This window comes from Delphinapterus leucas, chromosome 7 (genome assembly GCF_059928025.1).
Source record: "Delphinapterus leucas isolate spDelLeu-1000000601 "Yukka" chromosome 7, BTC_Dleu_Yukka2, whole genome shotgun sequence".
Classification (NCBI taxonomy): Eukaryota; Metazoa; Chordata; class Mammalia; order Artiodactyla; family Monodontidae; genus Delphinapterus; species Delphinapterus leucas.
Genome location: NC_143135.1, coordinates 69,890,685 through 70,034,863, shown reverse-complemented (window position 1 = coordinate 70,034,863; position 144,179 = coordinate 69,890,685). Strand labels below are relative to the sequence as shown.

The 144,179-nt window shown below is 39.9% G+C and overlaps 4 protein-coding genes, 1 non-coding gene and 1 pseudogene across 8 annotated transcripts; 1 reads left to right on the top strand and 5 right to left on the bottom strand.

Moving 5' to 3' along the window:
- Positions 1 to 14,930: 14,930 nt before the first annotated feature.
- On the bottom strand, positions 14,931 to 23,476 carry FUT4 (fucosyltransferase 4). The gene has a single exon (XM_089915407.1). The coding sequence runs from the start codon at positions 23,131 to 23,133 to the stop codon at positions 21,757 to 21,759; it is 1,377 nt and encodes a 458-aa protein (XP_089771533.1). The 5' UTR covers positions 23,134 to 23,476; the 3' UTR covers positions 14,931 to 21,756.
- Positions 23,477 to 27,520: 4,044 nt separating this feature from the next.
- Positions 27,521 to 27,627, bottom strand: LOC115802217 (U6 spliceosomal RNA). Its single transcript, XR_004022635.1, has one exon. It is a non-coding gene; the product is annotated as a U6 spliceosomal RNA (small nuclear RNA).
- Positions 27,628 to 37,012: 9,385 nt separating this feature from the next.
- Positions 37,013 to 52,415, bottom strand: C7H11orf97 (chromosome 7 C11orf97 homolog). The gene is given in 5 exon segments (XM_089915876.1): positions 37,013 to 39,936; positions 39,939 to 39,968; positions 49,825 to 50,015; positions 50,970 to 51,339; positions 52,409 to 52,415. Coding segments are annotated over 5 exon segments (873 nt in total). The 3' UTR covers positions 37,013 to 39,661.
- Positions 52,416 to 54,044: 1,629 nt separating this feature from the next.
- ANKRD49 (ankyrin repeat domain 49) lies at positions 54,045 to 62,733 on the bottom strand. Its single transcript, XM_022561374.2, has 3 exons — positions 62,593 to 62,733; positions 59,759 to 60,113; positions 54,045 to 58,382 (listed from the first exon to the last, which is right to left on the bottom strand). Exons 2-3 carry the CDS (start codon positions 60,014 to 60,016, stop codon positions 57,921 to 57,923), a joined length of 720 nt encoding a protein of 239 aa, XP_022417082.1. The 5' UTR covers positions 60,017 to 60,113; positions 62,593 to 62,733; the 3' UTR covers positions 54,045 to 57,920.
- A 33-nt stretch (positions 62,734 to 62,766) lies between these two features.
- On the top strand, positions 62,767 to 133,703 carry MRE11 (MRE11 double strand break repair nuclease). Of its 4 annotated transcripts, XM_022561353.2 has the most exons (20): positions 62,784 to 62,877; positions 63,603 to 63,720; positions 66,270 to 66,402; positions 71,341 to 71,501; positions 78,293 to 78,380; positions 79,701 to 79,842; positions 82,457 to 82,571; positions 86,598 to 86,783; positions 87,271 to 87,442; positions 89,000 to 89,080; positions 92,221 to 92,347; positions 94,916 to 95,016; positions 96,252 to 96,425; positions 102,175 to 102,231; positions 109,266 to 109,485; positions 110,399 to 110,482; positions 118,531 to 118,589; positions 120,446 to 120,513; positions 124,801 to 124,879; positions 127,011 to 133,703. In XM_022561353.2, exons 2-20 carry the CDS (start codon positions 63,701 to 63,703, stop codon positions 127,065 to 127,067), a joined length of 2,124 nt encoding a protein of 707 aa, XP_022417061.1. In that variant the 5' UTR covers positions 62,784 to 62,877; positions 63,603 to 63,700; the 3' UTR covers positions 127,068 to 133,703. The 4 variants fall into 4 exon arrangements, with proteins under 4 accessions (XP_089771530.1, XP_089771531.1, XP_022417061.1 ...); XM_089915404.1 differs by lacking the exon at positions 63,603 to 63,720 and having other exon boundaries at positions 62,767 to 62,877; XM_089915405.1 differs by lacking the exons at positions 63,603 to 63,720; positions 120,446 to 120,513 and having other exon boundaries at positions 62,767 to 62,877.
- A 3,751-nt stretch (positions 133,704 to 137,454) lies between these two features.
- Positions 137,455 to 138,201, bottom strand: LOC115802216 (nucleoside diphosphate kinase 6, mitochondrial pseudogene; annotated as a pseudogene).
- Between the last annotated feature and the right edge of the window lie 5,978 nt (positions 138,202 to 144,179).

The following is a 144,179-nucleotide window of genomic DNA, read 5'->3' as shown; positions in this document are numbered from 1 at the left end:
TGTTGCTTTGATATTGGGTGCATATATAATATTTACGATTGTTATATCTTCTTGAAGTTTGACCCCTTATCATATTATAATGATCCTCTTTGTCTCTTGTTGTCATTTTAGGCTTAAAGTCTACTTTGTCTGACATAAATGTGGCTACCCCTGCTTTCTTTTGGTTTCCACTTACATGGAATATCTTCCATCCCTTCACTTTGGGCCTATATGTGATTTTAGAGCTGAAATGAGTCTCCTGTAAGTAGCATATAGTTGGGTCTTGGTTTTTTTCTTTTGGGGGTGGGTTGTTTTGTTTTGTTTTTAATCCATCCAGCCACTCTGTGCCTTTTGATTGGTGAATTCAACCCATTTACCTTTAGAGTGATTATTGATATATAAGGCCTTACTATTGCCATCTTATCATTTGCCTTCTGGTTATTTTGTATCTCTATTGTTCCTTTCTTCCCTCTGTTTCTGTCTACCTGTGTAAATTGGTGCTTTTCTATGGTTATGTGCTCAGACTCCCCTCTTTTTGTGTTTTGTGACTTTATTCTAGATTTTAGCTTTATGGTCACCATGAGGATTACAAAAAACACCTCATAGATAAAGTAGTCCATTTTATGCTGACAGTAACTTATCTTCATTCTCCTATAAAATTCCACCCCTTTATTCCTCTCCCTTTATATTTTTGATGCCACAATTTACCTCTTTTTATACTGTGATTTAATTAACAAATTATGGTAACTATAGTTATTTTTAATGCTCTTCTCCTTTAACCTTTTACTATAATAAAGCGATGAAAACACCATTCTAATATAGTTACAATTTTCTAATTTTGACTTTTTATTTTTCACCTTTACCAGAGTATTTTTTACTTTCCTATGTTTTTATGTCACTAATCATCATCTTTTCATTTCAGCCTGAAGGACACCTTTCAGCATTTCTTGTGAGGCAGGTCTAGTGGTGGTGAGCTCCCTCAGCTTTTGTTTGTCTGGGAAAACCTTTCTTTCTTCTTCGTATATGAAGGACAACTTTGCCAGATAAAGTATTCTTAGCTGGCAACTCTTCTGTTTCAACACTATGAACATGTCATTCCACTCTTTCCTGGCCTCAGGAGAGTTTCTTCTGAGAAATCCACTGATAGTCTAATAGGGGATCCTTTGTAGGTTGCTTTCTTTTCTTCCAAGGCTGCCTTTAAGATTCATTCTTTATCATTAATTTTTGACAGTTTCATTATAACGTGTCTTGGAAAAGGTCTTTTTACATTGCGACAATAGGGTGTTCTATGAACTTCATGGACTTGTATTTCCATTTCCTTCCCGAGGTTTGGAAAATTCTCATCTCTAAATAAACTTTCTGCACCCTTCTTCCTCTCTTCTCCTTCTGGTATGCTAATTATTCTTATATTTGTCTTTCCAATTAAATTTTATAACTTGTAGAGCTTCTTCACTTTTTAAAAGTCTTAGCCTCTTCTGACTGAATTATTTCTAAATTCCTATCCTCCAAGTCACTTATTCTTTCTTCCATCTGATCTGCCCTGTTGCCTATGCTCTCTAATGCATCTTTTATCTCATGCATTGAATTCTTCAGCCCCAAGATCTCTGTTTGGTTCTTTTTTATAATTTCAATCTCTTAGGTAAAGAATTCCTGTTCAATGATTTTATTCCTGGGTTCATTGAATTGCCTGAGTTTTCTTGTAGCTGGTTGAATTTCTTCATAAATTATGAATTTATTCATCATTTAGAAAGCAATGTTCTGTGCCTTTGAATTTGGTTGCTGGAGAATTATCATTTTCTTTTTGTGAAATCATATTTCCTTTATTTTTCATAGTGTTTGATAATATGCACTTCTGCTTTCACACTTGAAGTAGAGGACTCTGTCCTTAGTTAAGTATTTATTTACTTTGGTTTTTACAGTTCAATAGGCTGACAATTAGAAACCTTTCTTTTGTATTCCAGAAGGTGGCGAAGCTGCTGAAGTTTTTGATTTCTCCTACTGGAGCTGTTTCTCAGGACTGCAATCAAGGGCACACACAAGGAGCTGGCAGCAGACTGGGGAGAGGTGTGGGCTTAGCATCTGGGGCTTTGGGGGTGTCCATAGCCCTCACAGGGGGAATCCTTGAGTGGAGGACTCCCAGAGGTCCATAGTTGACAACCAGCTGAAGGTCCCAAGCATACAACAGGAAATGTGTTCCTTCAATGCCCTTTGATATTCTTGTCTGCCTCCTTCCTCTTTCCTCTCCCTCCCCCAAGTCACAGAGGTCCCTCCTCAGAAATCTGGGTGCTGCTGGAGAGAAATGGGTCCCTCCAGCTGCAACCAGGTTAGCAGAGCAGTCTGTCACTCACCACTTTTGCTTTCCATCTCCTCTGCTGGAGAGGTAGCCGCTGCAACTGCTCAGTTGTCCAGTGTGTTGCAGTGTCACCCTCAGGAAGGGGGCTGCCTTGGCCATGTCCTCCCTCTCCTCTGCCTCCAAACTCATCCCTTTCCCACTCTGATAGCATGCTAGTTTCTCCCATCAGGCAGGCTGGACCTCCACAAATTCTCTGTCTCCTGTGGTGTCTGCCCAGCTTTGCACTCTCCAGGCTCCCATTTTCCTAATCGTGGTAAGTGGGATGGGGCAGGCTTACCGACTCTCTTGGATTCGCAGCCCCCTCTGAGGTCCTATCTACCCACTTTTGGATGTGCAGGTGGTGTCCTGCTTTACCGTGCAGACACACTTTTGTTCAGTTATAGATGCCCCATTAGTTGTAAATCAAAGGGCAGAGAAGAAGGGAACAAGTCAAACCATGTGATGCTGATGTCACTCCTCTCCCTATGCTTTAATAGGGTTTTAACAACCAAACAGGTATCTCTGTTAAAGACAAGTATGAACTAGACAAGGTTATATCATTTGCAGTATTGAAAAATAAGTCCCAGGCACAAATTGAGATCCTAGATTGGCCTAGCCGCCCTGGAAGGGGTGGTAAAAACCATGACTAATTGGAACCAGCTGTTTGTCTTCCATACTCTGACCGTGACAGACCCATCTTTCCTTTAGAAGCATTGGCCACTGGAGAAATACTCCTTACCTTGTGGCTAGAAATGAGAATTTAAAAGAGGCACATGACTACTGTAGAGGTGGTATCCCTTCTTCCCTTGAGTTAGCTCTCTCAGGCCAGCTAATAACAGGTACATGAGGAAAGGAGCTAAGATCTATGACACAATCATATTCAGATCTGCCCACAAACAACAGCCCAGGGGAGTAGGCCCTGCTCACCTGAGTCACTACGCCCATATAATACAGCCACATAGCATCTGGTTTTGACATGGGTTCTTCAAAGACTTTTGTAATTAGTTTCCCTGGCATGGACTCTTTTTTCCAACCATACCCTAGACTTTGTCAGGGTAGTTAGGGCTACTTTATCTGTTGCCCTTTTCTCTGGTTTCCTGGTATCTAGGGCTGCTGTATGGCAGTGGGTTCCAGAGTCAAGAAAGCACAAGCCCAGTGGTGGCCCAGAGGCAGTAAGTGTCTTACTGGGCCAGTTCTGCATTATTCCAGGAGTCATGCCAGAAGGATATAGAACATACTGTTTCAGCATGTCCAACATTCCTGAATTAAATCCCTTTCTAATTAAAAATAATAAATTAAGAAATACACACACACACACACACACACACACACACGCAAAAGGTAAATCCCTTCCTAATTAAAATACATATAGTGGTACCTTATTTTTTCAAACCCAACTCAAATATCTCTTACTTCTTGAAAGCTTCCTGCATATCCAAGAAAACATTTTTCATTCTTTGACTTCTTTAGCATTTTGTACCTTTCTTTCAGCACTGACCACAATAGTTATTGGTAAGCTTATCTTTTCAAAGTTATTATTTATTTATATATTTTTGGCTGTGTTGGGTCTTCATTGCTGCGTGCGGGCTTTCTCTAGTTGCCTCAAGCAGGGGCTACTCTTTGTTGCGGTGCACGGGCTTCTCATTGCGGTGGCTTCTCTTGTTGCGGAGCACGGGCTCTAGGCTCGCAGGCTTCAGTAGTTGTGGCACACGGGCTCAGCAGTGGCTTGCAGGCTCTAGGGAGCAGGCTCAGTAGTTGTGGCGCATGGGCTTAGTTGCTCTGCGGCATGTGGGATCTTCCCAGATCAGGGCTCGAACCCATGTCCCTGCATTGGCAGGTGGACTCAACCACTGTGCCACCAGGGAAGTTCCTCAAAGTTATTAAATCATGAGTTCCTTCAGCACAGGAACCAGCCTGGCCTCTAATCCCACCCTGAACTTAACACAATTCCTTGAACCCAGTAAATGATCAATAAATATTTGTTGAAATACTTGAATTGGAGTGTGGCTTTTAAAATTTTGAAGGTTTGTTACAGAAGAAAACAGAAATATAAAATAAAGAAAACACAGTCTGCAAAAATGTTAATAGGTGACAAAGGGCATAACAAGCAGAAACGGAAAAACAACTTGCCCTCAAGGAACACAAATAACTATCCTTCTGTTCTCAACAAAAACAACAAAGAGATATTATCAAGACTATAGGTTCTGGTTCAAAATGACCACGTAGGTGGATCCTGAGCTCACCTCCTCGTATGGACACTCCAAACCTACAGCTATATATGGAACAATTAACTCTGAAAAAACAACCACCAAAACCCAAACTAGCTGCTGAGTGACTTCTACGCATCGGGCAAACTAGGAAATTCCCACACTAAAGGAGTCAGGAGAGGCTGAGACACACCCTTGACGTTACCCTACCCCTGGCACGGCTACCTACAATTGGGAGGGAACTCTCACAAACTCAAGTCTCTCCCTGAGGAGTAAAGGCTTTGAACCCCACATCTGGTACCCCAATTTTTAAGAGCTAGACCTGAAAGACAAACCCCTAAAATAGCTAGCTTTGAATACCATGAGACCTACAAGGCAATGGTGAACTGAGAAACAGTCTACAGGACTTGCCTATGCAGATTCACCCACCCCAGGGCCCAGCACAGAGGCAGCTGACTGAAAAGTGCCCAGACTTTCTGTGAAAGGCACTTATTTGCTTAACTTACACCGTTAGCCTGAGGGACAGTCATCTAATTTAACATACGTCTAGGGGCCTACTGAAACAGTCTCCAAAGACAGAGATTGGTGGGTGCCATATTTGCGCTCTCCCTCTGCCCTGCTCCAGCTCACAGTACCTCCCAGAAAGGAGCCTGTACCCTTGTCTGTTGCCTGGGTTTCTGTGGCTGTGGCTCTTTGATGGCCTGGCTCTGGTGGCCAGTGGGGCTTCCGTTTGTGGGTCCCATGAGACTGGTACAACAGAGGGACAGTTCTTAGCCAGCTACCACCAGCAGGGCATAGCACAGACAGCTTACTGAAACACAGCCTCAGTCTTTCTGTGAAAGAGGCCTATTTGCTCATCCTGGAGCTTTGGCCTGAGGGGCAGGATTCTGGTTTGGCACACACCTGGAGGATACCGAAGGGTTCTTCAGGGACAGAGGCTGCTGGGTGCCATATTTGTGCTCTCCCTCTGTCTCACTCCAGCCTGCTGGTATCTCCCAGAGAGGAGCTTGTTGTCTGGAGTCCCACTTTTGTGGCTGCTGCCCAGGGGACACTTCTAGATTGCCTGGTCCTGCTGGCCAGTGGGGCTTATGCTCATGGACCCCATAGGACTATAATAAATGCAGACAGTTCTTAGCCAGCTACCACTCCCAGGACTCAGCAGAGAGGCAACGGACTCAGGAGCCCATGGAAGAGCCCTGTTAGCTCATCTTCACAGCTGTGGCCTGAGGACCAGTCTTCTAATTAAACACACATCTAAGGGCTGACTGTAATTCTATCCAGAGACCTCGGAGGGCAGGCCCGATCCTCCGCTGTGCTCCAGAGTGCCAGAATCTCTCAGAGGGAAGCTTGTACATGTGTCTGGTGCTCAGTTTGGGGGGAGGGGCTGCTGCCCAAGGGATGCCCCTTGATTGCCTTCATCTGGTGACCAGTGGAGCTTGCGTTCATGAATTCAATGGGATGGTAGCAAAGAAAGAAACAGTTCCTAACCGGCCATCACCCCACGGCTCAGTACAGAAGGAGAAGACAGAAATGCTCAACTCCTGTTGCAAATAAATTCATTAAGAAGGAGCCCTGTTGGGACTTTCCTGGCAGTCAAGGTGTTAAGACTCCACGCTTCCACTGCAGGGGGCATGGGTTCGATCCCTGGTCGGGGAACTAAGATCCCAGCTGCCGCAGTGCAGTCAGAAGGTGAAAAAAAAAAAAAAGAAGAAGAAGAAGGAGCCCGGTTGAGGAGTGGCCAAGATGCAAGATGGTGGAGGAAGAAGACCTTCAGCTCACCTCCTCCCGCAGGCACGCCAAAATGACAACTATTTACAGAGAAACTGTTGATGAGAAAAAACCAGAAGACTAGCCAAAAAGATCTTCTACAACTAAAAATACAAAGAAGGAACCCCAACAAGACAGGTAGGCAAGGTAGAGTCATGATATAGTCAAGAACCATACCCACGGGTGGGTGACCCACAAATTGAAGGATAATTACAACTGCAGAGTTTCTCCCGAAGCAGCGACGGGTCCAGGCCCCACATCAGGCTCCCCGGTCTGGGGGTCCTGAACTAGTAAGAGGAGCCCCAATAATGTTTGGCTTTAAGGCCAGCAGCGCTTATTTTAGGAGATCCGTAGGGCTGTGGGAAATAGAGAATCTACTCTTACAGAGCACACACCAAATCTCACAGCTCCTGGACCCAGTGCAGAAGCAGTAATTTGAAACGAACCTGGATCAGACCCACCTGCTGATCTTGGAAGGCCTCTCAGAGAGGCAAGAGGCAACTGGAGCTCACCCTGGGGACATAGACACTGGCAGCAGCCATTTTGGGGAGCGTGTTCTACCACGTGGACACTGGTGCCGGCAGGTGCCATTTTGGAATCCTCTCCCTACCTTATTAGCACTGGGATCTACCCCGCAACCCTCACCAACCTGTTGGCACCAGTACTAGGATCCCTCCAGCCAAGTAGCTAGCTAGGCAGGGACACAGCCCCACCCATCAGCAGGCTTGCTGCCTTGAGACCCCCTGGGCCCACAGCTGCCCCAGACCCAGCCCTTTAAGACAAACTGGCTCGCTTAGTGGAACAAAAGGGACTTCAGGGTCAGGTAGAGCTGTTTTAGAGTTCATAAAGAACAATCTGAACTTAAGTTACTTAAACTTTAGAGCTTCAATTTCCAAAACTGAATGATGGAAAATTACAATCTACCTTGTGAGGATTAGAGATAATATACACAAAACTCCAAGCAGACTATTTAACATACAATAGAAACACAAAATGTTTATCATTCACTTCAAAGCAAAAATGGCAAAATGATTTTTAATGATTGATTGTGGCTTCCTGGTACACTGTCATGAGAACAGTATGAGTTTGTGATTTGACTCAAGATCCATGGCCCAGGGTCAGTGAGAAATCTCTGTCTCGGGCTCAGTTAGAGAAGCTGAGTCACATTTAATTGTCATCTTCAAATTAAAACTCCTATTTGAGGGAAGGAGTGGTAAATGGAGAGAGTAAAGTATAGTTCCATTAACTCTCCTGAATCTGTGAATCAATCACTGAGTTAAGTCCAAACAATTGACAACCGTTCAGCCAAAAAAAAAGGTATTTTACAAAAATCTGGAACAGTGTTCACCATAGGCAAAGACAGAAGGCAGCTAGCTATGGAGAGGAGATGACAATCTTAAAAGAAATAGGAGGTTACTGCAAAAAAAAAAAAAATCAGTGTCAAAAGACTAAAGATGAATATTTACTGATGGTTTTGTGACTGGTTCCCACTGTACTACCTGGGACATGCTTAAAGTAGTCGGAAAAATATTTGCAGAAATACTACATTTTGGATCAACAGGGCAGCAAGTATCAAAGTGGACAGCTGACGCCAGATGCCTAATTAGCATACCTTTGCTTTTCCTTCAGAATAAATACGTTTATGGCAAATGTTCTCTACTCTTTTTGCCTGGCATTCATAAGGCAGAAGCATAAACAGCAGTTCAACTACGTCATTACAATTACACCGTCAGTTAATATTACAAAAGGCAGTTAAGTCACATTTCCGTGTTAAATGCAATTATTTTAAAAATACACCTTTATTTTATTTCTTGGCTGTGCCATGTGGCATATGGGATCTCAGTTCCCCAACCAGAGATCGAACCCATGCCCCCTGCAATGGAAGCGTGGAGTCTTAACCACTGGACCACCAGGGAAGTCCCTGCAATTATGTTTTATTACAAATATTACAATAAAGGATAGATCTCTCAAAAAATCATGTAATAGGTCATTAATACCATTCTAAATAAATTAACAAAAATTTTAAAAACTGTTTTATTCCTAGTATGGTAAATATTGCTTGATAAAACCTACATAAACAAACTTATGCTTAGGGTACTACCATATGATCCAGCAATCCCACTACTGGACATATATCCAGAGAAAACCATAATTAGAAAATGTACCTGCACCCCAATGTTCACTTCAGCACTATCTACAATAGCCGAGACATGGAAGCAACCTAAATGTCCATCAGCAGAGGAATGGATAAAAAAAAAGAGATGTGGTACTGGGAATTCCCTGGCAGTCCAGTGGTTAGGGTTCTGCACTTCCACTGCAGGGGGCACGGGTCAATCCCTGGTCAGGGAACTAAATCCCACAAGTTGCACACTGCAACAACAACAACAAAAAAGATGTGGTACATATATACAATGAAATATTACTCAGCCATAAAAAAGAATGAAATAATGCCATTAGCAGCAACATGGATGGACCTAGAGATTATCATACTGAGTGAAGTAAGTCAGAGAAAGACAAATATCATATGATATCATGCATGTGTGGAATCTAATTTTTAAGAATGATACAAATGAACTTACTTACAAAACAGAAACATACTTACAGATACTGAAAACAAACTTATGTGATGATCTATATGAGAAAAGAATCTGAAAAAGAATTAATATATGTATATGTATAACTGGATCACTTTGCTGTACAACTGAAACTAACACATTTTATTTTTATTTATTTTTTAAACATCTTTATTGGAGTATAATTGCTTTACAATGGTGTTAGTTTCTGCTTTATAACAAAGTGAATCAGCTATACATATACATATGTCCCCATATCTCTTCCCTCTTGCATCTCCCTCCCTCCCACCCTCCCTATCCCACCCCTCTAGGTGGTCACAAAGCACCGAGCTGATCTCCCTGTGCTATTCGGCTGCTTCCCACTAGCTATCTATTTTACGTTTGGTAGTGTATATATGTCCATGCCAGTCTCTCACTTTGTCCCAGCTTACCCTACTGCCTCTCTGTATCCTCAAGTTCATTCTCTAGTAGGTCTGTAACACATTTTAAATCAACTATAATCCAATAAAAAATTTTTAAAAATTATCCTTAGGGTCCTCACTAATTCTAAGACTATGTACATATAATATTGATTCAAAATGTTTTAAGAATGGATGAGTCATCTCCTGGGGCAGGACTAAGGGAGACAGTGTGACAAAGAATGCTCAAGGCAGGATAGGGGTCGGGGCAAACACCAGGTCCTGGGTGTGGCTCTCAGGGTCTCAGGACCCGAGAGCAGTGTTTCAGATACAGAAAGTTCAGTGTTGGGGCATCCCCATCTGCCAGGAGGTTCACTTTTTCCCCTCACAATCTGTGTCAGACCGTCCTGCTAGAGTACGCGATCTTGCCCCAGTTCGCACTCCCATGGTGGGTCCGATTTCTGGGGAAGTCAATCAGGGTCACCGAGATTCTCGGTTAAGAGTCCGCACGGGCCGGGACTGATTCTTCCCAGACCCCCTGGATCCGGATCACGGCGCCCTAACCCTTCCTCTTGCTGCTCTCGGGGACGGGGAGGGGGTGGACGGACCCGGGAGTGCGGGATCAAGAGAGAAACGGCATTTGTGGAGGGAGAGCTAAGGGACCGCCTGGCCGGAGCTGAGGACCCCGGGGAAAGCCTCTTCTGCCCCGACCCTTCCGCCACCTGGACCCGGGCCCGGCCTCCCCCGTGTCCCGCCCCCTCCTCTCGCCCACCCCTAAAGTCGCGGCCTCTCTCTGTCCCGCTGTCCCTTTCCCCTCTTCTCTACCCCCCTCACCCTCTCCTCCCCTCCCGGCCGCGTAGACCTCGGCCCCGGCACCAGTGCGGGAGTGGGGAGACGGGGGCTCTCAGCGCGTCCCCACCGCCACGCTCCCACTCTCTGCAGTGTTTCAACACCGCGTCCCAGCCGGTGGCCGGGAGCCCTGGTATTCCACCAGGAGCCTGAACACCTGCGCGGCTACTACAACCAGAGCGAAGCCTGTGAGCGACCCGTGCCTGGTTCCAGGTCATGACCCCCATCCCAACAGATGGACCGCGGTCGCCCCGAGCTTCGCTGGGAGGCTGCGGCACCCGCCCGCCCAGACCCTTCCACCCGGAAGGAGCCCTCGGCTTCTTTCACCCGGTTTCATTTTCAGTTTAGGCCAGCAGTCCCCAACTTTTTTGCACCAGGAACCGGTTTTGTGTAAGACAAATTTTCATTGGGGAGCAGGGGAGCGCGGATGGTTCCGGTGGTAATGCGAGCGATGGGGAGCAGCAGATGAAGCTTCGCTAGCCCGCTGCTCACCTCCTGCTGAGCGGCCCTGTTGCTAACAAGCCGGGGTCCGGGACCGGTCAGCGGCCCAGGGGTTGCGGACCCCTGGTTTAGGCTATAATCACTGCCCAGAGGTCCGGGAGAGGCTGGCTTTGGGGCGGGGCTAAGTGGGCAGGGCTTAACGTGGGCGGGGTTGTGTGGGCGTGGCTGGTCGGGGGCGGGGCCAGGGTCTCAGACACAGGAGTGGTTTGGTGGATGCGATCCGTCACGTGTTGCGCGCCTCCTCCGCGGGGTACAGTGAATAGGACGCTTCTGAGGGCGCCGGTTACCTCGCCCTGAACGACGGCGCGGTCTGAGCTCCCGGAGGGCAGGGCGGCTCACATCACCCGCGCGAGCGGGAGGCAGCCGGTGAGGCGGAGCGGCACAGGAACTACTTGGAGCGGGAGTGCGCGGAGTGGTACCCCAGACACCTGGAGAATCTGACGGGACGGGGACGCTGAAGCGGGTCTCCCCGACCTCCCCTTGGGCTGGGGCTAGTTTCCCACAAGAGGGAAAAGTGGAATCAGCGTCAGAATACCGCCCCTCCTGCTGCTCTGTAGAAGGAGAAGTCCACCTAGATTTTCATCTTCTGTACTACAGAGCGACTGGCCCAGAGGGCTCGCCTTTCTTTCTTTATTCCTTTTTTTTCTATTTTTGTTTTTATTTTTAATTATCATACATTAAAATTGACTCTTTTTGATGTACAATTTCATAAATTTTAACACATGCATAGATTCGTACAACCATCACCATAATCCAATATATAAATAGAACAGTTTAGTCACCCCCAAAACACTCTCTCAGGCGTCCCTTTTGTGTTCGCATCCTCCGCCCCACCTCCAACTCCCGGCAACCACTAATCTGTTCTCCACCACTACGGTTCTTTTTGAGACTGCTACATAAACCAAATAATACAATATAATTTTTAACGTTGGTTTCCTTAAAGGACTGTTAAGGAACACAGTCCCTCGCAATGGAGGGGGAGACGATCCCTGAAACGACTGATCAGCTGTTCCCTTTGACCCCGGCAGCTGTCTTGTGAACCACGACCTTCTCTCTGAGTCAAGCCCTTGTTCTTTGCCTGAGGACGTCCTTGGAGGCCTGATTCCGGTACTTCTAAGTCATTCACCCTCTACCCCGGTCAGAAACAGCAGTCTGTGTTCTCCTTCTTAGAGACTTGGAGCCTCCTACCACAGGCTCTCACCCTGATTTTAGAACTTTCCAAGGAGTAGAAGATTATCCCAGATTCGCCAGTCCAGGCTGATGTCTGGGGTTTCTGCTTCCTCCTTCTAAACCAATTGTCCTGTCCATTCTCAGGATGGGCAAGAGTGCTGCTTCAGTGGCCTGTGAAGGTGACCCAAAGTGTGAATTTTCTGAGCCTTCCTCCTCAGAATCCCCAAAGATGCACATAGCCCACCACCTCATCTCTGCCCCTGAGGTCACCCTGAGGTGCTGGGCCCTGGGCTTCTACCCTGCAGATATCGCTCTGATCTGGCAGTGTGACAGGAAGGTCCAGATCCAGGACATGGAACTTGCGGAGACAAGGGCTTTCCAGAAGTGGGTGGCCATGGGCATGCCTTTAGGAGAGGAGCTGAGATACGTCTGCTTGGTGCAACAAGCCCATCACCCTGAGATGGTATAAGGAGGGGGCTAAGAGGTGGAGCTTCTCAGAGAAAGCAGAAGCCCTTCTGGACACCTTCAGCAAGGTCAGGGCTCAAGTCTGAGGTCTGGGCCCCTCATCTCACCATCCCCACCATGGGCATCTTTGTTGGCCTGGTTCTGTTTGTGGTCCCTGCTGTGGTGACTAGAACTGTGATGTGAAGGAAGAAGCAGGTCAGGTAGGGAAGGGAGGGAGGGGATCTGAGGTTTCTTATCCCATTGGAGGGTTTTAAGCCTTAGGTAGAAGTTGGCCCTGCCTCATTAATGGGCAATATGATCCACACACAGGTACTTGCCCAGTCTGGAGCTAATTGCTAACCCTTACTTTTTTGTAAAGCACTTGTGAGAATGAAAGACAAAATTTTCGCCTTGATAATTCTGGTGTGCGGACCTGATCCCTGACACTCAAAGATCGGAGGGGAAGGTCCCTGCTGAGGACAGACGTCCAGGAGGGCATTTGGTCCAATTCTTCTACATCCCCTTTCTTCATGTTTCCCCATCCTGCCGTGAGTCTTCAGTTACAGTTCTAGGAACTTCTCTGTAGTCCAGGACTAGGGGGTTTGTCTAGGATCTCATGGTCCAGTCTTCTCCCTGGCCTCTCACGTGATGTTTTCTTCCCACAGCCAAAAAAAAGGAGGGAGCTCTGCTCAGGCTGCACTAAGTTTGGGTGGGGACGGGGGTTGATCCCTGAGAACCGTGGGAGAGTGTAGGCAGGAGCCCACGGCCGGGACCTCACCCAGCCCATAATTTCTCACTTAGTCACATCTCTGGGCTTTGACCACATCCTGTTTTTGCTCTACCCCAGTCAGTGAAAATGATCAGTGCTCTGATGTGTCTTTCACAGATCCTAAAGGTGAAACCCTGGGGGCCTGGAGTGAGGGAGGGGTTGGAGCAGAGGGGACATAACAGGGTTATGGAGATTCTTTGAGTGGGACATTCTGAGCATGCGTGGACTGTTGAGAATGTCAACAGTTAGTGACTGGCCTGAGTTTGTTCGCGGTTGTTTTCTTCTGCGGTGTGAGACAGCTGCCTCTGTGTGAGATTAGTGATGCAAAATTTGTTCACTCTCTTGCCGTGTGACATCAAGGTCCCCTGACCTCTTTTCTCGCAGCTGGTATCTGAATGTGTCTGTGTTCCTATTAGCATCACGTGAGGAGGTTGGGAGACTGGCCCACCCCTGCCCACCAGGACCCCCTCTCCACATGACCTGTGTTCTCTTCCCTAGTCAGCTTTCCTGTTCCATCAGAGGCAGCGCTGGGCCATCTCCATCCCTGACTTGACCCCACGTTGTACTAATAATGTTTTACTTCCTTATGGAAAATAAAAAACCGGATATGAATTTCTCGTTTCTAATTTGTGTCTTGTGGGGTTGATGGGTTAATAAAGGAGAAGAGGGGCTTCCCTGGTGGCGCAGTGGTTGAGAGTCCGCCTGCCGATGCAGGGGACACGGGTTGGTGCCCCGGTCCGGGAAGATCCCACATGCAGCGGAGCGGCTGGGCCCGTGAGCCATGGCCGCTGAGCCTGCGCGTCCGGAGCCTGTGCTCCGCAATGGGAGAGGCCACAGCAGGGAGAGGCCCGCGTACCGCAAAAAAAAAAAAAGGGAGGCTTGATAAGTCTTTAGATGAGACTCATTTTTATCAGAAGGTGTTTCTGTTTGATCAGTAAGATGGTTGTGCTTCATTGTATTTCAGAATAAGTTTCAGGAAGTGAAACAGAGATTTCTAAAATGTTTATATGACATTATAAGAAGGAGAAAATCATAGGGTCAGGGTAGGTGTGCCTAGTTGCTAGAAGAGCAAAATCCCTTTAGAGATTAGTCATTTTGAAGGTGATGCTTGATAATGGCATTTAGTTTTAACTGTAGTGTTAGTGAAAATAATCAGGTAGATAAATGTTGAGACTAGAGGCTGTCGCACTTGTATTCTTCATAAAGAACATTACGAAGACTTAGCCTGTGATGGAGGAAGTTCGTTCCTGACATGTGATCCTCCGACCCCTCTGAGGCTACTACTGAGAGTTTGCTTTCTGTCCCCTTAAATTCTGTGATTCTGCACATGATCTAATACGTCTTTCTGTGACGTCTTTCTTATGACAGCACTTATGTGTTAGAATTGTTTGTCCAAATGTGTTTCTCCCAGTAGAACATACACTTTTTGAGTGCAGAGTCCTTGCCTTAGTTTTATTTACATCCCCAAGTCCTAGCATAGTGCCTGCAGAGAAGACACCCGAGAAATGTATGTAAAATGTTGCTGAATAATCCATTTCCCCCTCTTTGCAAAATAATTCAGATTAAGATTTTAGCACTCGACCTGATAGGGCATCATTCTTTAGTATATTTAGGGAAGCTTCAGTAATTTTCAGAAACATTCATTTGACAATCTCAAAAAATCCAATTCTCTACAACTTACTTGAAATAGCTTTATAGTAGGGTTCCCCATGACACTAATAAGGTATCAAATGTTCTGAATCCCCTCCATATTTCCCAACGACCCTTCTTCAAAGGAGTCAATTGATTACGGCTATCTTAAACAATAATAAATTTCTCTAAAAGTAGATATTGAGGACAGTTCAAGTATGCTGACTGGAAATTTAAAGAAAAAAAAAAAACCAAAAAACTGCAATGAAAGTGATTTTTCCAAGACGAAAAAGAAGCAATCAGAAGAATCTGTTGTAACCAACCACGGGCCAGTTTTATATTTCTGCTGAAATGTCACTTTATTCCTTGTTAAGTTCCTGACTCCTTGTCATTTCACTCCCCACTTGCCAACAGATGCTGCATTTCAAGTTGGAACAAAGGTTTCTTTTGAGGAAAGTGGCATCGAATGGTAGATTTTACTCTCTTCTCTCATTCTCCGGGCACACGTTCCTCCTTTATCGTACTTCTTTGTCATTTCACCCTCATCTTCCCTCTCCTCTTTTTCCATCGAATCTTCTCACTGTCTCTTCAAGCACTTCTTACTCATTTATCCCAATGTCTTTCCTTTTTCCTCTTCACTCCCCACATATATTCACCACCCATTCTGCTTTATAACGCATTTTTTTTTCACTCTTTCATTATTGAGTCCTCTTTTCTTGTCACACCTGCTTCTACCCTCAGCTGGCTATCATCATTTTTCAAACTCTATACTTAAATGAGCACATCAGTGTGCCTCTATTGGAGAAGGGAAAGTAGAGAAAATAGTGTTTTTCCAGGTTCATATTTTCCCCTTTTAATAATTTGAGCATAAGCTCTTAAGAAGAAAGATGCCTCTGCCCACCATCACATTCCTAGTCTTTATTCTACCTCTTTGTTTTAATTTTTTTTATTATTTGGCCGTGCCGTGCAGCTTGTGAGATCTTAGTTCCCCGACCAGGGATCGAACCTGGGCTCTCAGCAGTGAGAGCAAGGAGTCCTTACCACTGGACCGCCAGGGAATTCCCATTATTCTACCTCTTTTAAAAATGGCATTATTTAGGGCTTCGCTGGTGGCGCAGTGGTTGAGAGTCCACTTGCCGATGCAGGGGACACAGGCTCGTGCCCTGGTAAGGGAGGATCCCACGTGCCGCGGAGCGGCTGGGCCCATGAGCCATGGCCGCTGAGCCTGTGCGTCCGGAGCCTGTGCTCCACAGCAGGAGAGGCCACAACAGTGAGAGGCCCGCGTACCGCGAAAAAAAAAAAAAGGCATTATTTAATTTAGCACACAGGAGCTAGAGACAGTACAGAGGGCATCAGAGCACTCAGTGAAGTCAACTGGAATAAGAGAAAAGGGTACACTACTTACACCCTTGAAGATGAGTCACTAGGTTAAAGGGAAGAAGCCAGGCAAGAAAGAGCAGAGGACGAGTTGAGCGAGACCTTGTGTAATTCAGAAAAGGCAAAGCCATCACACTTCAGTCACCCTTCTAGAAACAAAGAACTTACAGAAACCCCTTGACCAAGAAACATCCCATGTATCATTGTTGAGTACATTAGTGACTGGGAAATATACATTATAAACAAGGAGTTATTTTCCATCTTTAATCATTTTGTCAAAATAATCTGAACATGGGTACATAAATACTTGATTTGTTGTAAGAATGTGCAGCATAAAAGTCCCTGAGACATATCCAAGAATGACTTGAACCGTATTCGTTGCAATTATTCACCATACTAATTACCAAGGACTGGGCTCCCTTCCCTGATATTTAAGGCGTGTTATTAAAAAAAGATATATATCATATATACACACATATATAAAATATAATAATTACATATTATAAATAAATAGATATATATTTTACTAATGCTACATCAGAGTCTCCCTCTCTGGTGCCTGGATTTTCCACCAGTTTACTGATGCTGTGTAGTAAGTCATTTCCAGACTGTAAGGAAGGCACTTAGGGAGGTAAATTAGTTCTTTAAGCCCTAGGGTGCCAGTTAGTAGAATGAGGGCAATGGAACTAGAAGGTCCCAAGAGAAGACGTTGTCCAACCCCCTCCTTTTGCAGTTCAAGTGACAGAGGCTCAAAGGAGTTGTGACTTGCACAAGCACGGCTGGTTCTGCCGCTATCACTGTAACCTTAGCTAAGTCCTTAACCAGGTCCCTCTTCTGTAAAATGGACTGGTGATCATCACAGCTAACATCTTCCAGGTGCTTCCTGTGTGCCCGACGTTGTCCTGAGTACTTTAAGTGTCTTTTCTAATTCTCCCAACACCTCCATAAATTATATATGATTACCTTCAATTAGAGATGAGAATATCAATACGCAGAAAGCTTAAATAATTTACCCGAGATGAGACAATTAGGAAACGTTGCAAAGCTGGTCTAGTAACTGCCTCCAAAATTCTCTAATTCCAATTCGTAAATCCCTTCTAAGAAAACCCCAGCAGGTAGGTTCTCAAATTCCTATCTCTAAAAGTCTAGAGCAGAGTTAACAAACTATAGCCCACAGGCCAAATCCCGGCACCGCCTCTGTTTACAGATTGTCAGTGGCTGCTTTTTGTACTACCAACAGCAGAGGTGAGTAGTGGTAGCAGAGACTGTATGGCCAGCAAAGCCTGAAATATCTCCTCTCTGGCCCTTTACAGAAAAAGTGTGCTGATCCCTGCTCTAGAGCTTTGAAAATTTGGAGCATCCTGTAACTGTATAGCACTTTACAATGTACAAAGCACCCTGGCAAACACATTTAATCCTTGTTTTGCAGGGGCATTCATGCATTATAAAGGAGGACGCTAATTTAAGTAACGCGCCTAATCAGGGCCACAGGGGCAGAAAGTGGCAAAACCACACACCCTGGTTTTGACTCCAAATTGCGAGCTCTTTCCATGAAGCTACCCTGTCTCCTCTAAATTACTGCTGAGGAAGGGTTTGGAAACTGGAAAGGACCTGTGAATACTGAAAGCAAGTCAGACTGTCTTCTTGATGCAAATATTTCAGGCGTACTCGTGTAATTAAAGTCATCGAGCACTAAAAATATTAAATTAAATTTGCAATACATTTGAAAGAAGTTTATGAAAGCCATTTTGAAATACATGTGATGCGTCTCTATGTATTTTTATATTAGCGTATGTGAAATTTTAACCTGCTCAAATTAGAATGACTTGAAAAATGAAATCACATAAAATGAGCAATTGCCGCATTTCTCTGGCTGTTTGATGAAATTAGCCTAAAAATATAGTTTGTTCCTTACCCTAAATTTGCACATAAAACTGCAATTATACCTTCCTCATGCTAAGTATTCAATAAATAACATGGTTAGCTTTAAATAGAGTTAATACCAAGGAAAGCGTTAGTAAAATAATACTTATTTAACAATATAAATTAACCAGAACAAAAACAATTTTTTATTTCACAGAAAGCATAGTGTTTCTTCCTAGTCTGCAAATTCTAGCTCAATCTAAATGGCAGTAATGACTCTTGAAATAGTATGGCTGAGCTTTAGGGATTCATTTGAAATACATGATATGAGGCCACTTCCTTTTTATTTCAGATATATTCTGTAACATACCCTGAGATTTAATTCTACAATCCATATAAATGGATATGGAGGCACCCTGAAATCACTGCAAGAAGGGAAATAAACCTATCTCTCTGTCACCAATTGAGTCACCACTATGTGTTAGGCACCTTATTACTTTATTTCCTGAACAGCTCATAAGGAGCTGTGAAGTCATTTCTTGCCCCATTTTACAGTTAAGAAAGCTGAGGCTCAGGGTTATTACTAATTTGCCCAAGGTCACATGGCTGGAATTCAGAGTTAAGGCAGATTACCTTCAAACTATCCCCCACTGTCCCATGTAGATTCCCAATAACACCAAGACCACTGACCAATAATTCATAAATACTTATTTTAAGAATAGAATCTTTCCTTCTTTATTGGGGGTTCTATTTTGATATAATTTGATAATTATAAAATTATTGATAATTTGATAATTCTGCCCATACTATAATATTTTAATGAGGACATTTTATCCAGGGATTTCAATTTCTCCTTTTAAGGAAAAGGGAGAATTGAAGCACCTAGACGTTAGTGAGCTTTTTGAACAAATGCATAGAGATAAAAGTTACTTTATGATTCAGCTAATTGTACTAATCGAATGCAATTACTGTTTACAGCAGAATTCTGTATAAACCTAATTAATCTTGGACCCTACCCACAACAGTCACTGAGGGTGCTTATTATAATAAACTGAGGAGAAAACAAACCCATTATTTCAGGCTTTAAATCAACTGGCTTTCTAATAATTGATTTATGGTATTATTAAGAATGTCACTTTACTCCTAATTTATCCCTCCCCCCCAAATTAGGAGTTTGGGATTAACAGATACACAATACTATATATAAAACAGATAAACAACAAGGATCCACTGTATAGCACAGGGAACTATATTCAATAACTTGTAATAACCTATAGTGGAAAAGAATCCGAAAAAGAAGATATATTATCTATAATATATATGCTATATAGAATATATATTATATATATATACTACATATATAATATATATATTAACTGAATCACTTTGCTGTACACCTGAAACTAACACAACACTGTAAGTCAACTATATGTCAATCAAAAAAAAAAAAGGAAAAAAAAACCAAAAAAACCCACTGGATTAATGCCCAGTCAACATATTTGGGCTTCCCTGGTGGCGCAGTGGTTGAGAGTCCGCCTGTCGATGCAGGGGACACGGGTTCGCGCCCCGGTCGAGGAAGATCCCACATGCCGCGGAGCGGCTAGGCCCGTGAGCCATGGCCGCTGAGCCTGCGCGTCCGGAGCCTGTGCTCCGCAACGGGAGAGGCCACAGCCGTGAAAGGCCCGCGTACCACCAAAAAAAAAAAAAAATGGGGGCTTCCCTGGTAGCACAGTGGTTAAGAATCCGCCTGCCAATTCAGGGGACACGCGCGGAGCAACTAAGCCCGTGCACCATAACTACTGAGCCTGCAATCTAGAGCCCGTGAGCCACAACTACTGAACCCGTGTGCCACAACTACTGAAGCCCACGCGCCTAGAGCCCGTGCTCCGCAACAAGAGAAGCCACCACATTGAGAAGCCCACGCACCTCAACAAAGAGTAGCCTTGGGCTTCCCTGGTGGCGCAGTAGTTGAGAATCCGCCTACCAATGCAGGGGACATGGGTTCAAGCCCTGGTCCGGGAAGATCCCACATGCCGCAGCGCAACTAAGCCTGTGCACCACAGCTACTGAGCCTGTGCTCTAGAGCCCACATGCCACAACTACTGAGCCCGTGTGCTGCAACTACTGAAGCCTGGGCGCCTAAAGCCCGTGCTCCACAATGAGAAGCCACCGCAATGAGAAGCCCGCGCACTGCAACGAAGACCCAACACAGCCAAAAATAAAATAAAATAAATTCAAACAAACAAACAAAAAAAGAGTAGCCCCCGCTTGCCGCAACTAGAGAAAGACTGCGCACAGCAACAAGGACCCAATGCAGCCAAAAATAAATTAAATTTTTTAAAAAAGAACGTTACTTTAAACAAATAAGTTCTGCCAAGTGATTTATCAAAGTCCACTATTTACTTTTTGACGGTGGTAGATTATAAGAGCCTTAAAGAGAGGAACCTAGCCTTACACATTTTTGTTTTTCCCAAGCTCAGTGTTTCACGTGGTGCAGGTACATGGTGACACCTAATATGCTGTTCATTCAACAACTTTTAAAGTCAATGCATATATTTTCAAAGTTGGTCCCACAGCACAGTCTCAAGGGCACTAGAAATGTGAGGATGTATCCGCTGCACTACTGGGCAGACCAGGAGGGGAACCTGGTGGCCCCAGGGAGAATTACAGATTTCTGTAACAAAAGATAAAGTTTTGACTGCAGGCACTGATTAAGTTCTATTCCCTAGCAACTAAACATTTAACTTAAAACGGAATCAAAAACTGCCATTAACAGACACCAGGAAACTTTTTTCCTTTTGCATGATTCCATAACACAGTGCAATCCCTTTCATTGTTCTGCAGACAGGTAATGCCAGGACCCCATGGAGGACTGACTTTCCAGTTTTAAATTTCAGCTCCAGTAAAGACACAAAATAAATAATTTTGTGGAAAGTGACACTGTGGCTTCCTTCTCTTCTGTTTGTAAACACAGGCTGGTTTTCTGGGAGGGAGGGAGAAGAAGGTTGCTTCTGCTTTATTTTCACATCTGTAATTTTAATATGCTTTTTAAAAGATCCGGGTTATAGAAAAACATAGACACAGAAAAAATCAGTTAGCAGATGACTATTCACATTATAAAGGGATTCTCCATAGGGTTCCATTAAATATTGCGCTCTTCTAAAACAGTGAATTTGATTTAAAAGCGGCTTTTCAAGAATACATTTGTGTAAAGTGAGGTACACCAAATATTCATCCTAACTCTTCTCCAAGCACAATCCAGCATCTTGTTTCCATTCATAAAGCAAGGGAACAAACAACAGCACTTGTTAAGGAAGTCAGTGGATTCTTGGACCACCCTCCTCACCTTTCTTAGGAGATGACGCTTTGAGAAATCCAGGCACAAAGAGAAAGACCCACCTGTGGCCACAGTCCTTTCTCTATCCTGCAACAAGGCTCTTTCTGAAACCAGGGGTTTGCCGCATTTGGCCCAGTCACGTGAGTGGAGGAGCATTGTGTGAGATTTGGACTCAGCAGAGGCCACAAATATGGCCTGTGGCAGATGAGGAAATTCAGAGCCACTGACAATTGTTTCTTGTAGGTAAGCTGTTTCTTCACCTCTGCACTGGTTACAAGGGGAGGAAGGGCCCCATCTTCACCCCAGAGCTCAGATGCCCTTGGACAGCAGAGGAAGCCCAACTGCTAGTTGTCCAAAAACCATGAGCACCCAGGACCCTTCCCACCCAGTCTTTGTGCTGAATAATATTACTTGGTAAATCAACTTTAATCTATGGGAATAGATTAAAAATGGGTGTTTGGAAAATACAGTCCCATGATTCGGCAGTTAAGGAGATGCACAGCGGAGGATCCAAAAGCCGACGACTTGGCCTCCCTGGGTTACAGCCAGGGGAGGGTGGCTTCACCGCTGAAACCAGCCAGCCAAGTTAGGGACGCTCTTGGGCTGGTCCCCAGCCATCTGCACAGCCTGGCAGGCCCGGCACCAAGGCTCGTCCCAGAAGGAGGTGACGTGCACGGCATAGCTCCGACGCCAGCTAAAGTATCCGCGGTAGGCAGCTGGGTTTCGATCGAGGAATTGCAGGTGGGCCGCCAGGGAGGAGGCATCAGGGAAGTCGTCCACGTGGATGAAGGCACGGCGGGGCATGAAGCGCTCGTAATTGGCACGGTCTGGGCCCAGCACCACCGGCACCGCCCCAGCCAGGAAGGCGTTGCGCCACAGCTTCTCCGTGATATAATCCAGGTGCTGCGAGTTCTCGAAGGCCAGGTAGAACTTGTAGCGGGCCACCGTGTGCAGGAGCCCGACGTCAGGCAGCGGCTGCCCGGGCCCGCCCTTGCCGAAGACGTCTACGGTCACGTACTGGCTCAGCTGGCGGTAGTAGCGGACCCGCGCCTGGCGCTCGTCCCAGTTGCTCACCACCCAGGCCACCAGCCCTTGTTTCCGGGCCAGCGGCGGGACCAGACCCGGCGGCTGCTCGTTGGGATGGGTCCTGGGGTAGAGGTAGCCGTAAGGCACGAAGATGTCCGAGTCGGCCCGGTAGGAGAGCGTCCAGTTGAAGAGGTTACCTGCCAGGCTCTGCAGTCCCGGGGAGTGGGTGGGCGACTCGAAGTTCATCCACACCCAGCGCTGGCCGGGGGGCCTGGGGCCCGAGGCAGCCAGGGCCAAGGCCTCCGCGGCTTCCTCCTCGTCGTCCATCAGCACCTGCTGCTCCTCCGCCGGGCGCACGTGGACGCCCCAGGGCGGGGGCCAGTCCGGGGGTCCCCTCACCAGGTCTCTGTGGTGGAAAAGCACCGCCTGGGCCTCCCCGTAGGCCGCGCGATCAGTGAGCAGGAGGCAGCCGCTGATGTTGAAGCGCAACCGGCAATCGGGGTGCGGCCTTTTGGCTCTGTGCCGGCCCCCGAAGGGCTCCCACCACAGCAGCACGCTCACCCGCTGCGGCGGGACGGAGGAGGCCCAGGGCAGGGGCGGCAGCTGCTTCCAGCAAACATAGACGACCACGGCGCTGCACACCAGGCTGGCGGCCATCAGCGCCAGATGGGCCTCGGACAGCCTCAGGCCTCCACGCGGAGTGCGCCGCCCGCCCCACCGCGCGCCCATGGCGAGCGCCGGCAGAGCCGCCACCGACTGCCGCGCGGCCGCAAGCCCGGAGCGGCGGCGCCCGCTCTCATGCTGCCACTGAGCGTCCAGCCTTCGTTGCTGCTCGCCGCCCGACCTGGAGCGGGAAAGGGCGGTCCCAGGATCTAAAGGTCCGCAGGTCTTCCTCTCTTCCCCAACACTCATCGCCCAGCGACGGTCCAGGGCGAGGGAAGCAGATCCGGCGGCCCAGCCCGGCGCAGCCCCGCCCCTCCCCTCAACTGCACGCCCGACCAGACCAGCCCGGCCAAGCCCCGGACGCCTCCTGCGGCACCTCCGCCCACTCCCCGGCCGCTCCAGGGTTCCCGGACTCCCCGGCAGCGCCCCGTCCGCGACTCCGGATGCCGTCGCCGTGATCCCGGACCTCTCCGCGTACCCCACGCCTTGGCCTGGCGCTGGCGCTCTCGCCCGCCGGGGATTCCCTCCCAGCTGCGCCCGAGCCGTCAATCGCGGCCGCCCATATCCTTGCCTTCCAGAGTGAGGGCCCGGTTCATCCCTGGGCGCCGGCAGGTGGCGCGAGGCCCTCCAGGAGCCGCGGCGGCGCGAGCGCAGGCGGGCACGGGAGGAAGGCGGCCCAGGGGTGCCGAGCCTCCGGGCGGGATCGAAGATCCGCTTCCTTCCTCTCGCCCCATCAATGGCCAGCGACGCCTGCCGGAGGGAGGGAGCCTGCGAGGCCAAGGAAACGTGCTGAAAGAGGCGCAGCCTACGCGAAGCCGACCTTGACCTCGTGACCTGCCGCCGACGCAGGCAGGTAGTGCAGTCGGCTCCCGCGGCGCGGCCCACAAAGGTGGTGCATTTTGTGAAACCAAGTTTTCAAGGAAACCCTACTGTCAGGAGAACATTCGCTTTGCCTACAGCCCCAAAAGAGGAAAGAGAAGAATCGAAAATTTTCTGAGCAATGAAAACACGTTCTTTTTCTTCGCTCCCCCACTGAATGAACGCTTCTGCCTGCTGGCTCATAGCTTTCTTTGTACCAGAGCTATGAATTTCCTGCCTATTCAGTGGGATGAATGAATGAACAACACCATTAATTTTACTAAGCACTTAAGAAACAGCTTAATATCTGCACTCATGAACATCCAGCAAAACACTCTGAACTATAAAACGATGACTAAGATAAATATTATAGCATCCAAGTTTAGGGTATAAAGGGTAAGTATCACAGTGGCCTCTTCAGGTTTATCAATGAAGCAACTGAGGCATCTGCTTCTACCTTGACTTAAGGAGTTTTTTTTCCCCTGATGGCTTGAATTTGAATTTCTGGATTTTGGTCCTCATTTATGTAATTTAACTTTTATTCAGCAAAGTTCTAAATAGGGCATGGGTGGGCTGCTGACCTAAGGAGAGGAGGCAGTTTTGAGAGAATTTTTAGATCACAGCAGTGCATTGGTGGTGCCCCAGCCCAGTGCCATGTAAGTTACAAGATGTTAGGGAATAAGTAGACTTGCTGGGAATGGGGCCATCCTGTCAGGTGTTTTTGATGTTATGCCATTTGGATTTATTGTGCAGAACTTTTTCATTGAAAACCAAGTACAGATTGTAAAAGCTTCTATAAAAATGGTTTCATTTAGGTAGTTTCAAGTGGCATTACCTGCCCACCCACAGTGACAATTTGGGAGCTGAATGGACAGCGTTAGGTGCTCTGGCTGTACCCATCAACCTAGTGATACTTTCTCCTACACACCAAAAACTTTTATAATGTTTTTATAGAATCATTTTTCAAGCTAGTTAAGCAAATTGTCTTTGAAATTAGAAATTTCAGTGATTCTCCACTCTTATTTTTAATTAGAAAGAAAAAGCTATAAATGCATGAATAACTTTTTTCAACCAAAGGAAGGAAAGGACATATTGGCTTTTCTTTTTATGCAATTCAAAAATCTATACCTTTATGCCCATTCCTCCCCAACTTCAGTTAAATAAGACATCATAGATAGAGCCTAACATTGTGTTTGGCATTTGGTAAATGTTAGCCTACTTGCTTGTATCCTCCCCCCACTCCCAATTTTCCCTTAGATCCTTCAGATATTCCAATTAAAGCAACTTTTTACTGGCAGAATGGCTCAGATCTCATGAATATCAATTTCCATTGTGTCCACTTATCTTGGTAGGGTGCAGGACCACAAACCGTCCCTACTTCAGTCATATCTTGGTGTATGCGAGGGGATACCAAGCAGAAGGTTGTGGCTGGATCAGTGAAAAAGTCATGACTTACCTACAAACTATATGCATTTATTCACCGGGCAATGGTTTGTTCTTACTTAAAAGGGATGGAGGGGAGGAAGCAAGAGGAGGAAAGGCTTTAAGGGAAAGTAATAAAGCCAGGTGTTCTCATTTATTCATTTAGCCAACTGGGAAACTGGGATGAAAAACACTATTTCTACCTTTCAGAATCTATGGAGAGGAAGGGATCTTGGAAGGTTTTGGGAAGGTGGTTCCTGGAATAATTAGGAATGATTAAAATGGGGGAGGAAGAGGGCTGAGACATTAGTCTAAACAGAAGAAGCAGCATATGCAAAGGCCAGGCAGTGAGAACCAGGATAGGAGGTTAGGAATTACAAGAGTTTAGTTTGGCTAAGGAGATGGGGTTTTATCCTGAAGCCTGTGGAGAGTCCTTGAAAGGCTGTAACAAAGCAAGGGAGCAATATAATGAGATTAGTATTCTTTTTTAAATTTATTTTATTTATTTTAGTTTTGGCTGCGTTGGGTCTTTGTTGCTGTGCGTGGGCTTTCTCTAGTTGTGGTGAGCGGGGGCTACCCTTCGTTGCAGTGCGCGGGTTTCTCATTGCGGTGGCTTCTTGCGGAGCACGGGCTCTAGTTGCACAGGCTTCAGTAGTTGTGGCTTGCAGCTTCTAGAGCGCAGGCTCAGTAGTTGTGGCACATGGGCTTAATTGCTCTGCGGCATGTGGGATCTTCCCAGCCCAGGGCTCAAACCTGTGTCCCCTGCATTGGCAGGCGGATTCTTAACCACTGTGCCACCAGGGAAGCCCTGAGATTAGTATTTTTAAAAACTCATTTGTGGGAGGAGGTGAGTATACAGAAGAGGACGTGAGATGGGCTTCTGGTGTGGTGGCCATGTTTATTGATGTGGGCACTGGTTAATGGGTGTGCTTGGTTGAGGAAATTCATCAAGCTGTATGCTTACATATGTAATTTTATGTATGTATATAATATGTCAGTAAAATGTTGCTAAGAAACAAATCATTCTGTCATCACTAAAGAATGAGTTGGATATTAGGGACCAGGATAAGAGTAGAAGTATCCAGTCCAGTTAGAAAGCTCTTGCTATAATTCAGATGTGAAACAAAAAAAGCCTGAACTAAGACAGTAGCTGTGAGGATGAGATTAAATTAAAATTAAAGGAGAATAGATGCAGAGGTACTTAGGAAGCCAGTCTCTTTCTCCAGGAAGCCTTCCTGGTCACCCATATGAACACATCCAGGGTAGGTTACATGCCCCTCCTGTGTGTGCCCATATACATATCTTTCAGAACATCATTGGGCAGCAATCATGGCTGTTTCAGTCAAACTCCATCTCTTGCACAGAACCGGGCATCTAGTAGTATTCATCATCTCAATGAATACTTGAATGAATGAATGAATGCTCTTAATGTATTATTGAAATGATCTTTTGGTATCACTGTTTCCCAACTAGAAAGTGGGCCAGTATCAGGAGAAGCTGACAATGTAAATGACTTGCTGTGACCTTAAGAAGCTCCTTAAGCTTTCCGTGTAAAATGCTACACATGTATTAATCAGGACCCCGGGGACAAGCTTCGGAAACTCCATCAGATTAGGCTGGGTCTCGGGGCTTCCCTGGTGGTGCAGTGGTTGAGAGTCTGCCTGCCGATGCAAGGGACACGGGTTCGTGCCCTGGTCCAGGAGGATCCCACATGCCGCAGAGCGGCTGGGCCCGTGAGCCATGGCCGCTGAGCCTGCGCGTCCGGAGCCTGTGCTCCGCAACGGGAGAGGCCACAACAGTGAGAGGCCCGGGTACCGAAAAAAAAAAAAAAAATTAGGGTGGGTCTCACTGGCCCAACCTGGACAGGGTGCTCATTCTCGAAGCAATCACTGTGGTCAGGGGATGTGGACCCTCTTTACACCCTCTTCTGGATCTAGGGGGTAGAATGAGTCCCATATAAACCTCGTGGACTAATAGTGGGGCGAAGGTAGTTGCCCAAAGGAAAAAGTGAAGTGCTGTTCCCTGAAGAAGAGGGAAGGGATGGTGGACAGAGGCCAAAACAACGTGTCTACCAGCCTTGTGCAAGGAATTATTATTATTCTAAATGAATTCTAAATCAATTTAGAACTTTAAACATTCTATGATTCTTTTTAATTTGGTAATAATAAACAAATGTTTCTTTTGTGTATTTAAAGGCCTCCCAGTTTCCACAAAATATTACACAGGAAAAACTGGATTTCAGTCGCAAGCATGATGACAAAGTCAGGTATCAAGAAGGGCTTTTGGCCCCTGAATTTGCTAAAGATGTGTAGAGGGGAGCTCCAAAATTCAAGGCTCATTTTTTTTTCTTTTTTTAAAAAATACGGAACACTTCATGAATTTGCATGTCTTCCTTTTTCAGGGACCATGCTAATCTTCTCTGTATCGTTCCAATTTTAGTATATGTGCTGCCAAAGCGAGCATTCAAGGCTCATTTAATCAAGATAGATGAGGGCTCCATGCACAATGGGGCCAAGAATGGCCTATTCAGTTCCAAATTCTCTGGGGGCAAGAACCAGGCCAACTGTGGTTCCTCAAAATCTAACTCGTGCTTTGTTCTTCCCCAGGGAAAGAATTCATTTTAAGCCTGTCCTACTGCTCCTCGCCAGAGACAGTTGCTGTTTTCCAGGGATGCCTCAGAACATGTTCTGACCGCCTTGAGTCTGCCCACGAGCACCAAGCTCGGTCGGCTGCAGGTGCATGAGAAACAGGCTACCCTCAAATGGGTGGCTGTTTTTCGCTGAGATTTCTGTGGCTGAACATTGACCTGCCAAGTATACTTCAAACTTTTTTCTTGAAGAGATAAAAGGGCAAAGTTCCTCCCAGTGTTACGTACTTACCGGGAAATGGGGAGCGGCCAGTGAGCAGGTGCAGCTGGAAAAGCTAACCCGTATGCAAAAGAAGATGGAGCTGATTTCTTTTGTCAGATACAAGTTTTTAACTGTGTATAACTGGGTAGATGATTATGGAATGATCGTTAGTTTAAAAGTATTAGGAATTGTATAAATCCCCAACAATCCACAAGTTATTGGTCATTGCCCTATTAATTCCTTGATAGAAAAAGAAAACTAACACCAGCTTTTAAGGTCATTTCTTTTTATCTAAGTGCAAAAATTTACTGCCCCTAAAAGATATTGTTATGAATAATCAATATGAGAATTTTTATTTTAGGGTTTTACTCGTATGCACTCAAGTTCTTCCTGTATTCTTACTTGACTGAACAGGTAGTGCAAGAATTTTGGATGTTCAGAAAAAGGTACATTGTGAAATTCTGGTTAAAGTCAGAAATATTCGCACCATATTTAAAATATTTATAGGGCTTACTTCTGCATTCTTCTTGTTAAACTACTCTTTCCTAAAATAGAGTTTATTTGCAGTCACATGTAGAAGTTATGGAATACAAGACTTACACAAAAGAAAATTATTTTGACATTGCAGTAAACATGTTAATATCACACAGTGCAATGCCTGGCACATACGAGGTGTTTAATAAATGTTTGTTAAATAAATGAATAGATGAGCGAATCAATGAACACCACTGTTAATTTTACTTTTCATGAGGCACTTATGAAACAGTTCACTTTCTTCATTCATGGAGAGTATGCAAAAGACTTTGGACTAAAAATAATGACTAAGATAAATAATATAGCACAAATGTAGGGTGAAAATGGTAAGTATCATACTGGCCTCCCCAAATCCTCTTCAGGTTCACCAGCATTATCTCTGTACCTCACCTGAAGTCTACTTGGGTCCTCAGTCAAATGAGTTAGCTCAAATTCCGTACAGTCTCAGGACGGCACTGCAGGAACTACTTCTATCCTGGAAGCACCACTGGACTTTTTTTTGCAAAAACAAGGGAACTTCTTTGAGTGAGCTCACTGTTCAAAGACTTAATTTCCAGGATCATCTAAGACAGGAGGGGAATAACAGCCCCTCTTGAGGTCAGAGAAGAGAAATTAGATGTGAATAAAAGCCGTAGATGCTGCCTGACCACCATTCACACATTCTCACCGTTCGTCACTGGAAATCTGCTGTGCCTCTTTCGTTCCCTTGAAACCTTCAAGGGCCCATTTCCCTGTCCACAGTTTGAGAAAGAACTTTGGGGATTGTTGTTAGAAGATTTTGATATGATGACCCCAGGATTGGCTGTGTTCCTTTAAAAGATAAAATACTGCAGTTTTTCTTTATTTGGATTTATTATGATGACTCCTTTGTCATTATCAGCTTGCAGAGCTATTTCTCAAGTGTGTTCCAGGAAATACAGGACTGAGAATTGTTCTATATTGACATTTGGAGGGCTCCATTAGGGTCAGACCTTGTTTGGGCTTAAAAACTTGCAAAGGCTGTAACTTCATGTAGTAACACTTATTGGATGTCAATTATGTGCCAGACACATGAGGTATATTTGAACAAACAGACAAAAATTTCTTCCCTTGTGGGACATGTAGCTATCACACTCAACCCACCCACGTAAATTATAGCTTTAGAGAACTTCCAGATCTGAAGAATCCAAAGGTAGACTTCAGAAGCTATGATGTGTTAGGCCTTTAGTAACCCTGCCTATTTGCTTCTTGAGGCAACATTTCCTTGATTGCCTTGTCACTTTGTCCTTTGTCACTTCTGAACTGATCAAGTGTCGTTATCAGAGGGGAAAGGTCTTTCAGACACCTACCTTTGCAACTTTCTCATATCCATTTACAAATAGTTAAGCAAGGTTTGTTCGTATTATCAAAGACGTTTTTCAAGTCAAAGCGAAGCAATGTTTTTTGAGGGGTGGGGTGTACACTCTAACCCCTTTAGTTATGGAGACCTGGAATTATGAACGGGAAGGAAGCTATTTAGCCCACACACGTGCTCCAAGCAGGTATTATAATTAAGCCAGATAAAGCTAAAGGCAGTTGTACTACTAAGGATTCTTTTTGTTGCCTTTACAGTGACTTACTAGAGACAGCTTTATGATGATTGTTTCTTTTTTTTTTTTGGCCACACCGTGCGGCGTGCAGCATCTTAGTTCCCTGACCAGGGATCAAACCCGTGCCCCCTGCAGTGGAAGTGCAGAGTCTTAACCACCGGACTGCCAGGGAAGTCCCAGCTTTAGACCAAAAAAAAAAAAAGGGCAGGGCGGGGGACAAAATTTACTGTCATGTAAGAAGTGGGTCTCATAGAGACCCACCTTTTTTTTTTTTTTTTAATAGTTGAAGAGTTTTATTAAAAATAGTAAGAAAAATAAGCTAATGTAATTAAGTTAAAGAGTCATTAGGCAGAAATTTCCTTAAATGATGAGAGACTTAACCCTTCCATGAGTCCAAAGGCCCCTCCACCGAGGGACAGTCTCCAGTGATGTCCTACATGTCCACTGGTTCCCAGGCTCTCATCTGACCAACTCACTGGTGGGTAAGGCCTTGATGTCCTGCACCCAAGGCTAGTCTGTGACAGAGAGCTCCCTTGAACAAAATTTACTATCTTGTGAGAAGGGGTTCTTACAAAGCCCAAGAGGAGGACTACAGGGCAGAGAATGCTGGCAGAATGCTACATCTGCTTCTTTCCCTCCACCCCGCCACCCCTATCAGCTTTCTCTGTTTCTCCAGTTCACTGGGCAGAATATAGTTCTCCCTAACTCCATAGTTCTCCAACAGCAGAGTATGACAAGCAGATTTTGAATCTCAGTTTTAAGTCTTTGGCAGCAAAAATCTGACTGGACTACCTTGGGCCTGGTGTCCCTCTAGTGAAATTAGCTATGGTCTGGCACTGGGTCCAGGGCAGTGGTGGTCAGTAGGTGGTTTGGGGCAGGGAGTGGGCGTACTAGTTCTCAGAGAAATGAACACCTTTGTGAGCTGAACAGTTCTGGAGAGGTGTCTGCCTCTTGGGTTTGTTCTGATTTTGAACAGATGACCAAGGAAGGAACTTTCTCAGTCTTTCTATTATTTCCATAAACAAATGCTCCCTTATGTCTAAGATAAATACCTGCAAACAACTTATTATGAAAAACTATAAACACAAAAGTAGAAAGAAAAGGGTGATGAACCCCCAATTCCCTTCATCAAGATTCAGCGATTAAGATTGCCCAATTATGTGCCACCTAACCATTTTTCTTTTATCTCTATGTTTTCAAGTAAATCCCATATATCATCTTTCATTCCTTCATGATTAAGTATGTCACCTGCAAAGTCTACTTACCAAAAGAGCTGAACCTGAATCCAATCAAGCCACAGGTAACTTCACACCAGGCGGCACTTGGTGTCCAATTGTTGCACTTGTGTGATGTTAAGATTAATCACAGGTTCTTGTGGTGCCCAGCCTTCTCTCCCAATGAGGACTCTCCCATCAACGTTTGTCTAGGGCTTCCCTGGTGGCGCAGTGGTTAAGAATCCACCTGCTAATGAAGGGGACACGGGTTTGAGTCCTGGTCCGGGAAGATCCCATATGCCGTGAAGCAACTAAGCCCATGCGCCACAGCTACTGAGCCTGTGCTCTAGAGCTCTGCGAGCCAACTCAATGAGAAGCTAGTACACCGCAACTACAGAAAAGCCCGCGCGCAGCAACAAAGACCCAGCACAGCCAAAAATAAAAATAAATAAATTAAAAAAGACGAAAAAACCACATTCGTCCAATGGTTTCACCCATTGGTGAGCAGAGTCAGTTAATGTTTTGGGGATTATAAAATGGTAGCTGCACTAATCTATCATTCTTTCCACATTTATTAACTGAAATTCTGTAAAGAGGACTCCCCTTAATCTCCTAGGGCTATTTGGTACCTAAATTACCAAATTGTTCAGAAAAGGTAAGATAATAGATAATTCTTCCTTTTCAGTTGCTGCCTTTGTAAGTAAGAATTAATGCCTTTGCAATCTCGATTGGTGTTTAGTGAAGCTGAGCTTGTTTTTGTTGTTGCTGTTTACCTTATTCTCTCTCATTTAAAAAATATCCTTATGAACTCATGGCTTTTTATATATTCAGTGAGTGGCAATTTTTTAATGCTAAAATTTCTCCATCTTTGGCCAGAGGATTACTTCATGGTGGCTCCTAAGTCCTTTGGATATGACCTATTAATTGTGGAAACTTCCCTGTTTTCTGTACAAGATGTTCCAAATTCATCCTGGAGATTTCCTGCCTCAGATCTGGAATCAGACATTCCTCCAAGGAGCCATGACTTCTTTTTTAATCTAAGTGTTCTTTTTTTTTTTTGGGTACGTGGGCCTCTCACCGTTGCGTCCCCTCCCCTTGCGGAGCACAGGCTCCGGACGTGCAGGCTCAGCGGCCATGGCTCACGGGCCCAGCCACTCCGCGGCATGTGGGATCCTCCCGGACCAGGGCACGAACCCGTGTCACCTGCAACGCCAAGCGGACTCTCAACCACTGCGCCACCAGGGAAGCCCAATCTAAGTGTTCTTAAAAATCAACTTTATTGAGGTACTAGGGGTTAGTATTTCCATATAAGAATTTTGGGGAGACATAATTCAACCTATGTTCAACATGGGGAATTTTTTTAAATGTTATGAACAATATGAATTGTTTAACTTACCAGGTTTTCCTTTCGATATTGGCTCGCAGGATCAAACTTGATAAACTTTAAATTAGAATTTAAATGAAAGAATATAGTGAAGTAAAGATCAGGATCAGGGGAAAAAGACACAGCTTAATGATCTAGGCACACTTACAATAGAAGGACCACAAATCTCATTGTTAAAGAATCTGAAGCCGTAAATCTTTTTACGCGCAGGCTCAGCGGCCATGGCTCACAGGCCCAGCCACTCTGCGACATGTGGGATCTTCCCGGACCGGGGCACAAACCCGTGTCCCCTGCATCGGCAGGCGGACTCTCAACCACTGCGCCACCAGGGAAGCCTCGTAAATCTTTTTTGAAACTCCCCAGAGTATAAAGAAATAAAGGGTTGCTGGGGAAGGAAGAAAGTAAGGCAGACAGGCAGTCAGAAAGAAAAGAACGGAGGAAGGAAGGAAAGATGAGAAGGAAGAGAGGAAAATGAGAGGGAGTAAGAGAGGGGTGGAGAAGAGAGAGAGAAACAGAGACAGAGAGAGAGAAAGAGAGAGATTAGGAGCTAATCCAAATCTACATTGTTGGGACACAACTAAATCTTAGGCCCAATGACGCTGCACCCTACCCCCATGTCCCTGGATAATTAGTTTGGGTATATTTTTCTTTTTCATTTTCTCTTTACATATTGTAATATTATTTCTTAGGAAATAGGTAATACTATTAAATAAGAATATAGAAGCCCAGTTAGAGTTTCAACATAATCCCAGCTGCAGGGGAAATCCTAATCTCTTTGCCTTTTAGCATTCCGAGAAACAGTCCTTTCTTTCCCGAGATAATTTTCCTATGTTCTGTTTTGTTTTGAAGATATACATAAAGAACACAAAACTTGGGCTTCCCTGGTGGCGCAGTGGTTGAGAGTCCGCCTGCCGATTCAGGAGACACGGGTTCGTGTCCCGGTCTGGGAAGATCCCACATGCCGCCGAGCGGCTGGGCGCGTGAGTCATGGCTGCTGAGCCTGCGCAGACGGAGCCTGTGCTCCGCAACGGGAGAGGCCACAACAGTGAGAGGCCCGCGTACCGCAAAAAAAAAAAAAAAAGAAAGAAAAAAGAACACAAAACTTAAGCACACAGCTCAGTGCTTTTTACATGCAACACACACATACTCTTACTTGTGTAACAACTACCCAGATAAAGATATAAAACACAACAGGATCCTTCATGCTTGTTTCTAGTCAATAGTTCCCAAAGGAAACCACTATTTTTCATAGTTAACTTTATCATTTCTATTGTTTCTGACTTTCATATCATACTTAGAAAATCATACTTCTCCACCCCAATATTTTCTTTAAAATCTGCCCATATTGTCTTCTGTTACTTTTATTGTTTTATTTTATTTTATTTATTTTTAAATTGAAGTATAGTTGATTTACAATGTTTCAGTTGTACAGCAAAGTGATTCAGTTATAAAGATATGTGTATATATATGTGTATATATATATATATATACATATATGTATTCTTTTTCAGGTTCTTCGGAAGCTACTATTTTGACTTCTGTCTCTCTAGGTTAGTTTTACCTGTTTTTCAAAATCTGTACATGGATTCCTCCAGTATGTTCTCTTTTGTGCCTGGTTTCTTTTTGTCATCGTAATGACTGTGAGAGTCATTGGTCTCATATGGTTTATTCTTTTTTGTTTTCTTGTATCTTTCCACTGTATAAATATATTACAATTTATCTAGTCTCCTGTTGATAGACATTTGGGTTGTTTCCATTTTTAGGCTATTTTGAATAAAGCCGTCATAAACATTTTTTTACTGTCCTTTTAAGTAGCATCATCTATTGTACAGGCACCATAAAAAAATATGGGTTTGTATTTAAGAGATATCATTACCATTTACCATCAACAGGGTATCTAAAAAGTAAGAAAACAAAGCTAAAAGTAACTGAGACATGGCAAGAAATAAAATATATAAAATTACCTTGGTGCGGTCAGGGAAGATTATTTCATAGCATTTATTGTGTTTGTCTCATATATACAGCACATATTTACTATATAAAAAATTTTTTAATATAGAAAATATAAAAATGAAGATAAAGAAAATATTGCTCCTCCCCCAACTCCATCCCCAGATAACCACTGTTTGTATTTGGGTATTTAACAAATATACAGTATAATATAGTTTATATATATATAGTTTATATATATTGTGTATTGGGCAGAAGTAGAGTGGAAATGAGGAAGGAAATCCTTGAGCACGTGTTTGTAAAGTAACCCTGAAAGCCCAAGTGCAAACAGGGCATCGTTTCTAACGGGTGAATAAAAGTCAATACTCCCCAGCCACTGCTCCTTTTGTGTGGCATCCTAATATACATGCAGAAAGGTTGATGGTAAGAATCTGGGGGAGGTTAAGCGTTTAGATTCGTAAGCATTGTAAATGTTTTACCCCATTTTCAGGTAGTTTGGGGTGTTACATTTCTTGACTAATTGAAGAAGTAATCTCTCCAATTTTAGCCACTGGCTCACAACACTGTTTTCTAAGTAGCCAATGATGAGAGAGTTCCATTAACATGGTGATGGCTGGAACTGGCTTACATGTAGGATCTCTTAATGTGTATTAACTAAATGGAAGTTTTTGTATTAAATCTGGAAAAGTTTGGATTTTGACTCAAGAGATTATTGACTGTTTCACAGTGTAAATATTTTTAAGTAGGGAAGAGACATACCCAGTGAACAAATCTTTGTTGAGCTGACTTGATTTATTTCATTAAATCTGAGAAATAAACTTGAGAACCACGAACTGGAGGAAGTTTTCAGATGAGCTTAAGAGAGGAAGGAGAATGAAACGTGTATAACCAGAATACTAGGAAAAAGAACTTTATAAGTGGGTGAGGGGGTGTAAGTAAATCACAACAGTTATGTATAAAATGAAAAATCTGAAAAATCCAAAGGTCCAAAACATAGAGTAATAAATGCAAAAAAAAAAATAGTACAAACATATAAAGATTTTTAATATAATTATTCAGTTATATTTTAATGAGTGGGAAACTATATGTTGTGTTATATATATCATACAATGTGATTCAAATATTTCCTATGCATGTAAAGTAAAACATGCATAGGAAAAAAGAATAAAAATATATCAGCATGTTATCAGTGGTTATTTCTAGGAATTGAATTACAGATGGGTTTTTTTCTTTATTTTCCAATTTTTCTATACAGTACATATGTTACTTCTGACAATTGGGGGGAAAGGAAGGTTAGGGTTTTTTTCTCCTTTTTAACCTCTTTTTACCCCAGTAGTATTATAGTACTTGTAAAATGGCCCCCTCCCTTTAAAATCTCTTCATAAATTTCCTGGCTCCTTACTATTTAGTGGACAAATTCTAGAGAAAGGATGAGCTCTACCAAGGCTAGCATTAAAATGGTTGCCTCTGAGTCAGAGACTTTTCACTTCTGCCATTCATTTACTAACCTTTACTATACCTGTAATTTTTTTTAATGGATGACCATAACTATATTACAGTGAAAGGTTAACATCTCTAATGTTTTCCTTGAAGTAGACTCAATAAACATGCCTTTGTTTTATCATATTTGACATACTTAATAAAATAAGCTGAAATAGAAGCCCAGTGTATCCTACCTGTGACAACTAAAAATAAGTATATTTTCCTCCATTGTTTTCAGGTGCTTAGCAAACTTTACCAATAGTCTTTCATTGCTTTAGATTAATTTATAGATAGGAACTAATACCAATAATAGGAATTACAGGCTAATATAAATATTTTTAAACACATCTAAACCGTGAAACAAGCGTGGGTTTCTTCTGTTTTTTCAGACCTCAGGAGAAAGTGGTTTCTTCTCAATGGAAAAATTGTTCATCTTATCCTAAAGAAATAAGTGAACAAACAAGTAAGTTTTTACTTCGGGGAAATGCTCTTTAATTCCAACCCCGTTTTCATCTAAAATTGATTTAATTTTCTTAACAGTGCTTCATTTCGTAGAGCAGAATATAAAAGCCATACCCATGTGATTCAAGTAACTGGAGAAACCTCGTTCTTCTAGACCCTCATTACTCAGAGTATAGTGTCTGAACGTGCAGCGTCAGCATCACCAGGGAGCTGGTTAGAAATGCAAAATCTCAAATCCCAGCCCAGATCGACGGTATCAGAAACTGCTTTTTGATAAGATACTTATGTGATTTGTAGTCACATTAAAGCCTGAGAAGTGCTGGGCTGGACAGCTTTATTATTATTATTTTGTTGTTGTTACATGCCACAGAATAAGAAGAAAATGATCAAAGTAAATGACTCAATCTTGTTAGCATAATGAAAGCAGGAGATGCTTCATGGTCTCTAACCAAAAACTGTTTTAGAATTTAGAACTACAATTAGATGATCATGATTCTAAATTTAAATTTTAAGTGACGTGTATTAAATGTTGGAGGAGTTACAACTACAATGATCGTGTTGTTCATGAGAAAAAGGAAAAAAAGCACAAGTGAATAGGAAAAAGATGACAGTGAGGATTGCCCAAATTATCTACCTAAAGTACACTTTATAGGAGAGGTTTCTGGAAATATTGTATTCCAAGGAAAACCTCTCTTTGAAAGCATCAGTGTGTATATAAGATATGCACAACTTTTCATGACTCACACACTAAAGTCAATGGGTTCCCTTGCTTTTCCTTCTATCGTTTACATTGTTTCATTTAGCATTTCAAAGAGGGAAAACCATATACTTTTGTGGAGGGGGAGACGTGTGGGGTAGCAGCAAGAAGGTTCCGAACATACAGGAGGCATTCAACATGTATGTATTTCCTGTTTCACCGTTCGCGCGGTCATTCTTGTGACTGATAGCGATTGAGCAGCTACCGTGCCAGGTACCGTGCTGAGGGCCAGACAAACAGTGGTGAGTGAAAGAGACATGGGTCCTGCCTTCACTGGGTTTCTGACAGTGTTTGAATTAATACTGACCAACTTTTGAGAGTTATCTGTGGGTTTTGTTCATCTGTGATATTGCTGTCTTGCATCTAACTTTCCTAATTGATGGGAAACATCGAATTCTCAGTTATCAGCTAATTCTTACGGATTCATCAGTCGCGATCTGTATAGCAGACAGTAGCAGTTTATACGGCAAAATGCAGCTGGTAACTTACAGAGATGAAGCTAAAACATACAACGTCAGTTACATGCTGTAACATGACCGCTGTAAGGGCTTGATGCAGGCTGGAGATAGAGGGCTGAGGGCCGCTAGGAAGGTAGTGTGGATGAGTATCAATGAGCAGGAGCTGTGAGTAAGTTTCTCCTAAACCGTATGGGTGAAAGTAATGTAATTATGGTCAAAATCAAACATGTATTTTTTATTATATGCCCCCAATTGATAAATCGGGTAATCTGTTGCACTTCTGTGTCTTCAAATGAAGGTAATTTGTTCTTCAAACCAGTCTTATATTACGGCATTTAGACAATCATCTCTAAAATAAATTGCTTTGTGAGTTTTCTTGGAATGATGGATTTGCCCACTAGAGTTGGGACCTGACAAATTGGGTGGAAAGCTGAAATAAACAGCCCCCACTGGGCAAGTGTCCCAGACTTGGGTGGAACAACCATTACTTCAGGTCACATCGCTGTGGATTTTGCATGTAGTTGACTCCCAGGTTCCTAACCCTGAATTCCCATGGCCCTGGCATTTGTGCCTGTTTAACCACTACTATTCCACCCTTGTTTTCTGATGAGCGAATTCTCTGCCATGATGGCCCAAAGGTTGAAGCATAGTCTTGGAGTCAGATGGAAACAGGTCTGTAGTTCTGGCCTCACTACCCCCTAGACATAGTATCTTGCGTAATGTAATGTCTCCAAGCCTCAGTTTTCTCACGTGAAAAATGAAGATTGAAACTCTCATCTCATGTGACCCTGTGGATTACATAACTACAAAAGACTGCCATGCCTGGCACATGATAAATGGTGGCTACTACTTTATTATTATTAAACCCAGGTCTCTATTACTGGTTCCTTTTTGCTACACGAATCCCCTTAAGTGACAAGTTTTTTGTTTGTTTATTTTTTCACCTTGTGTCCCAGTCTTTAGTGGCTGTATTTTCCTCCTACTGAATCCATATTCTGGAGGCTTCCTCCCTGGGGGCCCCCCTCTTTTGAGGCACTTGGGCTGAGCCCTCACGCCATTCCAGATTCACCAGACAGCCCAGTTCCTGTGTACCGTTGGCTCACAGAGTTGGTGGTGCCTCGTGACTTCTACTCACTAGCTGAGTGACTTGGGTAAATTATTCAAACCTTTCTGTGCCTCAGTTCCCTCATCTGTGAAATGAACTGTACTTGTTTCATGTGATTGTTGTAAAGATTTAATATATAAATATATATGAAGAATCTAGAATATGAAGTGCTATATAGCATTTGCCAGTATGACTCATATCTTGGTTAAGAGGACCCAAGCTTGGCACTTACCCACTTCTTTCCTCTCAGCCCAGGGTTCCCTCCCAATTGTAGAGCTGTTTTCAGGACTTATAGACCCAGTTGTATGTCCGTACACTATCTGGACACTGCTTGTGCTTCCGTGTCAGAACCCCTGCCTTCTCCACATCCTACCACAAATATCGCTGGCAGACATCGGCTGGGACAGTGAGGAATGAGTAATAGCTTTCCCCAAACATAATGTCTGTGAGGAACAGTCTACTGGGGCCAGCCTGGTGGCCTCCTACCTAAAATAGGGTAAAATTAATGGAACCTAGCAAAGCAGTTGCCTTATTCTTCCTGAATTCCTTCATCTCCCTTTCCTCATTTCCACTAGTAAATGCAGATCATCTGTCTAGAAGAAAGGACAGTGCAAGATTCCTCCCCACTGAGCCTGTGTGCTGGAAGGTCTTCTGGGATAAAAAGGAAAGGAAAGAGTCAGGAGTATAACTCAAGAGTGTGAACTTCTATTGTATCCGTGGGGTAAATTGGTTACTTAAACTATTACTATTTCAGTTCCACAATGAGGCAATGTAGCTAAACTACAAGTAACCTGAGAGAAGCAAGTCAAAAGAAGGTTGGCTTTGACTGAGAGCTGTAAATAAAGCATATACCACTGGTTTATAAACCACTCAGTATCCTCCATGCTTGGGGTGGAAGTCAAGGGTATCCAGGTCTTACTTCGCAGCCCTCCGTGCCTCGAATAGTACTTGGCTTGTCGCAGTAAACTGTTTCTGCTCGGCAATCCTGGCTTCAAGCCTCACACGGGAGATTTTTAATGCTCCAAATCCCTTCCAGGGCCACTGCCAATATTTTCAAAAGCAAGATAATGATTATTAGCTTCTTCTCTTCTCAGCACAAAATGTTCGTAAAGTATTTACTTGGTGACTATTTTCTTTAGCCATTTGGGTGGAGGTTTATTTGGTTTGATTGATTAAACCACCCAAGGTCTTTAGCCTTTGTTTAATCTGTAATTCTAGCTCATTCATTGAATTATTCCCTATGCAATTTAACCTCTACAGTGTTATTAATTTAACCTGCCCTTAAAGAAATAGATGAAAAGTCAATTAAGAAATACAAATAGCAAGATGCAGAGAAATCAGGAATAAATAATCATTAATATATGGACTTCATCAGGCAATCTTATCTGATTCTGCTTTAACTCCTAGAAGCACAAATATTTCCAAAGATAACATAACCCAAAGTTACCAGAGTAATTCATCCAATAGATCCAACAATCTTCTAAACTAGATGTTGTTTAATCTCCCCCTTGCAAGAAACAGTAAACTCACTGGAAAACAGCATAACAAATATTTGTAACGTGATGTCTATGCACTGTGCAAGGCAAATTATAGTCCTAAGTCCTGATACCATCAATAAGTATTGGTTTAGTAATGATTTGCACTGGGCTTTTCTCCATATCCTAAAATCACATGTTTAGATTCTGGGAATCAGTTAACAAGCATTTAGTGAAAATCTACTGTGTAGAAAACTGTAACCCAAGTCAAACAAAGAAGTGAATTCAGGTAAATGCCATAAGTTGTTTTGCCCATTTCTGAAGCTGCAAATGTCAATGCCCAATATTCTCCACAGATCCAAGTCTGCCCACTGGCATACACACTGACATGATCCCTCCCTAAAGGAGTCTGTACCATGCAATGGGTAGGGGCACAGCCTTTGAGTTCAGAGGAGATCTGGGTTTCAGTCTCTGCTCTACCACCTACCAATTCTATGACTTTGGGCAAGTTATTTAATCCACGATGTCTCAGTTCCCTCATGGGGATGACAATAATATCTACCTTGAAGGATTATTATAGGATTTGGATGAAATGAAATGCTTTGTACTCAATAAATAGTAGCTTTTTTTTTTTAACAGGGATGATGATTTTCCTGTTCAAGCATGGACTCAGATTCTGTTTCCAGAGGCACAGTCACCGAGCTGACTCACCCGGCTGAATGTCAGTCCTTTCCCCTCCTTCCCGGCTCCTGAACGGAGTGGCTGGAGCTATCTGTCAAGATTTGTTTCCTCTCTCTTCTTCAAAGACCTTCAAGGAAGACTCCAAAACTCCTTCTGCCAAGACCTTACAAAGTTCAAGCTTTTCCTTATATCTAACCCAAATCTTCCCTTACTGATCAAGCCAGTTTCCTTTCCTGCCCCGTCTAGAGATAGAAGAGGGTAACAAACTCTCAGATGTAGGAGTCCACGAACACTTATTCAATACCCCCCGTGACACCCTGTGAGAAACCAAGTAAATAGATTTAGCTTTGTTCCGCATTGTGGGAAGGTCTGGTAAATGGAAAATGGTTAAAAATCCAGAGGTAGAAAACCCACATCAAATTAAATAGAAGAATTGTACTAGTCTAATCCAGTTGGCTCTTTCAGATGCAATCACATTTATGGCTTAATAGAGAAAATACCTGAAATGTAAATGCATATGCCTAGAAATGCATGGGAAAAAAACCCTCAAAGCAAAATGTTGTTATACGTAAGTGTTTACTGTACTTGGGGATAGAGGGTGCTGGGAAAAGTAGCATGACTTTGACTTGACAGGATATTTGGATGAAGACATTACGGAAAGTGATATATTCAACTGGAGGAAAAGAGGACCAAAAAGAAGCGTGAATATCCTTTGAAGCAGAGGCTTCTTTAAAGGGAAATTCAACTCTCTCAGCTCTGGGCAAATGCTTTCCAGGAGGAGGAAAGAAGACAAAGGAGGAAGGGTGTGCAGAATGGGGCCAGAGAGACCTCAATGTTGGCAGCTTAACCTGAAAAGGAAAAGGGCAGCAGGCATAAGAGAGACGCTAAGAGAAAGGAATCAAATCCTTTCTTGAAGCTCGGAATCTTAGAGATTCTTCTTCTCTCTCCTCTTCTCATGCCCCCAAACCTCTTCTACTCAAACACCTTTTTAGGTGTGTCTTTATCCTGAATTTTAAAGTTACAAAACCAAGTCTTTACGCTGAAAATTTTAGCCAATGGGATCTGACCTGGTCTATCAGAAGGTAGCCCTTTGAAAATATTTTTGTTTCCCCAGCTGTCTCAGGACTATGAATAAGGAACATGGGAGCTTGAAAAGCCAGTTTAGAAACATATTGTCTATGCTTCCTTTGTATAAACATGGTCAGAGGAAGAAAATTTTAAGTAATTAAAATTTATGTTTGGTGACTTCTAAGCTCCGTAATTATCTTTTTTGGGGGAATTATCTTGACATGTCTTTGGTGTCTAGTAAGTTCCTTGTATATTGTAGGTACAAAAACATTTTTGTTGAATGAATTAATGAATAGCAAAAATATCGACACTTGCTGGGAAATATTTCACATTTCTTAAATTTGTACTAAACATAATAAACAAACCAGACTCAACGTTAAGTGTGCATGCATTCAGGCACATATAGACACAAATGAATGCATCTGAGAGTACACTCTTGAAATTCACTGGGAAAGGAAATGTATAAGAGAGCACTAGTGAGCTTCATTAATCAAATTTTTCATGACTACTATAAACTCTGCAGGTTTTAGCCTGAAAAATACAAACGCCTTTGCAATTTGAAAACATTAAAGTAGTACATTAATGTATTTCCACATGGTCCTCTATAGAAAATTTTCAAAATGTAGAAATAGCTTTAAACTAAATGGCAAAATGAATGCAATAGTCCCATAATGCATGTCTCATAAACCTACCTCTTCTTTTTAAAAAAGTTGTAAGGAGGGGGAACTCTTCAGGGAACCACTAAGAATATATGAATTGTGATGTTAGCTAAATTCTTACTTATCCAGAAGGCTCCATAGATGGCCCCAATTCCATTTACACCTGGCAGCAGATCTGATCAGAAAATTGCATTTTTTCCTTTCATCATTTCAGGATGATGAGACCCTGTAGATCCAGGCCCCTGTGCTTGGGGCAGGAATGTGTAAAGCCTCTGAAACCTCTTCTACCTCAAGTTTGAACTTAAACCTGGAGAAGATCGTGACAACTTTGTTGTTACTGAAGAGAATACTATTTGCTACCAGTACAGTTTCAAATCTTTTTTCCTCTAAGAAAACATAATCTTATATTTTAAAGTATATCCCAATGGCTAAGAGCAAAGACATCAGCTTCTGATGAACCTACGTTCAAGTAACAGTTATTCCACTGGGTGACCTCCCCCAAGCCTCAGCTTTCAGGGCTGCAAAATGGGAATAATAATGACAGGGACAGAGTAGGTGATTAAATAGTTAATCCCACGAAGGGATCATAAGTAAAAAATATGTATGGGAGACCCCTCTAAGTTAATGATCACGCAAGAAAGCAGGCTTGCTTAACAACAAAACCAAGTGGGCTTGCTTAGCACCAAAACCATGCAACAGAAGCATTAGACGTGTCCCAAAACAATAAAACAGTGGTGGAATGAGACCCACGTCCTGTCCAGTGAGGTCAGTAAGTTAATGATTCCTAGGACATGCTTCTCTGTGCACACTAAAGACAAAAATACAAGGAAAAGGTGACATTAAACTGAAACCTGAGATGATTTACCATATTTTAGTCTATGTAACTGCCTTTTCGCTTATTTCCGTTGCTGCACGATACTCCCTGTTTGACCATGTGGGGACAAGAAAACTCCTGCCCAGTGTGGAGGAGGAACTGACGATGGAAGCTTGATGTCTGCCCTCCCCACTTTTCCTTTGATTATAAAACTGCAGCCCACTAAGTTCTTGGCATGCCACCCCTCTTGCCCACCCACTTGTAAATCTCACAAGTGTCCTATACTAACAAACTCTTTCCTTACCCGTCACTCTGTCTCTCACTGAATTCTTTCTGCACGGAGACAGAAGCTCTACCAAGCTCTATGCTCTACTAAGTCCCAAAACGCATTCTGCAGTTTCAATAAGAGCACGGCGTTGTTGCAAAGATTGAAAGAGGTAATTTGTAAAAACTTTCATGTCCAGGAGACACACTGTGAATGATGGCCAATATAATAAATAAATAAATAAAATTATTAATGATTACCTCCATCATCATCAGAGAGACTCCCTTCACCCACCTACCCCTCCCCTTCTCACTGAACCCATACAGCTCTACGTCAGGAGCCTGGAAGGACTCAAAAACCCAGAGAAGGGAAGGCTTAGAGGCCTGGCAGTCCATTTTTCTTGTTGTCACTGATGCCATTCCCCAGACCCAAGTATGGGGTGCACAGTAACAATCACCTGGGACATGTTGGCCATTGCAAGGTCTTCACAGCTCTTATTAACTGTTGTCATACACGAAGAACAGGTGGGATAGCTCAATCACCTGAGGGTCCCTCACTGAACGGCTTTTTCCTGAGTCCCTTCTTGCTACCCAAATAACAATATTCTAAAATAAATGGAATGTTCACTGTTAAACATCCTTAAAACCTAACTTCTGGATCTTTTGACATTTGGTCGATATTGTTCAACCCAAAGAGGAGAAACTTTTGACCTTTTACCAATTTCATTCAACCAAAGGAGAAGAAAAAGGACAGAAATAACTTAAGACCACTGCTCTGGGGTACTTCCATTATTGTCATCATTAGCTCCATCGGAAGTAAAACATGCTATCTTTTAAGTTGCTTAACTTCAGAACAAATGCCCCTCAATAGACGGTACGATTGAAACCAGGAGACTGCATTTGACCTTCAAGAAAAAGGTCATTTGCAATCCGGAAAAGAACAATTTCCCTGCACTCATGGAAGCAAAAGCCTATTTGGGATGGGTGAAGGAGCAAACGATAAGTAAAGAAGTGAAGACAATGAATGGGTCAAGCATACTTCCTCCTAACATCTGGGAATAGCTACTATATAAGTCATACAAGCCCCTCAGAGTTTTATGCAGAATTATGGGTGTATGTGACAAGGTGTGTTTTCCAGCAAGAGAGGCCATAGCTTTCTTCTGATATTTAAAAGAGTGTGTCACTGAAAACCTCCTTCTAGAAGGTCCAGTGGCTGACCCGAGCTGCCAGCCCTCTGGGCTAGGCTGGAAGAATGTGGCACCCTCCTTGGGTGCTAGTTTCCTATTTTGGCCAAGGACGTGGGGATTCCAGCCATTAAAAGAAGGAGAAGAAGAAAATGAAAAGAAAAAATATAGTAGGTTTTTGTTGTTCATCAATAGAGCCCTTTAAGACTTAACCTTACAGAATCAATCCTCAGCTTTGAAAGATTTTTCTAGGCTAAAATAGCACCTCCGTGCGACCTCTGGTGGATGTTATTAAAAATGCAGCCCCCCATGCCCCCCAAGCATTCTCCATTTTATATGAAGAATATTTGAAAACACTGCTTAGAAAAATGAATTTTTATAAGCCGAATGATTTTTCCTAATCATTTAGACAGTCTCATAATCAAATGTATCCATTAAGAATAATACAACATCCAACTAGCGTATAAATCAGCTTTTATGTAATCTCTGAAAACAATGAAGGTGACCCCAAATATAATAGTATTAACTTAAATGTTTTTTTTAATCACCAGGGAAGTAGTATATGTAGATTGTGGTTCAGAGAAGTAATTTAGTAGGTCATTTCGCATCCATAAAGTTCAAACTCTAAGACTTTAAGCTTTCCTTCAAGACACTATATGATCATATGTATATGTATAACTGATTCACTTTGTTATAAAGCAGAAACTAACACGCCATTGTAAAGCAATTATACTCTAATAAATATGTAAAAAATAAAGGCACTATATGAACAGAATGAGCCGTTTTGTTGGTCTCTCTTTCCGTGAGAATGGGTGACACAAGAAGCCCTAAAAGGTGTTTCTATGCTGGTTTTAAAACATAAAGTGGGAAAACATTTTTTAAAAAAGAAAGAAAAAGACTTATTATAAAGCTATAGTAACAAAGACAATGTGGCACCGGTATTGAGATCAGTGAATAGATCAAGAGGACCAAATGAAGAGTGAAGAAATACGAAAAAAAAAAAAAAGTGGGAAAATACACCATGGAGTCTGAAAAGATGTACCTCTGGGCCTGCAGCATCTTCTCTTAGGAATCCTTAGTGAATTGGGGTCCCACCAGACTGTTGTTCAACAGTCCTCCTCAGAAAATGTCAACTTCTCTGAGTATAGGAGTTGGGCCTTACAGTTCTTTTATATCTTCAAGCAACTGCTGGTACCCAAGAGGGTTGCAGTAAAAACCTGATGGTTTGAAAAGCATGAAATAATGCACCTAGCAATCAGAGAAGGAACTATGAAAATGAGGGGCTCCAGCAGTTTCAAAATAACATCTATGAGGGATTCTTGAGAGCACATCTTTTTTCAAATGAACCATCAGTGCAAGCTATCAATGCCCAGGCCATGTAACTCATATACCATGTGTATGTGGGATAAAATCCTTGGCTGCTTTGACCAATTTAAATGACTTAGATTCTTCTGGGTCAGTGATTTGCAAAGTGGGGTCCCTGGACCAGCATCTTCAACGTCACCCGGGAACCTGGTAGAAATGCAAATTCTTGGACCCCACCCCAGACCTTTTTTTTTTCTTTTTAAAAATTTATTTGTTTATGTTTGGCTGCATTGGGTCTTTGCTGCTGCGTGCAGGTGAGAGGGGGCTACTCTTCATTGTGGTGCGCAGGCTTCCCATGGCGGTGGCTTCTCTTGTTGTGGAGCACAGGCTCTAGGCGTGTGGGCTTCAGTAGTTGTGGCACGCGGGCTCAGTAGTTGTGGCTCATGGGCTCTAGAGCGCAGGTTCAGTAGTTGTGGCGCACGGGCTTAGTTGCTCCGTGGTATGTGGGACCTTCCCGGACCAGGGATCGAACCCGTGTCCCCTGCATAGGCAGGTGGACTCTCAACCACTGCACCACCAGGGAAGTCCCTCATCATCTTTTAAAGAATAAACCTGAATTGTAGTAGTGAGCCACTAATGGACATAGGACTTTTTCCTGTCCTCTAAACCTGCCCCCACAAGACAACACTGCTATAGTTGAGGATGGATTATTTGTTCTAAGTACTTTAGCTACATTTCTTCTGCTCACCCGAGGGAGCGCTGCATCATTTGAGCCCTTCCATCTCTCTAATCTCTCCTGTCAGCTTCTCTCTCTTGCTCTCTGAGCTCCAGCCACATGGCCCTTCTGTCCATCCCCACATGGAAGCCTTTGAACATTCTATTTTCTCTGCCTGAACTGCCTTTCTCCTAATTTTTTTCCCCGGGTAACTTCTACCTGAATTTCAGGTCTATGCTGAAATGTCAGTTCTTTAAAGAAACCTTCCTTGGCTCCACAATCTTGAAATGCCCCTGGTTACTTTTTCTCATAGTACTCTCCTCTTTTCTTTCATTTGATTTATTGCAATGTGTGTGCAGCCTCATTTCCTTTATATACAATTATTTGTGTAACTATTAGTTTACCATATGTCTCCCTTACCAGCCCATAAATACCATAAGAGCAGGGATGTTGTCTGTTCAGTTCATTAGAGTCCTAGAACAGAGTTTGACATAATAATGGATGCTCAACAAATGTGTGTTCAAGTGGAACTAAGCATTGTTCAATTAGTGAAAGATTCTTCTATAGGCATGTCTGCGCATGCAGCCTTGTGAACAACAGGGAACCAGTATTTCTAGTCCTAGTGCCCAAAAGCCCAATCCAAGGAGCCATGGAAAACCTAACTAACCAACACAAAGATATGGCAGGTGTCAACTTTTCCTGACTAACCGATAGGGAACACAAGTAAATAAATTTGACTTGTGTGCAGACTAACCCAAATAGGGCAAAAGACCTGCTGCGTATGGCTGTGGGGCTGGTTCATTCCTGGTCATGAGACCCAAACACACCCTCAGACATGAACAAGGCAGAGTTAGATACTTTCTGCATCTTGTTTCCCCTAAATTAGGAGTCACATGAATAAGAGATGAATGAGGGTCAGAATTAACTTTGGTTTACACTTTTTTGGTTAAATCATGATCTTCAGGCAGAAAAAGGGGGTTTAAGAAATGTGGCTAAGAAAGAAAAAAAGGCTGTAATAGTTCAGAAGAGAGGAAGAGATCACTTGCTCTAAGTTCAAGTCTCTTGACAAATTTCAGCCCTTCTGTTATGAGAATTTACAGAGGAAATCACCAAAGGTTTTGAGGAACTATGAAAAATGAGAGAGTAGTAAAGAGCTAGCATAGGCAAATATTCCCTGCTCCAAGAAAGACAGAAAGAAAGAAAGAAAGAAAACAAGCTGGCTAATAACAATTGCTACAATTTATCGAATGCTACCATGCCCTAGGCATCTTACATATATTATCTCTCTTCCTGACAATCAACCTATGGGAAGGTATAATTATTCCTATTTTATTAACAAAAAAGTAACTTCCAGAAATCATAAAAATTAAAAGCATGCCTACCTAACTCTCTCAAATCAAGTTACTAAACTAGACAGATTAGGGAGATGAGGTAGCCACAGTGTAGTATGTGCATTTAGCAAGGCACTTGATAAAGTGCATTTCTCTTTGGCAGAGAGTGCCCATGCCAAAGATGCTGACTGACAGATCAGGGGCTTCTAGAGACTCTACTTGGAACTGTTGGGATCACCATTTAATTTGTTAATTTGAATATAGGAACTTTCAGCAAACTCACCAAATGTGAGAATGGCACAAACCTGGTGAATGGTTTATGTGCTGAATGGCAAACTCAGGACTCAAGGGGCCTTCTACACCTAGAATGAAGTGCTAAAATTCATAGGACGGTATTGTTGGGGATACATATAACGACCTGTATTTAGGACCAAACAAAGGAATTGCATAAGCATAGGACAGAAAAGGCCTGGGTCAAATGTTTTCAGTTGGACGGGGGGGAAAGAGAAACTAAGGATGTCATAGACTGCGTTTGTTATGTGTGTTAATAATATAATGTGTCTGTCTAAACAGCTCATGTAATTTTAGATCCACCTAATAGAAGTATAATTTTCAGATCAAGGGAGGTTTTAGTCCCACCACATACACTAACCTGATTGTACTGGATTCAGTGATTTAATAAAATGGAGAATACTGGGATAGTTCAGCCAGTGTGGTGGAGGCACTACAAATTATTTTAAAGGTAACACTGAAAAAAGAAAAAAAGAAAGGTAACACGGAGTCTATGAAAGATTTGGTGGGTGCTCAAAGAGCCACCACTATATAATTCAAACATGCTTCAGTGGGAAAGCACCACATTTTATCTGTGTATATTTGGGAGCAGATGTGTGATTAGGGAGTAGAAGCTGTACAGAGACTGGGGACCCTTCCAAAAAATAGAGATTGAAGACCTTTCAAAAAAACAGTTTTGAAAATTGAATGGGTACTTTGTGCAGGTGTAAATATTCTGTCTCTACTTCAGCTGAGGTCAGGAACTCAGGAAGGCTGAGGCAGGAACTCTTTATATGCCCCCCACCCTGACTTTGTGAGCTCCTGAAAGTCTGGACACCTGCCTTAATTCATTACTCATTTCCCAGCAACCAGCCCAATGCCTGACATGCAAAAAGGACTCCATAGCTGTCAAGTTGGTGAGTGAATGGCTAATTCCACCTTTTACTCCTACAGTCACAGGGAATACAGAAACTTTAAATTATAGCATCTTTAACAGGAAAATTCCCAGATAGATAGAATTTTAAGTCGGAGTAAGGAATTACTTAAGTATACTGAATACTTATATATAGTGAATTTAGCTGCTCTAGATAAGGTCTCTGCGTGCTGTTGACAATAACAGGAATGAGGTACCATAATCAGGCACATTGTGGCTGATGCTGAGGGAAGAGGTCCTTTTACCAGGTGGCAGCAGTTCTGTGGCTCCTCGGGGGGTCTCCGTCTCCCAAGAGGACGGTGCGTGGTCGCTCGAGGAACGGAAGCTGAGCGGCTTCAGAACAACCCTCGCTATTCTGTTGTCCTGGCGCAGAGGGAGCCACGGTGCTCTAGAGAGGCAATCAGGGAGGTGCTGCAAAAGGGCTGGGAACGCTTGCCTTCCTCTTTGGCCTATTATTTTCATCTTCATCATTCCTTACCAACTACTGAAGACATGTGGGGCACAAAGGGCTGTGAAACAACTGTAAATTTATGGAACAGTATGGAAGAGCACTTGGACCTAGCGTGGACTCAACCATGTTGGCTGTGACTGTGAACCAGAACTGCTTTTACTTATTTGAATGTTGTTTGTGTGTTTGGCAGGGCAGGGAGGAGACAACAGCAGTGTGTTAAAACGTGGCCCATAATTGTGAGATTCTAAAAGGATCAGGTAATCATAATTTATGAACTGATAATCCAAGAGATGGGGGTTTAAGTGTTTGAAGGATTTCTCCAGCACTGAGTGACGGTAGGCAAGTCACTTCCTTTCCTCTAGAGCAGACCTCAGTTTCCTGGTCTGTAAAATGAAGGAATTGACAAAAATGATCTGCATATTTCCGTGTGTGTATAAAATTTATGTATTTAAAATATAAACTTCATAGTTTTATTATGTGTAAAATTTAAATTTATATATTACATTTTACACATTTTTATAATTTAAACATATTTTTAAATATATTTAAAACTTAAATATATATATTTTACACATTTTTATAATTAAGATATAGTTTATAATTTAATATTTTTAATATCATATGTATGTATATATACACACAAACAATTTTTTTCAATACCTTCCAGGCCAATGCCACTACCAATTAAGTTGGAGGATACCAAGACTCAGGTAGCGTTTTATGAAGGAGAGCTTGGGGAAATGGACCAGATGCCTTCGGCCACAAAACCATCACCCCTGCCTTTGCCAAAACAGCAGCTCCGCCCCCTCCCTCCAAAACCTTTGCGGCTTCAGCCAGTCTTAGTGCGGTTTCCCCCAGTTCACCTTTCACCGCTTCTCCTCGCCCACGTACCTCCCGCGGGGTCCGAGGCTGAAAGAGAACTCACACTGCTTCCGGGACTCCTGGAGGCCGCGGCCTCCGGTCTCCCCGCGCGCCCCGCATCACAGGCCTGCGGGCGGCAGAGGCTGCTCGCCGTCGCGGCCCGCCTCGGGCAACGCCACCGCGGTCACCGCCTCCTCCCCCCTCATGCCGCGGGGGTCTTCTTCGCGGCGCGCGGCCGGCTGGCCTTCTCTGCTCCGCCGCAGGCTGCTGGAGAAGGCGAGGAGTCTCCGGTTGCCATGGTGACTGTGGATCCTCCCCGCCCCCAGCCGCTCCCAGTGGGCTTGTGCAGGTGACCCGCGCGCCCAGGAAGGCGCTGGAGTTGGGGAGCTGCAATTACTTACTGAGCAAAGCAAAGGACTTTCTTTCTATTTATCTCTCGTTTGTTTGTGACACCAGTTTCGCAAGAGGGGGTTTACTATTCCTTGGTAGGGAAACTGAGATTAAGAAAAGCAGAGGATATTGTCTGAGGTTACACAACTAGAAGTGCCACAGCCGGAATCCGAATTCCGAAAAGTTTGGCCCCAAAGGCTAAAGAATAAATCACCACCTGGAACAAGTAGGGGCGGGAGGAGGGACTGGACAGTGAGTTCAAGGAAAGGTCTCTGGTTTCACGCAGTGCTTTGCTTGTCGTGTCCCGCTCCCTGCTACACTCACATGATCGAATAAATCAATGTTGAGGATTCCCAACTTTTGGATTGTAAGTTGTTGTTGTTGTTATTATTAATAAACAACTCTTGTGGTGTCTAAGCACTTTTGTATTCACAATCTATTTGAATCCATATAAAAACTAATTTTACACATGAGAAAATCAAACTCAGAAAAGTTTAATTTGAATAGCAAATGGGAAAATCTAGGGCTTTATTTGGAGCAAGAGGTTGCTTTTGTTTTGTTTTTGCAGTCTCTTTTTTTGTATAACACTTTGGCCTTATACCATGGATGCAGTATCTTATCTGTCTAAGGATATTAATGATACACTTCATTTCCAATGTTACTTTCTTCTTGTATAATTGTTGCTTCCCCCAAGTTACCTGTTCTGGTTTGTTTTGTTCTCTTAGTAGCTTTCCTCTACCTTCAGGTGATCTTTGACTGTCTTGCCCTATCTAGTAGTGGACATATGACTCTGTACATACAGGTGGGCTTATCAACTGGGGGTTTCACTGATGGGTGATCTGTCTCGGCTGTTCAGTTGGGGAAGCCCTCATGTTGGTATTTTAAGGTCTTATCTCGTGAACTGCTCTGATTCTCCATGGAGTGACTCCTCCGGTCTCCCTGCTGGAGGGAATCAGTCTGGTACCAGCACCCTGGGAAGTGAGGGGGAGAGGAGAACTGAAGGCTTAATATGTAGAATGTAAGTATTCATGAAATTCCCGTTTCAGTATGGTGGCTCTGCCTTCAACTGTGCTTTGTACCTTCCATCCAGAGAGCCTGTTTGACTTCCTTCAGTGAATTACCTCCAATTTTCTGCTGGAGTGGAGGGGGGGGTCATCCATCTAGCTGCTAGGAATGGGGGATCTGGAGGTATAACTGCTTTATTTTGATTGTGATAAAATGTACATAACATAAAATTTACTCTTTTAACCATTTTTAAGTATACAATTCAGTGGCATTAAGTACAGCCATCACCACTATCCATTTCCAGAATTTTTTCATTATTCCAAACAGAAATTGTACCCATTAAACAATAATTCTCAATTTCCCCCTCTCTCTGCCCTCTGGTAACCTCTGTTCTATCTTCTGTCTCTGTGAATTTGACTACTTTAGGTACTTCATATAAGTGGAATCATACAATCTTTTCCTTTTGTGTCTGAGTTATTTCATTTAGCATAATGTTTTTAAAGTTCATCCATGTTGTAGCATGAATCAGAATTGCATTCCTTTTTTAAGATTGAATAATATTCCATTGTATGTACATACAGCATTGTGTATATCTGTTCATCTGTTGATGGATGTTTGGGTTGTTTCCACCTTTAGGCAGTTGCAAGTAATGCTGCAATGAACACTGGTGTACAAGTATCAGTTTTGAGTTCCTGCTTTCAGTTCTTTTGAGTATATACCTAGAAATGGAATTACTGGATCATATGGTAGTTCTGTGTTTAATTTTGTGGGGAACCATTAAACTTTTTCAAGTGGCTGCACCACTTTACATTCCCACCAGCAATGCACAAAGGTTCCAATTTCTCTATATCCTTGCCAACACTTGTTACTTTCCTTTTTAAAAATATAACAGCTAGCTATCCTAATGAATGTGAAGTGGTATCTCTTTGTGATTTTGCTTTGCATTTTCCTAATGACTAGTGATTTGAGTATCTTTTCATGTGTTTATGGGTTGTTTGTATATCTTCTTTGGAGAAATGTTTATTCAAGTATTTTATCCATTTTTGAATTGGGATTTTTGTTGAGTTTTAAGAGTTCTTTGTATATTCTGGATATTAATCCCTTATCAGATATATGATTTATAAGTATTTTCTCCCATTTAATGAGTTGCCTTTTCACTTTGTTGATAGTGTCCTTTGATTTTAAAAAAGTTTTAAATGTAGTCCCATTTATCTATATTTTTCCTTTAATGCGGTGTTTTTGGTGACATATCCAAGAAATCATTGCCAAATCTAATATCATGAAGATTTTTTCCATTTGTTTTCTTCTAAAAGTTTTATAGCTTTAGCTCTTACATTTAAGTATTTGATCATTTTAATTTTTGTATTAACATTATAGTGTGATGTAGGAGTCCAACTTCATTCTTTTGCACGTGGATACCCAGTTTTCCCAGAACCATTTATTGAAAAAGGCTATTTTTTCCTCCATTGAATTTTCTTGACACTATTGTCAAAAGTATTCAGTGCTCCATAAATGTGAGGGTTTATTTCTGGATTCAAAATTCTGTTCCATTGATATATATGTTTATCCTTATGCCAGTACCACAAGCTTTCTAGTAAGCTTTGAAATAAAAAAGTGTGAGTTCTCCAACTCTGTTTTTCTTTTTTCGAGATTGTTTGGCGCTTCTGGCTTCTTTGCATTTCCATATGAATTTTAGGTTCAGCTTGTCAATTTTTGTGAAGAAGTTAGCTGGAATTTTGATAGAATTGCATTGAATCTATAGATCAATGTGGGAGGTAGTGCCATCTTAACAATAATAAGTGTTTTGATCCATGAAAATGGGATGTCATTCTGTTTATTTTGTGCTTCTTTAGTTTCTTTCAACAATCTTTTATAGTTCGCAGAGCAAAAGTTTTGTACTTCTTTTGTTAAGTTTATTCCAAAGTACGTTTTTTCTTGTCAATGCTATTATAAATGAAATTGTTTTCTTAGTTTAATTTTCAGTTTGCTCATTGATACTATATAAAACTAAAGTTGATTTTTGTATATTGATCTGGTATCCTGGAGCATTGCTGAACCCATTTATTAGTTCTTATAGTTTTTTCCCAGTGGATTCCTTATGATTTCTCATATACAAGATCATATCACCTGCATATAGAGATACTTTTAGTTCTTTTCCAATCTGGATGTCTTTTCTTTTCTTTTCTTGCCTAATTGCCCTGACTAGAATCTGCAGTAAAATGTTTAATAGAAGTGGTGAGAGCAGACATCCTTGTCTTATTATTATTATTTTTTTTGAAAATGTGACTTGTTTTATTTACTAGGGGAGCATTTGAAACTTTGAAAAAGAACATCCATTTTTTTAAAATTAATTTTTATTGGAGTATTGTTGCTTTACAATGTTGTGTTAGCCTCCACTGCACAACAAAATAAATCAGCCATACACATAGAGATATCCCCTCCCTTTTGGACTTCCCTCCCATTTAGGTTACCACAGTGAATTAGGTAGAGTCCCCTGTGCTATAGAGTATGTTCCCATCAGTTGTCTATTTTGTACATAGTATCAATATACATAGTATCAATACACAGTATATGTGTCAATCCCAGTCTCCCAATTCCTCCCACCCAACCCCTTTCCCCCTTGGTATCCATACATTTGTTCTCTACCTCAGTATCTCTATTTCTGCTTTGCAAATAAGATCATCTACACCATTTTTCTAGATTCCACATATATGTTATTATACAATATTTGCTTTTCTCTTTCTGACTTCCTTCACTCTGTATGACACTCTCTAGGTCCATCCACCTCTCTACAAATGACCCAATTTCATTCCTTTTCATGGCTGAGTAATATCCCATTGCATATATGTCCCACAGCTCCTTTATCCATTCCTCTGTTGATGGATCCTTGTCTTATTCTTAATCTTACAGTGAAAGCACTCAGTCTTTCACCACTAAGTATGATGTTAAGTTTTGGGGGTTTTTTAGATGTCCTTTATCAGGCTGAGGAACTTCCTTTCTATTCCTAGTCTGTTGAGAGTTTTTATCATGAAGTTTAGCTGTAACTCTTTCCTTTGTTATTTTAGTGGTTGCATTAGTGTTTATGGTATACAACTTTAACTTTTCATGGGCTACCTTCAAGAGATATTATACCACTTCAGGCATATTTTAAGAGCATTCTATGGACTTCCCTGGTGGCACAGTGGTTAAGAATCTGCCTGCCAATGCAGGGGACACAGGTACGATCCCTGGTCCCAGAAGATCCCATGTGCCGTGGAGCAACTAAGCCCATGTGCCACAACTACTGAGCCTGCACGCCACAACTACTGAAGCCTGCATGCCTAGAGGCTGTGCTCCGCAACAAGAGAAGCCACTGCAGTGAGAAGACTATGCACTGCAATGAAGAGCAGTCCCTGCTCACCGCAACTAGAGAAAGCCCTCACGCAGCAACAAAGACTCAATGCAGCCAAAAAAAGAAATTCCATTTCTCTCCTTCCAGCCATTATATAACTGTTGACATATATTTTACTTTTAGATATGTTATAAACTCTGTAAAAATTGTTAATATTTTTCTTTAAACAGTCAATTATCTTTTAAAGATACTAATTTTCCAAATCTGTATCATAATATTTACTTGTAAAATTAATGAGACCATTTAAGGTACTTTGACAATCACAAACATTTGCAATTATCTTTTCTATATTACTAATAGTTTTTTTAAACCATCTTAACCATTTTAAAGTGTTGAGTATATTTACATTGCTGTGTAATGGATCTCTAGAACTTTTTCATCTTGCAAAACAGAAACTCTATACCCATGGAACACCAGCTCCCTATTTCTCCCTTCCCCCAGACCCTGGCAACAACCATTTTACTTTCTGTTTCTATGAATTTGAATATTTTATTTATTTTTTTATTATTATTTTTTAATAGATTTATTTATTTTTGGCTGTGTTGGGTCTTCACTGCTGCACACGAGCTTTCTGTAGTTGTGGCGAGCGGGGGCTACTCTTCGTTGCAGTGCACGGGCTTCCCATTGCAGTGGCCTCTCTTGTTGTGGAGCATGGGCTCTAGGCACGTGGGCTTCAGTAGTTGTGGCACACGGGCTCAGTAGTTGTGGCTCACAGGCTCTAGAGCGCAGGCTCAGTAGTTGTGGTGCACGGGCTTAGTTGCTCCGTGGTATGTGGGATCTTCCCCGGACCAGGGCTTGAACCCGTGTCCCCTGCATCGGCAGGCGGATTCTTAACCACTGCGCCACCAGGGAAGTCCCTTTGAATTTGAATATTTTAGATGTCTCATATGAGTGGACTCATACATAATTTGTCTTTTTGTGATTGGCTTATTTTATTTAGCATAATGTTCTCAAGGTTAATCCCTGTTGTAGCATGTGTTAGGATTTCCTTCTTTTTTAAGGCTTAATAATATTCAATTTTCTGTATATACTACATTTTCTCTATTCATTCATCTGTCAGTGGGCTTTTGGGTTGCTTCCATCTCTTAGCTGGAATGAATAAACATGTTATGGATCCAAGGAAGATACACAGGTAAAAAAAGAACTCATGCTTTTTTTTTGGTTGTTCAAAACTTTTATTTTTTTTTTGGAATATTTATATTTATGCTTTTGTCACTATCCACAATGTGGCTTTTAAAAAAGGCCTGAGCCACTTTGCGGTTCTCACCCCAATATAATCAGCATCCCCTCATTCTTAGAATTCCTTTTCCCTGTCACTTTGTCATTGTGTGGCTTGTATAAAATGAGGACCCTGGAAAAGAACACTTCCTGTGAACTTGAGAGTCTAGATGAGCAGTGCCCAGCTCAGCAGGACCAGGGAGGTAAAACTAGCTGGAGAGCAGATACGTTATGATCTGAACCAAGGTATAGTTGTGCGCATGTCTGAAGGGTCGTGCTGACTCACCAGCAGCATAAAGAATATGCAGGTTGACCAGGGTGAGGTAGGATGGTCCACAGGATTGTGTGGATTGTGGGAGGGGGCAGTATATAAAATTCGTGGATTAAACACCTAGCTACTTCCTGAAAATGGCCTAGGTTCTAGAAAACAAAGATCTAGGTGTCTTGATTTTTTTTTAATTTACGGAGATTCAAGACACTAATATGTTCATTCTTACGGTTTACAATGAAAGCAAATGGCTATGGTGATGCAGAGAAGACAGCTGAACTGCACCAGTATATTAAGAGTTTTAAATGAAATTCTGAGTTACCTGACCTTATAAAAATACACATTAATATACTAAATACTGCACAAAGATCTAGGATGGGGGAATATTTAAAAATACATTTCTCTTGGATCAGCACCAAAAATATCATTAGTTTTCTGTACAGCTTGTGACAAGTTTTTCAGTATAGGTAAGTTAAAATGATTTGATAAAAATCACAAACACCACGGAAATCATTAAAGATATATCCAATCAACTTCCAAATACATTTTGACATCAAGGTCAGGCAATTCACTTGGAAGGATATTATCGTGAGTACCACTGAATTACTGTCCTAAGACTTTTGATGTCAACTTTGTATGATGGGGACATTTCACATCTCACACAAAGGAGGCACTGGGACTTAGAAACTTAAGAAAATTATTAGAACCATTAAGACTGAGGTGAAGAATTTGTGCAGCCTTCCACAATTTCAAAGAGGTAGTGATAGATGCTTGTCCTCCTGGCGATGTCAAATGCAGTTTCTTCCAGGTTGTTCTTCAGACCTGCTTTGATGTAGCGGTTCATCAGGAGGAGTTCAAGGGTATCTTTGCTGTCTCTGTTCCCAGCAGCTAGATGTAAGGGGGTCAAGAGGCCTTTTGTTTGGGCGTTGATGTCTGCATCATGCTGCAGTAAGAAAGAAGCCACTCTGGTGTTATTCCACTTACAGGCACTGTGCAGGGGTGTCCAGCCATCCACAGTCACCGCGTGAACATCTGCCCTGTGTGCAATCAACTCCCGGACCACGTCTAAGTGTCCGCTGTAGGCTGCTCGATGGAGCGGGGTGTACCCATCTTCATCTCGAGTGTTCACGTGGGTGGCCTTTTCTGAAAGCAGTCTTCGCACTGTGGTCAGCTGAGAAGAAAATAGATCTTTTACAAACCCAACTCGAAATGAAACAATAAGCAAAGAAAATTAAACCATCTAGTGTTCGATTTAATTAAGTTAAATAAAAACTTCTTTGTTAGCAGATGACTGTAAAATAAAAAATACGATTTTTGGGGGGGGTGGGGAACTGATTTAACAATGAACAAGTCAGTGTTAACTATAAACTGTTGATTCTAAGACCATGATTCTCTGAATACCAAACCATACATTTATTCCTGGTCTAATGAAGGCTTATTGTATAAAAGCTATAGTCCTAAATGAATAATACAGGCTAGAATTGTATTAATATTTTATATTTCATCTGCGAAGAAAACATAGTAATGGAACAGACTGATCTTTCTGTAGTAGGATTACCACACCAATATACATACTGTATAAAACTTTAAAAAATACCTACTGTATAGCACAGGGAACTCTACTCAATATTCTGTGATAACCTAAATGAGAAAAGAATCTAAAAAAGAATATATGTATAACTGAATCACTCTGCTGTACATCTGAAACCAACACAACGTTGTAAATCAACTACACTCCAATTAAAAAAAAAAACTTCTTTTAACAGTAGAATACAATGGTAACAAGGAAGTCGAGATTAAGGAGCGCAATTCCTTCTAACTAAAACCACCTCAGATACATGTTTTCAGGAAGTGATTTTCAGTTTGGTCTGAGGACCTCTGGTGGGATGCAGTCTGCTCTTGGCTTAAAAAGTTATCCAAAAATATAAGACCATTTATTAGTTTATTAACAGAGGCATGGGGGAACTTAGTAAAACAAGATACAAATGGCTAAGTGGGAAGAACAGACTTTGGCTGTTAAGCAGGGTCATCCTACTTGGACGATTCTGGGCAAATTAATGTTCCTGAATCTCAACTTCTTAATCTGTAAAAGGGAAGAATATGACATATCTTATAGGGATATATGAGGATTAAATCAATAATGTAGTAAGGCACATGGTATAGTTGGTATTTAATAAATGTTAATTCCCATCCTCTCTTTACTAAATACTTGTCTTTAGGATGACCCTAATGACTTAATATAAATGATTTAAAGATAAAGATGATTGCTTGCTCTCTTTATAATTATTCTTAAAGCTCCCCAAAATACCCATGTGACACTTTGTAGCTACTATGTGTTTTCACATACATTGCCTCTGTATAAAACCCTGTATGAAAGAGGCAGGTATTATGGTGGCCATTTTTACAGATAAGAAAATAGAGGTTCAGAAACAGTAGGCTTTGCCCGAAGTTACAGACTAAAGCAAGATTCAGGACAGGTCTTCTGGCTTCCAATCTAATACGTTTCCTACTAAATTAAGGTTTCCTCTTTAACTGTTCTTTTTTTACCCGATTTTTTTCAGCAGCCCAAAGAAGCAATTTGCTTGGATCTTTTTCCATTTTTTTTTCTTGCAATTGATACCACTCTTCAGTTTTTTCATCTTGCTCTTCATCTTCATCAGAATTCCCTACCCAGAGACTTTGGGTGCCAGTGGGAATAAGGTGTCCATGTGTTTCTAATAATTCAAGTTGGTTAAAGTGTTCAGAAAAGTCCAAGGAGTTCTCTGGGTCTGGTTTTCCATCATCATTTACTTTCTGTTTTTCCATTTTTACTACTATTCTAAATACAAAGCATTTCAAATGCCAGAGTATAAATAATCTTTCCAGAGATGAATTATGTCTGCTTTATTTTATTCATCAAGATCTGAAACACAAACACAAAAATTAGGAGCAAAATGGTTATTGAGGCTTTATCAATAGCATAGATAAGTCTTGCAAATATACACAAATAAGCCCTGTCTAAACTTTTTTGGTGTTTATTAATACCCTTCACATTCATTAAATATTGGAACTGACAGATTTCAGTTATCTTTATTTTTAATATTGTTTTTCTACTAAGTCAGTGGTTATAACACTATTTTGAATCTATTGGTTCACATACTATATTGTATTATGCTAACAGTGATTAATGCTTGAAGCTTTTAAATTATACCTAATAAAGATAACCACATTCACGATTTTTATAGACTAGACACACAGAAGCTATAAAGCAGGAGCAAAAATTTTTAGTTCCTAAAAAATCTACTTCCAAGAATCAGAGATTCTTAGAGATGGAATAGCCCCCAAAGGACATGTGTCCCAATCTCTCATCAATGCAGATATCTTTATCATGACATCTGTAATAATCAACCTATTTCTACTTTAACAGTTTCAGGCTTAGGAAAATTCACTGCTTTAAAACGTAGTCCTATTCATTGACAGATAACTATAGTTCTTAGTTGGGTCCTTGTTTTGAAACGGAACTTTGGCTGTCATTTACTCCTTCATTCAACAAAGATGAATAGAATGCCTGGTATGTGCCAGTCTCTGGGTACTGGGATTCAATAATGAACAAGATCCACATCTTAACCTCAAGAAGCTTCCTGTCTCGTCAGGGAGATTGGCAAAGACAGTGTTTAAGTGCTATAATAAGACCATATCTAGATATGATGAATATACAGGAAGGTCGTAATTAACCCAGTCCTCAGGGAGTAGAGAAGGCTTCCTGAAGGAAATGATATTTATTCTGCTAGGCTGCCATAACAATTTATAAACCAATATCAGCTTAAAGAGTTATGCAGCAGATTAAACTTTAACCAATTAAACAAAATGAGAATAATAGATATTTTAAAAATATTTCTCAGCTTCCCAACTATATTTGTCGAAATCTTATCAGTCTTTCATGACTCTTCTCAGATGTTGCCTCCTTCATTAAGTCTTTCTTGAGCCTCCAAATTAGATCTCTCTCTAGTTTCTACTTTTTTTGTGCTACATACTGTTTTATTTCACCACTAATTTTGTTCTTGTTTTAGTCTCTTAAAAGATTGTAAGCTTAAGGATAGGGACTATATTTAACTTACATTTATGTCCCACTTATATAAAGCAAACATTAAGAAATATTTGTAGAATTAAATAGAATTAAAGCCCTATCACTTGATTTTGCTTGGAATGGATTCTGAGAAATTTGAGAGTTAGTCGTGTACCCCTAAGATACTGATTTCTTTCTACCTAATTTTCACGAGCTTTAATTGATACAATCCTAATGCATCAGTAGATTTTATTACTACTGCCAAGAGCATTAAAGTCAAGTTTAAATTTATCACGCATGACCAGTACCTTCTCTGGACCTGTTACTTTGTTGCACAATGAAAGGATTGTACTAAAGGATTTCCAAAGACTGTCCAACTTTACAGAGTCAATCGAGAGACCCTATCAGAAAGGCTTTATGTTCTAATATTTTCACTTTCCTCAAACTGTTCTCTGAACTTTGCAATACAAAAGTGATCACAAATCTACTCATTAAACACTTTATTAAATACCTTACTGTATAGTTCACTTGTCATTTGTATCAACCACAGTAACATTATAGCACAGATCTTATACCCCCCTTTCCTTTTCATAAAAACTCTTTTTATAATTTAAATTTACTGTTCCAGGTACAATAAATTACATATAAAAATTTCTTAATGGATTTAATTTAAAAAGTCAACCCCAGGTGCATCTCCCTGATTCAGGGCTTAAAAAGCCGATCAAGATACCTACTTGATGATACTCCACCAAGAAGAACTAGGGTATGTTTTTTAAAGATCACATTCCATAAGAGATCTAAACTATGTTAACTCTTAACAATTCAGTGACAGGTGGGGCCGTAAACCCCATTTTACAAGTGAAGGCGCTGAGGTTCTGATAGATTAAAACAACTTTCAATGGAACTAAAAGCCCAAATTTTCTAATTCAAAAGTTTCACATTGTTTTTTAATGTACTCTATTTTACTGCTGTCAGCACAAAGCAATGCAGATGTGCTGAACCCGAGATCCAGGCAGACAATAAGGGGACGCAGGGAAAGTCTTGTAAACTGGAGTCCGAATGCTCAATCTCTGGGGAGTGGAGGTGAGGGAGAAGACCACCAGTCCCGGCCCTCCAGCACCGGCTGGTCACTTCACAGGCCCAGGAGTCGCGTCTGAGGCCTTCCGAACTTCTACGAGCGAAGAAGCCGCTCCAGCCCTACTTAGGACCCACGACGCGGCCCGATTTGCAGGGCTCGGCAGGGGTCGACAGGGGACCCGCCCCTTTGGGCCCAGGAGTTCTTAGGTGGCGCCAGGCGACCAAGAAGCGTGGCCCCGGACGAGAAAGACCTACCCACCTTAGAGAGGGGGAAATCGCCGCCGGAAAGCTCGCTTCCGGGGTTCGTCCCCCGGGCTACTCAGGATTGGCTCCTGTATGAGGGCGGGTCCTCGCTGCAACTTTTCCTGCTACCTTACGGCAGTCGGCCCCCAATGAGAGGAGTTGAAGCGCCTACGTCATTTATGAGGTATCGCGAGAGAAGGAGGTGCCTTTTTCTCTCCCGCTTAATTCATGTTTATGGCCAAGCTGCTTTTCAGGCGGTGCTGTTGCTTTTCTTCTCAAGAATCTCCCTCCTTCTTCCCGGGTAAAAGACAGCCTCGGGTTCCAGGGTGGGACTTTGGAGAGTCCAGATGTGGGGTAGTTTAGGAGTCGCTTTCTGTATCTGCAGGATCGCTAGCGGAAGCCCAGAGAGGATTGACTCTGGGCCGGGTAGGCTCGGGAGGAGCCTGGGAGGTTTCCGCGTTCTGGTTTCTGAGGGTCCGGTGGTGCGGGGCTGCTGAGGCTTAGAATCCCCACCGAACCAGGAATCCGGACGTGGGAGGGGTCGTTCCGCGGTGGCAGCCGCTCCTCCCCAAAGATCCTGGCCATTTTCCTTAAACCACGTGTTTCTGCTTATTTACACTAGCTTTAAACGTGGACCCCCTATCTTTTCAAAACAAGCCCATTCCTTAAAAAAAAATTTTGTGTTTAAGCAGGAAATACGGGGTCGCCTCATGCTCCAGCCCATGCATGCAACTTAAACATTTCTGCACATCCAGAGTTCGTGTGCTAAACCAGAACTATTGGGTGTGACCCTTTTTGCCCATTCATTTAACAAGCATTAGCTTCCCATGGGGCATAGAAAGGGAAACAGGAGAGGAGCTTAATCATAATGGTGAAACTAGAGTGTCACTGGAGATATGTTTTTCTGTTTTGCTTTTAAGCTCTGAAAATAAAAGTATAGTAGGTGCTTAATTGAAAATGAGACACTTCCAAAATTGCCAGTCTGCTTTTTAAAAATGTGTTTTAAATAATATAATTTTGTTTTAGAATTTGGAATCGAGTGAGTTTTCTGACGTGTTTGAGCACAGAACCCAGGGGTACTTGGAGAGAGAAGTGGTCCTGGAGCAGCTGGACTGATCATAGAAATGAGTCCTGCAGATGCTCTGTAAGCACCTGTCTTCCGAAGTCGTCTTTGTTGCTTTGGGTTTCTACAGTCTATCAACTATGATCACCATAAAAGAAAACTTATTTAATAAATTACGAGTAAATAAAGACCTTGCCTCTGAATACAAGTGTTAGTCATCAAAATGAATATTTGGAATGGTTAACATTTCATGCTATATGTTTATTAACTAAAGATAATATGCAGCTATAGATTGGGGTTTTGCAGTAGGTTGGCATATTGCTATATAAGTTTATGTTCTTATGTTTTGTCTTAAACTATTGAAGCTATAAATATGCTTGGACTAAGTCTTACTAGCTAATGCAAGTCTTTTTTTTTTCTTAATTTATTTTTGGCTGCGTCGGGTCTTCATTGTTGCGGCGGGCTTTCTCTACCTGCGGCGAGCGGGGTTGCGGTGTGCAGGCTTCTCATTGCGGTGGCTTCTCTTGTTGCAGAGCTCGGGGCTCTAGGCGCGCGGGCTTCAGTAGTTGTGGCTCATGGGCTTAGTTGCTCCGCAGCATGTGGGACCTTCCCGGACCAGGGATCAAACCCGTGTCCCCTGCATTGGCAGGGGGATTCTTAATCACTGAGCCACCACGGAGGTCCTAATGCAAGTCTTTTAAAGCAGATTTTTAAAGAAGTAAATTGCTTTAGTACTGAATAAATTGCAAATGAATCTGACTAAAATGAAAATAAATAAAAGGACTAGAAAAAGTTATGTGGAAAAAGCTTCAAACTTGGAATCTTTCACCCTTGTTTTAATTTCTTTTTATCTATCTGTCTATCTATCTGTCTATCTATCTATCTAATCTATCTAGGCTGCACTGGGTCTTCGTGGCAGCGCGCCCCGTCTTCCTTGCAGTGCACGGGCTTCTCTAGTTGCGGGCTCTAGAGCGCGTGGGTTTAGTAGTTCCGGTATGTGGGCTTAGTTGCGGCATGTGAGGTCTTAGTTCCCCAACCAGGGATTGAAGCCGGGCCCCCTGCATTGGAAGCACAGAGTCTTAACCACTGGACTACCAGAGAAGTCCCCTTAATTTCTTAATTAGCATTGTGTAACCTTGGATAAGTTAGCAAGCCTCTAAACTTTGTCTCCATTTCTTCATTTGTATAATTGGATTACAAATGACTCTCACGGCTTCCCTGGTGGTGGCGCAGTGGTTAGGAATCCGCCTGCCAATGCAGGGGACACGGGTTCGAGCCCTGGTTGGGGAAGATCCCACATGCCACCGAGCAACTAAGCCTGTGCGCCACAACTACTGAGCCTGTGCTCTAGAGCCCGTGAGCCACAACTCCTGAGTGCACGTGCCACAACTACTGAAGCCCCCGTGCCTACACCCCGTGCTCTGCAACAAGAGAAGCCAACGCAATGAGAAGCCTGTGCACCGCAACGAGGAGTAGTCCCTGCTCTCCGCAACTAGAGAAAGCTGGCGCACAGCAACGAAGACCCAACGTAGCCAAAAAAAAAAAAAAAAAAAGACTCTTAGATTAATTCTCATATTTAAGTGAGAGACCTCAAGGGAAAATACCTTACAAATTGCTATGGAAGTCTGGGTAGCAATCTGAAAGTATTCTGACTTACCCGTATGTATATAGCAATCAGAACTGTTCAGATCATTTTGAAGTTTATGAAGAGAAATCTTTTCTGGAAAATTCTCTTTTGTATAAAGATTTGAATTTTGGAGATATATATATAAATTTTTTTTGAAGTTCGTATGGTTTAGTGAAAACAGCCTGAGTGTTAATACCGGGTTTTACTTCCATTTCTACCATGTTGTTTCATGATAAATCAGTTAATTTCCCTGTATATAGCTTTCTAGTTTTTCAGAGATAACAATACTTAACCTGTTTATGTGTGGGAGTTGAGATGAGATCAGGGATACCAAAATATTTTAAAGACAATTAAAAGTTATATTAAGTTTAAGAGAGAATTAATAACTATCATATTGCTGCTTCACACGAAAGTACTTTTGAATACTACCAAACTTAAATGGCATTGTAAATTAGTTTTGTTACTTGGCCAAAGTCATTAGTGAAAAACTAACTTTGTATGGAGAGCAAACTTCTTCAGGGGCCTGGATGTAAGTTACTAGTTTATTAGGATAAAAATCTACTTATAAAGTAAGGGGAAGGGCTTTTAAAATTAACCAGTTAATTCTAATTTTCCTGGGAAAGTGCAAAGTAGATAAATAGCAAGTTTAGATACTGGGATCAAATCCTCTTGGATTTTTGCTGTAGAACAGAGCAGGAAAACAACCAAGCTTTCAAATCCAGGTTACATATCAGTTTATGAAACTGGTTGTAATGAGGTTATACATTTCTGAAGCAGTTACAAAACCTTTTAAAAATGTGTGTACATTTGTTCTGCTTTGTATTAGTGGTAAGAAAACTGTGACATTAATGGTCTGTTGAATGCTTCAAATTTTTGGACCTAGTTTAGGGCTAGAAAAATGATTTTACGTCATAACTGCTATTATTTTATAGATTTAGGTTTCAGTTTGCTTGAACATCCTTTTAATGAATTATATTGACGTGTTTCTTCTTTTTAAATACAGCGATGATGAAAATACATTTAAAATCTTAGTTGCAACAGATATTCATCTGGGATTTATGGAAAAAGATGCCGTCAGAGGAAATGATACGTTTGTAACACTTGATGAAATTTTAAGACTTGCCCAGGAAAATGATGTGAGTTTAGTTTGCATTTTTGCGATTTCTACCAAGTTCCCTTACTCAACTTGCTCTTTTTCCTTTTAAAGATAGAGGTTTGTTTTATAGGCCCATTAGCTCACACTGCCTGCTTAAATATCAGTATACTGAAAGCCCAAAGCAGATTTTGTGTGCTTTATTCCCTGAATTCAAGTAGGAGCTACTTTTGTAAATAGTCTGTAAAAATTTACAAATATTTACAGTGTTTACTGAGTGCAGCATCCCGTGGCAGTTTCTATTTGAAATGTAAAGATGACTGTCATAGTTTCTGCTTTCAAAGAACATGCAGCAAGCAAGTCAGTATGTGAGATATGATAAACGTCAAAGATGCTCAGATGCAAGAGCCATAAGGTTATAAACAGCATTTCCTGGGAGTTTGGAGGTAGAAGAGATCACATTTAGATGAGGATAGCAAGATGAGGTGAATGAAGTGGCATTTAACTCGGGCTTAGAAGGATGGTAGGCTTTTAATGAGTGAAGAGCAAAGAGAGTGTACACCTCCCGTGAAGCAGTAGGAAGGGCACAGAGGCGAGATGATTGGTCCATTAGGGGTACAGCAGCTGTTTGGCTCACTGGTAGGTCGCGTGTTAGAAAGCGCACTGAAAGACTAGAAATGTGATTTGAGCTGCATCAAGAGCTTCAAATACCAGATTGAGGAGTTTGTACCCCGTTTAATAGAAAGTCTTCCGGCAACAGAGTACAGCATGAAGGCAAGATAAGTTGGAGGCTTTTTAAAAGTGGTGCCATGGAATGGAAAAGAGGAAGTGAATGCAGGAGATAATACAAAGAGAGGATTTGGATACTTTGATTGGTTAGTCAGTCGTAGGGGGTGGGGATGAGGGAGAAGGGGATGACGGTGACTCTGGAGTGTATTATGTTTGGGTGGATGGTGGTACCAATAATAGAAGTAGGTTTTAAGTAAGGAAGATTTCTTCCTTATTTTCATACTTCCTTATAACATCCTTCCTAATGTGGGAAGGTGATGAATTCTGATTGAGACCATTTGAGTTGGAGATTCCAATAGGACATTCAAGGAAACATTCCAGCAGACAGTTGAAATGTCCATCTCGAGCCCAAAAGACAGCTGGGGAATAAATATAAATTCTGGGGACTTGCAGACTTCAACCTTGACTTTTCCTCAGAGTTCTCTTCAGTTTTTCTACAAGTCCTTTGGTTCTTATTCCCAAATGTATACAAGTGGAACCTCTCTACTATTTTCTACCTTCATGTCTGTAAACTTAGTCCAAAACTTTTGTCATATTTTGCTGGACTGCAGTAGCTCCCCTTAGGTTTTTTTACTTCCATTCTTTCCCCCTACAGTATTCAGCATAGCAGCCAAAGTGAACTTAGAAAAATCATGTCAGATCATGTCACTCTGCTGCTTATAATCTAAGTGGCCCTCCACTGAATCTAGAATAAAAATTAAACTACAAGGTTCAGTGTGATCTGGCCCCTGCCAGGAGACTTCATCTCCTTCCACTCTGCCTGGTTAGTTTGTGCTTCATCCATACAGAGATGTTTGTTCTACTCTGGTACCTCTGCATGTGTGGTTCTCTTCCTGCTCAGAGCACCTTGATCTTGCCAGGGTTGACTTCTCAGTTCTCAATTCAAGTTTTACCTTTTTGGGGGAGGTCTTACCTGATGTCTCCAAACACTCTTATCACATTACTCATTTATTTTTTTTTATAGCACCATCTGAAATAATTTATTGAATTATTTACGTGTGTATTATCTTCTTTACTAGAAGGTGAACTCCATGAGAATGAAAAATCTTTTTTGCTTGCTCATGTGTATCCTAGTACCTAGAAAGGATCTGGCAAGCAGTAGGCACTTTTTTTTTTGCGGTACGAGGGCTTCTCACTGTTGTGGCCTCGCCTGTCGCGGAGCAGAGGTTCCGGACGCGCAGGCTCAGCGGCCATGGCTCACGGGCCCAGCCGCTCCGCGGCATGTGGGATCCTCACGGACCGGGGCACGAACCCGCGTTCCCTGCATTGGCAGGCGGACTCTTAACCACTGCGCCACCAGGGAAGCCCAGTAGGCACTCTTATAAATGAGTCTCCTTTTACCCTGAGGGCAGAGAAATTTGCAGTCAAAGAAGGTCTGTTTCCTGTCAGAGAATCCTCTGTCCTTTCTTTTCTAACTCTTAGATGCTGAAGTATTTCTTTCCCTGAGCGCGAGCTTTTTTTTTTTTTCTCTACCTTGTCCTTTCCTTCCCTTCCATTTCCTCCTGTTTCCCCTCCCTGCATCCTTTAATCTTAACTGCCCCCTCCCACCTACAGCCCCATACTGGTACTTCCAAATGCATGTTTACTTCCCCCCATCATTTGTGTTTATTATTTCTTCTTATTGAAATCTAAATTCTTCCCGATTTTTAGGTTCTCTATTTTGTGGGCCTGTGCCATCTAACCAGCCTTATTTCTACTCTCTAGTTCTTTGGAATTTTTTTTTAACTTTTAATGTTGAAACAATATCAATCTTACATAAACATTGCAAGAATAGTACAAATAATTCCTTACCCTTCACCGAGATTTTCCTACACTTTACTACTACATTTGATTTATCCTCTCTCTTCATAAATACACACACACACTATTTTTTTTTTTGCGGTACGCGGGCCTCTCACTGCTGTGGCCTCTCCCATTGCGGAGCACAGGCTCCGGACGCGCAGGCTCAGCGGCCATGGCTCACGGGCCCAGCCGCTCCACGGCATGTGGGATCTTCCCGGACCGGGGCACAAACCCGTGTCCCCTGCATCAGCAGGCAGACTCTCAACCACGAGGGAAGCCCCACACACTTTTTCTGAACCATTTGAGAGTAAATTACATATGTAACCACAGTGCACTTATCAAAACCAGGGAATTATGTTGATCCAGTACAATCATGTAATTCTAAGATGCTGCCAGTTGTCTCGACAAAGTTTGTCATAGCAGTTTGGGGGCAGGTCAGTGGTGTCCAGTTGCCAATCCAGGATTACATTTTGCATTTAGTTGTCATGTCTCTTTAGTCTCTTGTAATCTGGGATGTTTCATCTGTCTGCCTTGTCTTTCATGACCCTGACACTTTTGAAGAGTCCAGGGTAGTTACTTTTGCAGAATATTCCTCAGTTGGAGATGTCCGACGTTTTCTCATGAGTAGATTCACTTTGGGCAGGAATACCACAGAAGCAAGTTGTGTTCTCAGTGATCCCTGGAGTCACAAACCAGTTTTTAAAAATATTAAAGAAAAATTTTTTTTTTGTTTGTGGTAAAATACACATACCATAAAACTTACCATCCTAACCATTTTTAAGGGTGCAATTGAGTAGTGTTAAGCACATTTGCATGGTTGAGTGACCAACCTCCAGAACTCTTTTCGTCTGGTAAAAGGGAAACTATATCATTTAAACAACTATTTCTCTTTCCCCTCCCCTGTAAAAATGTTTGTTTGCTTTGTTGTTTTTGTTTTGTTTCTTCTATGCCTTGGATTATGATCATTTTCTCCCTTTACTCAAATCACGTTTAGTTTAGAAGACCTGGCTTAAATCCCACATTTTTATTGAAGTCTCTCTGACTGTTGTCAGGGCAGAAATCTTTTCCTTCTTCCCTTCTAAGTTCCCTGGCTGGTCTAATAATCAAGTTGATGTAAGACAGATTAATAGGGTAAAAATAAATTTCCTATGTATGGGAGCCCCACAAAAGTATGAGACTCCTCAGCAGTGAAGTAATTGAGGCTTATCTGCCATCCTGAGCTAAGGAGAAGGGGAAAGGAGTCTGGGGCTTTAAAGGGGAGGAAGGCAATGCACAGGAAGATGAGATGAGCACATGTTTGGTAAACAGGTGTTTGCCATGCCATGCGATGTCTTTCTGATATCAGAAATTGTCTCTAGTAATAGCTCTCTTCCTGGTACATGCCCCCTATCCAGATTCTTTTAGGCAGTTTAGAGAGAGGTAAAAAAGCTTTTCCTGACTCTGCTGGGCCTTAATTGCCTTCAGCTCAAAACAGTCCCCATTGCCACAGTGGTCCATTTTGTGGTGACATATCCTGTTGCCCTCACTACTGTAGCCCATGACGATCTGTATTGCTGGGTTCTTTTGTATAATTAAGAACTTAATCAAGTTTCTTTAAGTAGATTGTACACTTTTGAAAGTGTGTTGGACTTTCTTTCTGTGTGATTTCCCTTCTCTCTGGTTGTTCCTGAATGTTCTTCCTCGAAATCTCGTTTATCCTTCATGGTGCAACTCAGATGCCACCATGTTAGCCCATTCTTCCCAGACGTTGTCCTCAGGTGAATTTCCTCCTCTCAGTTGGAATTAATTGTAATGTCATCTCTACTCCTGGTTTGTCTATATATCTGTTGTAGTGCGTGTCAGAGTCTGACTTACGTTTAGATGCTTAGCAGTTTGTCTCTCCCATTAGATTTTGAACATATTTAGGATAGGGATCGTATTTTATTTATCACACTCAGTATAGGGTATGGCACGCTGTCTGTATTTAATGAGGGCAAGGACATGATATATTTTGTAGATGGCTATTTCCTTAGCTGCCAGTGCCTGTAGGGACTCTAAATAATTGTTGAATGAATCAAGTGAATAATTTGGATTGAATCTGCTATCCCTTCCATAGGTTTTATTAAAGTGCTAAGTTTATGTTTGATTTGGATAACTTTAAAAAAAGAAGTATGATCACTTTGGGTAGTGTGAATTAGAAACTTGGTGTAGTAATTTGAAGATGGCCTTTTTGAAGGTGGTCTAGGAACCTAAGCTGAAGTCATATTAATAACCAGATTGAAAGGCCCTTTAACTAAACAAAATATGAAGCTTTAAATCTCCACACATAATTGTATCTTTTACAAGATTTTTTTTCTATCTCTTTGCGCTATAGTTTTAAAAATTTTACCTATAAAGCATACTAATTTTCACACTATTTTCTGTTGATTAGGTGGATTTCATTTTGTTAGGGGGTGATCTTTTTCATGAAAATAAACCCTCAAGAAAAACAGTACATAACTGCCTCGAGTTATTAAGAAAATATTGCATGGGGGATCGTCCTGTACAGTTTGAAATTATCAGCGATCAGTCGGTCAACTTCGGTTTTAGTAAGTAAGTATATGTAAATGCTTAAATGAATGTTTCCTTATGATATTTTAATATCACATGTATGTATAATATATAATATTTTCTGTATAAGACACATGAACACAGTAACAATTAGCCATTTTACCTTTACTATAAGCTATTTCCTTGGTAAATGTAGTTCTTTGAATTTTCTGTACATTGTTATATTAAATTCTATTTCCCTAATTAATAGTGAGATGAGTAACTTCTCAAATTTTTTTTGTACATTTGGTATCTCTTCTGTTCATATCCTTTGTCCATTTTAAAAATTGGGAGATTTTTGTCTTTTCCTGTTGAATTTGCAGGAGTTATTTCTAGATATTAAGCCTTTGCTAGGCATGTATTTTTTCCCAATCAGTGGATTGTCTTTTGACTTTGTTTACAGGGCCTTTTGATGACAGAAATATTTAATTTTGATGTTCATAGTCAAACACGTTATTTTTCTTCTTTAATATTTGTGCTTTGGGGACTTATTTACAATATTCACCTAGAACCCCATGTCATAAAGGTACTCTGTTTTTTCTTAAACATCGTACAGGATACCACATTGCATTTAGTTGAAATGGTCTCAAAATCTCCTTTCGCCTATGCCAGTCTTTTCGAGACAGACACTGACACTTTTGAATTGTACTGGTCAGATATTTTGTAGAATGTCTCTCAACTTGGGTTCTTCTCGTGATTAGACTAGGGTTATTGGTTTGGGGGAAAGAATATTCTTTATAGGTGAAGTGCCCTTCTCAGTATGTAAGGAGTACATGCTATCAACATGGCCTGCACTGGTGAGGTTAACCTTGGTCACTTGGTTAAGATGGTGTCTTGCAGGTTTCTCCACTGTCAAGTTACTATTTTTCCCTTTCCATATACTGTTTGTTAGAAGAGAGTAGCTAAGTCCAGCCCACACTCGAAGAGAGGGCATTATGTTTCACTTCCTGGAGAGAGCAAAGAGTATCAAAGAATTTATGGGCGTGTTAAAACCACTACAGTAATTGGTAAATATTTTAGGGGAGGCTATGCAACTATTCTGTTTCTCTTTAAAGTTTGTCCAATAATTTTAGCACTCGTCAGTGGCTCTTGCCTACAGCAGTTTTAACTGTGGTGTCCTAATGGTGATTTTCTAAACATTTCCCACATTCTTTCTGCATTTATTAATTGGAATAGTTCTGTAAAGATTTGTCCCTTGTCCCCCATTTGTTTATTTATTTATTCAATTGTCTATATCAGTAGGAATTTATTCAATTGTTTATATCAGTATGAACTCATTTTTTTTCCTTTGAATTGTAATTTAATACTATTATAATCTATTTTGTTGCTCAAATAAATTGTTCCAGCTTTAGCCATTGGGCACTCTTTCAGACCACCTCTTGGGTCCTTTCAACATGGCGTCATCTTTTTTCCCCCCTTTTTGGCTCTGTAAGATGCTCCAGGCTAATTTTGTATTTTCTTTTCCCTAGCTTTAGACTCATCCATTTCTTCAAGGAGTCTTGGTTCCTTTTGGAAGCTAGAATCTGGATGCTAGTCGTGCACATGGCTATTGTCTTGTCACTGCTTCTAGGCTCTCTCAGTGCACAGAGCTTAAATACACACACACACACACACACACACACACACATATACACACATGTATACATGTAAATGTAAAATAAATTTAAAAAAATATATATATATATAAAGTAACCCCTGAAAACAGACATAGCTATATTTATTTCTTATCTATTTGTATATATATATTTTAAAAATGAGTTTATATTGGGAGGTAAATTTTTGGAGATTTTTTTAGGTAAGAAAATGGCTATTTTTAACTTCGGATTGATAATTTGGCTGAGTATATAATTGGATTTTAAAAGATTCTTGTAATTTTTAACATATGTCCTTGTTTTTAAGAATTCTGATCAGTCTTTACCCGTCTTCTATTCAATTCAAATCTAAAACTTTATTATTTTTAAACTGCTTCACCCACCCCATAGATGTGTTTACCTATTTCTTTGCTTACTATTGCTGTTTCTTATGTTTCATTCCTTTTGTCTAGATTCAGTTTCCTTTCTGAAGTACAGTTTTTAGTAGTTTTTCACTGCCTGTCAGTAAACTCTTATTTTTAGGTGCTTTTGAGGAGTCTTGCTATCATTTTAGTTGCTGGAAAAGCAGTATAACATAGTGCTTAAAAGCATGGATTCTGATATAAGACTGTCTGAGGTCAAATCCTGGATTTGCCCTGCCTTAGTTTCATTATTATAAGATGGGAAAAGAATAGTGCTAATCTTACAGAATTGTTGTTAGGAGTAGTTGAGTTAATAAGAAAATTGCTTAGAATGATAGCTGGCATAAAGAAAGCACTCAGGTAACCATTAAGTTTTTCTCATTGCCCTTAGCATTTTGCAGTCTTACTGTGACATATTTAGTTGTGGATTTAGTTCTATTTATCCTGTTTGGGCTACATGCATTTCAAACTAAGAATTTTTTTTGCAGCAATTTTGGAAAATTCTTATCCAGTATGTTTTCTGTTTCCTATTCTTTTTCTTTCTGAAAATTATTTATATTTTACCCACTTCTTAATATTCCCTATAACTTTATCTCTTTGTACTATATTTTGGATAATATTTCCCTCTGGTTTACTAGTTCATGTAAAAAATAGACCAAAAAAAAAAAAAAAAAAAGATAGGGAAACTCTGAGAAAAGAAGACTACTAAGTAGTGAGTAGCTCAGTTCAATCCCTATCAAAATTCCAATGGCATTTTTCACAAAAATAGAACAACCAACAGGTACATGAAAAGGTGCTCAACATCACTAATCATCAGGGAAATGCATATCAAAACCACAATGAGATATCACCTCACTCACACCTGTTAGGATGTCTGTCATCAAAAAGATAAGGGAGAACAAGTGTTGGAGAGGGTGTGGAGAAAAGGGAACCCTTGTGCACTGTTGGCGGGAATGTAAATTTGTGCAGCCACTATGGAGAACACTGTGGAGGTTCCTCCCCAAATTAAAGATAGAATTATTATGTGATCCAGCAATCCTACCTCTGGGTGTATATCCAAAGGAAATGAAAATGGGATCTCAAAGAGGTAATCTGCATTCCCACATTCATTGCAGCATTATTCACAATGGCCAAGATATGGCAACAACATAAGTGTCCATCAGTGGAAGAAGGGATAAAGTTGTGATATATGTATGTGTGTGTGTGTGTGTGTGTGTGTGTGTGTGTGCAGATATATATGCACACACACAGCCATGTATATATATATATTCAGCCATGAGAAAGGACATCCTTTCATTTGAGACAACATGGATGGACCTTGAGGGCTTTATGCTAAGTAAAATAAGTCAGACAAAGAGACAAATACTGTGTGATATCACTTATACAGTATATGGAATCTGAAAAAGCTGAACTCATATAAATGGAGACTAGAATGGTGGTTACCAGGAGCAGGGGGAAAAGGGGAGATGTTGATCAAAAAAATATATAATTTTCAGTTTAAAAATGAATAAGTTCTCAGGATCTAATGTACAGCATAGTGGTTATAGTTAGTAATATTGTATTTTATACTTGAAAGTTTCTAAGAGAGCAGATCTTAAATATTCTCATTACGAAAAAGAAATGGCAGTTATGTGACATGATGCAGCTGTTAAGCTAGGTGTGTGTGAAGCTTAAAGTGGTAAGTAAGCTATAGTGGTTATCATTTTACAAAATATGAGTGTATCAAATCAACACATTATATACCTTAAAGTTATACAATGTTACATGTCAATTATATCACAATAAAGCTGGAGAAAAGAAAGTATATTATAATGCTACAATAATTTAAAAAGTGGTATGACTCATGAATTGATAGGCAGATAAGTGGAAGAGTATAGCAATTCCAGAAATAGCCACAATACATGTGGGAATTTAGTATTTGATAAAGGTGGTATCTCATATCTCCACAAAAAATATAGTTTATTTAATAAAAGAACTAGAAGAAACTGTTAGACATTTTAAAAAAAGATCTGGATGTGAAAAAGACTTTTCTAAGTGTTAACACAAACCCAGAATCCATAAAAAAAAAAAGATTGATATGTTTGTATTTGTAAAAGTAAATTTCTGCATGGCAAGAGCCTCCCCAAGCGAAGTCAAAAGTCTGGGTTCAACCAGGAAGAATATTTGCAACTCATGGCAAATTACGGTCTAATTTTCCCAATAGTTAATAGTTAAGTAGTTCTTTCAAGTCAATTAAAAAAAAATCCATGACTTAATAAAAATTAGGTAAAGAATATGGACATAGTTCATAGAAAAGGAAATAAAGTAGCATTTTAACATATTAAAAGAATATGAAAGATGCAGAATGAAGTATACTGATATATTTTTCTCCTATAAGATTGATATGGATCAGTAATTCTCAGTCCTGGGTGCACATTATCATTACCTAAGAATCTTAAAAAATACTGATGCCCAGTCTCCAGGTCATTTAATCTCTCTGAGAGTGTCTTGGACATTGGTGGATCTTCAAATATTCCTAGAAAATTCTAACATGCAGCTAGGGTTTAGAACCACTGGCATAGATTGAAAAAGCTTGATAATGTATTGGGTTGGCCAAAAAGTGCCTTCGGTTTTTAAGTAAAAATAAAAGACACATTTTTCATTTTCACCAAGAACTTTATTGAACAATGTGTTCATCCTTTTGTTCCACTACCTTCTGCCGTTTTTCAGGCAACTTCATAATTCCATCTTCCCAAAACTTTTTATCTTTTTGAGCAAAGAACTGTTCCAGGTGCCTTTTGCAGTCTCCAGGGAATTGAAATTTTTTCCATTAAGAGAATTTTGTAAAGATCTAAATAAATGGAAATCCAAATATGCAGTGTCTAGTGAATATGGCAGATGAATCAGAACTTCCAGCCAAGCTGTAACGGTTTTTGCCTGGTCATCAAAGCAACATGCGGTCTTGTGTTATCCTGATGGAAGAGTATGTGTTTTCTCTTGACTAATTCTGGATGCTTTTCGTCCAGTGCTGCTTTCAGTTGGTCCAGTTGGGAGTAGTACTTGTTGGAATTAATCGTTTGGTTTTCCAGAAGGAGCTCATAATAGAGGACTCCCTTCCAATCCCACCATACACACAACATCACCTTTGGATGAAGACCGGCCTTTGGTGTGGTTGGTGGTGGTTCATTTTGCTTGCCCCACAATTTCTTCCCTTCCACGTTATTGTACATATCCACTTGTCATTGCCCATCACAATTTGTTTTAAAAATGGAACTTTTCATTACATTTAAGTAGAGAATCACATGCAGAAATACGGTCAAGAGGGCTTTTTTCGCTTAACTTATGTGGAACCCAAACATCAAAGCGATGAACATAACCAAGCTGGTGCAAATGATTTTCAATGCTTGTTTTGGATATTTTGAGTATGTCGGCTATCTCCCACGTGGTATAACGTTGATTGTTCCCAGTTAATGTCTCTTTTTAATCGCTTAACTTCAACTGGCCTGCCTGACCAGGGAGCATCGTCCAGTGAGAAATCTCCAGCACGAAACATCTCAAACCACTTTTGACATGTTCGATCAATCACAGCGCCTTCTTCACACACTGCACAAATCTTTTTTTTTGCATTTCGGTTGCGTTTTTACCTTTCTTAAAATAATAAAGCATAACATGCCAAAAATGTTGCTTTTTTTCCTTCCATCTTCAGTATTAAAATGACTACACAAACCTTCACCAATTTTCATAAGTCTTTTTTTTTAAATGCCCCCTGATATGACAGCTGTCACATACAATCTAACAAAATTGTTTCAAATGGAGTTAAAGACAACTATGCGCTACTAGAGCCATCTTAGGGAAAAAACTGAATGAACCTTTTGGCCCACCCAGTATCTTGGTGGAGTAGGGGGAATTAGTCTCATGGATTGCCATTGTACTATGAGTAAATCATACAACCTCTGTGGAGGGAAATTGGCAGTAGTTATCAAATTTACAGATGCATGCGTTCCTTTTGACCTGACAGTTTCCTTCTAGATAGTTTCCTATACTCTCGCAAGGGCAACTTTGTACAAGATTACTTACTGTAACAATATTTGTAAAACAAAAGGCTGGAAATAGTCTAAATGTCCATTGATAGGTAACTACTTAAACACATTATAATAATCCATGCAGTGTCCAGCTAAAAAAATCACAAGGAAGCTCTTTATCTACTGATATGGAATGATTTATAAAGTATGTAAAGTGATAAAGGCAGGGGCCAGAAATCTATATTGTGCTACCATTTGTTTAAGAAGGAAGATGTATTTATTTGCTTTACAGGTATAAGATATTTTTGCACAGATACACTAGAAATTCCTAATGTTATTTGCCTCTGAGGAGAGAATCTTGGTGACTAGGAGCAAGAGTGGGTGGGAAACTTTAAGTCATCCAAGTAGTAAGTGATAGAGCTGGAGTTTTTAATCTAGGTCTTTTGGATTCCAGAGTAGATGTATTTCCCCTCCCGCTTCTACAAATAAAAACCTTTTATAAAGGCTTTGAAAATTTTGAAAGCCTATTTCCTGTTAATCAGATATTCAAATCTCTCATACAATTCATAAGCATCATATATTTGTATGGTTTTCTTTTAAAGTGTAGTACTTTGAGAACTTTTGAAACTTGAAATGAACTGCTGCCTAGGATTTTATCTTTTTAAAGCTCCAAACTAGTGGTCATTTGCCAGCTTAGATCATCCAGTTTGCCTATAACTGTATTAATTTTTTGGAGGAGGATAACGGGGAAACAGCTTTTGTCTCTTACAGAAACTTTTCTTTCTTTCTTTTCTTTTAAGGTTTCCATGGGTGAACTACGAAGATAGCAATCTCAACATTTCAATTCCTGTGTTTAGTATTCATGGCAATCATGATGATCCTACGGGGGTAATTATTGGGTTCTTAGTTTGTTGAAATTTTAGAAACGATCAGTTTAGTTTGTCTTTGGAAAGCATTCTTTCACTTCTTCCCAGCAATTTGTAGTCAAATTGAGTCAAAAGTTCAAATTGACATTTTATCATTCATAGAAGCTTTTATACTGCTTTTCTGATAATTTTTAAAAATCTGGAATAATAAATGGCATGTGACATACACATTTATTTCATAAGTGCCAAGGTTAACAATAAGTAACCAGGAGGAGGAATAAACACCTAACATTTGTATAATGCTTTACAGTTTACCAAGGGCTTTTGTATCTCTTATCACATAAATCTCACCTGTAGGAAATGAGGGTTTCATGAACAGTTTTAAATCTAAATTAGAACATCTTATTTTCTGTTTGATATGAAAGTACAGACCGTCCCTAGTTTATGAGGGTTCGACCTTAGATTTTTCAACTCTACAGTGGTGCGAAATGGATATACATTCAGTAGAAGTTGCACTTTGAAGTTTGAATTTTGAGTATCTTTTTTGGGCTAACGATACGTGGGAAGATACTTTCGTGTGATGCTGGGCAAAGGCAGCGAGGCACAGCTCCAGATCAGCCACAAGGTCACGAGGGTAAACAGCTGCTACACTTACAGCCATTCTGTACTCATACAGCCATCCTGTTTTTCACTTACAGTACATTATTCAGTATATTACACAAGATACTCCATACTTTATTGTAAAAGTATTTATACCTTTGCCCAACTGTAGGCTAATGTACGTGTTCTGCACATGTTTAAAGTAAGCTAGGCCAAGCTATAATTTTCGGTAGGTTAGGTGCTTTAACTGCATTTTTGACTTAACGGTATTTTCAGTTCACAATGGATTTATTGGGACCTAAACCCATTGTAAGTCGAGGAAGATCTTTAATAATAGGGCTCCTAAAATAATCTCAAAATACCTTTTTGTTTTATCTGGTCATTAATGTATTATAAATCACTACTTAGCTAGTCTTTTTTTTCTCACCTCTTAAGAGGTCTGCTTAATATGACAAGGCACTGATTTCATGGCTGTTTTTCATTTTTTAGTGGACAAGACATCATAAGTTTTGATGAAATGTTAACTTTGCATTTAGCATGTGATTCCAGTCGCAGTGGGTCACTTGTAATAGAAAAAGGATAGCGAATACTTTTACTATTGTAATTTTGTTTTGAGAAGACATTATCCTAATCTAGGTTTTTGTAACTACTATATAAAATATACTTTTAATAAGTAATAAATGATATGCAGATTACTTATTTTTAGATATACATTTATATTATTTGAAAATATTGTCCATAGGCAGACTCACTCTGCGCCCTGGATATTTTAAGTTGTGCTGGATTTGTAAATCACTTTGGACGTTCAATGTCTGTGGAGAAGATAGACATTAGTCCGGTTTTGCTTCAAAAAGGAAGCACAAAAATTGCTCTATATGGCTTAGGTAAGATGGTTTTATTTTACTATTTATTTCAATAAATGTTTAAATGTTTAAGCAGCTAGGAAATCAAATTCTGGAGTTAACTTTGCTGCTGTTTGGGGAAAAGTGAGGCAAATCTAATTATTCCTTATGGGTGACTTAAAAAAATGATAGAAGGTTTTGGTAGAAATTTTTTAGTATTTTATAAGCACCAATAGTCCTTGATACTTATTTTTAATAGCAGTTTTGGTGAAAAAATATTTTTCCTTTAGTATCTATTTATTGTTTATTTTTTCTTTTAGACCCAGATAAAAATCCTGAACATTAGCATTTATCGAGTAATTAGAAAAACTGCATTTTGATATCTTGGAAGTCTTTGAAAGTTCTAAAGTTTCACTGCCCAATACAGTAATCATGTAGATACTGGGCACTTGAAATGTGGCTAGTCTGAATTGAGATATGCTGTAAGTATAAAATACACATCAGAGTTCAAAGACTTAGAAAAAAATGTAAAATACCTTTGGTATTTTGGGTTAAATAAAATATCTTAAAATTAATTTCACCTGTTTCTTTTACTTGTTTTAATATGGCTACTAAAAAATTTAAAATTACGTATTTAGCCTGTTTTAGTAGCTCACATGATATTTTTATTAGTGCTAACCTAGAGCTATCATTTACAATGCTCAGAAAATTTCCTTTTCAGCTTCACTATCTTCAACTTATTTAGTGTCCAGTAGGTAAAAGCTTGTTTTTGCTAGGCTTTATTCCATATGAATGGAAAACTATTTTTAGAGTGCATTCAAAGGCTATATTTTGTGTTTTCCTTGGATTAAGTTCAGTTTGATTTGTTTTATGGATGCAATAGTTTTATTGATTTTGTAGTGTATAGAGTATTATAAAAATTATACTTCATGTTAAACCAACCTTAAAGTACCGCAAGAGAAATTGAGAAAAAATTTCACACTGTAGCTTCTACATAGTTTTTATTATTTTTTGAGTGACTAGCATAATAGAAGCCTTAGAAAATCTTATTTACTTCTTTTCTCTTTGTGTATGTTTTTTAAAGAATAATTATGATGGATGGTTTATTTAAATACTTTCTCTAGGAAGCTTATAGTCTTTGCCCAATTTTCATAATTTCGCCAACAAGTAGAAAAGCATCGTGGTTATCTATATTTTAGAGATGTGGAAAATGCAATCAAGGAATTATGTCTGATTTTGCAAGTGATAGAGCAGGAAGTGGAATATGCTTTTTTTAAAAACTACTAACAGGTATTTTAATCACTGTAACGTTAGGGATCATATCTGCAGAAAATGTTTGATCCTCCTACTTTCAGACTAAGGACAGATCCCATTATGCCTCAGTCACTGCCAGAAGCAAACTGCTTCAGACATCCATTTTCTCCCAAACTCTCATCTCATCCTGTTCTGTTTTCCTTAACTGGACTGTCTCTACCCTCCACCCACTCCTCTCACCCCAGCTCTGTATACTCTAGAGCTCTTTTTAGTTAGCAAATTCCCTCATTTCATCAGTCTCTAAATGCTGCCTGTACTCTCTAACCCTCAGTGAAACTGAGTGGCCCCTGAGGTTACTGTGTCCCACGAAGTTCTCTCGTGGCCTCTTATGGGCTTTAGGGCAGAAGGGGTGGAGGGCAAGTCACTGTTCTCCTTGCTTCCTTTCCTGCCTGCAAACACCCTTGAAGCTAATTGCCAACTGGCTAAACTGCCTTCTCCATTCCCTCAATTTTCTTACTTGCCTACCTTCCAATTTTGTCAGTGTTCTCAGTGCTTTGACACCCAAGTAGGTCAACCTTCTAATGCCCTGGATTTTTTTATGTCTTGGCTTTTTTGTTCCAGTTATATGTTCTGCATGCCACCATCTATTTCATTGGCCACACTAGGAATTCTTTTTAGAAGCTAGACCTCTTCTAGCTCTTGTACTTATGTGGTGTTGGCCTTTCTTCCCAGCCCTTCCCTAATCACTCCATAAAGTAGCAACCTTGTCCTCCCAGTGATAATCCCCATCTTAGCATCCTGACTTTTTTCCCTTTTATAATATTTAAAATTCAAATTTTCATGTTTAATTGTTTTTGTTGGCCTCCTTCACTAGACTAAGGTGATCCTTTGGGGAATAGGAAGAGTTATTTAAAAGTCATTAAATTATTAAAAAGCACAGTATTTTTATTTAAAAGCATAATATACATAAGATGACTATTTTTAAATACATTTTTAATCTCATCCCCTGTAATATCTCTTCCTGTGTATTTTACAATGTATATGTTAAATCAAAAGTACATATATACTTAGAATAAATAAAGGGAGAGTGGAAAACAATATTATTAGAAATTTTAATAAGAATTTGAGCATAGAAAACTCAAATTTTTATTCCACATTTTCCAGATCTTGAAAGTATATATGCTTGACCTGGAAAACATTCTTCAAATGCAACTAACTGCTTAGCAGCTGTCAGGCATGAGCCTGGAACATGTTCATTTGTAAATAATGATATCAGATTTCAAATATCTCTCTAATAGGAAAATGAAGTACTCAGAGAAGCACATAATTTAGAAGCAAAACATATTCGTTTTTTAAAACCGAGTAAGAAACCACTTTTAAAATAATGTAATATCCATTTCAGGATCCATTCCAGATGAAAGGCTCTACCGAATGTTCGTCAACAAAAAAGTAACAATGTTGAGACCAAAAGAAGATGGGAACTCTTGGTTTAACTTATTTGTGATTCATCAGAACAGGTAAAAGTAGTCTCTGAAAATTTTTGAGTCAAGTATTGACTCAAAATGTCTGTTTCCAAGCTTACCTATTTCAGTAAAATGCTCCTGATGCTTTGAAAGTTGTCAGTGCAGGATCAGGCAAGACTTCGATACGCGTTGTGTGACTGCATCTTGAAATTTTTTTCAGTATATATTCATACTTACAAAGAATATTTCTAGCATATGGATAAGAAGAACCATAAAATGAATAATCCTAAATTCAGAAAGAAGTGGAACATTACGAGTACCCTACCGCATGCCCTTTCCTGACCACACCTTTTTCCACAAACTCCAGAGGAAGCACTGTCTTCAATTTTTATTTCATCTGTCCATAGCTTTTCTTTATTGTTTAATCACATACACATCCATTATGAGTATTTTTTATTTAGTTTTGGTATAACTGGAACACCATACTTTATATTTTGCAGTTGGCTTATCTTCTTCAACGTTATGTTACTAAGATTCATCCATTTTGATGCTTAAAAGGGTAATTCATTTTCGTTGATGTATACAGTTCAGCTTTCTCTCCTCTTAGTGAGTGTTTTGTGTTTTGTGTTATTTCCAGATTTTTGCTTTTTTAAACCTTCTTGTTAGGAACATTCTTATAGATTTTTCCTGGTACATATATACAAGTGTTTCTCCAGAATATTAAATAGATCAACTATTTGATCAACTATAGATCAACTAGATCAACTTTCTTTTGTTAGTAGTTTTAAGAAATTTAATCTGTTGGTGGGGTGTAGGTTTGATTGAAAGGAATAGAGATTTGAAGAAGCAAGATTTATTATGTGATCATTATAGTAAAAAAAAGTGTGAGATGGTAACAGTGATGGTAGTGAGAATGATATGTAAGGGACAAAGCTGAGAAGTTACTAAGGAAGAATCTAAAGGGATTTGGGGCCTGATTATATAATTTATTATTTATTGAAGAGATATCTATTGACAGCACAATACTCTGGTACTTACCCATCACTGGTACTAAGTGAAAGAAAGGCTTTAGGGGGCAATCTTATGTTGCCTTATGTATATTCTTCAATAAACAGTGTGAGTTAAAGGAGGAGCAGTCCAGAGTTTTGATATGTGTGGTCTCCATATAACAAACTGGGAGTTTGTTCCTTCTCTTGCTGAGGGCTTTCCAGTTCTGCTACACTTTGTACTTTCCCAAGGTAGGGATAAGTCAGAAGGAACAATTATCAGCGATTCCAAGCCAGAATGAAAGTTTGGAATGGCAGCACTGGTAAGGGGAATGGGTAGTATAATGTTGGTATGGCTGGTTACTGGTGATGTTAATAATCTTGATCATTCAATTAAGGTGGTGTAGACCAGGTTTCTCCCCTGTAGAGGTCCCATTTTCTACTTTGTAATTAATAAATATTGGGGGAAAAATACATTGAGACTATGTGAACATCCTGTTTCAACTTAAACTTTTGCCCACAAATTTTAGCATCCATTGGTGGATCTTGTTTCCAGCAATTAATACTGTGGTGTTGTTTCTGATTTTTTTTTCCCCTCATTCTTTTTATAATTATTAATTGAAATTCTTCTGTTAGGAAAATTTGTCCCTTCTCATTTATTTACTTATTCATTCATTTATTTATGTTACTGTGGACTCAAGGATGTTTATTTAATTCTTTGAGTTATAATCCAATCCTTTAATTTTTTGATGTTGTTTTTGTTGCTCAGGTTGTTTCAACTCTGACCATTGGGAGCTTTTTTACATTGGCTTCTATGTCCTTTCAACATGCCCTCTTCCTTTTTGTTTTTTGAGCATGTCCTTAACCTTCTAGTACCACAAGATGCTCCTGGCTCATCTTGTATTTTTCTCCTCAAGCCCTGGAATCAACCACTTCTCCAAGGAGCCCTAATTGCTTTTATTGGAGAGTGGTATTTTGAAACCCAGATATGGCCGCTAAATGTGCTTATTGCTACTGTGGGTCTCTTAGCCCTCATGACTAGAGTTAAAGAAATATATGTATATTCACTAATCCATGCATACATGTCTGTATGTATACATGTGCTAAAAAAAAAAACAAACAAGCACGAGTTCATACTGATTCGAATCCAGCCCTACAGGATTCATTTTTGTCTTTTCTTATTTGTGACTTCTTTCTCTAACAGTTAGAAACCTCGATTGTATTATCTACGGTATGTTTACTTTTTTTTTTTCAATACTGGTTGACATAACAAAGTAATTTCAAAATTGCTGACCCATAGCCCTGTGAGAAACAAATTTGCCAGCTAGGGTACAGTGCTTGTATGTTATTTTAGTCCTTAGCCTTACTATATCTAGTCAAAAACACCACTTTCTAAAGTTACTTCGGTCAGTTCCTTTTCCCTTACCCCTTCATTGTGGTTATAATAGTTTTTTTTGTAATGCTGTTAGGTTCATTTGTCATCCTCTGCATTCTTAGGTACTTCTTTTGTTACTGTTTTCAGGGTCTTATAAAAAACAGGTTTTCTCATATTAAGCGAGAATTCTTGAGCCTTTTACATTTTACTTTATTTTCCATTTGTTTCTATATGTGGACCAGTTTCTTTCTCTTGCAGCAAAAGAAGGTAAACCCAGAGCAATTTTGTCATGCAAAATATTTCCACAAAGATGTTTTGATCAGCTTCTAGGTCACAAATCAGAGTCAGCCCACCAGCATAATCTTCCCTTTACCAGTGCTCCATTAAAGCATAGTTACATCATGTCGTATTTGAGTTATTCTGCATTTCTTCAGTAATTGTGATAGGATCATAACATTTTTTACATAAAAATGTTTTTTACATAAATATTCCTAGATACATGAGCTTCTCTGATTTCACTCCCTGCTCTTCCTTGCATTCATTCTGCTTAGCCACGCTGGTCTCCTTGCTGTTCTTGAACTCACTGAATACATTCCCATGTCAGCACCTCTGCCATCAGCTCATCCCTCTGCCTAGGACTTTCTTCCCATGCACACCTGATCCCTCCTCTAAGTTCTCTGCTCATTTGTCTCCTGTCAGAGATGCCTTCCCTGACCACCCTTTGTATAGTAGCCTCCCTTTTCCATGTAATTTTTCCCTTTATTTTTCTTTATAGCACCTGTCACTACCTGACAAATTTTATATATATATATATGTGTGTGTGTGTGTGTGTGTGTGTATGTATGTGTGTGCATGTGTGTGTGTATGCAGATACGTAAACATATTGTATTATTGCTAATTTCCCCCACAATGAGCAAGGACTTTGTTCATTGCTATGTCTTCAGTATCTAGAAGAGACCTGGGAAACCTGACACATAGTAGACACACAGTAAATATTTGTTCAATGCATGAATGTCAGTTTGCCTTAAGTGAATGCTGGTTGAAGTATTTGAACACTTTTACTTAAATTCTCAGTGATATAAATCAGTATTAGGGAAAACTTTTTTTGTCTTCCTCTCTTTGGGTTTTCACATATCTTAATAATAGCAGCTAATCTAGGTATAAAATGAGAGTTTGAAAATCACATATTCATACAATATTTTATTTATATTGAAAACTTATCTCTGTAAGACTGACATTCTCATTTTTATAGTCAGTAAAAGAAACATGTTATTAAAAAAATGATGGAACATATTTAGAGTTTTGACTTTATTTTACAAAGCTTAGACTTAACTCACTTCCCATTTTCTATACTCTGGTATACACTCAGACCAATTTATAGGTTTTTACTATTTTTAGAGCTCATGCTTTTCTGACTTTCCCATAGGGGGAGTTATTCCTCTCTAAAGCCTTTCGTGATCTGCCTCTGTATGTAGAATTGACTGCTTTCTCCTTTGAGGCTTCTACTTGTCTGTGTCCTGCAAGTTTGTAAACCCTTTGAGGGCAGGAATTAGATACTGTCTTTGCATCCCCAATCCCTTGAAAGTTTCTGGCATATAGAAGGGATGTAATAAATCTTTAGTTAATGGAGAAAGAAAGATCTATACAGACTTACTTATTATGAAGTTTTTCTGTATCTCTGGACATTTATAATATTTATTTTTAAAAATCTTGGCATAGGAGTAAACACGGAAGTACTAACTTCATTCCAGAACAGTTTTTGGATGACTTCATTGATCTTGTTATCTGGGGCCATGAACATGAGTGTAAAATAGCTCCAACCAAAAATGAACAACAGCTCTTTTACGTATCACAGCCTGGAAGCTCAGTGGTCACTTCTCTTTCCCCAGGAGAAGCTGTAAAGAAGTGAGTAATTATTATAGTTTTTAAATCAATTTAAGAAAAATTTGCTATGATAGTCTAACCATCTCATAGGCTCAAGGTACTGATGATGCTGTTATTTATTTGATAGATTTATTCGTAAAGATTGATCATTCAATACAGTCTTACTGTTTGCCCAGATTTTAAGCTGTTTTCAACAGGAGAAGATCCCAATGGTATTAATGATTTTGCTGCTCATTAGGCCAATTCAAGACTAATGTTTTTATTAATTAAATTTTAAGTTAAAGTGCTGTAGGAAAAATGATGTATGAATGGATTTTATTTTGGGGAAGAAGAATGTTTAAGTTTTTTCCTGGGATACAACATTAAGATTAAATTACTAAAAACACTTTTGAAGGGTGTGATTTTATAAATAATTTGTAGAAATTTAGAAATATGATAGTTTTGATGTGCACATTTTCCTGAGGAAGTTTGCAATGTGACTATGCTTTCATTCCCCTCCTCATTTCAGACACGTTGGTTTGCTGCGTATTAAAGGAAGGAAGATGAACATGCAGAAAATTCCTCTCCACACAGTGCGGCAGTTTTTCATGGAGGATGTCGTTCTGGCTGATCATCCAGATGTTTTTAACCCCGATAATCCTAAAGTAACCCAAGCCATACAAAGCTTCTGCTTGGAGAAGGTAATTCTTATAGATAAAGGTCAGTGAGATCTGCTTTAGTTGAGAGGTAAATACTTCAGTGGAGTAGAGGGAAGTCATTATATTTGTTACATTCTCATGAAGCCTGTAAGGAACCACTGTTGTTTTATAAATGAGTTCAGTTGTATCAGATTTATAATAGGGACTTCCCTGGCAGTCCAGTGGTTAAGACTCTGCCTTCCAGGACAGGGGGAGCAGGTTCGATCCCTGGTCAGGGAGCTGAGATTCCCACATCCCTGGTGGCCAAAAAACCAAAAACATAGAACAGAAGCGATATTGTAGCAAATTCAATAAAGACTTTAAGGATGGTCCACATCAAAAAAAAATATTCCAGAGGGAGGAATGTTATAAATAGAAGAAACTTTGTTTAATTAAGCCCCTCTCCCAGATCCTTTCCTCCTTCTCAAAAACATATACGTAATCTTTTCTCTCTTTTTATCCTAATTTGATAATTTGTTCATTTTATTAATGAAAGCAGGCAGTGGCTTTGATTGGAGAATGGCAGGATGTTATGGTAGATGAGGAGAGCCTTAGCCTCTCTAATAATCTCCATTACGCTAATAATCTCTATCACACATCCCTTTCACCCTGAAATCTCCCTCCAAATAAAATCTTAAAATGTGTGCTATGCACCTTGTCACTTCAGTGTAAGTCCCATACCTCCCACCATGCAGATTGCCATCCCTAAACCACTGCGGAAATTCTAGAGCCACTATGAAGTTGGGTGAATGCATTTAATAATATGGAACTTGACAGCTTAATAACATTAATTACTGACACTTATTCAGTTCTTACGCTGTGTAGGCTCTTCTGCTTTGCGTTTTATTCTTATAAAAATCATGATAATGATAATTATCACTGATATTCATTGGCGGCGTATATATTCTGGACACTGTTGACAACATTTTGCATTTAATCCACTGAATAATGCTATAGGTAGGTAGAGTCTACCATACACATTTTATAGAAAGAGGAGCTGAACCTTAGATAAAGTAACTCGCCCAGTGTCACGGCTTACTAGCAACATGTAACTCATATAACTGGAAAGTTTAAGAGTTTGCTGGTTTCAGAATGACTAGATCCAGAAACTCAAATTAAGACTGTAGTTTTCTCTGTTTCTGTGTCCAGTTCTGTGCCACCTAGTCTGATGGTTTCTGTCTTAAGCTTCGCTATAAGGAAGGCATTTTCACTTGGTGGCCCACAGACTTACATTGTCCTTACAGCTGAAAGAATCCTTTTTTCCCAGTAGTTCCAAATAAACCCCTAGCATTGAGTTTCTCTGGACTGAGGTCATGTACTTGTCCCTGAACCCAATCTCTGAGGCCAGGGAGAAGGAAAATGAATGGATTTGTCTTGGCCTAGTCAGGGAGCCCGGGGTCTCTCAATCTTGGCACAATTGACATTTTACTGGGTAACACTTTGTTGTGGGAGCTTGTTCTGTGCATGGTAGGATTTTTACAAGTCCTCTCTGACCTCAACCACTAGATGCCAGCCGGTAGTACCTCTTCCCCCTAGACATGACAATATCTTTATTTTGAGATTGAAGAAATGCTTGAAAATGCAGAACGGGAACGTCTGGGAAATTCTCGACAGCCAGAGAAGCCTCTTATACGACTGCGAGTAAGTCCTCTTCAGATAAATTCAACTTTATTGATTTTCAGAGGAGAGTATTGTACAGTTTACATGGATATTTTGGGAAAAGTACCAAAGAGAGTACGTATACTAAAAAGAGCAGTCATCGTTGGTGGAAAAAATAATAAAGCAGCCAGGATTTGATTTAATCATAGTTTCGTTTTGATAGGTTTGGGTTTTTTTTCTCTCTATTTTTCTCTTTTTCTAAGTAGTCTATTGTATTTGATACGTTGGCTGTGCTCTCTGACTTCATCGTTTACTGTTCCCTTCTCTCCCTCCCTTCCAGACACTTGGCCTTCTTGTAATTCCTCAGATGCATCAGACATGCTCTCACCTCCTCCAGATCTGCTCAGATGTCACCTCAGTGGGCCCCAGCCTAATTAAGATTGCAACCCCCATACTCTCTCTCCAACACTCCTGATTTCACTTCCCTTCTCTACTTTTTCTTTTCTTTTCTTCCCACAACACATCCTCCTAACCTACTACACCCAATTTATTTATTTTGGTTATTGTTTGTCCTTCATTACAAAACTGTCAGCTCTGTAGAAGCATGGAACTTTGTGAATCTTCTTAACTAATATATCCAAAGATCCCAGAACAGTTCCTGACACATAACAAGTGCTTGATAAATATGTGGAAAGAATTGATAAGTATTTGACAGTATTAGAAAAGTCTAAGAAATTGAAGTGTTTCCTGTGCCTATATGCCTGCTTATCTTTTCTATCATGATACATACAAACAAACAAATAACAACAGACTTTTTTTTTTGCCCCTCTGCCTTTCCCTTCTCCTAGCTCCTGCCCTTTCTGATTTTCTTTCAAAAAAATACATTGTCTATATTGCTCATGTAATACTCTCTTCCTCAATCCACTATAATCAAGGCTCTGACCCCACCATCTAAGGTGGAAAAGATGACCTTCAGTTGTCAAATTCAGTAGATTTTTGTCATCTTACTGAATCACTCTTCGGCATTCTCTACTACGAATGATGTTTGTCCCTTCCTATCTTTCAGTTAGCCCTCTGTTCAGTCTAGGCATATGGTCACCTATAGAATGACAACTCCCAAATTTTTTTTTTTTTCTTTGCGGTACGCGGGCCTCTCACTGTTGTGGCCTCTCCCGTTGCGGAGCACAGGCTCTGGACGCACAGGCTCAGCGGCCATGGCTCACAGGCCTAGCCGCTCCGCGGCATGTGGGATCTTCCCGGACCGGGGCACGAACCCGTGTCCCCTGCATCGGCAGGCGGACTCTCAACCACTGCGCCACCAGGGAAGCCCCCAAAAGAAGCCTTTCTTGACTTCCCTTCAGAGTCGTTGCTTCTTCCTTTGTGTCCTCAGTCTACTTTGTACATACTTTTTTTTTTTTTTTTGAGTTTGCCAAGAAAGAGAATGGCTTTATTACATCTCACTATCAGAAGATGTAATAAAATGTTATATATACGTATATATGTAATAATGTTTTATTAAATATTTTTTTAAGTTTTTTTTTTTTGGCTGCACTGCACGGTGTACATACTCTTACAGCACCATCACATTCTGCTTGCAATTACTTCTTTATATAGTTTATCTTCCCAGTCAGCTTGTGAATTTCTTCACCCCTGGCCCTTACCCCTGGCCCTTAAAAGAGTGCCTGCACATTGTGGACACTCAGTAAAGTTTGCTTAGTGAACGAGCTTTGCGACTTTTAGGAACAGAAAATTACAAATAAAACTAGGCTGGAGTACAGTTTTTAAAAATGTCTGAAGAGTTTTGGGGAGGCCCAATAGCTTGAGCATTTGGCATTTTCTGTTTTAGAACATGGCAGCAGCTGTAGAGATGGTCTGGGTAACAGAAACATAGTTGCTTCGGGGGAACCACATAGTTCTCTTTATCAGGGCAGAAGGTCCCAGGTTCCTCATCTGTGTCTGCCTGATACCATTAGAACCAACCAGACTTGAATTGAAAATTGACATTCCTTTTTCTAAACACACTAAATTATTAATTCATTAAGGAAACAAAAGAACAAATATTTTCACGTAAGTAGTATTCCAGAAGTACATTGTGTTGGCTAGAGGACGCTTACTGATTCACTAATGCAGTGAGCAAATGTATGTTGAGTACCTTCTTTCTGCATGCTGGTGGGCGGGGAGGAGGGCCACAGTGATGGTAAAATAGACGAGGGTTACAGGAGGCGGAGGTGTGAGGAGAGACAATCAACAAATAGTGAATACATGAACAAACTCTTAGCTAGTGCTAAGTGTGATGAAGAGGGTAAGTGGGGTGGAGGTTAGGAGTAATCTGGAAAGGCTGGTGATGTGTTACGATGCTGATTCCCAGAGCATACTTTGAGAACAGCTAGTTTAGGAGAACAATTATATCTCTTAGAAAGAGATGTAGTATTTTTCTTTGTAAAGAGCTTGGTACCACCATAGACTTCTTTAGAAAGAGCCTGCCTTGAGAGCAATTATTAGTTCTTTTGTAAATAGAAACAGTTGGCCCTCTGTACCTGCACTTCTGCATCCACGGAGATGGAGGGCTGATTGAACTCCGCCATTTTATGTAAGGGACTTGAGCATCCACAGATTTTGGTGTTCTTAGGGATCCTGGAACCAATCCCCCGTGAATACCGAGGGATGACTGTACTGTGTTTTGAAGGAAGGTGATCATTTCTCAAAGCTCACAGACTAGCTTCTTTTCTTCCATGGATTTTCCCAGCATTTATTTTTGTCTAGTGTAAAAGCTTATCCCTACATGATAGACCAATTAACAAATGCATCTAGGGCCAGCATTTTGTTTTGGTAGAGAATCTCCTTCTGTTTTAAAAGTTTAAAAAAATTTGTTTAGAAATTTCACATCCTTTTCAGATGATATTCCTGGTACCTAGACTGCTGGTTTTATCATGGGGAGATGTAATTTTCTGACACTGTGGGAATTCTTATTGTATCTTGATTCCATCAAACAATGTTCTGCATAAGTGTAAACCTTTGAAGTTTTATTTTCTCAGTAGAATAAATGGTATAACATCATCATGATCTTTAAAATGAATTGTGGAACGTTAACATATTAACTTAAAAGTATTACACATAAACATGAATACTGAAATTGGTGATCTGTTTTTTCGTAGCCTTCATAGCTTATTCTGTATTTCCAGGTGGACTATAGTGGAGGCTTTGAACCGTTCAGTGCTCTTCGCTTTAGCCAGAAATTTGTGGACCGGGTAGCTAATCCAAAAGATGTTATCCATTTTTTCAGGCGTAGAGAACAAAAGGAAGACACGGGTAAGCTAGTTATCTTTACAAATTAAAAAATGCTCTTATAGGCTTCACATAAATCAATCTCTAGTAAAAGTATAAAACAATAATGGAAAATGTTTTATTATGATTCTTTCTAATATCTCAGACAAATAAACTGATAATTGGAATAACTAAATCTCTTCTAAAAATTAGATAGAAATCATTTGTAAACTTGTGGATATCAATACAGAAATGAAGCCTTTCGTAGTTTTTTTAAGACGTGCTGCTGATTGACAACATACTTTAGAGAGAAAGCGTTTAAATATCTACTATTTACTATACATTATTAATGTTCAGAGAACATACTCTCAAATTTTGCAGGGCTAAATATTTCAGCTTTACAGTGTACAGTGATTTAAGAAGACTCCACTCTTTTGAAATAAGAGGTGTCCCAGAATGTTAAAAAGATATGTACTTAAGGACTTAAGTTTGATGTTTCTATTGATCAGATAATTAATTTCCAATTAAAGTTCAAAAAAACAAATTGCCCTTATTTTAGCATTTATCAAAAACAGGTCATCTGACTGAAGCAGTGCTTCTTCTTAAGAAGTATTGGTCCTTTTAAATACAGAGGCTCATCTCCTTAGAGCTATCGAGTCAGAATTTTCATAGAAAAATATGGCTCTTGTTTACATGTACGCTACCTTGATTTTTATTAACCCCGATTTAATGAGCTTCTGTTTTTCATAGTGAAATTGTGATCACAATGGTGTGTGCTGTTAATTCAGCCTGAAACAGTCATTTGGATATTTAAATGGAGCTCATAGAATACTGTTTTAGGGGGGGAAAATCCATATCAGAGAATGATATTTTTATGCTATGAATTTTAGCTAGTTACTTACTGATGGTGATTTACTTTAATTGTCCATCCTTATCAATTCCTTGAATTTTTTGGGTGTAGCATTTGTGAGAATGTGGAGTATAGAACCTAGTACTTTATGTTACTTGAGTTTCATCCATTGTCAGTTTTGTTCTCATGATCCCTTTTTTGTTTAAACATTAATTGCTGAATGGAAACAGTGACCTTTTGTATATCTTATGAAAGCATGAAATTGTTTGTTGTTTTGGCCAGCTCTGCTACTTTAACTACATGTGTGACATCATGCAAATTACTTAATCTCTGATGTTTTGTTTTCTTGCCTACAAAATCAGGATAACTGTGCCTGCCTCAACAGGATTGTTGTGAGGGTTAGATGATATACTGTGTGTAAATGGTCTTAACATAGTGTCTGGCGTAGTAAAATATAGTAACCATATTTATGAAGCAATATTAGTTCTCCTGTCTTGAAATTCAAAAAAGATTTCTATTCACTTGTCCTCACCACTTTGTAAGAGGCACACTGAACTTTGTGCCTCTTTACCCCCTTAGCCATTGCATAAACTTTTCCCTCTGCCTAAAATACTTTTTCTTTTTCCTTTTTTGCTTAGTAATTCTTATTCATTCTGCAAGTCTTTTTTTTTTTTTTTTAATTTATTTGTTTTTATTTTTGGCTGTGCCAGGTCTTAGTCATGGCACGTGGGGTCTTTGTTGCAGCATGCAGGATCTTCAGTTGCGGCATGCGGACTTCTTAGTTGCAGTGCAAGTCTTGAGTCAAATGATAACTGCGTTTGCTATCTGCATGTTATTTTCAGCCTTCTTTGAGAAGAATTAATTTATTTCTTCTCTGTGTGTCATATTTTCTGTTCTTACCTCTGTTGTAGCACTTACCATCTTGTATTGTAATCATTTGCTATTATGGGCGGCATCCTGTCATTTTATCATTGTGTTTTCCACACCAGGTCACACATGTGCTAGACAGTTAATATTCATTTCCCTGACAAAGGTTATGAGCAGAGCACCTACTGGACCCTATGCTTTTTGACTTCTTGCCCAGTATTCTTTTTATTCCGTACCTGCTGTTTTTTGAGACAACCATCCTGCCTAGGAATGAAGCAAATGTGCTTTAAACCTACTTCCCATTTGTCTCACAGAATATTAAAAAGATTTGTGTTTAATGGCCAAGATTTAATTAAATTAATAATTTTTTCTGTTTCATCAAGGACTTTCTTATGTGAAACTGGCTTTTTGTTTTGTCTTGTTTTGAACTGTGAGTACAAAGTGATGACTCTCAGTAGAGCTCAGAGACACTGCCTTGACTCATCCCAAGGAACCGGCAGTTTTACCCACGACTGCTTTTGTATCATCGGTGCAAATGTCAATACGGTGGAAGAGATAAATAACGTCTTAGTATTATTATGAAAGTACGTTTGACCTTAAGCCCCCTGAACCAGTATGGGGGACTCCCAGAGATCTGTGGACCACTCTGTGAGAATAGCTCCAAGAGACATACTACTTGGAGATTTGGAAAAGAAATACAGACTTTGGGGAAATGACTCTAGATATTAGCAAAAATGACATGTTTTTGCCTCAGAATTTCCTGGGTTGAGCAAACTGACAGTTGATAAAGTTTGGCCATACCTCCTTCACTGACAGCAACCTTCAGTGAGTTTGGGCACTTTAACATTAAAAGAGAAACTGCTACTTTTTTTTTTTCATGGAATTCTTTTTTCTAGGAGAAGAGATCAACTTTGGGAAGTTCATCACAAAACCTTCAGAAGTAACAACTCTAAGGGTAGAAGACCTTGTGAAACAGTATTTTCAAACCGCAGAGAAGGTAATTTCTTAGTTACAGTTCTCAGTTTAGATAATGGCTATCTTATAATAACAGATTTTAATTTAAGATATGTGTAATTGTTAGTTTAAACAAAATGAATCCTCAGAATGTCTCCATGAAGTAAGCAGGGTGACAACTACATTCATTTATAGTTATTACGTATCAAGAAAAATAAGTGCTTAATTAATGTCAGTCATTAATATTGTTATTATTGTGTCTATTATTGTCAGTGTTGTTATCCTCTTTCTTTTTATCGCTACTACCTAAGTCTGAATCCAGGATTTAATTTTCTTGCATCTGGATGTAATTTCAGAGTTACTTTATTAATAAGCCACTGGATGGTGAAGCTATTCTTATTTTTGTGGGTATATGCCACTTTGAGATCCTCTGGTTGTATTAGCTTCCTATAGCTGCTGGAATAAATGTCCACAAACTTAGTGGTTTAAAACAACACAGGTTTATTACCTTACAGTTTTGTAGGTCAGAAACCAGACACTGGTCTCACTGGACAAAAACTTGGTTTTTGCTGGAGGTGTTGTCAAGGCTGTGTTCCTTTCTGGAAGCTGTAGGGAAGATTCCATTTCCTCATCTTCTCCAGCTTCTGGAGGTAGCCGTGTTTCTTGGCTCCGGGCCCCCTTCTTCCATCTTCAAAGCAAGCAACGCTGGATCTGTCTGGCCGTCATTGCCCCGGATACTTCTCTGTGACTCCCTTCGGCCTCCCTCTTCTATTTTCAAGGATGCTTGTGATTACACTGGGCCCACCTGGATAGTCCCTGATAATCTCCCGCTTTTGTAGCAGCTGGTTAGCAACCTTAATTCCATCTGTAACCTTAATTCCCCTTTGCCATGTAACATATTCACAGGTCCCAGAGATTTAGGATGTGGACATCTTTAGGGGCCATTTTTCTGCCTACCACACTGGTTAACCTGCTCTCTTAGTCGTCAGCTGCTATTTCTGGACTCTGTGTCCCAGCCTCTCAGGCCTCTGCATTTTCACAAGTCCTGTACTCTACTCCTGTTTCTTGTTTTTACTTTGCTTTTTCTGGCCCTTAATATTTATCAGTAGGCTTAATTACCGTCCATTGATTTATTTTGTTTTGCTGTGTTTTCCCTCCAATAACTAGATGACTTTTTTGTCTTTTTCTCTGGTAAAATTATTCTGCAATTTCCCTTGCTTATACAGAATTGTTTTGTAAGGAAGATGCTGCATCCAGTGATGTATATGTCTCTTACAGAACGTGCAGCTCTCACTTCTAACAGAAAGGGGAATGGGTGAAGCAGTACAAGAATTTGTGGACAAGGAAGAAAAAGATGCCATAGAGGAATTAGTGAAATATCAGTTGGAAAAAACACAGCGATTTCTTAAAGAACGTCATACTGATGCCCTAGAAGATAAAATCGATGAAGAGGTGAGTAACTAATTTGGGGTGGAAAATCTATTATTTAGATAGTCTCTCCTTAAGAGTAGCTGTAAGTTTCTTTCTGGTAAATCACTAACTTCACGATTTGTTTAGTTTCCTCATCTATAAAATTGAGATCATAAAGTGAGGATTAAATTAGAAAATGTCTAATAAGTGTCTAGAACACAGTCTCAAATATGATTGATACCCAGTGAATGTTAGTTTTGTTGCCCATAGCTAGTATCTTCTCTTGAAGATCATGAAAGTGCTTTAAAATGAACCTCATAGGGTGAAAATGTCTGCTTATCTCAATTTTTTATTAAGTTTTGATTGAGATTTTGAATTTCATCTAGGAAATGCAGTCCCTCTGAGCATAAAAGCAGAGGAAAACTCTTTAGATTTGACTACATAAAATTTTTAAATGTTTGCATGTCAAATTGTCAAAAAACAAAATGAGAAGGTATCGACATGGAGAAAATATTCGTATGTGGGCAGAACAAAAGGTTAATATTCTTACTACATTAAAGGGCTCTTATGAATCTTAAGAAGAATATTAAACATTTCAATAGAATAATGAACAGAGGACCTGAATAGGTGGTTCACAAAAGAAATATAAATGGCTAATAGGCATATGAAACCGGTATTTAACCTAGGATAATCAAAGAAGCTCAAATTAAATGTATTTTTTATCTATCAAAGTGGCAACAATTTGAGAAAGATACTTAGTACTCTGCTGGTAAGAGTATCAGAGTTTGAACAGCTGCAATGAAAAGCATTTTTGCCTTCTTAAGCATGTCAAGAAGCTTAAGATTTGTCCTTTAACTCAGCCCTGGGAGATTTTCCTGAGACAATAATGAGATAGAGATTTAGAATGGGGAGTAATTTATGTCAGTGTTATCTGCAGTGGGGAAAAGTTGGAGATGTTTTGGTAAAATAAATGTTGGCACATACACAGTATGGAATACTATGCAGCTATTAAAAATTACACTTTTGAAGAACATGCAAAAGTATTTTCAGTGTTAAGTGGGAAAAGAATTCCAAAGTGGTAAAACTATACACAATGGCATCCCAGTTATTTTTATTTTATATGTGAGTGGGTGCGTGTATGCAAAGAATGGAAGAAGATATTCCAAACATTATCAGTGGTTATGCTCAGGTAGTGGGATTATAGGGGATCATTTCCTGTATTTTCCAAATTCCCTCTGAGCAGAAGAACACAATGTTATTTTTAAAACTCATTCCCTTTTACTTTTATTTTTGTGCTTTTAGTCATTTAACATGATTCTTTTAAAGCCTTACAGTGTCAACTAATGTACAACCAGTAATATTAAATGCCAGGTACTTTGACAGGGAAGGCAGATAATCCACACTCTAAAACTACTTACTCTGTGGCTCTGGATGTGTTAGGTTCATAAATTTTTAGCATGGGTGGATTTGTCAGTCAAGTGCCATAAATATAACATGACCATACCCCCTAAATGTAAAATGCAAAACTGCAAAACTCCTAGGAGATAGTATAGGAGAAAACCTAGATGACCTTGTATATGGTGATGACTTTTTAGATTCAACATCAAAAGCACGATTCATGAAACAAGTAATTGATAAACTAGACTACATTGAAATTAAAAACTTTTGCTCTGCAAAAGATAACGTGAAGAGAATGAGAAGACACGCCACAGACTGGGAGAAGATAGTTGCAAAAGACAAATTTGATGAGGGATTATTATCTAAAATATACAAAAACTCTTAAAATTCAACAATAAGAAAATTTAATAATCCAATTAAAAAATGGGCAAAAGACCTTACCAGACCAAGGAAGGTAGTCAGTTGGCAACTAAGCATATGAAAAGATGTTCGACATCTTATGTCATTAGGGAAATGCAAATTAAAGCAAGGAGATATGCCACTACACACCTGTCAGAACGGCCAAATTCCAGAACACCGACAACACCACATGCTGGTGAGGATGTGCTGCGGCAGGAACGCTTAGATTGCGAGTGGGAATGCAAAATGGTGCAGTCACTTTGAAAGGCAGTTTGTCAGTGTCTTATAAAAGTAAACATACTCTTCCCGTACTCTCCAGCAGTCGTGCTCCTAGGTATCTACCCAAAGGAGTTGAAAACTTATGTCTAAACAAAAACCTGCACATGATATTTATAGCAGCTTTATTCATAATTGCCAAAACTTGGAAGCAACAAAGATGTACTTCAGTAGGTAAATGAATAAACTGTGAAACATCTAGACAAGGGAATATTATTCTGTGCTAAAAAGAAATGACCTATCAAGCCATTAAAAGACATGGAGGAACCTTAAGTGACTATTACCAACTGAAAGAAGCCAATCTGAAAAAGTAACTTAATGTATGATTCCTGCTATGTAACATTCTAGAAAAAGTAAAACTATGGACATAGTACAGAAATCACTGGTTGTCAGTGGTTGGGCAGGGATGGGATAAGGGGATGAAAAGGTGGATTCACAGAGGATTTTTAGAACAGTAAAACTACTCTGTATCAAACTGTAATGGTGGGTTATACATGTATACATGTCATTATACATTTGTCCAAACTCATAGAATGTACACCACCAAGAGTGAACCTTAAGGAGTTTAGGTGATATGGAGTATGGAGTGTCAGTATCGGTTCATCAGTTATAACAACTGTACAGTTCTGGTGGGGGATGTTGATATTAATAGGGGAGGCTGTGCATGTATGGGACAGGGCTATATGGGAAATCTCTGTGCCTTCCTTTTAATTTTGCTGTGAACCCAAGCTGCTCTAAAAAAGTAAATAAATAAAACAAACAAACCCTCCTTCCCACCCTCCACTCCCCAAAATGATCATCCACGCCTGGAGTGACATCATGACTTTTGAGAGAGAGAGAGAGTGTGTGTGGGGGTGTGGGGGTGTGTGTGTGTAGCATGGTGGCTAAGAGTATGGACTATAGACCAGATGACCTTACTCGCTATGGAACCGTCAGTGAAGTATTTAACCTCTCTGTGCCTCAGTTTCCTCATCTATGAAATGGGGATAATAGAAACTCATTCAAGGTTGTTGTGAGGATTAAAAGAATACATGTAAGCCCTCAGTACACTGACACATAATGCCTGCTCGGTATTTTTACTCTGATGCTCATTTCTCTTCTGTGAATGACTCAGTGCTTTTGATATATCACATGCCACCTCGAGCACTGTTACATGCTGTGCCGTCTTTTAAAAAAAATATTATTCCTGTATTCTTCCCCTTCTACTGAATCTTAACAAACATGCTGCTATTTCTTTCAACAAAACTCTGGAGCCTAGATCCTATTTCCCTTTCGCTGTTATTCTATTTCTTTTTTCCTCTTTTATAGCAGAATTGCTTCACAGAGTTTTCTGTATTTGCCGCCCAGATTCTTCGCCTTCATTTTTCTCTTAAATCCATCTATTCAGGGGTTTCGACCCCCTCTTTCCAGTGAATTTACTCTTGTCAAAGCACCAGTGACCTCCAGTGCTAAATCCATTGTCCGTTCTCCATCTTAAATCTCACTTGACCTCTTCTTAAAACCTTTTTTCCATTGGCTTTTAGGGCTCCACACTCTTCTGGTTTTCTTCCCAGCTCATTGTCTGTGTATTCTCAGTCTCTGTTGATTCCTCTCACCTCTCCAGCCTCTTAAGTTGGAGTCTCCAGAACTCAGTCCTTGGACCCCTTCTTCATCTACATATTCCTTTTGTATTCTCACCCAGCTTCCTGGCTTTAAATACTGTCATCTGGTGATGACTTTTCAAAAGTCTAGCCCAAACCTCTCCTCTCAACTCAAGACTTATGTAGCCAACAACCTGCTAGACCTTCCACTCGGATGTTTAATAGACCTCTCCAACTTCCAACATTCCCAGTCTGAATTGCTGAACCTTAGCCCCTGCTTTACCTGTAGGGTTCTAGTGGAAGCATTATTCTTTCATTTGCTCAAGTGGTAAACCTTGAAGTTATCCTTGACTCCTCTTTTTCTGTCACCTATATCCTGTCTGGAAATCCTTTAACTCTACCTTCAGAATATATACAGAATGTGACTATTTATCACCACCTTCATCTCTATCAGTGGTCCAAGGCCTGGCCATTTCTCACCTAGATTACTCCTGTTGCCTCCAAACTGGTCTCCCTGTTTCTGCCTGTGCTTTTCCTCCACACTCTGTTCTGTCCTCAGCTCAGCTGAGCTGTTGGTGATCCTAACGTAGTTTAGATGAAGTCACTCCTGCCTAAAAACAAAAGTCCTTACAGTTGCTCCCAAGGCCTTACTCAATGTGGTTTCTGTTACTTCTTCATCCTCATGTCTGCTGCAGTCCAGCGACCTCCTTGCTGTTTCTTAAACATACTATGCTTCTGCCCCGGTGCCTTTGCATATATTCTTTCCTTTGACTGGAATGATTTTCCCCAGTTATTTTCAAGGTTCATTCCCTACCTTTTAAAATCTTTGCTACCTTCTTGCTTTGCTACTTTCTCCGTGAGACCTTTGATGATCATCCTGTAGCCTCTTCTCAGCACTGTCTGTCCCTCTTCCTGCATTACTTTTCTCTGAGCACTTAACACCTTTTGCAAAGATTTCACAGGTTCACATATTTGAAAGGACTCATAAGAATCCACTGAACATACTCACTTAAAGTTTTTATTTAAAGGTAACTGATAACGGTACAGCAAGAGAAGGAGTATAGGCAGGCATTAGGGATCTGAGAGATACCAGGCGTCTGTTTCTCATGTCCTTATATGCACACAGCAAACCCGGGACAGAGCACCAAGATCTGTGCAGAAGTTTCCAGGGAGTCTTTTATGCCTCTCTGGTCGCATAATCAAACCACGCTGTCTAACTGCTCATGCAGGTTGAAATCCATCAGTAAATAATTTGGCCCTGGGAATGCCAGAGGCTCCTCAGAGGTAAGGATGGAGCTTTCTCAGTCTAGCTGTAAATTAACTTGATCCTATACACTTTGTAAAATACAACATAATTTTTTATTTTGTTTCTTATTTTGTAACACACACACACACACACGCACACACTGATTGTAAGCTCCATGGAGGGCAGAATTCTTGACCATTTTGTTCATTATTGTATTCTCAGTTCCTACAATAGCACCTGGCACATAGCTTGGCTCAGTAAATATGTGCCGAGTAAATTATTAAATAAATGGAGTTTCTTTCTAGCTATATAACTATATTATAAGAGCTGTATAGCTATATAACTATATTATAAGGAACCAGTAAAAAAGGAAGCTTTGTATCCTTCATGGCACCAGGACCAGGGTTGGCAGGCAGCAAACATTTGGTGGTTGACTGTTAGCAAAATGCATCTTCAGGGGCCCACCCACTTCAGATACCATTTCAGAGAGCCTCCTGGATGACTTGCAGCCAGGTGCCCAAGAATGGTTTGAGCAGTGTAATAATTCAAGCCTATTAAAAGGGAGGTTTTTGTTTTTAGCTCTTTTACTGAACTATAACACCCATAGGACATTAGAATTTTTTCCTTTGCAGTCCGACAGGCTGTTTCTCGATGACTTGGAGCATTTGGTCAGCAGGTAATATCATTTTGCTTAGGGCCAGTTTTTCTTAGAGTACATTTCTGAATTTTTAATGTAAGCCACTGGGGGAATATGACTTCTTTAATCTTTTGTGAAACAAAACTATACTTGAATTTCCGAATTTTATGTTGTAATGGAAAACATAAGTTAGTTTTATATTTACATAACAGACATGTTTGTAACATTTTTGTGATTTATTCTGTTACAATCCAGGTACGTCGTTTCAGAGAAAGCAGACAGAAGAATGAAGAAGATGATGAAGTCCGAGAGGTAATTTTTCTGAAAATTCCTTTATTATATGTCAGCTTGTTAAATCAGAATAACTAGTAGGTTTATTTAGAGTAGTCAGTCCACAGGATCTCTTTTGGGTGGGTAGGACTGAGCAGGGGTTGGCTGAGGACCGCTGCCTTTGACTTATTCCAATTCGGCCTACGAGTATTCGGCTTGCTGATATTCTCTTTTTTTTTCCTTTTGCTCTTGTCGAAAACTTACTTAATTGCGCATGTGTGTATGTGGTGGGTGCAGGCATGGAGGGGAGGCGCAGGAATAGTAGCCCGAAGAGCTCTTTTTAATGAAAATAATTCCCAACTGCTATTATAAAATAATGTAAAATTTAAACATAGAATTGCCACATGATCTAGTGATTCCACTTCTGAGTATTTACCAAAAAAAATTGAAAGCAGGGACTTGAGCATGTATTTGTACACCAATGTTCATAACATTATTTACAATAGCCCACAGGTAGTAACGATCCAAAGTCTATCAAAAAACGAATGGGTAAACAAGATGTGATACATACATCCATTGGAATATTCTTTAGCCTTAAAAGGAATGAAATTGAAGTATAGAATGGAACATACTATATCATGGAAAACCCTTCAAAACATTATACTAAGTGAAGTAAGTCAGACATAAAAGAACAAGTACTATGTGATTCCACTTACATGAGATACCTAGAGTAGTCAAATTCATACAGACAGAAAGTAGAAGAGTGATTATCGGGGTTTGGGGGAGGTGGTTAGGGAATGAAGGGTTATTTAATGGGTATGGAGTTTCAGTTTGGGATTATGAAAAAGTTGTGGCAATGGATGATGGCAGTGGTTGTACAACAATGTGAATGTACTTAATGCCACTGAAATACACACTTAAAAATGGTTAAAATGGTAAATTTTTATGTTATGTATATATTACTACAAAAAAGTGCAATAATACTAGGGTAGTATATTTTTAAATCTCGCAAAAAGTATATGGAAACATTGTCTTGCCATTGGCCCTATGCCTCCACTCATGAGCTAAATTCATAGAAGTAATGTAGTTCAAAGATAGCAGTAAAGTCCACAGTCTGTTGTACAGAAAGATGAAGTATTATCTGAGTATAATGTTTGAGATGCTAAAATGAAGATGTAGTATTTAGACAAAGGCGAAGTATGAAATTTGGCAATGATGATAATTCATTCAAAGAAGTAATAATCATAAAAAGGCATGTGTGTTTTAAATTTTGCTAGATTCTGCCAAATCACTCCAAATATGTTACACCAGTTCCTCTCCTGACCGATAGTATTAGGGAGTGCTTATTTCCCTGCATCCTTCCGGCCATGACATATTACTACATCTTTTGATCTTTACAAATCTAAGTGGCGAGAAATTATTTCTTACTGTTGCTTTTAACTCATACTACTTGTATTACTAGTGAGTCTGAGCAATTTTTATGTTTATAAGTTATATTTATATGAAACACCTGATCATGTTCTTTGCATAGAATATTTTTTTCTTTTGCCTAGGGCATTGGTCTTTCTCTAATTGGTTTATAAGAGCACTCGTTTTGTTATATAAAAGAAATATCCACTTGTTCCTGAGAGTTTTTTGTTTGTTTGTTTAAATCCAGAATGGGTAATGAATTAAGAGCTTTGTTGGCATCTGTGAAGATAAGCATGCAGGGTTCTTCCTCCTGTGTTCTGTTAATATGGTGAATTATATTATTTTCTATCCTATTATTGACCCAACCTTAGTATCACTTTGTGAAGCCCCTGATAATAGGTGTACTGGTCTTTCCATGCGCCCCGGGATTCCTTTTGTTTGCTTTGATATTCATGAGTAAGATACTGTAATTTTCCTTTTGTACATGCAGTCCTTTGTCAGTTTTCAGTACCATGTTGTGCTGGCTTTATAAAAACCAGCTGAAAGCTTTCTTTCTTTATGCTCTGTTCCTATTGAAATAGCCATGGAATCATCTGTTCTTTGAAGATTTGGTAGAATTTACCTGTGAAACTTTCTGGTTGCGATCCTTTTCGGGAGTGTAGTTCTTTTAAGAATTTTCTCAAAATGTTGTTAATTAGTCTGTTGAGACTGTCTATCTTTTTTTGATTCAGTTTAGGTCATTTATTTTCCAAATTACTTAGAATTGAGCAAAGTGTTTTATCACAATTCTTTTAATTTTCCTTACATCTTTTTTTCCCTCCATTCTCCTTTCTTTGCTTTAATTTAACAATTCATTTTAAAATTGTTTCATGTGTTCTGATATGCAGTATTTTTATTATCATTTTCTAGGTATTCTACAATTTTTGTTTTGTTTTGCAGTTTGGAGTCCAGGCTTTTGTCTTAATAATTTCTAATTTTATTGCATTGTGATTAGAAAGTATGATAATATTCTTTTTACTATTTAGGATTGATGTTTTTCTTAGCATCCCATTATATATCGGTTAAAACATTTCATGGGGTCTTGAAAAGAAGTATATTGTTTATTTTCAGAGTACAGAGTTCAACATGTATCAGCTAGATCTACCTTATTATGTAATTTAGGTCTCCTTTTTTCTTTTAAATATATATATTTTTTATTTTATTTTATAAATTTATTTTTGGCTGCATTGGGTCTTCGTTGCTGTGCGCGGGCTTTCTCTAGTTGCAGCGAGCGGGGGCTACTCTTCCTTGTGGTGCGCGGGCTTTTCATTGTGGTGGCTTCTCTTGTTGTGGAGCACAGGCTCTAGGCGCACGGGCTTCAGTGGTTGTGGCACGTGGGCTCAGTAGTTGTGGCTCATGGGCTCTAGAGTGCAGGCTCAGTAGTTGTGGTGCACGAGCTTAGCTGCTCCGTGGCATGTGGGATCTTCCCGGACCAGGGCTCAAACCTGTGTCCCCTGCATTGGCAGGCAGATTCTTAACCGCTGTGCCACCAGGGAAGTCCCTGTGTATATATTTTTTAATGTAGAGCTGGTTCTTGTTATTCATGGTAGTTGTGTTCTATAAAGTCACTGTAAACACTGAGTGAACACTGAACTGTTGCTCCTAGGGGAAATATAGGAATAGGTTCCTGCCAGCCACTGGTTACAACATTTTTGTTAACTGATTAATACATAACCCTTTCCATGTGTGTTTCTGTTTTAAGACCTTACTCAATATATATCATTGATTCATTAGCATTGAACTTGTGGCCCATTCAGTGCATGCCTTAATGAAGCATATATGACACATGTGTTTCCTCCGTAAGGCACATCACAGCTTCTTGCACTTAAGAACCCTAGACAGCACTTCAGCACTACACTGGCGGCCGTTTTAAAAGTAAAATCCCCAGCTGAAAGCACAAAATTGTGAACACGGCACTAAACGTACTGTGAAAAGGATACTCGTTTAAAGAAGGCCCAGTGTCGCCTCGTTCAACCTCATCTGGGAAGGTGTGTGTCAGGCGATTCAGAATTTGCACCTCTCTGCACGTGTCCATGAATGATCACAAACGCATCAGGAGTTAGAAATAAATTTTGGCAAGTAGGTGAATTTGCATATACGGAGTCTGAAAATTATGAGGACTGACTGTACTTCATCTGGGACAAGAAAGATGAATTGAAATCTTTTTCAACTATCTTTTCTTTGTATCTTTTTGGTTGTATTCCCTAAAGTTTTGTTCTTTTGGAGTTGTAATGCCATGTTGAGCCGTTCCCGTAGTGACTTAGCTGTTGTTTCACTTCAGCAAGTTCATCAGCGTGAAGCTGGGTTACCTCCACCTCTCCCCACCCGCTGCACTCCTGCTTCTGCCCTGCCTGCTGTGTGCTTATCTCCTCATCTAGTGCTTATCTCCTCATCTAGCCCTGTCTCTCCATATTTCATGGCACCACACAGAGCTTAGAAAAGCTCTAGATGCCTATTATTAGACCCAGAACTAGTCATTCCAAGCAAGAGAGACTGTTGTCATGGCCTCTTGGCACGGGTAGATCAATTTTGGAGCTCTCTACACTGTCTGAAACTCTTCTCAACTTTCTCCCTTAGCCAGGCCAAATATTCACTATACCCATTAACTCTTTCTCCTGGGTTTTGTGTTTTGTGGGTGGAGCAATTTTCTAATTTTATTCAAAAAGGTATTTTTTTAATTTTTGTTCTCCTTGTTACATTTTGATAGGTTTAAAGGAAGAGATCAGGGCAGCATTGCTCTTATTCTGTTTTTAATCAGAAAATCTATATTCATTTCAGAGTTAGGATATTTCATTAAGTCTCAAACTTGTCTTTTCTAGACAGTTTCTTATCAAATTAAAATTTATTAAGTTAAAATCTTGGCCCTCACGTTTTTATTATTTTCCAGGCGTTCAATTGTTTTGTTCTACCTAATTCTTTTTACTATATATTTGTAAGAGATTATTGCTTATGTTTTTCTGATTACAAAAGTAATATTTTAGAAAACGTACATTGTAGCAAATTTGAAATATTCAATGATAATGAAGAAAACAAAAAGCACCCTAAAATTTCATCACCCAGAGATAGCAGCTATTTTTGGTGAGTTTTTTTCTTTTCTTTTTTTTTAGTTTCATGAAAAAAGGAATCACTATCTTTTATTTAAATCCATACACCTAAAACAAATATCATATAATATCGCTTATATGTGGAATCTAGAAAAATGGTACAGGTGAACTTATTTGCAAAGCAGAAATAGAGACATAGATGTAGAGAACAAACATATGGATACCAAGGGGGGAAGGGAGGGTGAGATGAATTGGGAGATTAGGATTGACATATATACACCACTATATATAAAATAGATAACTAATGAAAACCTACTGTATAACACAGGGAGCTCTACTCAATGCTCTTTGGTGACCTAAATGGGAAGGAAATCTAAAACAGAGGGGATATATGTATATGTATAACTGATTCACTTTGCTGTACAGCAGAAACTAACACAACATTGTAAAGCAACTATACTCCAACAAAAATTAATTAAAAAATATAAATCCATACACCTATTCTCAGTCTTCATCTGGGTTGAACTCTCAGCATCTTTTAAAATAAAACTATTTTTCGAAAAAAAATTAAGAAAACAAGTCCATTTACAAGAACATCAAAAAGAGTAAAATACTTAGGAATAAACCCAATAAAAGAAACATAAGACTTGCACAATAAAAATCATAAAATGTTGCTGAAAGTAATTTTTAAAGTCCTAAAAAAAAAGTACTAAATAAATGAAATGATATCCCATGTTCATGAATTGGAAGACTTAGTACTGTTTAGATGACAGTAATCCCCAAACCCCATCTGCCTTTTTTTTTTTTTTTTGCAGAAATTGACAAACTGATCCTAAAGCAATGGTAATTAAAACAGTGTGGTACTGGGATAAGGCTAGACAAGTAGATCCATGAAACAGAATCAAGAATCCAGAAATAAACTCTGACATTTATGGTTAATTGGCTTTCCAGAAGGGTGCCAAGATAATTCAATGGGGGAAAGAACAGTCTTTTCAACAAATGGTGTAGGGACAACTGGATATCCATATGCAAAAGAGGCTGGATCCCTATATCACACAGTATAAAAAAATTAGCTCAAAATGGATCAAAGAAAGGAAAAAAAAGGATCAAAGACCTAAATATATGCATTAAAACCATAAAACTCTTAGAAGAGAATATAGGAGTGGATCTTTGTGACTCTGGATTAGGCAATGGCTTCTTAGATATGACACCAAAAGCTCAAGCAACAAAAGAAAAAATAAACTGGAATTCATCAAAACTTAAAAACTTTTGTGCATCAAAGGACACCATCAAAAAGGGAACAGACAACCCAAGAAACGGAGAAAATATCTGCAAATCATATATCTGATAAGGGTTCGATATTCAGAACAAATAGAGAACACTTATAACCCAACAATAAAAAGACAAATAGCCCACTTCAAAAATGGGCAAACTATTTGAATAGACATTTCTCCTAAAAGATACACAAATGAAAAGATGCTCAACATGATTAGCCACAAAGGAAATGCAAACCAAACCCACACTAATACACCACTTCGTATCCATTTGATCTTTTGTTGGGTCTTCATTGCCGCATGTGGATTTTCTCTAGTTGCATCAAGCAGGGACTACTCTTCACTGTTGTGCGCAGGCTTCTCATTGTGGTGGCTTCTCTTGTTATGGAGAACAGGCTCTAGGTGCGTGGGCTTCAGTAGTTGTGGTGAGTGGGCTTCAGTAGTTGTGGTGAGTGGGCTTAGTTGTTCCGCAGCATGTGGGATCTTCCAGGGCTTGAACCCGTGTCCCCTGCATTGGCAGGCAGAATCTTAACCACTGCACCACCAGGGAAGTCCACATCCATGTGACCTTGATGCTTGGAACATTCTTTTTGGGTGGCACGGGGTTCATGACACAAGATTATTTTTCTTTCTCTATAGATTCAGTTACTTTAATTGGTTCTTCACTAGAGAAGCAAGAATCTCATAATTGGTTCTCATTACTTGCTTGTAAAGCTCCTTCTGCCGTGCCTCTAGATTCCGCCATTCTTCCTCGGAGAAATAAACGGCCACATCCTTGTAAGTCAGAGGTAACAGAGCTGGCTCGGCCATGGGCCCTTGCGGTCCCACCAGGCCCCGGACGGGGTTACGGCCAAGCCACGTGTCCCGGCTGCCCACGGCAGCCTCCAGCTCCCCACTGACCTCCAGTTTTTTTTTCTTGTTATTTATCAAGAGCCCATTGTACAAAGTAGCTCAAATGATGACAGTCTCTTACAAATGGCGGTGTTGCGTTAGGGGCGGTTGCCAACATTCCTCCCAGTTCTGAAACTTTTGATTCTGTGAAATTTTATGGTTCCCGATACACATTTTCAAAAGGTCTCATTTTACAGGTATCAGTAGTATTGTAAATTGATCTAACAAATCGTAGGCACTGAATTTGATTGATGGGGGAGGGAGCTTCTCCTGTTTTACATGTTTTAGCATGATTAGTGAAAAATAATAGTTTAGACAGTTTGGCAATATGAAATGTCCATCTGAGTGACTGGATTAATGACTTTTAGGCTGCTGCATTGTCTACTGATGTGTATTTTCCTCTTGTCATCCCTCTTAGGCCATGAGTAGGGCCAGAGCCCTCAGATCTCAGTCAGAGGAAGCTGCTTCCGCCTTTAGTGCTGATGACCTTATGAGTATAGATTGGGCAGAACAGATGGCTGATGACTCTGATGACAGCATCACAGCAGCAGCCAACAAAGGAAGAGGCCGAGGAAGAGGCCGGAGAGGAGGAAGAGGGCAGAATCCAGTGTCAAGAGGAGGATCTCAGAGAGGAAGAGGTTAGCACTGAGTCTTTCTTACACAGTCACACTTGGCAGTTGTGTGGGAAATTCAGAATTGTGTTCATATTGGCAGAATTGAGTTACACAGTCCTTTAAAAATTTATTTTTACAATGCATAAAAATGGTCTTTAATGTAGTTCCAACATGTACATTTCACGTAAATAAATTCTGAATGGCCACATGCACATATAGTTTGAATAGTTCTTAACACGTTCTTTCTTTAAAGAATTTCATAGGGCCTCTCACACATTGGGAACATTTAATAGACATGTTTACTCTCACATGTACAAAGTAATAGTGAGGCAAACACTTAAGGAAAATGTCTAGCTAATGCCCACTAACAGCAGGAAGAAAACTCCAGATTATAAAAATTATTATTTTTGAAAACTGCCCCTACACAATTTGATTTTTTAAAGCAATCATTAAATTAATTGCCATCGTTTTGTCTAATGTGATACTATTGTCATTGAATAGGCCAAATAATAGAAGATAGTCATCCAGTGACTTCCTGATGCATTATAGAAATCCATCCCTAGGAATAGTTTTAAATTATTTTTCTATTAAATATTTATCTGTCGGAATTTTAAGCTGTTAAAGTGGGTAGTACTTTAGTTAAAAATCTCCCAGGAGAGAAATCCCCATCTTCTAGTGATAAATGTTTTCATTATCCTTACATTTATAAATTTTTTCCTTACATTGTAATTGGAACACTATGAACCAAGTGCGGCCTAAGAATAGTCTCTGAAAATTGATTGATCAGACGCTAGATGTTTCTTCTTATATATATCTTTGACATTTTACACATAAACTATGTTTTGACATAACTTTATTTAGTGGTGTTTTTTTAAAAAAACAAAACAAACCTTAGCCACTGATGGACTGGTATACTGACCGCTCATTATTCTAACAGCAGGCGCTGCTCTGGAGACTTCTACCCGAGGCAGAAGTTCAAAGGCCACTATGTCAACATCTAGAAATATGTCTATTATAGATGGTGAGTATAGACTGCCAAAGATCACCTAGCAGGTACTTATAAATTCCAACACAGGAAGACTCAGGAAAGCCCATGAGTAAACCTTACTGGTTTGTGTTGAATCACAGGATAAATTATGCTGATTTAAAAGACCTTTGCCATTCATGGAGGCTATTGAAGAGGGTGGGCTCTAAAAATTAATTTTTATATCCCACTTTAGACAAATTTGGTTATTTCCCTTTTATAGAGGGATCACTAAGACATGGAAAAGGCAGTTGGTCAGTGTATCAACAATGATTAAGAGAGAAGGAACTGCTCCTTAATGTACTGTAAACTTTCTTTCCTCATGCTGCTTTTGTCCATCTCTCCTATTAGTATAGAGTCATGTGAGCTGCATTTAAGGGAAGTTATAGTTAGGATTCTTTGAATTGATTTTGTGTATGTTGCTGTGGTCTAAAAATTAGCCTCAAACTAAGGGAACCTATTTTTATAAACTATTTTAGTAATAATTTAATATAGAAATTTAATAAACTATTTTTAATATTACAGTTTATGAGATCAGAGGAAGTTGTAAGTCAGATCTGTGTTGTAAGTTGTAAGTCAGATTTAAAATATATGTTAAAATAGGTGGTGATATATTTTTCTCCCTACCATTCAGAGTATATCCATATGTATTTTATTTATATTATCTTATTATTTGAGATTAATTTTTGACAGATTGGAGAGTTGGACTAAATCTCACAAGATGAAATTTATCAAGGGTAAATATAAACTGTATTTATGTCCAAAAGAACAGCTGCACAGAGAAGTATATGATATTAGTAGGGAACCAAGTAAGAAAGACTTAGGTCACTGAGGTTGTGCAGGTTGATCTAACTGTCCAAATCTAATGGTGCCTTAAGCACTATTAATAGAAGTAATGCTTCTTGACAGCAAGGAAGTTCTCCCTCGTACTGATTGGATGTATCATGCCAAGAATACTGTGCTCATCTTTTGAAACCGTATTTCAAGAAAGATGTCAACTTTATATGATCATTCAGAAGAGAAACCATATAATATAAAAAATTTGATAGAAGGAACTTATGATATCTAACCTGGGAAAAATTCAAGTCTTTACAGAAATTAAGTTCTGTTATATCAAAGATTGGATAGATTTGATTTGTATAGTTCTAAAGACAGTGGTTTTAAATCTATTTTAAGTTATGGATTCTGAAAGCTATGTCTCCTATCTTTAAATAAGTACTCATATGCAATTGTGTGCCATTTCAAAGGGCTCAGGGACCCCCATGAAGCCTATCCATGGGCTCCAGGTTAAGAACTACCAACCCAATGAGGATAGATGGAAAAGCTAATCACACACAGATTTAAGTTTATTATGTGATAAAGTGGACCTGGAAGGCTTAAGAACAATTTCACCTACTCCCTCTTTTATAGATGAGGGAATTGAGCTAAGTAATTTGCCCTAGATTGATAAAACCACTAATAGTACTAATAATAGCTAATACTTATGTGACGATTACTGCAGGCCTCTCAACAGCTCAGTGGGATAGGCACTTATTATTTCTCTGTTTTACAGAAAAGGGAACTGAGGCTTTGAAAAGATAGGCAACTTACCCAAGGTCTCACAACTAGTAAATTCTAGAACTTGAATTGATCCCACATTCTCTGGCCTTCAGAGTGAGTAGGTAACCACTCTACTGTTAGTTTCCAGAGCAAGAGAAGATTAGAGGTTGAGCTACTGGCTCTCAGTAGAGAAGTCTTTGCATTATACGGAATAATCTATCAACCAACATAAAGATGGTGTAAGCTGCCTCAGAAGGAAGTGAGTTGTGACTCCATCAGAGGAAATTTTCAATATTTTCTGGATGACAGTTGACATTGGAGAAAGGATAAAAACATCAGCTCTACTAAATGATTCTTGAAGGACCTTCTTATCAAAAGTTCTGCTGCTATTTTTTTGTTGTTGTTGTTTTGTTTTGTTTTTTTGCGGTACGCGGGCCTCTCACTGTTGTGGCCTCTCCCGTTGCGGAGCACAGACTCCGGACACACAGGCTCAGCGGCCATGGCTCACGGGCCCAGCCGCTCCGCGGCATGTGGGATCTTCCCAGACCGGGGCACGAACCCGTGTCCCCTGCATCGGCAGGCGGACTCTCAACCACTACGCCACCAAGGAAGTCCCATGCTGCTGTGTTTTTATTGAAGGATTATTCAGTACTTGAGTAGGGCCAGCTGAGATCCTTATCTTTTGACTTTAGAAGTATATTGTCTCTGTTGCCGGTTAGAAAATGGCATTTAGAAAGATGCTGTGACATTCTTGGAAGGTGTAAGATAAAAGCAGAGAAGGGAAAAGGAAGTGAAAAAAGGCAGCACGGTAAACGATCTGGGATGAGTTCAACGTGTAAAAAGCTTTGTGACTTTGGACAAGTCACTCACTCTCCTAGTTTGTTTACGTGTGCATTGGGAATAATCTTGCCATATTGGATTACTCTGGGGATTAAAAGCAAAAAGCCTTGGAATTCCCTGGGGGTCCAGTGGTTAGGACTCCACCAAGGGCCCGGGTTCAATCCCTGGCTGGGGAACTAAGATCCTGCAGGCCTCTCAGTACAGCCAAAAAAAAAAAAAAAAAAAGGAAAGCCAAAAGCCTGGCACATAGTAGGCTTTTGTGAAATGTTTATATATATATAATAAAAAAAGAGAAAACAGAGGGAGTTAGAAAAGGATCGTGAGTAAAATATGAACACGTCCATGTTAAACTACCAAAAGTTGGTCAGCATGCAACACAGAGGCATAGACTTTGTAAATTACCTGCCTTTACCTTAGCCCACACTGCCTTTTCTCATCATGGCTTTGTTGTTCTATGTGAAACTTTCCTTGACACCAGTGGGCAGAATTAATCACTCAGATTGAGTCTTCAGGTTTCCATTGTTGTCATTAAGAAATCAGCTATTGGGCTTGCCTGGTGGCACAGTGATTGAGAGTCTGCCTGCCGATGCAGGGGACACGGGGTTCGTGCCCCGGTCCGGGAAGATCCCACATGCCATGGAGCGGCTGGGCCCGTGAGCCATAACCGCTGAGCCTGCGCGTCTGGAGCCTGTGCTCCGCAGCGGGAGAGGCCACAACAGTGAGAGCTTGTTGCTTTATTTAAAGTAGTCTGTTTCTCCTCCGGCTGGCCGTCTCTGGTGTTCTGTAGTTTCACTATGATGAATCTAGATATGGGATTCTTTTTATCCTGCTTAGGATTTATGGGGTTTCATGAAACTGTGAATTGGTGCCTTTTATCATTTCTAGAAATCCTTTGCTCTTATCCCTTCAGATATTACCTCTGTGCTATTCTTTTTCTTTCCTTCTAAGACTTCAATTAAATAAATGTGTGACCTATTCACTGTGTCCTCCCACTGGAGGAGGAGTACTAACTTCCCAGAGTAGTTTTAAGTGTTAAATGAGCTATGCATAACCATTACTGAGCACAGCACTTAGAAAGAATCCAATAAATGACTGCTGTTGTTAGTATTAGTGACAGTGTTTACAATTAACTCATGATAATGGATGTTTCTATAAATCAGTCTAAATTTGTCTTTTATGCAGTTGATTTGGTCCAATGGTTTTGCAGTTTAACTCCAACATGGGCCTTTTTTTGAAAAACGGAACTGACTTTTTAATATGGTCTCTGACAAAATAACCATGGAGTACTAACTATAGTTACTATAAGTTTGGGATAAAAGCAACTTTCCCTAACACCATACACAAAAATAAGCTCAAAATGGATTAAAGACCTAAATGTAAGGCCAGAAACTATCAAACTCTTAGAGGAAAACATAGGCAGGACACTCTATGACATAAATCACAGCAAGATCCTTTTTGACCCACCTCCTAGAGAAATGGAAATAAAAACAAGAATAAACAAATGGGACCTAATGAAACTTCAAAGCTTTTGCACAGCAAAGGAAACCATAAACAAGATGAAAAGACAACCCTCAGAATGGGAGAAAATACTTGCAAATGAAGCAACTGACAAAGGATTAATCTCCAAAATTTATAAGCAGCTCATGCAGCTCAATAACAGAAAAACAAACAACCCAATCCAAAAATGGGCAGAAGACCTAAATAGACATTTCTCCAAAGAAGAAATACAGACTGCCAACAAACACATGAAAGAATACTCAACATCATTAATCATTAGAGAAATGCAAATCAAAACTACAATGAGATATCATCTCACACCAGTCAGAATGGCCATCATCAAAAAATCTGCAAACAATAAATGCCGGTGGAGAGGGTGTGGAGAAAAGGGAACACTCTTGCACTGCTGGTGGGAATGTGAATTGGTACAGCCACTATGGAGAACAGTATGGAGATTCTTAAAAAACTACAAATAGAGCTACCATAAGACCCAGCAATCCCACTACTGGGCATATACCCTGAGAAAACCATAATTCAAAAAGAGTCATGTACCAAAATGTTCATTGCAGCTCTATTTACAATAGCCCGGAGATGGAAACAACCTAAGTGTCCACATCGGATGAATGGATAAAGAAGATGTGGCACATATATACAATGGAATATTACTCGGCCATAAAAAGAAACGAAATTGAGCTATTTGTAATGAGGTGGATAGACCTAGAGTCTGTCCTACAGAGTGAAGTAAGTCAGAAAGAGAAAGACAAATACCGTATGCTAACACATATATATGGAATTTAAGAAAAAAAAATGTCATGAAGAACCTAGGGGTAAGACAGGAATAAAGACACAGACCTACTAGAGAATGGACTTGAGGATATGGGGAGGGGGAAGGGTAAGCTGTGACAAAGCGAGATAGAGGCATGGACGTATATACACTACCAAACGTAAGGTAGATAGCTAGTGGGAAGCAGCCGCATAGCACAGGGAGATCAGCTTTGTGACCGCCTGGAGGGGTGGGATAGGGAGGGTGGGAGGGAGGGAGACGCAAGAGGGAAGAGATGGGAACATACGTATATGTATAACTGATTCACTTTGTTATAAAGCAGAAACTAACACACCATTGTAAAGCAATTATATTCCAATAAAGATGTAAATAAATAAATAAAAGCAATGAAAAAATTTTTTTAAAAATGAAGCTTGGTTACAAAAAAAAAAAGCAACTTTAAACTATAGCTTCTACGTTCGTATTGTAAATGGAGGAATGAAGAGATAAATAAAGGTTCAATCCTATTATAAGAAGCGCCATGGAGTGTAAAGATTTGTACAATAGTCCTGCAGTTTTATTGGGAAAGGTAGATGTTACACTTACAGCCAGCAGCGGTTGTGAATGAGAGTTATCAGCCCAGACTTTTCCACTGAAGTCTGTCTTCAGAGGATAGTGACTAAGTTGATAAAAGAAGCCTCTGTCTTTGCATTTAATTTATACCATGGTTACCACTGCTGCTACTCCATCCACTATTACTAGTGAAATCATTTGAATACCTACTACATCTAGGTGCTTGCCAAAACAATTTACATTAACCGCCTCTTTTTATCCTGTCCACAATTTTCAGCATGAAGTATTAGTAACTGCTTTATAGGTGGGGAAACCGAGACTTGACGAAGCCAAGGAACTTGGCCACAGTCACCCAGCTAGTGAGTCCACATGGCTCTAACTCTAAAACCAGAGCTTTTAACCCCCAATACAGTATGTATTGCCTTCCTAACAGAACCAAGTGCTTAATTTTCTGATAATGTTAATTTATCACACAAATATTTATTGGGGATAAAAAGAAAGGAAGGCTCTTGTTTCTTCCAGGAGCCGAGAGTTTGAGGGGTCAATTAGTGAATAACGATTGAGCAGAAATAGTTTTTGAAAGAGTCATGATTGCTGGCCTTTGCATTCAGTTGCCCTCTCCAGCCTTTTTTTTTTTTTTTTTTGCGGTACGCGGGCCTCTCACTGTTGTGGCCTCTCCTGTTGCGGAGCACAGGCTCCGGACGCGCAGGCTCAGTGGCCATGGCTCACGGGCCCAGCCGCTCCGCGGCATGTGGGATCTTCCCGGACCGGGGCACAAACCCGTGTCCCCTGCATCGGCAGGCAGACTCTGAACCACTGCGCCACCAGGGAAGCCCTCTCCAGCCTTTTGAGTAGAGTAGGATGTGAGGCTAGTGATTGAGTACGGTGGGTAAGAACTCTGCTTCCTCCTTTCCTTTCTCTCAGGTAGACATCCTAAGATTGGGGATAGAACCTGGAATAGGAAAAATGAGTAAATCATAAATTTAGGCTAGGTGGAAAGATTCCTGAGTTTTCTGACTAGGAGAATTTTGGACTTTGTAGGGTTCTTTGAACATTTGACTTCTTCAAGTCCTCTGTCTTTTTATCTCCTCTTGCTCTGTTGTTTAGTTTGGGGGTTATCTTGGGGGAAACCTTTTTTTTTTTTTTTGTATTAGGAAACTGGTAAGGCGTAGGAGAAAAATTAAACCTCTAATTGGGTCTTTAAATTTTATTCTAGGTTTTTAATAATCTGCACTTAATTCCAGTGGGGGTGGGGGGGGTTACCCACACCACCAAGCCGTCCTCAGACACCTGCTGGGTGTCCTGCAAGTCAACTCAATTCTGACACTACCTGCCCAGAGACAGCATCAGATCCCACAGGGGAAGGACTCAGTTCCAGAAGACTGCCCCCCTCTACTTCAGATGCCAGTCACAAGTCCAGGTTGTTATCTGTACTTCTGACTAATAGGCTATCAATCAGAGGTCCCCATGACTCCCTCCTTGGATTCAACTAACTTGCTAGAGTGGCTCACAGAACTCAGGAAACTAGTTTACTCACTAGATTACTGGTTTATTACAAAAGATATGAAAGGATATGAATCAATAGCCAGATGAAGAGATGTATAGGGGCGAAGTCCAGAACAGAGGAGCTTCTGTCCTCATCGAGTTTGGGGTCCAAGCATGGTGGCACGTGGAAGCATCTTGATTCACCGCCTGGAAGCTCTCTGAACCCCCTTCCTTTTGAGTTTTTATGGAGGCCCCGCTACATAGGAATGATTGATTAAATCATTGGCTGTTGGTGATTGATTCAACCTCTAGCTCCTCTTCCCTCCCCAGAAATCGGGGATGGGACTGAAAGTTCGAACCCTCTATTCCTGGTTGGTTCCCCTGGTAACCAGCCTCCCTCCTCAGTTGTGGTCCCAAAGTTATCTCATTAACATAACAAAAAGCACCTTGATGGCTCTCATTGCTTTAGGAAATTAGGGTTTTAGGGGCTCTCTGCCAGAAATGTGGATGAAGACCAAATGTATATTTCTTACTGTAAAATCAAAATATTATAGTTTTGGTCTCAGGAAAAATAAAAATGAACTAAACTTCATGTTTCTAACCAAGTTTACAAAGCTGAAAATGTAAGGATTCATAGGAAGGTTATCATGGAATGAAAGATAGGCTGTAACAGGGATATTAGCTCGGTGCTTTGTGACAGCCTGGAGGGGTGGGATAGGGAGAGTGGGAGGGAGGGAGACGCAAGAGGGAAGACATATGGGAACATATGTATATGTATAACTGATTCACTTTGTTATAAAGCAGAAACTAACACACCATTGTGAAGCAATTATACCCCAATAAAGATGTTTAAAGAAAAAAAAAAAAAGAAAGATAGGCTGTTTTCTAGCATTCCCTCTGGACTATTTCTTAGGTACTGAATATTTCTAACAAAGTAGAGGAGAATAAGGAAGCGCTTACTGGAACCATGTGGCTCCCACAGGGAAAGAGATTGTCATCTATAAGAGAAGGCAGACCTGAGGAGGGTTACTTTCACTGTATTTGGAGTTCAGTCCATTAGGTGATCAGATTTTATCCTTCAGGTATTTTTCTATAAAATATTTTTAGTGTAGGTGTATTTATGAACAGTGCTTACTACTTTATTTGAGTAAACCGGGAAATCATATGAGACTGGTAGTTAGACATATAATTCCATCTCCCGATTTTAAAGCATATTAAGTGGTTTTATAATCAGTCATCATGGATTTTTGCAGATAGGACTTAGGAAACCTTCAGCTAAAGAAGTGTGCAAATTTTTCTAAGCTTTTTTAAGAATAACATAATGGATGTTTCATCTTTTTCTTTATAGCCTTTAAAGCTGCAAGACAGCAGCCCTCCCAAAATGTTGCTACTAAGAATTATTCAGAGGTAAGAAAAAAAGTTTTCTAATTGTGTACCAATTTATGTTTCCTACATTATGATTGTCAATTCTTTGGTCTACAAAGTAAATAAAAGAAGAAAAAATGTGGAACATTAAAACTGCAGAGAACTTTACTGATTATCTAGACTGAGGGCTTCTAGGGTTTCTGCGTGGGAGGAGGGTTTCTCTCTTTCTTTCTTTAATAATGGATCACATGATTGGACACCCATAAATGTATGTACCCAGTAATATTTTTAAGGATAATAATGTTGAACCAAAAGAGTCCATGCATGGAAAACTATGACTGAAGATGGGCGTTCAGTGCGTAGAGAGGTCTTATTTATTGCTGGCTTCCTTTTGTTACTTATACTCTCATAATACTCTGGCTTGTGTCTTAATGGCTGAAGCCAGACTCAAGACAAGCTACAAGGTCTGAGTCTACGGACCTCTGTGTTCAACTCTAGATTTAACATGAAACCTCTGCTCTTCCTTTGGATTCCAAGAAGAGTCCAGAATGGGCTTGATTCTCCTGTTACCTCTCTTTCAAAACACATGTGTCTTACTTCCCAGGCACCATCCCTGGCCTCTACCTGCTAGATGCCTGGGGTGTCCCCCCTAGTTATGATAATCAAAATGTCTCCAGACATGTCCAGTTGTTTCTGGGATGGGGGGGGTTTTAAAAATCACACCTAGTTGAGAATCGTTGCTCTATATCATACTGCCCCACCAGCATTTTCTCAAATTTCACTCCTTGATTTCTTGAGTATGTGACACAATTGACCACCTCCTCTTCCAGAAAACTTCTCTGTTTTTTTGTTTTTTCCTTTCTTATTATTATACAATTATATATGGGTATACTGGTGCTAACTTTTATCCTGAGCTCCATTTCATTATTCCTATTCAACTGTTGCCTGCTATCGCTGCAAGATCACATCTGAAAACAAAATTATCATCATGTCCACAAGGTAGCTTCCCTTCTAGATTTTTCTTTTATAATGCAAGAACATGAGTTCAGAAAGAGCAAGTCATGGTAACTTTTTCTTTCATGTTTTTGATTGAGGTGACATAGTGGTAGATCAGGGGAATGCTGAAGGCATTTGATCCCTTCAAGGCACTTAAGACAATCTCCTGACAGTTTCATGGACAAAATGCAGAAATATTGGCTGGATTCATAGCCATTTAGAAACTTCATTTAATGGTCTTTGATTAATAGTTCAATGTCAGCCTTAGGTGGGGGTGGGTCTCAAGTGCTGCTTTTTTCACTGTTTTGTCTTTGGCTTTATCAGTTGGATGAAGACATGGCAAGTGTGTGTATTAAGTGTCAAGATAACACAAAATGTAGAGGAGTAGGTAGTAATTTGGATGATAGTATCAAGAATCACAGGTATCTTTCTTGGGGCTTAAAAGCAGCAAGTGGTATTTAACAGGGATAAATGTAACAGAAAAACAGATATCCGGTACTTCCCACACAGTCTTATACCTCATTTAAAATTGGAGATGAAGCACCGATGGCCTAGTTCCTCATTAGAACCCAAGAAAATCACAGGGCACTGTCCGCACATGACCCATTGTGAGTCATTCACCAGTCTGAGTGCATGTTCCTATAGGTACCCAGGCTGCCGTGGTAGTAGGAGAGAAGTGAGCTCACACATGTTGTATAAAAAAACCATTTGTAAATGAAGAGTGACATTAGTGGGGAGGTTAGGCAGAGCTTTAGTTTTTATGGTTATTGCTTACATGGTATCTGCCTCCTTTTTTGTAACTTTTTATAAAAATATATATTTTTGGACATTAGTTAATGCATTTTTATTCAGATTTTCCATTCCCACAAAGACTATTTGCTGTTGTGCTTTCTCCCCCTTAGGTGATTGTGGTAGATGAGTCAGATACCGAAGAAGACATTTTTCCTACCACTTCCAAAGCTGATCAAAGGTCGGTGCAGTGACTTCCTGCAAAAAGGAACATCTGAAAAAATTAAAAATTATCCAGAATTCAACCTACATATTTCTCTATGCTACAGAAGTCTGATTTTTAAAAAAAATTTTATTTATGTATGTATGTATGTATGGCTGTGTTGGGTCTTCATTCCTGCACACAGGCTTTGTCTAGTTGCTGCAAACGGGGGCTACTCTTCATTGTGGTGTGTGGGCTTCTCATTGCGGTGGCTTTTCTTATTATGGGCTCTAGGCGTGCAGGCTTCAGTAGTTGTGGCTCGCAGGCTCAGTAGTTGCGGCACACGGGCTTAGTTGCTCTGTGGCATGTGGGATCTTCCCAGACCAGGGTTCAAACCCATGTCCCCTGCATTGGCAGGCAGATCTTAACCATTGTGCCACCAGGGAAGCCCTGGAAGTCTAACAGATTTATTTTCAGCTAGTCACGTATGTTCAAAAGTGAAAAATAGACCAAGGGGTAGTTCGTGGAGTCAATGCAGCATTATTACAAGTATTTTCACGGAAAATTTGAATAACTTGTCATTCATTTCCTTTCGCCTTTATCACCCAGTGATTTTATTGCTGGAGTACTATGTCCTCTCCAATTAACAGAAAATAGCTTTGTATTTTGTTAATATTCTGTTTCAGCTTTCAGCACTTCCTGTGTGTCAGGTACCATTCTGAGCCTTTGCCTATGAATTAGCTTATTTGCTGGTCACAGTCACTCCAGGAGGTAAATGTACTTATAACTCTATTTTCCCCCTTTTACCTTTGAAGAAAGTGAGGCGTGGTAGTCTACGTAACTTACCTAAGGTCACACAGCCAGTCACGGAGCCAAGCATTCTGCTCCAGGACTCATCTCTGCTGTTGCCGCTGCTGCTTCTTTTCTTTTTTTTTAAATTTTATTGAAGTATAGTTGATTTACAATGTTGTGTTAATCTCTGCTGTACAGCAAAGTGAATCAGTTGTACATATACGTATTCTTTTTCATAGTCTTTTCCATTATGGTTTATCACAGGATACTGAATATGGTTCCCTATGCTATGCAGTAGGACCTTGTTGTTGATCCATCCTGTGTATCAATATAATAATTTGCATCTGCTAACCCCAAACTCCCACTCCATCCCTCCCCCACCTGCCTCCCCCTTGGCAGCTACAAGTCTGTCCTCTATGTCTGTGAGTCTGTTTCTGCTTTGTAGATAAGTTCATTTGTGTCGTATTTTAGATTCCACATGTAAGTGATATCACGTGATATTTGCCTTTCTCTTTCTGACTTACTTCGCTTAGTATGATCATCTCTAGGTCCATCCTCTGCTGTTGCTTCTTCACATAACAGATTAAGCTCTCAGACCTCTGTGCATGTAATAAGAATCATTTAATTGACGAGAGGAGATTTAGAAATGCACATTTTGGCAAGAAATCTGAAACCAGCCTTGGCAGATTTGTGTTCCTGATGACAGCAACTGGGTGACGCAATTTATGCTGTCTTTGAAGAATTGTTTAGTAATGGCATGGCTTGCATAGGTATTTCACTCATGATTTAAAGTATTTAAGCTCTACCACTTACTGAGTGTGGATGTTGTGCAAGTTTTGTTGACTTCTGTGCCTCAGTGTCCTCATTTGTAAGGTGAAGATAATAATATTTACCTCAAAGTGTTGTTATGAGGCTTTAAAGTGAGTTAATATTTGTGAAGTGCTAAAGTACAGCACTTAACACATAGTAACACCTCTAGAAGGGCTTATTGAAGAAATAACAGGCTAGGGAAATAGAACAAGAATAATGGAAAGAATGGTAAGCAGTAAAAGCACTAATATTCTGGTAGTTGACTTTAAAAAGGAAAGAACTTCCAGCTGTAAAACTCCTTTCTGCTGGATGGGCAGTGGAAATCCACCCACTTTCCCCTGGAAAAACTGCACCAAACTCTACATGGTTGTACTGGGGACAAAAGGACCCTTCCAGATTTGATAGAGCTGGTGGCAACCTTCCCCTCCCTGCCGACCTTAAAGCAGTGAGCAAGAGAAGACCTGGCCCCATCAGGCCAGGTAGAGGAGGAGAGATGGAGGGGATTCTATTAAACCTTGCAGTGGGGGGAGCCAACATTCTGGGGGCACCTTTTATGTAGGCCAATTTAACATGTTCTCTTATGCTTGTGATGCTGTTACAACTGACATAATTGGCTGAACATCTCTAGGTAGGAATTCTGACTTGTGCCTCCAAATTATATCTGTACAAAAATGGAGAAGACTTACAGCTCCTGGCACTCAATGTAATACCCCCTGTCTGCCTTATTTTTGAGCCATCCACAGGAAACTAATCCAATTAAACATTTTTTGACGTCCAGGACAAGAGTCCATTTATTTGACCCAGTAGTCAAAACTGTATAACTATTCTTCCCTTCCTGCCACTGCTCTCTGAGGATAGGGGACCTCTCATAGACTGGATCTGTAGGTGTGTGAGGTCCTCTGGTGCAGAATTGGGGGCTCCTGCTATGATCAAATGAGCCAGCATCTGGTGTAGAATGCCTGGCTTGTTTCTGGACACCACTGGTTATTTGTCTGGGGAGACATCAGCAAGCAGAGTCAGGCCTCAGTGAGTGCTTCTTCCTATAACCCCCCTCTTTCCCCAGCTCTCACAGCAACAATGCCTCACCTGCTGTGACTAGCCTTGGCACTGTGGCTTCATGCTTTTGATCTGCTTCTTCCTGTCACAGATGATGGAAACAAGCCAACAATGATCAGTTCCTGCTTAGGTCAAGTACAGAGAGTTGGGGACTTCCCAGGTAGATTGGTTGATAAATTCCTTGATCCTCTACCTCCAAAGCTATGTTGCTCTTCAAGTTTGCTCGGCAGATCCTCCTGTCCTTTACTTTTGTGCCTAAGAGCCTGTGGATTTTTCTGTTTCCTTCTGATGCATAGACCTCTTGACTCTCAACAATTTGTCCAGACAAGCCCTTTGCTATAGTAACATCCCAAAGCATGGTAATAAATTGTTGGCTAAGAGTTCACAGACACTGCTTTTATTTAAGACAGGAGCCGGCAGACTTTTTTCTTAAAGGGCCAGGTAGTAAATGTTTTAGGCTTTGCAGGCCAAGAGGCAAAACTGGGGATATTATGTAGGTGCTTATATAACCATTTAAATATACCCATTTCAAAATGTGAAGACCATTCTTAGCTCACAGGCTGTAAGGAACAGGTAGGCTGGATTTGGTGTGCTAGCCAAGTTTGCTGGCCCCTGTCCTAAGATGACCTAAAATTTTTGTTAGTAGAAATACATAGGAATATGAGTTGCATCGCTACAAGTTAAGCTTCATAAAAGTAGATTTCTGATTATCTTGCTTACTGATGTTTCCCAGGGCCTATCATAGTACCTGGCAGGGGTCAAGCACTAAGTAAATATTTGTTTTTCGGACTGGACACAAATAATATTAACAGTGAGACAACCCTAGAAAGCGGTGAGCCTTTCCTAAGATCCTTTTATCCTGTTACAGAAACGTAACTGAGATTTGATTTAAAATATTTCAATATTGCCATAATTTTCAGGAGTAGAGGGTGGTAGTAGGTACATGTTAATATATGCTAAGAACTATGATGTCAGCAAACATCTGTGGCGTGCTTCATGTGTGTCAGGCACTGAGCAAAGTGTTTAAGTATATAAACACATTTAATCTGTAAAAAATTCTTATCGGGCTTCCCTGTGGCGCAGTGGTTGAGAATCTGCCTGCTAACGCAGGGGACACGGGTTTGAGCCCTGGTCTGGGAGGATCCCACATGCCGTGGAGCAACTAGGCCCGTGAGCCACAACCACTGAGCCTGCGCGTCTGGAGCTTGTGCTCCGCAACAAGAGAGGCCGCGATAGTGAGAGGCCCGCGCACCGCGATGAAGAGTGGCCCCCGCTTGCCACAACTAGAGAAAGCCCTCCCACAGAAACGAAGACCCAACACAGCAAAAATAAGTACATAAATTAATAAACTCCTACCCGCAACATCTAAAAAAAAGATTAAAAAAAAAAATTCTTATCATCCTCGTTTTACAGGTGAGGAAATTGCGGCACAGGGAGGCTAAGCTGCTTGAAGCCATGTGGCTCCTAAATGGCAGAACTGGAATTCAGACCCTGACATCAGAGTCCTTTTCATTGCCACTAAGCTTCTACTGCCTCTGATGTAGCTCGAAGGGAATGTGTTAGTTATTTTTATTCATGGCTGCTACTAAAATGAAAAACTTAGCTCGAAAGCCTTCTGTGATGAATTCTTTGGTTCATTTTCTCTGTTTTTCTCACATTTTGCCTCAGGTGGTTGAGCACTTCATCATCGAGCAAACGCACGTCCCGGAACCAAATCGCTAAAGGGGTTGATTTTGAATCAGATGAGGTGATAACGTAATACGTTAAGTCTTAAATAATCCTTAAATGTTTATAAAATCTGAATAGGGACTGCTAAGCTAGTTGCCGAAAATTATTTCTAAAAATAGTTTCATTGATCACCTTCCTTTGAACCATAGTTAATATTGAGTCAATGAGTGGCCTCTGTTGAGTGCTCATCGATGGAAATACCTCAGATGTGAAAGGCCTGCAGATCCTTAACATATAATATCACTCAGCTCTTATTTAACTTGCCCAGTTAACAGTAGGATCAGAATAGTTTTTTCAGCTTCTGTTGTTTATGTTTGGAGAAATAGTGGTGATGATATCGTGAAAGCCTTTAATGTTGCTTTACAACAGAATGTTTATTAAATGTTCACTGTATGCTCTACACATTTCCTGTATATTTAAGGCGGTACATGGTGGTGTTTTTCAGTTGTGGTAGAAGCACATAACATAAAACTTACCATCTTAACCAGTTTTAAGTGTACAGGTAGTTCACTAGTATTAAGTATATTTACTCTGTTGTGCAACAGTCTCCAGAACCTTTTCATGTTCCCAAACCAAAAATCTATACCCATTGAACCACATCTCCTCATTTTCCCCTCTCCTCAGCCCCTGGCAAGGGGCTCTTCTACTTTGTGCACTATGATTTTGACTACTCTGATACTTCATATAAGTGGAATTATACAGCATTTTTCTTTCTGTTCCTGGCTTATTTCACTGAGCATAGTGTCCTCCAGGTTCATCCCTGTTGTACCACATGACGCACACCTTTGGTTTTGAGCTTCACCTGCTGCCGCCATGTTCTCTGTGTCCCAGTTGTGGTTTTGAAACAGCTTGAAGAGAAGACGCCCCAGAACTCAGGCTGCAAAGAAAAATGGCACCATGAGCTCAGTCTGCCTATTAAATACTAGCATGTTGCCTCCAGGAGAGAAGTGGGCAGTTGTTGACCCGTTTATTAATTCCAAAGCATCTAGATATACATGTGGTTATATGTTACTTACAGAAATTCATATAGTTCATGTTAGCTCCAAAGGAGAACTATTAGCAAATTCTCTACTCTAGTTTGGATTTATCTCTGGTTTATTAACAAGTTCTGCCTTTTATGGTAGCAGAAAGTGAATCAATAAGGGAGAGCGAATTTGTGTTTCTCAAGGCATCCATATCTCACTAGAGGCGGCTAATCTAGCGAACACTGGGACATGTTAATATCACCAGCAGAGCCTAACACCAAATAATTACCCCTTTTGATTAATGTCTTAGAGGAAACATAAATCAAAACTTTACAAATTTGCTTTCTCTTTTGAATAGCTATAGAATGTATATCATTGATTTTATGTTAACCTCATCAAATTATGTATTTGGGGCTTATCGAAGGTTTAGTTTTCATTCTCTCTAATTAAATTCTTAGTTAACATCTGATATTCCTGCCTGTTCTTACTATGCATATAATCTACGTCCCAGCAGCATGGGAAGTCTTTGAAACTAAATAGTTCCTCTACTTATTTTTCCAAAAAAAATATTTGAAAGATTGCTTTCCTAGGTTGTTTCTTGTACCAGTCTGAGAGTAGCTGTCTATTTCTAGCATTAAATGGGTAATGGAAATAAAAATTACAGCTATTTCTGAATTAGGTCATGTGGCTTCATTATTTTTTTGGCTCTGAATTTCCAGAGCATCAGATATACCAGTTATAAAATGTAAGTGAAAAAAAAAAGAAAAACCTATTTAAAAACCTAATAGAAATGACTTGAAGAGGTTTTTTTTTGTTGTTTTTTTGTCTTGCCCATGCCTTATTTGCTTTTATTAAGGTGAATAATTGAGAGAAATATATATGATATATATTGTGGGCTTATATATATACACACATATAGAGCAGGATAAATTTTTATTTTTAATGCTTGCTAAGAATTTAGTTGGACTTTCATTGTTTTAACAATGAAATAGCTACTAAGGAAGGGAGGAAGAGAAAAAAATTGACAAACTATTCATATTTATAAAGGAAATAGAGAAGTGAAAGTCTACCGCATGTGAAAGGAGGAAATGGCTCTTACTGGTATTGTTTTGCCCATAAGAACTTCTGTCTTGTTTCAGCGAAGCGTGGACCAGTCACTAATTTTACATTTGGATGTCATTCCAGGATGATGATGATGATCCTTTTATGAACCTTCGTTCTGTAAGAAGGGACAGAAGATAATATATTTAATGGCAGTTTGAAGTTTTCAAGATGCAGGAAAAATCGAAACGTTGCAAACTACGAGTTTACCAGTTGAAGATTTTTTGAGTATTGCTGTTAACTGAAGAATTTGAATGATTCTTACTTAACAGAGAAACTAATGTATAAAAATTTATGGTTTTGAATATCATTTCCTGAACATGACTTCATTATTTTGAGAAACTTCCCAGCTCAAGGGCGTATAGAATAGCATTGGTTTTCCTTATTTTTTAATCTGGTTGTTAACATTACCTGTTCTATAAATGCTCCATAAAACTTAGAATGTTGTTTTTCTGACATACATCAGTATATGTCTTACCGAGTGAGAGCTTTGCTTAAATACAGTCTTGAGTAAGGACTAAAATAAATCTACCATTGTACGTTTCTGCTTTATAATCAAAGACTGTGCCAGTATTTTAAGGTTATTATATTTAGCCAAAGTTGAGGAGAAGAGCTTATAGAATCTAGCCCTTTTTATAATTTTCATAATTTCTAGACATCCTGGATTTCCTGCAGGTAAAACAATTTATATGAAACGGTGCCTAAGCTCACTGTCTGTTACTCAGTATGTGTTCTTTTTCTAATGCTTGTGATAGTATCAGCCAGAAACTTTGAATGATTACATATACCCTATACTTTGAATAATTAGATATGTTTGTATCAAAAAATGAAGTCTGTCACAATTGTTTTTTATTCCAGTTGTAGCAAAGATTCCAGAGGATTATGTTCCCATTGAATGGTGGTAATTTTCTCCATTATTTTCTATTATTAATGGTTCTCTCTCTCTCTCTCTCTCTCTCTCTCTCTCTCTCTCTCTCACCTGTTTCTAGGAGGAAAGGGTTAAAATAATTTAACCATATCTTCTCAGAAGCTATTGAAGAGTTTTGTTTTATTTTGTTTTAGATAGAGTGGTCACTTGAACCTTATGATTATATTAGATAAACATATTGAAATATAACTTCTGTGGAATATCAATGCCAAGGTTTCTCATTAATATTTTATCTTAACATTGAGCATGGGCAATTCCAAAATCTTAGAGAAGCAGCTCCTGTTACATTTTCTTACGTGTATTCGGGGGACCTAAGAATTTGACCTCTTCAGATTTAAGTTCAATAATCCCATTCTCCTTTTTAAGACTCTGTTTAAAGACTCCCTGAGAGTATTCCTCCTTTTCATCTAACAGTGCAGCTGTATATTCAAGACTCCTTAAGGAAGTTATAGATCTTGGTGGTACAACAGCCTGACATTTCTTTATATGTAGAAACAAACGCTAGACTGAGTGATATTCCTGATAGGCATATTCATACCTAGAATGTGTCAAACTATAAAAGACAGCATTTGCTTAGTGGCTGCCTCTATATCATAGCCCTTTTAATGGGTCTAAGTCAAGAATTGCGATGTAGCCTTAGTTTCTTTAAAAATGTTTTCTGTGCCTCACTTGAGCATAAGGATTATTTTAGCAGGTTGCATTAACTCAGCAGAAGGCCTTGTCCTGTGAAAGATTCTCAGACACATCTGCTCCCATCTTTAATATTCCCAGTATTTGAATGAAGCAAAGATGAAATCATGAGTAAGAGTTGCTCTCCATGGTGGGATGGAAGCTGGTTTGGGTGGCTGTCTGGGAAGACTCAGCCAATGGCTCTCCTCACCTTCCAATGAGATGTCACCTGCTGGGGTGAGGGTCATAGTGAGGGAGATGGTCACTAATGCGTCCTGACAGGTTCCTGAGAAAAAAAGAGTAAGGCTTTCTCCCTTTCTACAAACTGCTCTATGGTATGAAAGAGGTACTAAATGTGATTCTGTTAGCTCCTAGGAGAAGTGATTCCATGGCAGTGAGAGAGGGTGAAACTCAGCCAATTCAGGTCATTTTGCGAATAGCATGTGTCACCTGGAAATACAGTAAATAGGAAGGAAAAACCTTTTTGATGAATATTGCTGCATAGTTAAATATGCCACATATCCTTGATATTCTGTATTGATGCAGTGAAGTCTAGGGTTTTTTGGACAGTTCTCAGACATGTTGGAATAGGTGTGTAGCGGTGATTTCCAGATGACTGCAGAGCCCCTACAGTTCCTTGAGGCTGAGACAGGGCCTCAGTGAAAACGTTCTGAGGGAAAAAATCCTTCCATCGTTTACCAAAGAATATCCCTCTTTCTGACATTTTGTTGAGTACCAAAATACAATAGTGCGTTTACAATTCTAGGAAATAAAACTGGTACTTAGAAAATTCAAGCATTTAGGCATACGACTTTCAATTTGGGTACAAATTGGACATTTTTTCCCTAAACTTTAAAAATTATGACCTGCAATAACAGAAAAGTCATGTGCTTTAACAAATAATGATAAAGTGAGCCTCATGACATTCTCTGTACAGGTCAGGAAATAGAACTTGACCAATGCCTCAGAAGCCCACCAGTGTTCTCTCCTGGAAACACGTCTTGACGCCTGCAATTCAGAAGTTCTTACTTTTGCCACAAGGTGGTGCTTCCAAATCTAAACTTAAGCCAGTGTAGTTTTGCAGTAAATTTGGAACCTGTGCATACTAAACTATGCAGTAAAACCAAGGTTAGCTTTCTAATTTTATGTGTAAATTGCTTGACATATTTCACCTGGCTCAGCCTGTTGAAATTGCCAGGAAATTGCCCGTAAAATTGATAAATTTTACATGTAAAGGGTCAAGAAGAAAACGTTTTATGTTTTAATAAAGAGGAAAAACTCTTTATTAGAAAAATGGAATAAAAAAGTCTCCCATTGTAAAAGTTTTCTGTTGAAATGTACTATATTTAAAAATAGCAGGACTTCCCTGGTGGCACAGTGGTTAAGAATACGCCTGCCTATGAAGGGGACATGGGTTCGATCCCTGGTCCGCAAAGATCCCACATACTGCGGGGCAACGAAGCCCGTGTGCCACAACTACTGAGCCCACGTGCCACAACTGAAGCCCGCAGTGCCTAGAGCCTGTGCTCCGCAACAAGAGAAGCCACTGCAGTGAGAAGCCCTCGCACCACAGCGAAGAGTAACCCCCGCTCCACACAACTAGAGAAAGCCCACGCACAGCAACGAAGACCCAACATGGCCAAAAATAAATTAATTAATTAAATTTAATAAAAATAACCATCCCCCAATGTAACCTGATGTCCTCTTTTGTGTCTCATACATTTAATTCACAGTATTTTGTGGCTTTTTAAAGCTAACTACCATTAAGGTTATATAAAAGATTTTATAGAATGAAGAGTTGGTTTTTTGAGTCCAAAGAGCTTCCATATTTTGAATGAAAAATGTCCACATTTCATCATTTGCTTATCTCATTTTCTGTTAATAGTCTGAACTTAATGTTTAATAGCTAGGTGTGAAAATACTGGTGATTTAGCTTAGCCTCTTAAGAAGTCAGTTCACGTAGCTTGCTATTGCCATGACCGATAACTAGATCTGATTTTAGCTGTTTAAATCGTAAAGGAAATGCATATTTATTCTTCAAAATTCAGACATTGAAATTTTATCAAAACGTGTGTATTTCCCTATAATCCTCTCCCCAGACACAACCTCTCAACAATGATGTATATATTTCTCCAGTTATTTTCGGCATGACTACTAACAAAAATTGTTGAATTAGAACCCCAAATTGTATAGTCAAATATTTTAGTCTTTGTATCAAGGTATATGTTCACCTTGATACTTTTCTTGACATCCTGATTTTTCCATATCTTCTTTATCAAACTCTTTTAATTAAACCATCATTGCCTGTTTTAAGAGGTAATTGTACTGCTTTCTGATGTGTAATTTAAATGTTATCACTCAATAATAATTTGGGTCAAATAAAAGAATATTTAATCTGTGTGCCTTGATGTCGTAAGTGGTAAAGTGAGATTCAAAGGGCTCTTGGCTTGTGATTGCACATAATAGTTGATTAAATGAAAGAAGCACAATGGATATTAGGCTGGTTGGCCCAGGCCACACTCTCTTCTGCCTGTCAGAGCCGCTAGGCAGTGCTGATGGTTCACGCACAGCTACCTAACACTAGTGCTTGAGTACCCTTGATCACAGTGCCTGTTTAATTTCAAGAGTTTCATGTTCGTCTTGTTTAATAATCAGTATTTTCTCCACTGTAAGCTTATAAAACTAACTTCAGCCTACCTATGATTGCATTTGAACTGATTGCGGGGTGTATCTGGACTTTGCGCAAATGCTGCTAGAGGCAAAAAGCCACTGCCTAATGGAATAAGAGGTGCAATTGCACATCTGTTGGTTTTTTGTGGGTTTTTTTTTTGTCTATTGGTCTTAATAGTCCGGAAATAGGACTTGTGAAATGACATCTATCCATTCATCATAGACATATCTGAAAACACCCGGTGGTTGATCATCCCAGTCTTGATTTCTGAACTTTTTAGTAGTGCTTTAAAACCAGGTCATGTTTTTTAAACTTTTAATTTTGAAATAATAACAAATTTATGGAAAATGTGTAAGAATAATAGAGTACTTTTTACCTTTTACGCAGATTCACCAATTTTTAACGTTTCATCATTTAAAAAGTTATTCTCTATGTGTGTATGTTCCACACATATATATTCATATACAAGCATGAACATGCACACTTACATATACTTTTTTTTCAATCTTTTGAGAGTAGGTTGCAAGGGGTAATGCTCCTTTACCCCTTATTATTTTCTTCAGTGTATATTCATGTGTCCTCAAATCTTACTCCCTTCCCTGTTGCCCCATCCCTTTCTCCTCTTTCTGCTCTATCCATTGTAGGTAAACAGTTTCATTCTTGTTTATCCTTTCTGCATTTCTTTTTGCTAAAAGTGGATATGTGTATTTTTAATTTCCCCATTTTTCTTATACAAAAATTTGTACGCTATATATATTCTCACTCTGAACAATATATCCTAGAAATTATTCCCTACAATTTTATACAGGTCTTTTCTGTTTTTCATAGCTACACAGTCCTACATTGAATTTAAATACCATGGTTTATCATTCTCCTACATATGGGTATTTAAGTAGTTCCAATATTTACAATATATAAATAATGCTGCAATATTAACCTTATTAGTATTTTCATATTTTTGGAAGTTTATCTTCAGAGTAAATTCCTAGAAGGTGGGATTGCTTGGTAAAAGGGTGAATGCATATGTAGTTTTGCTAAATACTGCCAAATTCCCTCCAGAGAGCTTGCACCGTTTTGTATTTCTGCCAACAATGTGTAAGACTGCCTATTTCTCCATATCCTCACCATCGGAATTTATTGTCAAGCTTTTGATTTTTTGCCAATCTAGTGGATGATAATCTCCATGTAGTTTTAGTTTTCATTTCTGTTATGAATGAAGTTGAACTTGTATGTGTAAGGGCCATTTTTGGTGCATTGCTTGTTCGTGTATTTTGTCCATTTTTCTAGGATTTTTAGTTCCTTCCCCTCAAATTAATTTTTTTAAAACTTTTATATTAAGGATATTGACCCTTTGTCTATAATGTATTGCAAAATTTGTTTTCTTGCTCTCCTTTTGTGCTCTTATAGTTTCATTTCTTTCACATTTACATCTCTGATCCATTTAGAGTTTACTCTTGTGTAAAGTTGTGAGAAATGGATTTAATTTTATCTTTTACAAATGACTATCCAGTTGTCTGTGCATCATTTATTAAAGCGGCCTCTTTGCCCCATCAGTGTGCTAGATTTTCATATGTAGTGTGGTCTGTTTCTGGACTTTCTATTCCATTCCATTAGTCTGTCTCTTCATGCATTGATAGCACGAAGTTTAAATATGAAGGCTGTGTAGTATGGTATAATGTCTGATAGGGCTAATCACCCCTCATAGCTTTTCATTTTCAATGTTTTCTTAGCTATTCTTTTATGTTTGTTTTTCCAAATGAACTTAAGTATCAATTTTGCAGCTTCAGCAACAAAAAAAATTTTTGTTTTTTTTTTTGGAGGAATTGCATTAAATTTATAAATTAGGAAGAACTGACTGGATGTCAAGTCTATTTTATATGTTTCAGAAATGTTCTAAATGTTCTTCATAGAGGTTTTGAACACTACTAAAATTTAATCTTAAGTATTGTCTTTTGCACTGCTATTGTGATTGTAGTTTTTCTCTTCCATTATATCTTTTTTTTTAATTTTATTAATTTTATTTATTTTTGGCTGCATTGAGTCCTTATTGCTGTGCGTGGGCTTTCTCTAATTGCAACAAGCAGGGGCTACTCTTCGTTGCGGTGGCTTCTCTTGTTGTGGAGCATGGGCTCTAGGCACGCGGGTTTCAGTAGTTGTGGCATTCAGGCTCAGTAGTTGTGGCTTGTGGACTCTAGAGTGGGTTCAGTAGTTGTGGTGCATGGGCTTAGTTGCTCCACAGCATGTAGGATCTTCCCCGAACAGGGCTGGAAACTGTGTCCCCTGCAGTGGCAGGAGGATTCTTAACCACTGTGCCACTAGGGAAGCCCTTCCATTATATCTTATAACTGGTTATTTTTATATATGAAAGCTATTCGTTTTTGCATGATAATTTTATATCTTGCTAACTTGCTGAATTCTGTCATTTAAATTTGTTTTATCTTTGATGTGCTAGGATTTTCCAGGTGTAATTTTACGTGACCCACCAATAAAGATATTTTTGCTTCTTGTTTCAATTCTTATGCCTTTAATTTTTTCTCTTATCTAAGTGCATTGGCCTCCACCTCCATGTTAATATATCCAAAAAACTGGCAAAGTGCAGACAGGGAATGTAAAGTTTTTTCTATACACTTTGGTGGAATGTTACCAAAGTTAAAAAACTGTAACTAGAAATAGCTCGGAAAATTCTTCTCCAGGCAAATTTTATAAATTTACCAAATAATAACTTCATTCAAATGGAATTATATGATGTGTACCTTATTGTGTATGACTTCTTTCTCACAGTGTGATGTCTGAGATCATTCATGTTGTATCATGACTCTGTACTTTTTCATTGCTTATAGCAGTTTCCACTCTCACCAGTCCATATCCTTGCAAAATATTTGGTATTTTCAGTCTTTTTAATTTTAGTCATACTGATGGATATGTAATAGTATCTCCTTGTGGTTTTATTTTCATTTCTCTGATGACTAATGATGTTAAGGAACATTTCGTATTTTTTGTGCAAATTTTGATGTCATCTTTTGGGATATATGTATTCAGATATTTTGCCCATTTTTGAATGGGTTGTCTGCCTTTTTCTTACTGATTTCTGGGAGATATATTTTATACAATTCCTTTGTTGAGTATATGTATTGCAAAATCTTCTCCAGTGGCTTACCTTTTTGTTCTGTAAATGATGTGTTGTTGAACAGAAGTTTTTAATTTCAACAAAGGTCAGTTTGTCAATGATTAATGTTTCTGTGTTCTGTTTGAGAAAACCGTGCTCTATCCTAAGATCATAAAGAGATTCTTCTGTGTTATGTCCCAGAAGCTTATCTGATTTGCCTTTCACATTTAACTCTACAGTCCAGCTGGGAGTTGATTTTTATGTGTGGTCTGAGATAGGAATCATGTTTCATTCTATTCCACATGGAGATGCACTGGCCTCAGCACCATTTGTTGAAATGACAGTCCTTTACCCCTGCTCCGCAGAGCTATCTTAGTCATTAATTAACAGACCATATATATACAGATCAATTTCTGAAATCTTTATTCTGTTCCATTGCTCTATTTGGAATTAATTGCTATAGTTTTTTAATGAGTTTTGTAATAAGAACAAGTCTTCCATCTTTGTTTTTTTTCCCCAAGGTTTTCTTGGTAATTCTTGGCTCTAAAAATTTTCAAGTAAATTTTGTAATTATATATACTGCTTGTGGGCTAATATAAGGTCTTAACAAAAATACCTGTGTGGTTTCAGTTTGGTTAAAATTTTTTTTTTATTGAAGTATAGTTGATTTACAGTGCTGTGTTAATTTCTGCTGTACAGCAAAGTGATTCAGCTATGTATGTGTATGTGTGTGTATATATATATATATATATACTTTTTTTAATATAAATTTATTTATTTATTTATTTTTGGCTGTGTTGGGTCTTTGTTGCTGTGCGTGGGCTTTCTCTAGTTGCAGCAAGTGAGGACTACTCTTCATTGCGGTGCGTGGGCTTCTCATTGTGGTGGCTTCTCTCGTTGCGGAGCACGGGCTCTAGGCACGGAGGTTTCAGTAGTTGTGGCATGCGGGATCAGTAGTTGTGGCTCTCAGGCTCTAGAGTGCAGGCTCAGTAGTTGTGGCACACGGGCTTAGTTGCTCCACGGCATGAGGGATCTTCCTGGACCAGGGCTCAAACCCGTGTCCCCTGCATTGGCAGGCAGATTCTTAACCACTGTGCCACCAGGGAAGTCTCTACATTCTTTTTTAATATTTTTTTCCATTATGGTTTATCTCAGGATATTGAATATAGTTCCCTGTGCTATATAGTTGGTTATAATTCTTAACTGTTGTCAATTGCAGTTGATTTAATTTAAACCTTGATCTTATTCCCAGGCTTGGCTAGATATTTCCTTTGATAGTCAAACCGATTTTGGTTGCCAAAGCTAAAGTTTGCTGGCTGAGATTAGGAAAATATCCTGTTCTTGCTGGTATCTTCCTGTTTCCTACCTGAAACGTTATCAACCTCATTTACCTGGCCTAATGTGCCTTTGCCCATTGGTGGCATAGCCCAGTCAAGAGAGGGTAATAATGTTTCTTATGCCCCCACCTCACCCACCTTCTTTTCCTCCAACTTGTTTAAAGCATGTGCTGTTTTTCCCTCCTCTCCTGAAATGCTTCCTACACTTACAAAACAGTCAATCCGGGCTTTCTTCCAGTTCTGATCCTCACTACCCAACCCCCTCTGCCACTCCACCCACTAGTTTCCTTCCATCTTCATTTCCACCTCCTAATATGCATCTCCTTATATTCTGCAGGGGTCCCTTCTCCTCATCAGATGCAGCAGGTGCTACGAAGGGAATGAGGAAAGGAGGAAAATGAGGCAGAGAACTGTTCATTGAGTTGCTCTTGCATGCCAGGCCCAGGTGTATATACACATTGTCATTATTTAATTCTCATAACACTACATAGTAGGCATTATTACCCTTTTTCAAATAGCTTAAAATCACACAGCTAATAAATGTAGGGCTGAGATTTAAATCTAATTCTATCTGAATCCAAATCTCATTCTTTCCACATGACCACACTGCCTTCCATGAACTGAGGCATGTTCTGACTTGCAGCTTAAAGCAGTCTCAAATCCTAATGCATCTTTGAACAGAGACTATACAGAAAAGAAGGGCAAAGTCCAAAGTAGAATGCGAGCTAGATCTCAAGTTGGTGACTGGCCCAGATGGGGTGAACACCCAGAGGAGAGCTTTCCCTTGGAGAGAGACATTTCAGGTGGTTACAGGGATTCATATTAAACAATGAGCAGTAAATATGGGTGACTCACTGACCAAGTTCTTATGAATATTGAAAAGTAAATGGTTTCCAGTTGGTCCAGATAAAATCTATAATAGATGATAGACAGATAGACAGAGAATGGGTGACCACTGGGATTCTCAGGATTGATTCAGTTAGGTTTAATGTGTCCATCAACTAAAAACTTGTTTAATAGTAATTTCCCACAGGAGGTTTTTCTATTTTGGGTTTTTTTTCTCCAAATCATATTTATTATTTTTTCTCTGATTATTTTAAAAAACTATAGGAAAACTAAAAAGTACTAAACAACACAAAGAAAAAAAATATATATATAATTAATATAGTAAATGTATATGTATTTGTGAATATAGCTGCTTTGTTTCTTTAAGATAAATTCTTAGACGTGAGCTTTTTGGACGTCAAGTGTGGGTCATATTTTAAACACTTGGTAAAAACCTACAAATTCCCTTGTTGAATGGCCAGAGGACATGAATTTTAAAATGACAGACTGGAAATGCAAATAGCTAATAAGCCCAGGGCTTTATTAGTAATTAAATTAACTTAAGGGACATATCATTTTTAACTATTGAAATAGAAGCTTTTCATTCATGCGATTTTTTTTTTTTTTTTTTTACTTCAGGACAGGTTTAATTACTCCAGTTAAAGATAGAGAGATAGCACCTAAAGTAGTGCTCCCAACCTTGAGGTTTCAGTAGAACACTGACTTTCATTAAGGAAAATAGACCAAATATTGCTAACACAGAGCCACTGCGTTTTTCAGGCAAGTCAATTAGGAAAGCTCCCCCTTGAAAATGGATGAACAGTTCTCAGAAAAAAGAGGAGCCATTATTCCTCTGAACCACCCATGGACATTCCAGAGAAGAGGCAGATGGAGAGTTAGATTCTAGAAGAGACAGCAGCAAGGAGCTAGGCCCTCATGCAGGTGGCGGTGGCCAGCAGAGATGGTGCAGTGAGCCCCAGGCCTCCCTGGTCCTAGGAGAACACTCTGGCCCAGAGGTCTGCGAGAAGAGGCCGGGTAACGCCACCAGTCTTCACAGACAGACAGGCCTCCTCTGGACTGTAGCGCAGCTAAGGCTCCTCTTCCTCATACCAGCACTGTTCACTGAAGTCAAGGGAAAAGGCTGCAATCTCTTCTAGTGGCTGAAACCACAGTCTGAGCCATGGGTTGTGTTACAGGTGTTGGTGAGGCCAAAACTCCCACGAATTGAATCTGGGGCCACGTGGCATGCTCGAAACACTCTGGTGGGTCCCATCCCTCTGGGTCCTCCAGATCTGGATGGCATCCTTGTGGGGGAGGATTTAGGCTCAGACTGGCCCACTGGCCATGAACTCCACCAGCTGCTGAGAGAAGAAATGCCCTCCACGTTCTTGGTACAGCTTCTGGCAATCTTCGTTTCTCCACAGAAATTCTCTCATTTGTACAGTGAGGAACTTGTTGCTCTGAATCGGCTGACGAACAGCCTCCAGAATCAGTGGGTGAACACCTGCAGGCTTGATCGGGGCCAGAGTGAGGTGGAGAGCATGACGGCTCCGCAAGATTGAGGTCATCTGTCTCCTGCCATCAGAGAGCCTGATAAGAGACCCATCAGGGCTGCACTCCCCACCCTTCCTACTCTGGAGCCCTCATTCATTCGATATTGAGTGCCAGCGATGCATCGGACACTGAGCAAAGGCAAAAAACAAAAAACAAAAACAAAAAGCAAAAAAACCCCAAATAAAAACAACCCACCATAGACATGACCTCATGGGACATTTAGTCTAAAATACGTATACCATTTATTGAATTCTGTTTGCCAGGACTGTGCTAAGCACTTTATAAACATTACATCTGATCACCACAAAGCTCTGTGGTAGTTACTGTTACCGACTGAATGAGGAAGCAGATGTTCAGAGACTGACTCACATGTCACATGGCTACACAGGCTGAGGATTGAATCTCAACCCTGGCTGACTCCAAAGAGCTCACCATCAGCTTCTGGATGAAGAGGATTCTTGCAGAATGCATTTCAAAAAATCAGTTCAGGGCTTCCCTGGTGGCACAGTGGTTGAGAGTCCGCCTGCCGATGCAGGGGACACGGGTTCGTGCCCCGGTCCGGGAAGATCCCACATGCCGCGGAGCCTGGGCCCGTGAGCCATGGCCGCTGAGCCTGCGCGTCCGGAGCCTGTGTTCTGCAGCGGGAGAGGCCACAACAATGAGAGGCCCGCGTACCGCAAAAAAAAAAAAAAAAATCAATTCAATGACTGGGTGTTGGTTAGGGTGCAGGGAAGTGGTGTTGTCATGTTGCTCATGGGAGTATAAATGGATATATCTTTCCTGCAAAGCAATCTGGCAAGATTATCATAAGCCTTAAAGAGTTTTCATCTTTACCTGAAATTCCATTTTTTGCATTCTAACCCAAGGAGAGAATCAGAAATGTGATCAAAGATTTATGTACAGACATACCTCAGAAACATTGCAGATTCAGCTCCAGACCACCGCAATAAAACAAATATAATAAAGTGAGTCACATGAATTTTTTTGTTTTCCCAGTGCACGTAAAAGTTATGTTTACACTATACTGTGACCTGTTAAGTGTGCAATAGCATTATGTCTAAAAAAGAGTACATACCTTCATTTGCTGACTGACCAGGTGGTGGTTGCAGAAGGGTGGGGTGACTGTGGTAATTTCTTAAAATAAGATGACAGTGAATTTTGCCCCATCGATTGACTCTTCCTTTCAGGAACAATTTCTTTTTAGCATGCAGTACTGTTTGATAGCATTTAGCCCACATAGAAGTGCTTTCAAAATTAGAGTCAGTCTTTTCAAACCCTGACGCTGCTTTATCAGCTAAGCTGATTTAATATTCTAAATCCTCTGTTGTCATTTCAACAATCTTTCCAGCATCCTCACCGGAAGTAGATTCCATCTCAAAACACTTTCTTTGCTCACCCATAGGAAGCAACTCCTCATCCGTTAAAGTTGTATCATGAGATTGCAGCAGTTCGGTCACATCTTCAGGCTCCACTTCTAGTTGTCTTGCTATTTCCAACACATCTGTGGTTACATCTGCCACCGAAGTCCTGAATCCCTCAAAGTCATCCATGAAGGTTGGAACCAACTTCTTCCAAACTCCTGTTAATGTTGATATTTTGGCTTCTTCCCATGCATCATGAATGTTCTCAATGGCATCTAGGATGGTGTATCCTTTCCAGAAAGTTTTCAACTGACTTTGCCCAGATCCATCAGAGGAATCACTGTCTATGCCAGCTGTAGTTTTACAAAATGTGTTTCTTAAGTAATAAGACTTGAAAGTCGAAATTACTCCTCGATCCATGGGCTGCAGGATGGATGTTGTGTTAGCAGCATGAAAACAACACTTATCTCTTTGTGCATCTTCGTCAGAGCTCTTGAGTGGCCAGGTGCATTGTCAATGAGCAGTAATCTTTTTTTCTAAGCAGTAGGTCTCAACAGTAGGCTTAAAACATTCAGTAAACCATGTTGTAAACAGATGTGCTGTCATCCAGGCCTTGTTCTCCCATTTCTAGAGCACAGGCAGAGTAGATTTAGCATAATTCTTAAGGGCTCTAGGATTTTTGGAATGGTAAATGAGCACTGGCTTCGCCTTCAAGTCACCAGCTGCATTAGTGCCTAACAGAGAGTCAGCCTGTTCTTTGAAGCTTTAAAGCCAGGCATTGACTTCTCCTCTCTAGCTATGAAAGCTCTAGATGGCATCTTCTTCCAATATTAGGCTGTTTCATCTACATTGAAAATCTGCTGTTGAGTGGAGCCGCCTTCACTAATTATCTCAGCTAGGTCTTACGGATAACTTGCTGCAGCTTCTTCATCAGCACTTGCTGCTTCACCTTGTACTTTTATATTATGGAGATGACTTCTTTCCTTAAACCTCATGAACCAACCTCTGCTATCAAACTTTTCTTCTACAGCTTCCTCACATCTCTCAGCCTTCAGAGAATGGAAAAGAGTTAGGCCTTGCTCTGGATTAGGCTTTGGCTTAAGAGAATGTGGGAGCTGGTTTGATCTTCTATCCAGACCACTAAAACGTTCTCCATATCAGCAATAGGCTGTTTCTCTTATCATCCGTGTGTTCACTGGAGTAGCACTTTTAATTTCCTTCAAGAACTTTTCCTTTGCAGTCACCACTTAGCTAACAGTTTGGTGCAGGAGGCCTAGCTTTCAGCCTGTCTTGGCTTTCAACATGCCTCCCTCACTAAGCTTAATTATTTCTAGCTTTTAATTTAAAGAAAGACGTGTGACTCTTCCCTGCGCTTGAACACTTAGAGGCCATTTTAGGGTTATTAATTGGCCTAATTTCAATATTGTTGTATCTCAGGGAATAGGGAGGCCTGAGGAGAGGCAGAGAGATGGGGAATGGCTGGTTGGTGGAGCAGTCAGAACATGCATATTTATCAATAAAGTTTGCCATCTTATGTGGGCATGGTTTGCAGCACCCCAAAACAATGACAACAGTAACACCAAAGATCACTGATCACAGATCACCATAACAAGTGTAATAACAATGAAAAGGTTTGAAATGTTGTGAGAGTTACCAAAATGTAACACAGAGACAGAAAGTGAACAAATGCTATTGGAAAAACGGCACCGATAGACTTGCTTGACACAGCATTGCTACAAACCTTCAGTTTGTAAAAAACACAGTATCTGCAAAGTGCAATAAACGAAATGCAATAAAATGAGGTATGCTTGTACAACAGCTTGAATATTTGATAATAAAAAAATGAGTATATATATATATATAATATACTCTAACAATACATATTATTATAATTTATAATAATATATGTAACTATAGAGAGAGTATATATACAATTATATATTATTTAATGTATCAAATTAAATGACATAATGATATAATGTCTGGAACTTGCTCCAAAATAATCTGGACCAGGGGAGGAGAAATAGATTGAAGCTGGGTGATGGATACATTTGTTTATTATATCATATTTCTATATAAAAAGGCTTAAGATATTTATAATGAAAGATGATTCCATCAAGCATTATTTATTACAGTGAAAAATATGCCATGAGACAAAATAGACAGCCGTTAAAAGGGATGTTTTTGAGAAAAATTTAGTAACATGAAAAATGCTCTCAGAATGATGTAATCAGGGCACAAAACTGATAAAATTTCATTTCAACTATGTGAAAAATGGAAAGGAAACACACCAAAATGTTAATAGCAGTATTATGGTGATTTTTATTTTCTTATTTATGTTCTTTTGTATTATTTTACGAATACCATTTATACTCAGAAAAAAAAAAAAGTAATGTACTGAAGAAAAAGTCGATCTTTACCTCTAACAGGTCCCTTACTATTGTCACTGTCGGAGATGGGTCACTGCTCTAATTAGCCATCTGAGCCCATGTGACCTGGGTGGTAGTTTTTGGTTATGTGTAAAGGAGGTTGTTGGAGAGGAAATAAAACAGCTGGCTTTGTCATTTATACCCTATGTTTCTGCAGGACACAGCCAGTTGTGTTTATGAGAGATATTTCCATTGTCAAGGAGTGACACTCAAATTAACAGCTCTGCTTTAGTTCTATAAGTGTTTTGGAATTTTTTGTCTTTAGAAACATTCCATTGATGTTTTCATATATACATTCATTAAGTATTTAGTAAGAGCCTGCTCTGTGCCAGGCACCATGCTAGGTTTGGTTTAAAATATGAAAAGAGCAGAGTGCCCGCACTGAAGGAAGTTCAGTCTAATAGGAGAAACTGGTGGAGACAGTTATATCGTATAGAAAAGGCTGAGGTAGAGGTAAGCTCAGGATGAACGGCCAAACCCAGAAGTCACTTGCTGCTAAGATCTTTCACTTAGCAATTAAACTTTTGGTATAGTATAAATGGTATGGTCTTTTTCGTCACACAATTTAGATTAGATATTATTACTCTGCCCTTAATTTCAGGCTTTTATGATATTCCTAATGTGATTTTTTTAAATAGTCTTGACTGGTTGGCCAGGATCTGACCTTTACATTCCAATCTTACATGTTTACTCCACTGCAAATAGTATTTTTTTCCTCAGAGAAGTATGATCATCATATTTCAAACACCATAACCTTCCTTGGTTCCCTTGCCTGCAAGCTGAATTTTTGACTGTAATTTGTCTTCATTATAGCATGAACTTTATAAAATAGAAGTCAGGGTAAAATTAATATGAGAAAAGGTGGCGTTTTTTATTCTGGCACTCAAAACCAATGGCTTCAATTGGTAATTCAAAAAAAAAAAAAAAGTCTTACGGAAGCATTTTTCAGAAGAGTGTAAGATGATCAGTGAAAGCTATTGCTTATATCCTGCAAAAATGAGTTGCAGATCTGGTGATGCTTTCTAGAAATAGCATTAACAAAATTTTTATTTGGTATTGCTATAAAAAAAACCCCACAAATCTTCATTCCTCCCTCTATAAAATGCAATATTAATCAAATGGCTTAAATATCATGCTTAATTATTCTCTTTCACTTTCTGAGGATCTGATTTGAAACAAAGCACACAGCAGAAATTAAAGAGAAGGAGGAAAAAATTGCTCAAGAGCAATTAAGAGCATAGAATTAGAGCTGGTGCTAAGAAATATGACTCAACCCATAGGATTACAGAAAATCTCCTTGTAACATTAGTTCCATGGCTCTACCCATAGAACGATATTTTCTTCTCTTTGCCTCCTCAGAGATTGACTGAAGAAATCATTTTAAGTGGTTAACCAGCAATAGAACCAGAAAATACAGTTATTTTCTCAGAAGGCAGATTTTACATTGAGTTTAGAGGATGCAGTTTGTATAATTTTAAACGATTAAAATGTAGATATGTCCCTGGACCCTACTAGATAGAGAAAGGAGTATTCAGAAAAATTAAGATTTGCATCCTGGGTTGTCTAATTCCATGTTCAAAGCCTCTGTCACAGTCCTGGCCATTTCCCCTGTCTGGGTACTGGGCTAGGCTCTAGGAGGTAAGAAGATAAGAACAAGATCAATCTTAGCCTGGAAGAGCTGACAGTTTATTTGGAAAGACAGATAAATTGCAAACTGACTACCACAAGGGAAAGGCAACCTCAGAGAACAGCTCACGTGGTATGGGAGCAGTTTTATTTATTTATTTGTTTTTTCAATCAGATTTTTGCTAGTTTATTTTTTTTTTGTCACTGAAATCATTAAAACAATTTTTAAAACATCTTTATTGGAGCATAATTGCTTTACAATGGTGTGTTAGTTTCTGCTCTATAACAAAGTGAATCAGCTATACACATACATATATCCCCATATCTCCTCCCTCTTGTGTCTCCCTCCCACCCTCCCTATCCCACCCCTCTAGGTGGTCACAAAGCACCGAGCTGATCTCCCTGTGCTATGCGGCTGCTTCCCACTAGCTATCTATTTTGCATTTGGTAGTGTATATATGTCCATGCCACTCTCTCACTTCGTCCCAGCTTACCCTTCCCCCTCCCCTTAAATGAGAGATTTGGGGGCACTGACTCTGCTTGTTCTGGGATTGTGGCCACCAAGGGTGTCTGAGAATATTCACAGGAGAGAGAGCAATTGAGCTGGGTCTTGAAGAAGGAAGAGGAGCCTTTCTGGCCTGGGGGGTGGGAGAGGGGATGAGTCTAGACAGAGAAATAACAGCATCTTCAAATAGATAGCACCATAAAATTGCTGGGCTGTGACAAGACCCCAAGATTCTAACCCTA

Bases quoted from the DNA above. Each gene is read 5' to 3' on its own strand.
- FUT4 (XM_089915407.1), bottom strand. From the start codon at position 23,133: ATGAGTGTTGGGGAAGAGAGGAAGACCTGCGGACCTTTAGATCCTGGG.
- ANKRD49 (XM_022561374.2), bottom strand. From the start codon at position 60,016: ATGGAAAAACAGAAAGTAAATGATGATGGAAAACCAGACCCAGAGAAC. The intron at 58,383-59,758 runs GTAAAAAAAGAA...TTTTCTTCTCAG, and splicing joins GGGCTGCTGAAAAAAATCGG to CTGACCACAGTGCGAAGACT.
- MRE11 (XM_022561353.2), top strand. From the start codon at position 63,701: ATGAGTCCTGCAGATGCTCT. The intron at 66,403-71,340 runs GTGAGTTTAGTT...TCTGTTGATTAG, and splicing joins GACTTGCCCAGGAAAATGAT to GTGGATTTCATTTTGTTAGG. The intron at 95,017-96,251 runs GTAATTTCTTAG...TGTCTCTTACAG, and splicing joins ATTTTCAAACCGCAGAGAAG to AACGTGCAGCTCTCACTTCT.